We start from the raw sequence: 137894 nt of genomic DNA, 5'->3' as shown, positions 1-137894 counted from the left end.
ATGGAGTGCGCTGCCCGAGTTGGCTGTCGCCCCGAGTCCCGTGTCTGTCGCTTCCTTCCGAGAATCGATACACTCCAGGTGGGGGGGACACTGTAATGCCGAGAGATTTCTGGCATCGCCATATTGGTGGTCCTAGATTACACAAAAGAAGCGTAGTTACAGCAGCAGTAGAGTTATGGTTAGGAGGTATGTAGCATCTTGCACAAGCCAAGCCAGTCAAATTGAGTCCAGCCCAGCCCTCTTAAAAGATTGCTCAAGAGCAACAGACCACAGCTCGATTGACATGATCAGCCAAGCAGGAGGGGAAGAACATGAACGACAAGTAACAGTAATGGATCTACTTTACCCTGATGGCTGAGCTGAGTTGGACGGATGCATGGTGCTTGACCAGAATATATTCAAAGTTGCTTTTCAAGGCAGCAAGTATATCGTAGCCCCCAAACCGCTAGCTCACGTGTACCTACCTGTAGGTAAGACGGCTTTTAGCACTTGACTTGGGGCGGTGCACAGCTATAGAGGAACTGAGCATACTTCAATGCCCAGTGTACGAGCTATAGTACAGCTTATTCGATTCCATGACGTTAGGTACACGATGCAGGAGGAATCTCAACTATGTATTTAGCTATCTTTTGACCTCTACCTACCAGACATCTACTACTAGTAGTATCTGTACAAAAGAAACCTACAGTCAATCCCCATTTGCCATCTACATCGCATTCCGCCTACAATGCGCAATATCTACTAACCATCTGCTGACCTCACATTGCCTATCTCCAGTTCGCTGAAGCTCCAGTGCTCCCCAAACAAGCCCGCCATTACCTCTTCGCTCGGCTCTCGGCCGACATGCCAGCGGTTGCGGCTGAAGGAAAAAAAAAACCCCCCCCAGACAAGATCGACTTTGATCTGTTTCTCAAATGTCGTCTCCTCTCCAACACTTTGCTCCTTCGAGAACAAGCGTCCGTTATAACTTATCCTGTCCTGGTTGACGCCTCCTTCGCCTCTGCTATTCGTCTGCGGCAATTTGTCGTCCCCGGCATCCGCACAATAACAATCGCCGCGGCCTCTGATCCTTCTAGGTGGAACTAAGCAGGGGAACAACTCTGACCAAAAAACCAACCGTCGGCCGACTCTTTGTGTGTGTTTTTTTTGTCTCTCGCTCTGCTTGGCCTTGAAGTGGATTCGCTCACATGCCCGCCCACATTCCATATCCCGTGTCTTGTCGCTCGCCAAACAGTTACTCATTTGTCTTCTGTTGACAACTTTTTTTTCCTTCCCCCTGCTTCCCTTGAACGCCAGACGCCCGCCCCTCCATTACTGCTGTATCTACTTTGCCTGCCCCGCGCTCGGTCGGCCCGCTCTTTGCATTGGGGCTACGGTACCTACCTACCTGAAAAGAGAAAGCCATTGAAGGGGGCAACGAGTACCTGATTGCGCCCGCCCAAGGCCCGTCAGCGGAAGGGAAACAGCAGAGGGAGAAGAAAGTACCACGCGCAATTGCGGGAGCGAGACCCGTAGTCTCTTTTCTCGTTCCCAAGACGAAAGCGAAACGAATTCGCCCGTTGCTTCCTCGTCGGCCATGTCTTCCTCCCAACAACCAGGGCCAGCGGCGGCCGGTCCCAACCAAACAAGCGCTGCCGCCGGTCTGTCGAATGCTACTAGTGAAGATGGTGCCAGGAGCCAGATGTCCCAAGCGGGGCAGCCGTTGGGCATTGATGCTGCTACTACTGGAGGTTTCAGTAGTAGTTCAATCGCTGCTGCTGGTGGTGTCGCCGCCGCTGGTGCTGCCGCCGCACCACTTCCCGGCACTGGACCTTTTCTCCCTACTGCCGCGAGCACCGCTCATTCGCCGGAAGAAGCTCTGCCGCCGCCCGAACTCGTTGCAGCGCAGGACGACACAATCGAAGCTGCCGAGAGCAATGCCGATAGCGACGAATTCACACCCTCGGAGTGGGGTGAAGATGGCGGCGCATCAACTGCCTCAACCTCGATCAACTCCAGCATATACATGCACACTTACGAGAATGGCCGAAGATATCACAGTTATAAAAATGGAAGATATCCTATACCGAATGATGACCAGGAGCAGAACCGTGAAGATATGAAGCATGTAATGATGCTGGAGATGACCGATGGCAAGTTGGTATATGCTCCCATCGGTGATTACCCGCAAAAGATCATCGACATTGGCACAGGAACAGGTGAGTATATTCACAGTCCCTCTAGCTGAGATTTATCATCCAAAGACAATTGCTGATGTTGGCCTGGTTTCCCCCGCTCTGCAGGACAATGGGCTATAGAAGGTTGGTCAGACCCATGCTTGTCCTATAGCTATATAACCTATAGGCATTCGATTTTTTTTCTTTTTTGCTTTCTCGCGTGTGACGAGCGGTTACTGACAGAAAGATGCTACAGCCGGTGACAAATACCCCAGTGCCGAGGTGCTCGGCATTGACCTTTCGCCTATACAGCCTGTTTGGATACCGCCAAACGTCAAGTTTATTATCGATGACTGCGAGGAGGAATGGCTCAATGGCGACAACTTTGATTTGGTGCACATGCGCTTCATGTCTCCGGTTCTCAAAGATGTACAGAAAATGTGCGCGCAATCATATGCTAACCTGAAACCGGGCGGCTGGATAGAGTTTCAAGAATTGCATGCTTGGCCGCAGTGCGACGATGGGACAATGCTCCCCGACGACCATGTCGCTGGTTTTTATAAGCTCGTCGTTGAAGCCTTCGCCAAGCTAGGCTTGAATATACACGCACCATGCAAGCTCGACAAACCTCTAGAGGCCGTCGGATTCACAAATATTCAATGTGTGGTCAAGAAGATCCCGATTGGAACCTGGGCGAGGGACCGGCGATTGCGATTAGTTGGACACTACTTGAAGTTGGTCATTCAGGATTTCCTGCCTGCCCTGGCCAACAAGCCCTTTGCCGTACTCGGTATGAACCAAGTCGAGAGGGAGATGTGGCGCACAGCAACGTTCAAGGCCTTGGATGACATGTCGGCCCATCGATATTGGAATTTCTATTTCTGGTCGGGCCAGAAGCCAGAGTAAAAGCAAAGACAGCAGGACAGGGAGCTCTGTTGCTGTCCGATCTTTTGGGCTATTTTTTTTTTCTTGTGGAAACGGAAATCCAGAACACCCCAGAACGTTTTGGATTTGGATAATTATGCAAATATTGAGCAAGATTTCCTTTGGTGGTTGCCTTTCTTCTCATATTACATCAGCGAAGCGGAAGAACAAGACAAAGTACTTTGATAGCATTTACATGACGGCGTCTAGGCTGGATTATCATGGAGGTCCGTGGGGGGTTGTTTCGATATACGAGGTATAGGACCAGAGTCCATAAATTCATTGAAAACTATTAGGTGATACAGGTCGCGGACACAAGCCACATACCTACCTATACCATTGATTACCACCACCATGATTGAACAAAGTTTCTTGCATTCATCATCCGCTTACGGCTCTGGGTGTTTTGCTTCCCCTGGAGTATCAGCTGGCGCAATCACGCATGCGGAAGGCTAGTGTTTGTTTCTACGTGTATACATTGTCTTATTTCCAGCAGAGAAACATCTTATTCAGTTTGCAACATGCAGGCCGAGAAATGTATGCTTCTGTTGCGAATAATTTTGACTGGCATGGAAAGAGATCGAAGCTAGATGCCTTTGCAGATGGCACAAGCAGACATGTGCCGAAGAGGCCTGCTTTTCCGATGGTTTCCCCCAAGAAATAGAATTCTGGGCAGTAGCGCAAGTCTATCTTGGAGACAATTCAAGGCCAGTTGTAGTTTATTCTCCAATAAATCTGCGAAACAATGCTAGCAATGAAGCATGTTTCTCGCAGAAATTCACGATATACCCCGGTCATTATATCTACAGCATATTTGCTGATTGTTACTATTTTCTGAAACGGCGCAAGTGCCAAACGGACATTAATGCCGACCATCTGATTCTGCATTAGCTGAAGCGTCTGCCAGCCTTGAAATTGTCAAGGGAAGTCAGATTAAATGCAACTCGGCTCGAGTCTATCGGCTTGCCATATCTTTCAACAGCACACATGAACCACATCCCGTTGAAACCCCCGTATTCCCGCGGTTTGTACTTTTATCAGTGTGCTTGAGTTGACGTTGATATTGATCATAAACCGATTGTTCTAGATATGATATGTAGGTCCTCAAGTCGAATATGACAGTCGCATCAGGGGAGAGAGAACAGCCACAGAGTTCACACGAAGGGATACACATGTATATGTTTTGGCATAACTTTGAATCGCATAAAAGCAAGTGTATATACTGGTCATGTTGTAGTACAGTATGCGCGCCCAAACCGGCCTCTCTGGGTTTGTGAAGCAAGTTTCCGTTCATCCAAGTACCTTTCTTTCAGGATGATTGCTATCACCAGTCTAACCGCCTTCTATAACCGCCCTCTTCAAAAGAAGCGCTTAAGCCTTCCACACCCGCTTAACAGCCTCCGTCACACCAACGTCGTTGGTCTCAAACTCGTACAGACCAATGCCGACCAAGACAGTGGCGGCGTTGAGAGCCCACATGGAGAACTTGCGGGCCTTGGGGAAGCGGCCAGTGGGAATATAATCAATAAGAATGTTTTGGAAACCAGTGTGCGAGTGTACGAGGATAGCGCCGCACAGGGTGGCATCAAGCACGGGGTTCAAGGAGCCGGCAGCAAAAGGCGCGAGGGTCAAGGGGACCAGACCGGCGGCGAGCAGACGGTCAAAGGTCCAGTGGTAGGAGCCGTGCGAGGGCGAAGGGGTCGGGACGGGAGCAGGGTCGTTGACTATATTGCCATGTCAGCGGTCTTTCATCTTTACGTCGCTTTGGTTTCTGCCACGATGCGCAAACACGAGGTAGCATTTGGTCGAGGAGAGAGCGTAAACGGGAAATCGTCGGTGGTGATGGGCTTTGTACCTGTTCCCTTGATAACCTCTGGACACGGTTGTTAGCATATACGAGCAAGAAGATATCCATTGATGGGGAGCGCATACGAGGACCTGGAGGAAGCAGGTTCTTCCGGCTGCTGGCGTGGAAGGCAGAGACACGCGCGACATCCTTCAAGACGGCACTTCGCACGGCCGGGGATGCTCGGCGGGTGGCAGCAGCGAGGGCAGTCTGCCTCAGCAGCGTAGGGCGGACGATGGAGGCCATGATGCAAGTGTGTGGTGTGTGAAGTCAATTGCTTCTTCGGCTACGTTGTGCCGTTTGATATCTCCAGTGGAGGATAGTTGGTCGTTGTCGTTGTCGCAATTGACCCAACACGAATCAATGATGTCTCGACTCTTTCGCTCACTACAAGCAAGCAGAATGTCTGGTCTGTCTGCCCAGCAGTGGACTTTCCTTCCTTCATTCGTCACTCTAGCGCCAAATTGGAGCACCCGATTGCCGAGGAAAGGCGGAATTAGGAGCTCTGTGATTGGTCCAAACCTTTTGTCCGTTTTCATGGCCTCTTGATGAAATCGGAACGTGCCATTTGTTCAGACATCTATCCTTAAACATTGCATGTATAACTTCTAGATTTTTCAAGGTGTTTCTACTGTCTTTCACTTTTTCTTTTGCACTTTGAGCTGTTTCATTTCTTGGCAAGACTGGTCGTGGATCAAGAGCAATGGCCTTTTTATTTTCCCCTCGGTTCCCTTTATTCTTCTTATACGGGACGCTCACGGCTTCTTCCGATGCCTCTCCAAAGCGTGGAACCTGGAAACCCTTGACCAATCCCAGTACCGCAACATTAATCCGCCGAATTTAGCTCCGAATTTCCAAAAAAGTTGCTGCTGCTAGTAGCTAACGTAAGTAGCATACATGCAGATTAGGGTTGTCGCAAAGCTCGAGGCCTGTGAAAGAAACAGAGAGGGACGGAGGAAGAGAGCGCGAGAGAGAGAGCACAGCGAGCGCATTGAGATACCCTCCCATTCATTTGATTCTCGCCTACGAAATAGGCACCTGGTGTACTATTATTATCCTCTTCTCTCTTCTGCATGTACTACTAAAGCAAGCCGCCAGTCGCATTGGCGGTTTGCCTTCGCTGCTTCTTCTTCTTCTTTATTTAATTCTCAACCACTGCCGGTTCGATCATACACACAACGTCCATTATGGCCTCAAGAGCCTCGATCGTGGGCGCACGCGCAACCACATGCCGCCATTGTCTGGTTTCACAGACCCGCGTGGCTGCGCTCCAGTCTCAAAAACGATTCATTACCGAAAATGTTACGCGAAGACGGGCACTCCACGAACAGGCATGGCGACGTAAAGCCGCCAAGATCAAAGCGGGCGAAGAATACAATCTATGGGATGTGCTGAAAGAGCGTGGCTACGTCAAGGATACTGCTGGCACTTCGGAACAGATCTGGGAGCTGATGAGGAGGAAACGAATCAGTGCCTATGTCGGAGTCGACCCTACCGCGCCATCTCTGCATGTCGGCCACCTTCTCCCCATGATGGCCTTGTTCTGGATGTACATACACGGTTATGGGGCGGTCACGCTGGTCGGAGGCTCAACCGCCAAGGTGGGCGACCCAACAGACCGCCTAAAGGACCGCGACAAGATGACGGGAAGCGACCTCACCATGAATACCACCAAGATACACTACCAACTCAAGTCACTTTGGCGTAATGTCGACGCCCGAGCGAAACACTACAAGTATGAGAAGGACTCATCGTGGAGTCGTGCCATTATGAACAATAGTATATGGCTGAACAGCACGCCCATTATGGAAATTGTTGGCCGGCTTTTCAAAGGCATGCGCATGGGACCACTCTTGTCTCGCGATACCGTCAAGAGGAGGCTCGAGGGGACTGCTGAAGGCATGCCGCTGGACGAGTTCATTTACCCCCTCTTGCAAGGATGGGACTGGTGGAAACTGGTCGAGCAACAAGACGTGATGATGCAGATTGGTGGATCGGACCAGTACGGCAATATTGTCACAGGTGTCGAGGCGGTCAAGTGCATTCGCGACACAGAGCCCAACCCCGACTTCCGCATGGACGACTCCCTGGAAAACACTCCCGTCGGCTTTACTGTCCCATTGCTGACCGACTCTTCTGGCGCCAAATTCGGCAAGAGCGCAGGGAATGCCGTATGGCTAGACCCCTTCATGACCAGCTCATTTGATCTCTACGGGTACTTTATGCGCCGACCGGACGCCGATGTCGAGAATCTCCTCAAAGTCCTGACTTTTATGCCTCTTGAATCGGTCAAGACAGTCATGGAAGAACATGCCCGGGAGCCCGCTAAACGCGTTGCCCAGCATGCTCTGGCTTTCGAGCTCGTCGCACTGGCTCATAGCGAACAGTTGGCCAAGGATGCTCGAGAGCAGCATCAAGCCATGTACTCCAAGAAAAGTGGTATCTCTACGGCTAATGCACTGCCCACCGCCCAGGAAGAACTAAAACAGTACCCGCAAGATGGTAAGCCGGCTTCTCAGGAGGCGGCCATCAACTTCAAGGCCGATATGGAACTGCCCGAATCACTCATTACTGGCAAGTCCTTGGGCCACGTTCTCTACGCCTCTGGCCTTGCTAGCTCAGTCTCTGATGGTGTGCGCTTGACAAAATTCAACGGCGCCTATGTAGCTGGAGCTCCGGGTCAGAAGTCAGCCACGAACAAGGGCATGACATGGGGAGATTTGACTTTTACTCCTGCAAAGAACTGGTTCCCAAAAGACAATCGCAATTTCCTCATTGATGGCGAACTGCTGATTGTGCGTCGTGGCAAGCACTTCATTCGTATCATCAAGGTAGTGTCGGACGAGCAATGGGAAAAGAGCGGTAAGAAATATCCTGGAGAGCATGGCACCGGCCACACTAGGGAGATAACAGACACAATCAAGTCTCTGCGCGAGACAGGCATGGATCTGTCCAGGAAATCATGGGATCAAATGAGAGAAGAACTCAGACACGACAAGGGAAGAGAAGAGGCTGAACAAAAAGGTCAGCTGTATATTCCCACAGGCACACCACCTGATAAGCCCATGTCAAAGAAAGATACCACGTAACAATCACATGGCATTCTGTAGATTGTAAAACTTGTATAACACAGCACGACTCCGCTGCACACAGTCTTATCCCAGACATTCTCAAAGCTTCCATTAGGCGTCGAGTATGCGTAATTGTGAAAGTAGGCGGGCATTGTCAGAAACAGTGAGTGTTATCATGATCCAAGGTAACGTGCGGTTCTGGGTATCAAGAATGAAAACCATCTGGCTTGCAAACCTGTGAACTCAACCAAGGCCTAGGACTATATCAGCACAAACTGTGCAGTTGCGCTTCTTTCCGTCCCAACTTTCATTATCGAAACCTACCTATAATTATGCGCCTTTCTCCGTCACAGCGTTTATATAAAAGATATAACGTCGAGCCAATGACATTCAAGCTTGACGTGCCAAACTTGGCCTGGGGCGAACGTGTGACGGATATTTCATCAGGCCTAGACCATGCACTCGTGCTTACGAACAAGGGGCGCCCATTCTCATGATTATATGTCTCTAAATCTTGTGATAAATGTCGACAGAGACACCCCATAAACAACAGTATGTGATGTATCTGTCCAGAATTCCACAGGTGCATGTTCTCCTGTCGACATCGGCGTCGTGTTGTTGTATTGTTCTCCCCTCGACTTATGAATCAACATGTATGCTTGCATCGTCGACATGTAGACCCATTCTCTCAACGTTATGCTTGACGATATGCCGACGACTCTGTGCCTTCCCGTGCTGGCTTCATGGGTCTCGTCGCCTCTTGAAAACATCGTGTCTAGACGGCATCTTCACCTGACCCGTCGTCATGGCATATCCAAATCGTCGTCTTCAGTGCACCACGTAAAAGAAACTTCCTATAGGTACCTGCCACTCTTGATAGCGATGTAGTTCAAAATGGGAAACAGCTTGGACAACAAACGGACAGTACCTGTCAGGATTGTTGTTCAATGAAAGCAAGAAAGCTTCCCACTCCCAGCAATACTCACCGTCAATCAGCCCTCCTTCCATTAGCATTTAAGGATAGGATGTGTTCTTAAAACTTCTACAATCTAAATCGACTTCGGACGGAATAACTGGTACAATCAAAGTCAACTTGGGACGAAAACTCGACATATACCTGATTTCTATAGAAGTCATGCCATAGATCTCTTTTGAAGGCCAGCCTCCCCACCCTACTCGAGACAGCAATTTTCAAGCCTCACTTCCCAATTGCAGGGTGCAATCACAGCAGAAGACCATGAACTCTTCAACGTTTGTTCGGCAGTCGCTTGCCCAGCGCGGGCCCCAGCGAACTCGACGCCGCAGCAAGAATCGACTTGAACGTGCCGGCGACCGCATCAGCCGTGTCATTGGCACCTTTACTGACAAGATCATGCCGCAGCGTGAAGAGAGCACACACGATGACGAGGACGACAAGCCCTTTGAGGCCAGAAAGACGTGGAATCGCGTACTCGAGGTCGTGACTGACAAGGTTCGACGTGACAAGCGCCTCGGCGCCCAACTCAAGGAACCTCTGCAAGCGGCCATCAACAAGGGCTGGAACACACGTCACCACAGCTCGTATCTAAAGGTCCACGTCCTTCTAACCTACTGGGCCGATGACGACGATGCAAAGGACGCAGCCAATCAACTAGATTCGCTCTTCAGGGACAAGTATGGCTTCAATGTCTTCATCTTTCCTCTTCGTGTCGACAACCCCGAGCCTGCCAAGAAGCTGGCCGGTCTGCTCAAGAGCTTCATGGAGATCCATGGAAAGAAGGACAATCTGCTAATCTTTTGGTAAGTAAAGCCTCGAGGGGTCAATATACATTATTCTGTCTTGGGAATTGTACTGATACCCGTCACTTTTCAGGTATGGAGGAGCCGCTCACCTATCTGGAGACGGACGCGGCCGTACCATGTGGTTTGGCAGGTTAGTGACTCTCAACTTCAGAATCCTGTCCATGATACTAAGAACTTGACTAGGGGAAACGGCAATATGCTCATCAGCTCGGGACTGGTCACCAAGACATTGGCTGGACTTCTCGAAGCCCCTCCGTGCGACGCAGATATCCTGACATTGTTCGACGCGCAGCACAGCATCAATGATATGGTGTCTAGTGCAGGTTCCGGCATCTTTGAGCATCTGGGAGCTTCTGCCAACGTCGATTTGGCATCCTGGAAGTACAATGGTTGCTTCACCAGATCGCTGATCGACATCCTCGGTCGCCAGGAGGTAATCCGACATGGCATCTCTGTCCCAGATCTCCACAGAGAGCTGATCCAACGCGCTGGAAACATCCGAAGGGATATCTCTGAGCTGCAATCCAGACAGAATCTGAACAGCACTCACAGCCAAAACGTTGTGACTCGATACGGATACATGGCCCGCACTCCTCCTCCTCCCGTCTACTGCCGCCTTTCTCCTCTACTGCCCCGCAGCAAGAACAAGAGCGGCAGTGTCGTTCTGTCTCAGCTTGACCGCCAACTCGAGTACTTCTCGGTCAGTCCGGACAACGAGGATATAGACGTGCAGCTCATCGTCAAGTCCAACAACGATCGACTCGATTTTCCGAGTTGGAGAACCTGGCTCCAGAATGCCCCCCCTCAAGTCGAGAAGATTCGAGTTAGACGAATCGAGGGATCAGAGTAATGGAGTGGCGATATCTACAAGTCCTTCTGCCTCAAAGAAAGGCCTGAGAAGAGGGAACGCAAAAGCCCGAGTGCTCTCACTGCAGTGCCATGGGCGGAGAGTATGGAATGACATGAACACAGCAAATAGGTAGACCAAGATTCGGCAAATCATGGGCCCAGATGCAATTACAGAATGATTTGGACATGAAGGTTGGGAACTTCCCAAATAACGGGTCAAAAGATCTGAGGCAGCAACCCCTGGGAACTCGGAATGGATTGACCTGAGAAATGGGGGGCAAACAAAAAGAGGAATCGCAATAACATGGGCACCGACGGTGAAAGGGCCTAGAAATGGTAATGGCATTCAATAGAGTGAAAGCAGAAAATTACAACTACCTACATGGGAGAAATCGAGTAACCTAGGTACCTATAGAGAGCAAATGGTTTAGAGTATAAAATAAAAAAAATAAAAAAATATTAAAAACAAAAAATGGAATGACATGAGAACAGAAATCGCGTTACAGCTGCACACCAACCATGTCTCGGCACCTCTGTTTATTTTTGTCTACTTTTACTGCATCTATCAAACTACTTCTAACTCAAATTGGCAATGTGACTAAACGACGACAACTGAATCCAAAGACAAACAAGCAAAAAGAGCGAAAAAAGGCAATCCAATGAGGAAATATGAATAATTTAAAAAGGAGCGGACCCCGAGTAGAATACTCTGTATTCTCTCGAGCAGAGACTGTGGTTTCATGTATTCGCAGATAGCTTCTACACAACGGCAGCGCCGGGCTCAAGATGAGGGAAGGTGTAGTCTCCTTTACGAAGAGAGTCTCCTGGTGCATAGTAGCGCACTAACAAAGACATGTAAGCAGGTGAATCGCTTTCCTTGAGGCCTAATAAGGCAAGACTTCACTTACGCAACATGATAAAGTCGCTGCCATTTGGTGGCGATGGAAGCCAGCTGTGTTTGTTCAGTATTAGTCTAGAGCTTCTTTTAGGTCATGTTTTGATACTTGGTACTCACTTGGAAATATATTCGTCAGGTGGAGTAGCGCCCTGAACGAGGACTTCAAAGGTCGAGTTAACGTCGGACCCGTACACCAATGTTCCGTCTGGGTAAGTAAGGTTGCTGCGATCGCCAATAGTGTAACGATCAATCGCGTTCTCAAACAAGTACCCTTCGGCGCTGTACATGGTGACGCTCCAGAAACCAACATCTTCGAGCTGTGGCTTTCCGGAAAATTGCATACGGTACGATTCGTTGGTTCCAAGTGAGAAGATGCTCTCAGTGTAGAATGGATACAAGGCTTCCGTGTTAACCATTGCCAAGTAAGCCTCCTGTGCAAAGTATGCGCGAATTGCATAGTGTGTTCCATAGGTGCCAATGTACTCAGAGTTGTACATCTTCCAGCCATTACCGAGGTCAGTGCTGGTTGCGTTCGATTCACCCGCAGACATCATGGCTCCCTGAGAAGAGGTATATGCTTGTGTAAGGTTGACACATGCTGGTTTTGCGTAGGTGCCGCTCTTTGGATCAACGCCAGCGGCCATCAGGGTTGCAGTGGTTTGGACAGGAACAATCTCACCACCCAGTGTCTTTGGCACCATGTGCGCGAATCGGGCTGTAAGATCCATAATGTATTCAGGCTGCGAGCTCGACGAATTGCTAAACACGTCATCGGTCAGTTGTGGTCCAACGGGCTCGCCGGTACGGTTCACAAGAGCCGCCGAGAATCCATCCTGGATTTCATTGACGACAGCGATGTCTCCCTCTGCATTCTTGAGAAGTATGCGAATCATTGCTGTGCCAAATGTGTTTGGGACATGGATAATTCCCGCGTAGCGCCCTGTGGAATCTGCCTGCACTGTGCCGCTTGTGTTGAAGGATTGAGCGGGAGTCAGGAGATAAGTACCAGCGCTCGCGTCGGTCAGGGCGCCAAAGGTAACATAGTTTTCCCCGTAACTGTACAGCATAATGAGCATTTTCCCGGCGACAGCAACGAGGCGGCAAGGCTATGGCGGCATCTTACGGTGTGTACAAGGCTACACTGTAGTATCTGTCGGCGGGTACATCGCCGACGACCAACTCAAGGTCCTGGTGAGAGATGTCATAGATCACGACCGAGTACAGCGTATCTACATTGGGGGAAATGACGGCCGTATCGTTTGGAGTTGTGAGCTCTGTATTCGCCACGAGCTGATTGACAACAGGAGCGTCCGCACCCTCTTGTTGTGTGCTATAGAGCTGCTGAAACGCCAAGAGAGGTATTCCATACTGCGTGCGTACGAGATTAGCTGCAGGTCTCTAGATGTCGAGCAGGAAATTATCTATACCGTCAAGGAAAAAGAGGTTGCTTCTTGCGCAGTTGGGCATGTTGTCTGTGTGCAATTTGCTGGCAGGCCACTTGCGATGGCCGCAAAAGTGGTGAAAACTGCGGCGGTCTTCATGTTCGTGAATGGATGGGCTCTTGACAGATGCTGTTTGCGTGTGTAATGCTGTTGGGATTAGAGGGGGGGAAATGGTCTTGTCGTTGGCGAAACATTCTGATATTTATCCTTTGAAAGCCGGCCTTTCGAATAACTTTGCCCTCGATGACGATATAACAACAGCTTCATTCGCATCATAATCTTCAGCCATACCTAGTATCATCTTCGTAAACAGAGACTGGCGGTTACGGTCTCGCTATCGTATATTCCCCTGAAGGATTGAACCCTGGGCCCCATGCGGCCCGCTCTTTAGCTGAGTGGGTAGGGCTGACTGTTGATCTCTTAACCCGGTGCCTGCGCCACGACTGGCGAGGTCTTACGGTATGAATGAAAGCTGATGGTAAGTGCAAGCCACTGTTGGACTTCTATCAGTGGACCAGTTTACAAGAAAGCGAACCCGATAAATTCATCAGCGCCAGGGGCGAGTGCAAGCCCCCAATTTCTACTGGGATTACGTGTGTATTAGTATACCAGGTGGAGCCGCCCAAGATCTCAAAAAGTTCCCAAAGATCAATTGGACCAATGGGGAATCATGTTTTGTCTTTTCGATTGGGGGATCTGGATCGCTGAAGACAGCTGCAAAAGTCCGGCTCGTCCATTCCAATGGGTTTAATCATAAATGCAGGGGCTACCAGGGGTCGAAACCAAGTCCTTAACTTCCAAGGTTGTTGTTATTTGGAGATATCCGAAAGCAAGACATTGCATCTGCAGGACTGCCAAAAATAACGAATGGGATCGGCGTTTATTCGTTTGCATCTTTCGGACTGTTCGCTTTATCAATTGGCTGGAGAAATGACAAAAGAGATATTTGTTCTTGAAGTCCCCACGCTCGTTCGATAATTTCTAGGAGGCATGGCGGTGTGTGAAGAGGCATTTCAAGCCAGCTGCCTCAATTGACGATCCATCGGAGCATTTCGAAAGATTTTCGTTTATAGTCCGTGGCCCAATTTAGATTCAACATGTCGAATATCACCACATCATCCTTGGTGCAGTGGTCAACATCGGCAGCGTCGCATATGCCCATGGCGACCAGAACTTTGAGATAGATACAGCCCTCTGAGTGATGGTAACTCCAACCTTGGTGGTAGAGGCCATAGTAAACGGAGAGCTGGTAGCCAATCATGGACATCCAGATCAGGAATGGCCTTGCACTACTCATAGATAGTATTGCTCCCTGGCCATGCTGCTCGTGGAGGAGCATTGGATTGACATATGCAGAGTCATATGTGTCTGGGTATATCCACTCAAGAATAATCCTAAGACGATCAATTAAGCGGTCCAGAAGCATCGAGTAACTCTGCTTGGCCATAGGATGGGTTTGCAGCGTCGCAGCACGGAGACATAGTAGCGTTGCAATTCGGACAGCATCCTCAAAAGCCTCTAGAGGTTCCTGGTGAGTAGAGCTGCCTGTGGATGGTGAGCTGTTCTGAAAGCTCTCGGGGGTCGATGGAGATGTGGCGGTGCGAAGCAGACGGGGCGAGGTGAGCAGGTCGATTTGAAGGCAATCGTAGTCCTCCATGACGTTTTCTGGTTCAAATGTTTCCCCGAAGCCGCGTGTTTTGGCTTCTCCCATGGTCCAAATGAAGATACAGGCCGCGATGATGTTGTCGGTAGGATCGTTGTGAATTTGACATGCTTGCAACCGTGGACGGAGGGTGCCGATTATCAGCCCAATGTTTTCGGGTGCCAAAAGACATGGCAAAAGCTGAAACCTTCGGGGAATGTGCTCTTGGGGTAGTCCGGTGAGAATGATTCTGTCAATAACGCTTCTGGAAGAGAGTACCAGCAGTGAGTATGAATGACCAAGAAAGCAGGATTGAAAAAAAAAAAAAAAAGAAAAGAAAAAAGCAGTAATATAGCGGGGAAATTGTTCTCACGTTCGCGCTTTTGTCAAGTCATGTGGATCTGTTACGACCAGAGCATCTTCTGAATCGATGTACTTCTGAATGCTTTGCGTGTGGGCATTTAATGCGGCTGAATCGCCCAGGCCAATCTATAGACAACAAGGAACAGGTCAATACCAAAGCGCTTCCTGAAAAGTAGGGTGGATGTACCTACATAGAGGGCTGAAAGAGAATGAGAAGCCCTTGTCACATCACGTCAGCTTAACACTCTGCCCGTCAAGAGCTGGAATATTCCATGGGAGTATAAAGGGTGATTCTTGTAGAAGATCACGTGTCGGCGGAGCCAAAAAGAAAAAGAAATGCCATGAACTGGGGCATACGATAAAATCAAAGTGCTGTATGCAAGCAAGGGAGACATCTTGCTGGTTCTCTCTCTGGGGAGTACTCACTGTAGAATCAAATGCTTCATCAAATCAGACTTGAACGTACCCTCGCTAATGCAGTCGGATATCATATGATCGATAAAGGCGGCGTGTGCAGCAGCAAAGGACGCACCGGATCCTTCCGGGTGCATTAATGCTCCAACTGCAAGCACAGACTCGAGGGCAAGTGGTGTGTTGAGGAGGCGTGCACGGTACTTGTTCAGTTTCAGGGGGTTGTGCGACATTATACGATGGCCTTCCAGGGGGTAGAATATACCCGCGGAGTGTTGCATGGCAAGATTCAGATATATTTCGCGCTTGTCACTCTGTGGGATGGGGGGATACAGGCAAGCTTCAGTAGGTACAGGAGTGGTTGGTGATTCCGACTCTCTTGCAGAATGAAGGCGCGCGTTGTCCGAGCAAGCACAGGTGAAGGGATGGCCCGGAGCCTCGATAGCAACACCATCGTCCCGCAGTCTATAGCAGTGGGCAAGAGGATTTAGAGCTGCGGGCCCCTGATGAGTATGGGCACCGGCAGGCAAGCAGAGTGTGTTGCCGTCCCGCTGTGCCGCAAACATGCCTTCTCGGCCCGGGCTGCTTGCCATCGGGACTGGCACGGAAGGGGCGGCAGTGCTGAATATAGATTGGGTCTCAGCATTTCTCGCGTGCAGATAAACTTTGTCTAACCAAGAGATGACCAAGTCCCTGGATCCTTGTGACGGTGATTTATCCTGGTTTTCAGCGCTCGCTTCGTGGTTGTGACCAATCGAAGAGGCCATGTTTGCGGAGTCCTTGCGGGAGAGGAGCAACTGTCTTGGCCGAAACCTGCGCGTATACAATGAGCCCGTGACACACCTCTTTGGGCTAGGTGCTGAGAGTGTCTGAGCACGTATGGGATAAGACTTCTGATATCACTGTTGCTTTCGGGTCGCAGCAGACGTGTCTTGGTTTGTCTAGCAATGAGACTGTAGGTAGATTGAGGCTACCTGCTATCTGACTGTAGTCGGCCATTCTGTTGCCTCGTTCTCTCCGCGCCAACATTGCCGAGGGTTCCACGGGAGGAGGGGATTGGTTGGTTGGTTGGTTGGGAAGCCAACATGCCAACCAACATCCATGTTTTGTCTCCACTCTCGGACCGTTGCGTCGGGCCGGTAGAGAGTGGTCATGTGCGTACTATTTCCGGGTCGCGATTGTGTCGTGAGAGCTCCTGATGTGTAGTATCATCAAGGGCCATCGAAAACGAGAGGGACAGAGACATGGAGAGGATGAGAGCACGAAGCAGTTATTGCTATAGCTAGTGCTATGCCTTGTGCTCCATACCACCAATTTAGCGTTGCAGATAGGGCTGATGTGGCTTCATTAGCCTGGCGGGTAACGCCCTAATTAGGTGGATAGGTTGAGTTGGTTGTTATGGTCAGTCCCGAGGTCCCGTCATCCCTTACGTATTGCACACACCTTCCTAGTAGGTACCAATGTATAAACCACAGCGCACTGCAACAAAGTCACACTGTACGTAATGTACGTACACACGTACAGTTGACTGTTTCTTGTTCTTGTTTCTTTCTAATCATTTACTCCCCGTACCTTTCTAGATGAAATGGGACTCATAAACCCAGTTGTGCCCTGCCTACTTGCACGCATGTAGACGCCTGTTAGCACACCGGAACTCCCCCGACCCTAAGCGGGACCCTAACACTCTAGACACGACATGAACCCCAGGGTACCCAGACTCTGCCGGATCTGGGACACGATTCTCGTCCTCAATCAACCAACAGGATCCCCCAGACTCGAACAGCTCCTGTCCTGGCAGTAACCAATCGTCTTCACCCACCCCATTGTCATCAAACAACTGCAGCATCGTCGCCGCGTGGAACATTTGCATCTGCTTGCCCTTGAAGAAGCTGACCACCTCTCTGGATCTTCGCCTGGTATCGGGATCGCAGGCATGAAACATGGAGCAATGCATCATGGCTCGGATCCCCGTCACTCCCAGAAACAAGTCAGGAACGCGATCAGGACTGCCAAAGTGTCTGATGATTTCTTCCCAGTCTTCCACGGTTTGTCTTTGCAACGCCTCGTAGCCCTCAAAGACCTGTCCTCGTGTGTACCGGAAGGGCATCCACTCCACGGCTGGCAACAACGAACGCCCCTGCGCTCTGTCTATCAAGAGCTACAAGTCAATGCTCAGTCAGTATGGTGGAAGAAGGAGCAAGAAGGGCCAGTCTTTATCGATATCTCACCAACCTTGCAGTACTCAATGGACCCGTCAGACTTGGGTCCTTGTGGGCCACCCATGAACTCTTCTACTCGCTGCTGGAGCTGTCGTCCCCATGACAATACTTTCGTGTACAAATGGCTTTGCCTGGACTGTGACCACCACTCAGCGTTGCCTCTGTACGGCTCTGTTTCATGCAGCAGTGCAAAAACGTTGAAGGTCCAGTTCGTGTAGGCAGCAGAAACATCTTCCTGGCTGCGAAACTCGGGCACCTCGGCTACCAAGAGATCGTCCAGCTCGAGTATCCGCATGCTAATCGAGGGCACACTGTCCTTGTTGTATATGTATGCTCCAAGCTCATACTCACCAAAATATCGCAGAAGCTGATTCCACTCGCCCCTCGACAGACGAGATGGCCGAAAGCCTTGCCGGCGTGCATCCCTTTCTAACCGAGGGACTCTCACATCGCTCTCTTCTATGTTGCAAAAGAGAAAAAAGTCGGTCGAGACGAGGTTTCTGATGATATCCAGTCCTCTGGCCAGGTGAATCTGCATTACCTCGTTGTTGCCTCGAGCCGTCTCTAGACAGACAAAGACGAAGCAGCAGATCAAGATGATCTCTAGGTTTTCAAATGTCACCTTCTCCGTGTGCCGCTTGAGTAACTGTATGGATCTGTTGTATTGCAAGAGGACAAAGTGATCCGATGTCCTTTGCCCCTCGTGTTCTGGACCGTTTTGCGATTTCTCAAAATCCATCAGCCGGAACCCTGCGCTCAAGGCCATTAATGCATGCTTGACAGCCTCATTTGAATGAGCAATCTGGGGTAGGAGGCGTGTCCAGAATGCTGAGCGCTGAGTTCCACTCCCAAGTAGAAGCCCATTGACGCTCACTTCGAATCGATGAAAGAACAGGCGCTCATCATGAGTGCCGTGAACGCCTGCATCCACAGGTCGCAAGAGTCTCAAAGCTGCAGGAGCTACATTTTCGGCATCCCCCCAAAACCTAATATTGGCCTTCTTCTTGAAAACATGCTTCTTTCTCTCTGGAATACTGTACCCCTCACAGATACGGCCGCCCGAGTTGCAGCGAGTGCAGCTCGGCTTTGCCTGCCACAGTTGTTACCAAACGGTTCTGCTGATTCACGACAGCGTAGCTATACAAACCTCGTCGCACTTGATCCTTCGCTTTCTATCATGGCGAGTCATTAGCGATATGCCAACCACACAAGCTTTGAATCAGGCCAGAGGCCGATATCATTGCGACTTACTTGCTATTGTGCGTCCCTCAGTTCTCTTTCTTTCATCCAGGTACGGACTCTAAGCGGACCGAGGACAAGGAAATTGCTTACCACTATCGAAAAGAGGTATCGTCAGAGATGGTTCAAAGCAACGTCATTGTTGAAACATGTGAGCCAGCACTGACTGCACGGGGTTTGCGCATGAAGCTCGCCGTTGGGCTTGGAGGGGCTCGACTTACAGTGACACATCCAGTGCGGACCTTTGGCTTCTTGGCTTGAGCTTGTACTGACTCCATGGCTTTTCAGCAGCAGCATTGCCATGGAAAAGGAATATCTGTTTGGAATGAAGTCTAGATTGGAAAAACCGCTTTCGATGTGGCTTTGCATAAGCGCGTTCGTCCAATGCCCAGAAGGGAAGTCCCAAAAGCGAACATTCATAGCCTATCAGTGCCTGCTTGAGCCACAGCAGTGCATTCAGAGAGGGGCAAACAACCCTGTTCTGTTCACCTACCTGCCATAAGCCGGACATTCTCTATCCCGTCGACGGCATGGATTCGCGATATATTGTACATGCAACTTCGCGCAGCCCATAGCTCACAACAGACGTCGTATGATGGCTATCAAATCCAGACCTGATGGGTTATTGGTAGATGAAACACGACAATGACCCAGATGCGCACTTTGTGCATTTAACATGTCATCTTGTCCAATCTTCAACGATACGTTGCTGGCAGGAACTCGTCCTCTTCTTGCATTCTCGTCAAGATGACCCAAACTACCAAGCATCCTCCTACCCATGTGACAAGCCTACACAAAAGAAATCTGATTCCAATCCCATATTTCCAAGTCTTTGGCTGCTCTACGTTAGGGAGGCCATTGGTTGTTCAGGCCGCTTGCCGCTATCGGTCCCAGTAACCTTGCGGTCGAACATGAACTTTCCAGTGGCATGGCCAGCGATGATGGACATGATAATGTATCCATTGTAGTGCATGACGAGTCTTGTATGAAATCAGCATGACGAATTGAGTGTAGAATCAGTTAAGACATGAATAACACGAGAGAGATTTAAAAAGCAAAGAGGGTGTAATTCTTACAGCATAAGGATATAATGAAGGAACAACAGAAGGGCCGACAGAAGAGACCTAACTAGCCGCTGCGTCATATTAGGTTTCCCAGATCCAAAGCGCTCTCCGGCCAACCGGGTTCTCAAGCGCTGGTTGTACCTTTTGATCAGCGCATCAATGGCCACGGGGACAACCGCAAGACAGAAGACACCTATGCATGTTCCAATGAACATTCCCTCTGTGGTAATGTGCCAGCTCGGGTGAAGGAAGCATGCATCGATGGTATTCCAGTTCCATAGCATCTGCAACAAACAAGGTCTAGCGATTAGCACATCTCACGATCCTTTTTGAGGCAACACAACGAATCGGCCAGTCTCCTCTCAGGTATGACTGTTGACTTGTCAACCCATGGACTTACCTCGGTTTTGCAACTATGATCAGCAGCGTGGCTGTGATTGCCATGATGCGACGTGTGGTCAGTATGGCTCACCAACATTGATTCCATTGTGCTGACTGTCCATGAAAGATTGGTGGTGTAGGACGTATTGTAGAGGTGAAAATGGGAAACTGGAGTGTCAAAAATCCGGTCAAGGAGAGAAGGCAAAGATGATGAGACGCCAGGGTCGACTTTCTTTATACATGCTGCCCAACCCGCCACACGACTTTACTCGAGCAGGACTTACACCATGTCAGGGTTTGCTTGGGACTGTTAACTCTTTTAAGTTTTGGGGTATTCAAACACAACCTTGTGCAATTCTTTAAGCAAAGTAGCCCCGGAAAGCGACCATGAATGTCAACATAAATTAGTGCCAATATAATTTCTGGTGTCCTGCATAAACACCCCTCTGGACAAAAACATTGTCCAAGAACGTGACGCAAGGTCATTTCTCCTATCTGGGTATATAAAGAGCATGCAACCTCTCCGAATGTACCGCCACCATCAAATATGCAGGGGTATTTAAGCCTCTGGCACAGCCTTGACCGCCTCGGGCGCCGTGACTTTGCTGGCTGCTCCGGGCTCTGATGCACCGTGCTCAGCATCACTTCCATCCACTCCAGTAATCGTCGAAAAGGTCTCTCGTCTCTGGGGGCTATTGTGACTAGTAAGTTACTCTGGTGCGGAGAAAAGAAAAAAAATCTCTTTGCAAGGTCAACTTACAGAAGGTGCTTGACATCAATGTACCGAAGCAGGCAGACCATGCCAATAACGAATATCCAGAGGGCAATCGACGTTTGCCATCCGTATTTGTCTATGACGAGTCAGTTTACGAGGAGATTTGGGCCGCATCGTGAGAGGGATCCACGTACAATAGGGCGCCTGAGATGCGGGCCAAACCAGAACCTGAGACCACGCCGATACGCCGTAGTATGCAGCGACCGAGAATCCAACAATGAGCGTACGCGCTTCGGCATCTGATGGGAGACTAAATATTCTCTGTGAGCCACGGGGTCGGGGGGGGGGGGGGGGGGTTTCTCCAGCTGTTGGAAGAGGCAAGCATACATATCTGCCAGCCATGCAAAAAGCAGGGGCGCTGTTCCTAGTGAAAGGTACGAAAGGAAATACCCAGCGTAGGCAGTGGCCAAGGGAGTAGTGGCCGGATGCGTCGTCCAGATGGTCATGGCAATACAAGGCACGAGACCAATGAGAGCTGAGCATCCCGTCAGTAGCGGTCAAGCCGAGAACATGAAGTTTGTCATACCTTGGGTGACGATGAGGGTCCATCGCGTCCTCAAGAGATCAGAAAGTATTGCCCATATCCAGACTGGCCACGGGTCAGTTATCAGAAGCTTGGAGTCGTGGGACATTACTGTCTCTCACCAAAGACAACATTGATCGCACCGCCTGCAATCGGAATCGCATTCACCTCGGACGTCGTCCATCTTGCAGTGCCGTCGGGGTTCTTCAAGCTCTTCAAGAACAAGTTGAAGTACGAGTATCCCCAGGGAGCGAGAACCGTGGCAATGTAGATGGAGGCTACAACATAGACAACCCAGTGGGTAAAGGTGCGCCTGGGATGACATTAGCACATGCAACCTCAGCACGCATAATTATCGCATAAAACCTACTTGGCTCCGGCCCACGTCATCTTCTTGGACGAAGTACGGCCATAGCGGTCGAGACGCTCCAAGGCCAATTTTGCGTGTTCCTTCTTGAACCAGAAGGCTCGCGGGTTGATGTTATGGGGCACGTCGGGTAGGAGGAAGAAACCCAGCAGGCCGACGACGACCGTCATGATGGCGTTGATCACAAAGAGCCAGCGCCAGCCAGCAAGGCCATGAGATCCCTCTAGTGTGTTGATGACAGCCACTTGCAGGGCGCCCGACATCATGGAGCCAAGCGCTTGGCACGAATGATAGAAACCCATTCTCTTGGCCAGTTCGCTAGGCGTATACCAGTACACTTTGGAATCGCCAGTCAGTCATACATTCATCCGGGCCGCCATGTACGCGAATGCGATCGAGCGGCTATGTGGCGAAACTTACTCAGAAGAGTCATCATTCCGGGCCAGGCCGAGCTTTCGCAGAGGCCGAGGAAGACGCGCAGAATATAGACTTGCTTTGCATTATGTGTCATGGCAATCAAACCTGTAATGACGCCCCAGCAAATTTCCAAACCAGGAAGCCAATAACTAGGTCGTACATAGGTGAGGATGATTTGTGAGGGGACCAACATGATACAATAAGCAACATTGAAATATGTTTGGAAACTGGGAACCGGCTTGGTCAGACACTTGATCCGGGCTTGATGAGGCGACTTGCGGTCCAACTCACTAGTTCAGCTCGTTTCCTTCGAGGCCCAAGTCTTCCTTCATGCCAGATACATAGGCATTGCTGATGTTGGACTGGTCGAGATCTTGGAGATAATGAGTAAGCCTGATTGATGGTCGAGATAGTATCGTTACTCACATTTAATGACTTGGGCGCACTTGTTAGCAACCTTGTATCTTATCATTTATTTCATTTCCGCCTTGATCGGCCGAGAAAGAAACTCACCTTGGGAGATGCAGCCAAAGGTCATCAAGAAGATGTCGAGTCTTCTGACCAGAGCTCGTTCGTCCGGCGTGCGCTCATGTCGCTGCGCAAACGCAAGACTTCCGAGCGCCATGACTGGACTAGCACGCGCTGCTCCTTGTCCCTGTTTCTCTCTCTTGTAGGTGGCTCCGTCGTCTTGCTTGGCGCCTGGCTCTGGGCGAGGTGTGGTACGTTGACAAAGTCGCAATAGAAGCAAACCCCTCGTAACACGTTGCCGTCACTTTTCAGAAGAGGGGGTCCCAAGTCACCTGTCTTATAACGGATCACAGGAAAAAAAGAGTTTGGGTGCCAAGACCGATTTTAGTCACGGGGTTTTCCCGCAACGACAGTTTGGAGTTGAACGAGCCTGTACTATATTCATTATCTGGGCAGTATCAGGGCTGGTAAAATGAATGACCGGTTATCTGCCTGCCCACGCTCGGGGGTGGCACGTCGTTACGTATGGGCGACTCAGCACTGCACGATAGGGTAACATTGGATCTGCTACGCCTTTGTCGCCGCTCGTTATCGGTTCAAGAAGCCGCCGACCCCACCAAGGATCGTCCGTCCCCTAGCGAGATTGTATGACCCGGCCGAGTCTCTTACGTACTTATCTTGGATGGCTCAGTGGCCGGCCAGTCACGGAGGCATTTATTAGAAGTATTTTGTTATCAGCGATCCTTAATAACTGTCACAAAATCTCAAAGAGTCTACGATCGGAATGGCTCAAAAGTCGCCGGCGAGAAGTTGCAATTTGTCTGGCAGCAGTACTACATACCTAGGCACCTTGCAAACAGCAGTGTATTTTGGGTTCCCCGTGGGGTCATAGCGATTTGCCAGGTACTCTCCGCTCGCTGTACTGAGGATTCACCCATCGCGACTCTGTCACTGTCAAGACCACAATTGAGACATAATTGCTCGAGTAGAAGTTTTACCTTTTCCATCATATCGCAAGAATTGTATTGAATATGTAGGTAGTCGTGAATAGCTATGTACGTATCTCATCATACGTCTGCGCGCGAGTCGGGGGCTCCCCCCATCCACTATTATGTTATCTCCCTAGCACTCACGGAACAGTACGCCCGCCTCTAAATGGTCGGGTACTAGTACTCACTCATTAGCACTCGGGTCGGGATTCGGGCCTCTCCGACCGACATACTAACAGACAGACAGTCCACTGTCGCCGTGCTTGCTGGGTCCGCCGAACACGCATTCCTTCTTGCCAAGGCCTGCATCGGACAGCCGGGTATAACGACAAAACGCATCATGTTCCAATTCCATCGGTGGTCAAAATATCGCCGAATAACCTAAATAAGTGAAGGGTGTCTTCCTACGTCGATGCCAAGCAAGACCTGCGATAATCGTGAAAATACAGTCTATTAAACACTTGTTAGCTTCACCAGTCATGGGTTCGCTTGCCAATGGAGAAGAGCGGAGCGGGCTCCCGGTGCCCAACCCATGCCTCTCGTTCTGGCAACAGACTACACGATCATTTCCATACTTGAACGTTAATGAGAATGAGCAGGTGCCATCAAGGTCCAAATATGTGATAATTGGCTCGGGAATCTCGGGCGCCCTTACATCGTTTGAGTTGATCAGCGCCGGGGTTTCTGGCGAGGATATCGTCATTCTAGAGGCACGAGAGGCTGCGAGCGGAGCCAGCTCGAGGAACGCTGGACATGTTCGACCAGGTGAGCGAGCACTTTGGATCACCCAAGATGGAAATCCGACGGCCCATACTAAACGCCTTGGCCAGATGCATTCCGCGGATTTCAAGTGTACCAGCGCGTGCACGGAAAAGACCAAGCACTCAAGATCATTGCCAATGAGCGGACCGTGTTCCACAAGGTGGATGAATTTGTCAAGCAGCACGGTGTCGACTGCGACTTCAATCCAACGACGACCTTTGACGTCTGTTTGACTCGGGAGTTTGCAGACTTCAACGCGCAGAGCTTCAAGGAGTTCCAAGAGGCTGGCGGAGACGTGTCGCACGTCAAGTTCTACGAGGGCGACGAGGCAAAACAAAAGACACGCATCGCCCAGGCCGTCACCGCGTATGAATGGCCTGCCGGCTCGAGTCATCCAGCCAAACTGGCTCAGTGGCTTCTCTCCCGCGCAATCGAAAAGGGAGCCAAGCTCTTTACGCACTGCCCAGCGACGTCAATCACGGCGGCGACAGTGGCGGACGGTGGCCCTTCATGGGATATCACAACTGCGCGCGGCGTCGTTCAAGCAGCCAGTGTGATACACTGTACAAATGCCTTTGCGCCGCACCTGCTACCCCAGCTCTCTTCCTTTGTCACCCCAAACAGGGCACAAGCACACGCTTTTGTCCCGCCGCCATCGCTGACGGGATCGAATATTCTGAAAAATACAATGTCCCTCAGGCATTCTTTGAAGCACTTTTATTCCGTGGCTCCTAGGCGTCCGGACGGGATCATTATTCTCGGCGCTTCCCGCGATAACCCCAAGATTAGCAAAGCAGCCCTGGACAGCCGTCTGCTTTCCAGCGACACTGAATTCAACGACGAGGTCCGAGACGACTCGATCGCCCACTGGTCCAAGTGCTTCCCCGAGTGCGATGCGTCAAAGCTCCGGCATGGTGAAGGCCTGATACATACGTGGACGGGCATCATTGGTATGACGCCGGACTCTGTGCCGTTCATCGGCGCGGTACCAGGGTCGCCCGGTCAGTGGGTCTGCGCAGGTTTCAACGGTCACGGTAAGTCAAATTTCGGATTCCTTGATTCAAAATGCCAAGCTGACGTTTTGTTATGTAGGCATGGCCCGTATCTTTACGTGTGCTCCTGGGGTTACTAAGCTGGTGCTCGGAGGATCTTGGACAGATACTGGTCTCCCCGAGTGCTTTGAGCTCACTGAGGAGCGACTCGCCAAGCTGAGCAAGGGCGTCTCGGGGTCGGTGTTTTGACAGAAGGCATTATAGTCGAGCATTCAATGTCTTCCAGAAAATGACACTACATGCATAAGAGAAATGTGTCGGAAATGGACAATGCAAATGCTGTCTTTTCAAGTGATGAAGCACGTAGTCTTTCTTGCGCGACAGCCTGATTGCAAGTACACAGCAGACAGGCGTAACTCCCGTTGTATTGACATTGCCAGCCGCGTTAATTCTGCCTTGCGATAAAATGGAACTGATCTGCTGCTTGTGCAAGGTTGTCATGTACGTTGGTCTTCAGCTTTCAGAACTATGAGTTTCAGGTGCCCCCCGGTCCATGCAGGCTCAGCCATTCTGCGCGGCTATACCAGACTGTCGGGACAGTTTTCTTGACCTCGACAGCAAGAGATGCGAGGCCTCCGCGTTTTCTTGTCCAATATTCAAGACAATTTGAATAAGTCCATTGGCTTTTCTTTATCAAAGCATGAATTTGTCGCCGTAAAGGTGGTGTAGATAGCCCTGGCTTGCATGACTTTTTACAGTCTAGCGAGGCATATTTCTTGGCTGCTCCAATGCTGCCTCTTGTTGTTGTTGTCTCAGGCACCAATGATGGTCGAGCAGTCGGTCGGTCGGGGTCAAGAGCTTCAATAGCGACTCCCAGCACTTTTCATCTACCTACTTATTTATCATGACAAGTCTGTGTGCATCTCGTTATTGCGTAGATACACATATCATCATGACATGAATTCATTCCATAACCAACCCAACTGATTCGACCTCGTTATTCACACAAGTCCCGTTAGCGTATATCATAGCTACCCTTGTATACACGGTCTCTACATCTTAACACCAGGTCACAGGTACACCAGAGGGGTGTCGCTTGGCCAAAATCAGCGGTCGGTTGCAGTACCCAACTTGACTTCCTCTTTTTGCAACATGAGTCCCGAAATCATGGCAGTTTCTTCGGCCAGGTCGAAAGACGTGATTGAACGATGCAACGACTCGTTCCAAGCTCATCTCGAAGCAATAGGCGACATGATTCGGGTAGAGATCCGCGCTCTTGAGAAAGCACGCGATGATACTCTCCGCAGCAAGATGCACGACCAAAAGAACCCAATGGCCTTTGCCTTTGAGATGGACCGCCTCTGCCAGGAGAGCTCCGAGGCACTTCTTCGCCTGCTGAGGCCAGAGCTCCACAAGGCCATCGAGAACCTCATGGATCAGCTAGTTGCCGAGACTCTGATTAGCGAGACTGTTGGTCCAAGACGACTGTTGACTCCGCCGACGCCAACTTCAAGTCGAATGCTACCTGGCCCTCCTGCTTCAGAAAACCCATTGCAGCCAAGAGCACCCGTGGCCAACATGGATAGCGATATCCTCTCACCTCTAAACCGGGCTCGCTCAGTCACGATGCCTGCCTTTGACCATCCTCCTGTGCCAGGCAGTACAATTTCTGTTTCGTCCGTAATCTATCCGAGCCCGACTCAGACGGAGCGTACAGCTGCTCGCAAAACACCTCCAGCGCCGACACCTTCGACACCTACAAATCCGCAATCCAAGCGCGCAGGAGCTGATGCCATTTCAACCACGCCCAGCAAGAGGGCCAAGACTTCTACCACGGAAAAGCCACCACCCAAGGTCACAACTCCATCAAAAAAGACGGCAGCCTCGTCGACAACCCCCCAGACGCCGGCATCCCGCGGCAGAAAGTCAGACGGCGCAAAGAAAGCGTCTCGTGTCGTGAATAACCAAGATGATGATGACGAGTACCAGCAGTCACAGTCTTTATCCGACGCTGAGTTGAATTCAGAGTTTCCACCCATCTCTGAAATCCGCAGCAAAGAATTCGCCCACCGAGCCGCAAAGGGCAAGAAACCGGTGTACTTGGATAAACCTCTCCAGGATGATGAATTTCTCGACATTTGATGCTTCATTGCGTTGAGCTTGTATAGGAAGCCGGCAGTTTCATTTTTGCTTCACTGTTTGTCCGGTAAACATATTTATGCGTGCTTATTTCCGAAGTAAAAATCGGACAATTCAATCTGCTCGGAACTGGTTCCCTGCCTACTAGGTACTTACTCTGGCAAAGTCCTCGAACCATGAGGGTCCTGCAGAGGCAAAAGACCACTTTTGATCGCTGTACTGTGGGTCCGCCGTCAGTTGCCGTCTCCAGCAGCCGAGGCTTCATATGGCATGATCAGTATTATCTGAAGGTTGGAGAAAGGTATTGCTTTTTGTCTTGTGTTCTGACATTTGAGGAGGTGTAGCATGCCGCAAGTTTATTGGGATACGACATGTTTGGATTTGCTAGTTTCCTAAATAGGTGACTTGCATGTCTTACCGGAAGCTAATTTGTAGTTTTGATCTTGTCAAGAAAAGAGATTAATCAGAATGAATTTATTCCGTCCACCGACCGAGAATCTTGACCACCTGAACCAGTTTGATGACCCATTCCTTGCCCAACCTTTGCATGAATTCCAAACGCCTACGTCGCACCAACACATTGTTTGAGATCAATAGCTTCTCCGCATAACCTGATGATAAAACCCTTTGATTCAAAGCGATACGTATTTGCCCCAATATCCTCGACTTAGCGGCTTAGTAATAGTGCTCACACGTAATCGACTATGGAGGAGTGGTGGCCTGGATCCGCATGACTTAGTCCTTATATCGTTTGAAACTAGAGATCTAGGTCTGACAAGCAAATCATCTAATACATAAAATGAGGATAGTGTAGGGGCGGCTTATTGAAATCAGATCCCCGAGCAAAACTAGATTGCTGCGTCATAGATCGAAAGCTTGTTTTCCATGCCACCCACCCTACTCCCACGCTCTGTGTGTTATACCTACCTACCATGGAAGCCCGGCGGACTTGGTAACGGCCGCTAAAACTGGGTCCTGAGGGCTTCGGAGTTCTGGAGGTTGCGTCTCGAATCCCGCCGTCCATGGCCACGGGCAACGGCGGTGGGATTGTAATCTTCTCAATAGTGCTAACGTAAGACAAAACGAGTCGAAACTTTCCAGGCCCGCTTGGACATTAAAAATACCGACCTACTGTATTATGTTTGAGAAGTGCCACCAAGACATCATCGTCCTGTCAGATATCCCAAAGCGTTGCCAACAATGCTTATAGCAAGAAACTGTCATCATTCTCTGCTCCGATGAGGTACTCTATGGTTACGTCAATAAGAAACCACGGCAGATTAGGCTGAGTGAGCCCTATAAAATGAACCCCGAGCTACCAATGTCAAGGTAAGCTTTTTGACTGCCCTCTTAGTGCCCAACCAGCGGCTTTCTTCGTGCTTTCCGGAATGCTTGCCTCCTGAAGCCGGCGGGTTCGGCGGGGGATTATGTGGCAGCTAGAACCAAGTCGTGCAACGTCGTGGAGCACAACGTGGAGCATGATGCATCTGCGGCAGATGGGATGGAGCATTAGAATGGATATCAACCAACCCAGCCGGCGACACCATTGGCCGCTACTATAGTATGGCCCTGTCGTTCCCTTCCTAAGGTAGCAGTCGGTCACCATCAACGGTCAAGGATGCTTCGGATAGCTCAATGGACGGATTGATCAAATTAGCGACAAAGACCGAAAACCGTTATTGCCGTGCTAGGTTGGGAGTTTCTAATAAGAATGGAAGTGATCCAGGGTCTTTACATAGAAATCTTTTGTATACATTATATATATCTCTTCCCGAAGGATTCAATACTGGCGGGTTTCTGTATAGTCCCATTTATTAGCCAGTAATATTCATCGTCATCATTTTGCCAAGCATCCCTATACAATTTATAGCCCAAGCCACCACAGACTATATCCAGTATGTCGAATCTGAGCGAGGCTTACGGTGGGCCTCTGCCCAAAAACTTCCGCACTTTGCGTGAGATGTTTTTGGAATCTGTCAGTCAATATCCTGGCCAGCTGGCCCTCGCAGCCGTCCACCAGCCCGCGGATCTCTACCAGATTGAAAGTATACCACTGGACGATGACGAATATCGTCAGAAACCGTACCTGCGATGGTCGTATATAGCCATGGACACGGCCATACAAAGATGTATGGCAGGTCTACGGGCACACGGTCTCAAGCCAGGCATGCCACTCTTCACATTCAACGCCAATGGTGCTGAGCACCTCATCACACAGTGAGTACCTGGATATGCATTAGTAGTATCAACAAAAGACGAGCTGCTAATGGACACACGCAGCTACGCAGCTTCCGAAATCGGGGCTGTGTTTGTACCCATCAATCCAAGAAATCTGGCAAACAGGGAAGAAGTCCTCCACATGATCAAGACAGCGCGCTCCGTAGTACCTGGCAAAAGATCGGCGGTGGTGACATCAAGTCCCGACCTGATCAAACCGCTCGAGGAGCTTGGAGTGTTCCAGGATAGCCTCAAGATTGTCGTTGCCGCCCCAGAGAACAGTCAAGGATGGACGCCATTCGAGGAGATCATGAAGGCGCCACCGACCAATGGCGCCAAGGCCAATGGCGTAGAGACCAACGGCTTTGTCATGGTCGAAGTAAACGGCGATGCAGACAAGGACAAGCTGCAGGACAGCTATGTAATGTTCACGAGCGGTACCACGTCGATGCCAAAGGGCTGTTTCCGCAAGTGGCCCGAGTCCGTCATGAACATCGAGTCCTGGCGGTCAAGGGCAAAGGACGTCAAGATAGCGCCCGGCGACGGCGTCTGCGGCGTCATGCCCAACAACCACGCCATGGGCCACCTCTGGCCACCTCTGACCTACTTACTCGGCGGCGCCATGATTTACCCGGGCCCGACATTCCAGCCCGATGTGATGTTGAAGACTCTGCACCGGGAAAAGATTGCTCAGACCGTATTGGTTCCCACCATGATGTTTGCTCTCATTGGACTCAAGTCAAACACATCGTACAAGCTCGATCATCTCAAGTCGGTCATGTTTGGCGGGTCTGTGCTGAGCCCCGACATCTTCAAATCATGTATGGAAGAACTCGGCGCCCGTGGAGTCGAGAACGGCTACGGCATGACAGAAGGCGTCATTGTCCGGTCCCTGTCCCAAAGTGACCCAAAGGTCATTATTGACGGAACCGAGGTATCCTGCGGCTGGGTGATTCCCGGCCAGACCATTAGAATCGTGGACCCCGAAACCAACCAGGTACTTCCTCGTAACGTGCTCGGTGAGCTTCATGCTTCGGCGCCCGCGATTCAGCACTATATCAACAACGTCGGCAGTGACAGCTTCTACACCGATGCCGAGGGACGGGAATGGTTCAAGACCGGCGACCAGGCCCGCATGGATGAGAAAGGTCGCACCTTTATCACAGGCCGCTATAAGGACATGTAAGTTCTTCACTGCTAAGTGGGATGCGCTGGTATGATTTAGTTTATCACAGCAGCGACTGACCGAAAGTAGGATCATCCGAGGTGGAGAGAACATGTCGCCTACAGCCATAGAGGCAGCCATTGCAAAGGATCACAATCTTGCCTCCATGCTCCCGCAAATCGTCGGCGCGCCCGACGCCATTGCGGGTGAAGTGCCGATTGCAATCTTGTTGGGCAAGGTCGATGCTGATGTGCGCCAAAGGGTTCAAGACGCCGTCATCCAGAGCATGGGAAACATTTATGTGCCCGAGGACGTCATCTCGGTGCAAGATCTGGGATTGACGGACTATCCCCGCACCATGGCGGGAAAGATTCAGAAGACCAAGTTGTCGGCTTTGGTCAAGAAACATAGGACTGCGCAAGAATCTGGACCGGCAACCATGGACGACTCGCGTCTTGTGGAGGAAGTCAGAGACATCTGGGCCAAGGCTGTTGGCTTGGAGCCCAGCAAGCTGTCGCTAGATGCGCAGATTGGTGAGTTTGCCGACAGCATCACCGTCATGAGAGTCAGAGATACAGTGAAGAGGAGAACCGGAAAGACGCTTTCCCTCATCGAGATGACCAAAGCGGGCACGATATCTGGGCAGATTGAACTTTTAAGACAGCAGCATGATGGGACAGGAAGAAAAGAAAACAAGCGCGTGGTCAGAGTTGGACCGCCCGGTGTTGAGGACATGGCTCATCTCACCGAGGTTCCCGAGTTCTATGAGCCCACAAAGAAACTCATTGTCGACACCATCTCAACGCTCGGGCTTGACTGGGATGATGTCGAGGATGTTGTCCCTGCTTACGATTTTGCCAATGTGATGCTCGAAAGTGGACTATTCCACAGCTGGGCTTTCAAATTTGCAATGATTTCTGCCAAGGCAGACAAAATCGTAAGTTCACTTGTGATTTCTTTTTGTAGTTTGATGGCCCTCGACTGACAAATATCAGCAACTCCGAAAAGCCTTCGAGGCCAGTTTCAAGAACAATAGGGTCGTGGCATCATTTGTGGTGAGCGACAAGGAAGCCTTGGGCTCCACTGATGCCCTCCATGTCCTTATGCGCCAAAACGACAAGTTCTTTGACAAAATCTTCCGAGACTGTGGCAGCGTCAAGTCCTCGGCGGAGTTGCGCGCCAAGTCACTTGATTACCGCGATCAAGTCGCTTACCCAGGTCCTCTTGTCCGTGTAGATCTGTATGATGTGGAAGAAACGGGGACGTGTGGTGTTATCATGAATCTTGACCACGCGGTCATTGATGCATCGAGCGCCCTCATATGGAGAGCAGATTTCGACAAGTCATTCGAAGGCACCCCATCACTGTCGGAACATCTTGATTACAAGCTCTGGGCCGATTCGCACTTCAATCAGCGAACTTCTGCCGAGGCTAGGGCGGCAGTCAAGTGGCACGCCAAGCGACTCAAGGACGTAGGCCAACACAGGAAAGCGCTCTGGCCGCCCTACATCATGCCAAACGACGCACAAGAATACACGGTCAAGAGCTTTGATGAAGATGCGTTGCACTACAGCTTCGAGGCTCCATCAATTCTCGAGTTCCGGCGTCTGCATCCCAAGATCACGGCAACGGTGGTAACCAAGACGGCTTTGACCCTCTTCATTGCCAGCCATACAGGCCACTCCCACGCCTTATTCGCAAACTACGAGGCGGCGCGGACCACGTTCCCATTCCTGCCGAAGATACTCGAAGCCACTGGCCAGTTTGAAGCGACAGATGTTTCGGGACCCACGATGCAAGCCGTCATGAATGTGGTAGAGTACCGACCCGACGAGACAGTACTTCAGTTTCTGGAACGAATGCAAAAGGATCAGCTCGATCTGACGGCGCACGCTCCGGCGCCCCTCCGCCAGATCATGTCCGCCCTCGGTGATGACGGCAACATGCTCCTCGAAATACTCGGCCACTGCAGCTTCAATTGGGTCCCGGGCATGGGCACTTACGGCACGAACCCCAATCAGAACTTTGAGACCATCAGCTCCATCGTGCGAGTCCGACAAGGACTGTCGTCCAACTTTGGCCTAGGAGGGCCCGATGGCACCACCTTCTTTATCGATCTTCGGAGCATACACTTTGATCTGGACGGCCTGCAAGAAGTGGCAGTGGAGTTGGAGGAGATCGTCAAGTGGCTGCTTACCAAGGAGAATTGGTCTGCTGCTGTGAGTGGTTACACGGCAGCACTTGAATGAATTTTCTTTCCATTGGTTCACCGTTTGCTTGTTGAGAGACTGCTCTGTTGCAATATCAATAATTTCGAGTTGAAACGATGAATGTTGACGTAACTCGCGTGTCGTAGCAATATCTCAGATTCACCAACGTGATACTTGCTGGGTTATGCTAGAGATGAGAATATGCATAGATTATATCGTGTTGTATATGACCCTGATTCTAGGCTCCTGGACCGCCCGAACTCTACGTGTTTGCAGATCAATACCCTTTTCCAATACACGTGAAATGCCATGCCGAAATTCATGTGCAGAGAGCATGCTCGTAATTGATGATGGCCATATACCAGCTACTCAGCCATTTGACCCTCTAAGCAACAGAGACAATAACAGTGGCATGGTCAATCGTCTATCTCAAGATGAATCACGCGTCCTCTAAGATGGTAACCTCGACCGAGGCAACCTCACTCAAGACAAGGCGGCAATCACAATCCCACTTTCCGCTGTGCTCGCAGATACGTTGAAGAAGCCACTGGTCTCGCCATGGACCATGTGGTAGGTTGACGTCAAGGAAGTTGCGCCGTTTGTATCTAGGAGCACCGCAGCTTGATATGGAGGGCACTACCCGGGTTCAGGTATTACCAAAGACAGGTGCGATACGAGAGACCAAAGCATAAATACCAGTCTACGTAGCAGGTTTGTTTACATTCGTCGTCCTCTTTGCACACTTCTAATGCTTCCATCGCGCCCTGCTAGACCTTTGTCAATAAGCGAGATTCCGCTATACCAGATTTACGCTCGCTTGACCTATTACTCGCCTACCTCTCAGTGGCCGGCCTCCCAGTTGCTCTACAAGCAAAACCTCTCCTCTTTTTTTTCTTCTTGCAACAAAAGCGTATCAGATCGACCTCCCCCGAGCGCAAAGCGATCAAAAAACAAAGATTTGCGTTTACCGAAGAAGACGAATACTTTCGAAGTAGACTCGAAGCCATACGCCCCCTCGAGAATGGCGGCTCTTCCTTACAGGCCTAGCAATGCTGAGCAGCGAAGATATTATTTCGGACTGGCGCGGACCGCTGGTCTCGGAGATCCAGGGACGTGTGTCTTCGATTTGGATGGTCGTATCATCGGTATGATCACTGGTGGCGCTCGTGTGGGTGCTAAAGACCAGAAAGTCTGGAGAGGACTTTCTCAAGAGGGTAGCAGTTCCAAGGTTGGACCAGAAGCGGAACAGACAGGCGCTGATTCAATGCCTCAATGGGGAAACGGGACAGATGTCACTTTTGTGAGCCCAATCGAGTGAGTGCTAGAAGATATCGAAAGTTTCATAGGTCGGAAGCCAGAGCTTATATTACTTGGTTTCCGACCACAATACATGTACTCTCTGCTACTCCCATAGATACGTACAGATACTCAACCAACTAATCACTCACTTCAATCACCATGACCTCATTCATCTCAACATTGGAAGCCTCGGGTTGATCTATGGAGTGTGAGAAAGATGAGAACGGTTGAGATCGTGCGAGGTTGTGGAGGGTGGGCATATTGCTACCACGTCTAATCTGGATGCGGTGCCGAGTGACGTCAGAATGCCGCACATGAAGCCGCACCTGTACCCAATTATTGATGATATGAAGTGATGTGGAGAAGGGAAAAACCATCAGGAATTGTGAGATAAATTCAAAGCATATAGCTGTCGAAAACCGAAATTGATTCCCCGGTCAATTTTCCATCATTCTTTTTTTCCCCTATACATGTGCCAAGATCACCAAGTGTGGCTAGTTCCCAATCCAGGATTGCTTATAGTTCCAAGTATACAAAATGACTACAGATGCAGCCAAGTCTAGGAGACTCCACTTCATCATTGTAGGTTTCCCCCCGTCCTTGAATTGGCTGGTACACTGCTTTATCACTTGCATATGGCCCTCACAGCGACTGATGGTGATCAGGTTGGTGGTTCTTTGGGTGGGCTGGCCACTGGGTTGGCGCTCAAGGCAATCGGTCATGACACGACTATTCTCGAACGTAACCGCACCCCCGTCTTGGAGCAGCAGGGAGCTGGTATCGTTGCTGGTGGTGACACCCTCGCGTTTTTCAAGCGATATAATCGCTGTGATCGTCCCATTGCCGTGACATCGCACAGGCGGCAATACCTTGACAAGGCCGGCAAGGTCGTTCACAAGGAGGACATGGACCAGAACATGACATCGGTGAGTTGCAGTGACTGGCATCAAACAGAGAAGCCCCGTGCAATAGTTCTTGAAGAGCAAATCGCTGGATAATCAAGCAGCGTGGCTGATGGAACGTGTAGTGGGACTTGGCATATTTCATCATGCGGGCAAACTACGACCAAGTCAAGAGCGAGCATTGCGAACCTCCAGCGCCCGTACCCAGCCACGGCAAGGCGGTTCACTGGCACGACCACAACGTCACCGACATCAAACAAGAGGGTGAAAACGTAAGAGTCTACTACAAAACAGGCACGGGACAAGAAGGCAGTATCACCGGCGACATGGTCATCGGCGCCGACGGCCCAAGCTCAACAGTACGCGCTCTGGTAGAACCAGAGGTCAAGCGAACCTATGCGGGCTATTGTGCTCTGAGGGGAACCATTCCGGAGAATGATGTGAGCCCGGCCACGAGAGAGGCTTTCAGTGAACGTTTCACCTTCTTTCATGGCCCAGGCGTTCAAATTCTAGCGTACTTGATACCAGGCGAAAGCGGCACGGTCGAGCCCGGCAAGCGCCTGATAAACTTTGTATACTATACCAACTTCCCCGAAGGCTCTCCGGAGCTCGAAGAGATAATGACAGACAAGCACGGCAAGCGCCGACCCATCACGATGCCGCCGGGAATGATTGACATGCAGGCGTGGGAGAAGCAGCGACAAATTGCCGCAGAACGGCTACCGCCTCAGTTTGCCGAAATTGTCCGCGGGACCCAGAAGCCATTTGTACAGGCGGTCACGGACGTTATTAGCCCGCGCAACGAGTACATGGACGGAAAACTCGTGCTGATTGGCGATGCGCTGGCTGGATTCCGGCCACATACGGTCGCTTCAACTTCGCAGGCAGCCTTTGACGCCATGGTGTTTGCCGATCATATCGAGGGCAAGGTCTCGAAAGAGCAGTGGAAAAAGGAAACGATGGGCTTTGCCCGCTTCATCCAGAAGAGGGGCGTCGAAATGGGAATTCACTCCCAACACCAGGACCTTCCCGTCGAAGAACACATACAGGATCGCAACATTGCTTCTACGCCGAGGGAACAAGAAGTCTATCCCGAATGGGCCACCGCAATATGAGCATTCTCAAGTAAATAATGGCCGGTCTCCAATGACGACCTGCAGCTCGTCAATGAAATATTTAGCACGCACTTCCTTGTATATCGGAATATGCAGATGTGGAAGCCTACCTATAAGCCGTGAGGATATGGATCGGTCTGAAGCAAACAACCAATGCATGGCGGGTATACTTGGATGTTCATCAAGACGGAAGAGATTTGTACCCTCTCATCAATTGCATTCCCTGGATTTCCTTTGTACTCATTAGCCTGAACGTAATCTGGAGCATTGAGCCGAGTCGTCAAGTATGAATGGGGTCTGATTGATGTGGAGATGTTGCAGGCAGACAGGCCGGTTGTTTGTGGACTTCAGTGCAGCCAACTGCATAATGCACATGCATGCCTACCTAGGTACCTACTTCCAACAGTAATCGTACGGCAACACAAGCGCCTTTACCGGTATACAGACAAGGATTCTCGCGTTGCAACATGCGACAAACACCATTCTTCAGCTTTTAATGTTGAGAAGTTCCAATTTCAATTGAGACCTGCTCACTTCATATACGTTGGCATCATCCATTTGTTGATTTCACGATACAGGGGGTGATGATCATCATGTAAACCTTGAAGCCATCAATTTCATCACATCTAAATTGTTCGACTCATTCGCAATTAGCATCATCTGCTGGAGAACAACAAAATGGCTTTCTTTTACACCATTGCCCTCGGCATCGGCTATATGCTCTGCATCGCGATACCTTATGTGAGTTGCACATAGATAGCGTGCCTGTCCGTTGCTAAGCCTCCGCAATAGTTCATTCTCCGATCAACGTATTATCTCGGCTTGCACCCTCTCAGAGATTACAATGGCCCCTTCCTGGCGAAAATATCCGACTCGTATGCCGGGTCCTTCGTTCTTCGCAGACGTCTTCCTCTAGTCACGCACGACGATCACAAACATTATGGTATGAACCGAGCCAGGGTATCTTCTGATTTTCCAGTTACCTTGCTGTTGCACTCACTGCTAGACTAATTGCTTGCGAGAAAACAGGAAGCGTCATGCGATATGGCCCTAATCGCCTGGTTTTCAACTCTGTGACGGCTATCCGTGGTACGTCTTGTTGTTCATGCTTGAAATAACTTTTGCAGTTTTACTCATCATTGATTTAGATATATATCAGAACCCAAGGACCACCAAATCGCACTTGTATTTATTCTCAACCAACAAGGGCGTGCCCTTTATCTTCAATACTCTGGACCGAAGCGGACATGCCCGCAAGCGCAAGATTATTGGCCCCGCGTTGTCGGAACGATCAATGAGAATGTTCGAGCCTATCATGTCCTCACAGGTTGATGTCTTCTTGAAGTATCTTCTCAAGAGCGGCTCAAACCTTGTTGATGTCTCGGAGCGCTTCAGGCGACTTGCCATGGACATTGTTGTGCATTTGGCCTACGGCTATCCGCTGGACCTGCAACTCCATGATGAGCATTACTTCATTTTGAAGTCCATTTCGCTCGCCAATTGGAAGATCAACTCATTCATGAATTGGCCGCTTCTGTCAAAAATGGGAATCCAATACCTATTGGACAAGAGCCCGGTCCGCAAACAGTGGAAGAATGTGATCGAGAAGATGATCCAGACACGCGTTGAACAGGATTCCCCAGAGCGTCGGGACTTTTATTCCTTTGTTCTGCAAAATCTTGATGCGGAGACTGCGGATTTCCGCCAAAGTGAGCTATTTTCGGAAAGTCTTTTCTTCATATCGGCAGGTATGTACACCATCCGCTCCGGAGGAAAGATCTGTTTGGCTGACATTGTTCCCCTGTAGGTGGTGATACTGTTTCGACGGCCATGGCAGGAACTTTTTTCTACCTGGCACGAAACAAAAGATGCTACGACAAGCTCGCAGAGGAGATTCGCGGCAAATTCAAGACAGGAGGTGACATTCATGGGGGTCAACAGCTTTCAAGCTGTTTGTATTTGCGTGCCTGCATCAATGAGACTCTGCGCATGTCGCCTCCTGTCGGTGGGACACTGTGGCGTGAAGCTGCAGAGGCGACTGAAAAGGAGCCTTTTGTTGTCGATGGCCATATCATCCCACCCGGAACCCACGTTGGAGTCAATACTTACTCGATCCACCACAATGAAGAGTATTTCCCTGACCCATTTACCTTTACCCCAGAGCGCTGGTTGGAGACTGCAGAAAACGACGCTGAATACTCGGCTGGCACGTCGACACAATATAGGGCGTTTGTACCCTTCTCGGTTGGCATGCGATCGTGTGCGGGAAAGCCAATGGCGTATCTTGAGACCAGCCTAATTCTAGCAAAAACACTGTGGTACTTTGATTTTGAGAGGTGCGAGGGAAGCCTCGGTGATGTTGGAGGTGGGAAAAAGGGTGCGCCGGGTGGTAGGGGAAGAGTGGACGAATTCCAACTCTACGACGTTATCACTTCACGTCATGACGGCCCTTGGTTGAAATTCACGCCTCGGGGAAACTATTTTGAGGACCTTTTTTGAGCCAATTGCCATGAGGATCTTGAAGCAAATCTTTGGACACTCCATATGATAATCACTTGACGCTGAATATGGAAATGGAAACACAGGAAGGAATATCTGCCTGTTACAAACATCGTCTAGTTCCAGGGATGCCGTCAGCTCTAAGAAGCACCTAAGGACTTTTAGTGGTTTAGGTTAGCTGTAAGCTTAACAAAAACCCCTGCAGTAGGCCTGGTAGGCAATCTCGGCACCAGTCCCGACGGGCTCTAGGCTGCCCCCTAGGTCATGCTCAAATCATTCGCCATGAGAACATTCAAACGCGAAGAAAAAATTCCAGCCCGAGAGTTCCTGACGTCGTCAACATTCCTCTTCTCCCTCGGTTTTCTTTTCCATTTCTTTTTTGAACTACTCCCCAAGCAAACTTCTCACATCATTCGTTTTCAATATTGACCCAAAGCCATTCGCTACAAACCAGAATACACTCTTTTGCTCGTCCCCACAAATCAACATGGCTACTGCAACACCATCCATCACCAGCGTCCTGCTCTTTAACACGGATGAGCAGACTATTGTAGCCGATGTTCTTGGCGCCGATGCCACTGCAACCACATTCCTTCTCAACTGTCCTCCAGGAACCGACTCGGACGAATGTGGCACCTACAATGAGACCGTGGTGGTTGGACCCTGGGCCAAGCCTACGCCGCCCCCTGATGCGTCCACGGGTGTATATGACTTGGAGGTCAACATGGGCACCGAGTGGTTCTTTCACCTGCACTGCGACATGAGCGAGACTGTCCCCGTCGCCTGCACCACCACCAATCTCGGTGGCAACGACGACGGTACGCCCACGGCCACTGTTACTTTTGCTTCGAGCGACTATAGCGACCTTTCATTTGACTGGACCCCCGTCACCATCACCGCGGGTCTGGAAATGCTGGCCAGCGCCACCGGTACCGGTTCCGCGGCGAGCTCGGTCTCCAGCGCTACCAGCACTGGCGGCTCCGTCGCCGTCACTCAGACTGGTACTGCTGCCACCGCGTCCGCCACCAACGCAGCCATGTTGGGCCGTGGAGAGCCATTTGCAGCCGGAAGTTTGGCCCTGGCTGGACTGGCGCTTGGCTGGCTGCTGCGGTAGACCTCTCATAACAATGTTTGTTTATATACTCGTCACCAAATAACATTTTACAATGCACATGATCATGACAGCATCTCGCTTCATCTTGTATCATCAGCGCAACTGAATTTCTAGTTTGGCGGTATTCTCGAAATTTCATGCCAAAGTGAGTTTTTACAATGGTGACAAGTGAGGGTACAATATCAAATGTATTCTTGGCATGGCGGTGCCGTTGATCCATCTCCAGAATCTGTGTCTTGCTTTCCGATGAATAACTATCTATACGACATAGATGAAGTTCTCATTCTTCAAGTCGGTCACATCATGAAGTCCCTTATCATCCTCGAGTCTCTGCGTCTGGGCGTGATCGTTGTGTTCAACATCGGCCGTCTTGCTGTCCGTCATATCCTTCTTCCTCATCATGGACTCATCGACTATGTGGGCTGACCCACCAAGCTGCTCGCGCGTCTTGGCATGGCGGCGGTTGAGGAACGTCAGATACAATGGAATAAGCCTGCAGGCACAGAATTAGCTAGGAAGTCTTATCAAGAATTAGAGGCGGTGCAACTTACAGTCCCAGGGCGCCCACCAGAGCAAACATTACCAAGTTCGCAATCAGACCGGGACGATATTCTGGCGCATCATTGACATTGTATAGCAGAGGTCCAATGATGTTGCCAGTGCACATGCCCACAAATACCACGGCCGACGTTGTCTTCTTCTTGGTGTCGCCGGCTGTGTTCTGGGCCGACCAGGCGTAAATCATGGGCGTAATAGCTGCAAGACACTGGACTAGGTAGTAGCCAAAAAGCAGCACGCCCTTGTGAGTCCGGGGTACGGTAAGCATGATGATAAGGCCGACTAGGGGAAACATGGCAATGCAGGTAATAGTGAGCCCCTTGCGACCGTAATGGGTGGCGAACCACGCAGAGCCGGTGATGGCAATGATTTGCAGTGCACCGGTTGGCAACTGGAAGAGAATTGCCGTAAAGTTGGCGTAGCCGAAATCCTTGATGATGAGGGCGCCAAATGTACTGAATCCACCGCTGGGAATCCTGGAAACAGCAGTCAGTTGGAAGAGCTCAGGAATTTTTGCACTACTGACATGGATGAGGGCGGAATCCAAGAGACTTACGAGATGGCCACGACCAACACAAACCAGAGCCAGGTCTTGATGTCAACCAATGTCTCCAAAGCGTGATCCCAGCGCCACTTGCGGCTCGCAACACCCATCTGGTTCGCTCGGAGGCGCTCAATGGCAATGATCTTCTCCCTCTCGTTGAGATACTTGGTCTCCATGGGCGAGTCGGGCATCAGGAAGATGAAAACAATGCCAAACAAAACGGTCAAGCAGCCGCAAAAGATGAAAACCGTCTGGTACTTGTAAATATGAGGACTCTCAATGTGTCCAAGACCAAATGTAACAAGGGACCCGACGATAAAGGTGACACCATTCATTGCATTCCAGTACGAGGTACGGAGCGTCTGTTCGGATCTTCTCCACCACATCTGCGTGACAGCGAGCAGTGACGGGGCAATCATGGATTCAAACGTGCCCAAAAGGAAGCGAAGAGCCGCGAGTGACTTGAAGTTTGTGCAAGCAGCAGCGATGGCGGCACAACATCCCCAGCCGATTACGGCAGTACCGATGACCTTTCCATAAGGTAGCTTCACCAGGAGAAGCGCGGCAAGCGGTTGAAAGATGAGCTGAGCGATGTACAGAATAGAGCCTGTGACATTGACTATTGTCAGCAATCCTGTTCTCTTGACGTTTTAGGCCATGCTCAGGATTCAGACATCCGTCATGGCCAGACCGAAAGGATCGTCAACATACCGAGCCAACTATATTCCGTTCCATGAAGATTGGCATCGGTGGTGAGGCCAAAAATGGAGGTGTAAGACAATGCGCTCTTATCCAACTGCTGGAAAAAGTATGCGCCCAGGATCAAAGGCAGGATACGGCGATCGATGCGCTTGAGGACTTGTCTCTCTTCTTCATAATCGAAAGTAACTTCGCCGTGCTCGACCAAAAAGGCGGTGGCCTTGTCACCTCCCTTGCCGACGACAGCCTGGACATCCTTTGCTGGCTCGATTGTATCGGCCGCGCTGGTGACTTGTTCCATTGGTTTGCTGTCTGCCATGGTGTTCACTTTCCTCCGCGATCAAAGTTCCACGATTAATTGAAAGCGTCACTCAAAAGTCTGTGAATACTGACTGGAGAAACTTGAGATTACACTCTGGAGAAGTCTGGGGAAGTGGAGAGTTATCACGATATTTTATATGAGCCTCAGAGTCTTGGTTCCACCGGAGTTGAGGAGAACCCTGTCATGTTCACACCCCGGGCTTGAGCCCAGGTCTGTCAAGACGCCGGCGAGAAGCAAGGTAGGGGCATACGTAAGCGAACCACTGAGCTGACCCATCCAAAAGGCTTCTTCCATAAAACCGAGCGGAATTCCGATCAATTGGCAAATGACTCTCGCTGTAATCTACATGGAATCTGATTCGTAGAAATGTAGTCAAACATTTAAACTCGCTCAAGAAGGCGGGACTTCGAACCGGACAAAGATAAGATTGAAGCTTTCTCTCACGGTTCCAGCCATAAGAGACCAGCACCTGTTGCAGCTGCTTCTCATTCGTGGACATTCTAATGCCGACCACTTTAGAGCTGTGCTTGAATTTTGAACTAGTACGATCAAGAATCAAACGCAGTGAATAGCACGACCGGGGGTTCCATGGCCATCCAAGGCAGTAAAAAGCATCCAGTTTTCCACCGGGGGTTCCATGGCCAGATATTGTGGTCATATGACAGTGGTGCCAGAGGACTTTGATAACGGGATTGGCGTTCGAGCCGGTGGGGGACAGGGATTTCAGCCCGTTGTCATCCCATTAGGCGCCGTCGTCCCCGCATACACCCCAGATTCGGCATTCTTGTATGGGGTGTGTACATGGTGCTAGTGAAGCCTATTCATTGCTAACCTAAGCAAGGAAACAAGCCGTCGAGTCAAAGCATATTCCTGTACACTAGATCCTGACTCGTAAGCTGGTCGTTGTGAGTCCATCTGTGGATCTCAATTTATTTAAAAAGGCAAAGCGGCTTATCAAGAGTCTTCCAATACAGACTGTGTTGTGTTTGTCAAAAAAACTGGTGATGATGGTGTGGTTTGACAACTACGGCAACATGGGGTTGGCAACGACCAGCCCTGTCATGGACTCTGGAGTCTGCGGCGGTGAAAAGACTAGGCTTCCATTTCAATCAAAGATAACGACATCTAAGGACCAACCAGCCAGCCAGTCAGTTCAAGCAATGGGATAATGTATACTTATTTGGCTATACCGGTACTTCTCCACGGTTATTATAGTGGATCTCCATTTCTCTGGACTCTGGAGAAGCGGGGGAATAACTCCACTGATAATCCATACCCCAACTTCATAAACTCCGGGGTCTACTAACCCGATAGCGATGCCGGATGGCGTTTGCGTCTCTATCGTGAGCTCCATAACTGAAATAATTACTGGAATCATGGGAGTTTCTATCATCTGTAGTCACGTAGTTTACAAGTTACAAAATCTAACTCTTAATGGTCATAACAGAAATACCGTTCTGTAATCAATCAGTCCAACCTAGCATTCGATACTAGGACACTCGCTTCAAACCTCAAAGCACAGCACAACGACGAGACTGCCCGAGAGCTATCCCACCGGACTCCTCCATCTACGATTGTAAACATGGCCGGCTCAAAGAAGAGATATGCCCTGATCGGCACAGGTGGACGAGCAATCTTCTTTTACACGGCCATAGCGAGAGATTATAGCAACACTTCCTGTATCGTGGGCATTGCAGACACGAACCAGACACGCATGAATTTTGCCAACGACAAACTCGAGTCTCTTGGTCATCCCAAGGTGCCCACCTACCTGGCATCCTACTTTGACAAGTTCATTACCGAGACGAAGCCCGACGAAGTGATTGTCACAACCATCGACCGGACGCACAACATCTACATTGTACGGGCGCTCGAACTCGGCTGCAATGTCGTGACCGAAAAACCCATGACCATTGATGTACCTCGCTGCCTGCAAATATTCGACGCCGTCGAGAAAACTGGCAACAAGGTGCGCGTAACCTTCAACTACCGCTATGCACCGCACAATACAAAGGTGTTTGAACTGCTGCGGTCGGGAGCCATTGGCACCGTCACGAGCGTCCACTTTGAATGGGCGCTGAACACGTCCCACGGCGCCGACTACTTTCGCCGCTGGCACCGCGACCGGCGCAACAGCGGCGGCCTGCTCGTCCACAAGAGCACCCACCACTTTGACCTGGTCAACTTTTGGCTGCAGACGCGGCCCCAGACCGTCTACGCCCAGGGCGACCTCAAGTTCTACGGCCGCGAGAACGCCGAGGCCCGCGGGGTCCGCGACTTTTACACGCGCGCGCACGGCAGCGACGTGGCCCGCCGGGACCCCTTTGCCCTGCACCTCGAGGACCACGCGCAGCTCAAGGCCATGTACCTCGACGCCGAGCACGAGGACGCCTACTACCGGGACCAGAGCGTCTTTGGCGACGGCATCAGCATCGAAGACACCATGAACCTGCTGGTGCGGTACAAGAACGGCGCCGTCATGACGTACTCGCTCACGGCCTACGCGCCCTGGGAGGGCTTCCGCGTCAATTTCAACGGCACCGGCGGCCGGCTCGAGCTCGAGGTGGTCGAGAACAGCTACGTCAACTCGGGTGGCGACCAGGCTGCCGAGGGTTCCATCGAAAAGACGACGCTGCTGCTACGTCCGCTCCTGGAGAAGCCCCAAGAGATTGAGATCCCGCAGGGCACTGGCGCCCATGGTGGAGGTGACACTGTACTGCTGAACGATCTCTTTGGCGAGCCTGTCTCTGATGAGTATATGCGTGCCGCGAGCCACGTGGACGGCGCCTTGTCTATCTTGACGGGCATAGCTGCCAATAAGTCGATAGCTACTGGACAAGTGGTCAACGTTGATGATGTGCTCAAGATACCTCGGACATAGAATATCCAACTTGGCGAGATATATCATATCCAAATAGGATCACCCATGAGAGAATGGATTTGATTCTATACTACCGTCGCTTCGGCCAAGAAAATAATGTTCCCGATGCACATCCATTTGTGACAATGCCATGGGCCGAGGTATCGTTGTAGCTCAAGTGTTGGTCATGGTTTGGAGGAATTCCACCTTGATGTCATCGTATCCCCGAACCCGGGGCACCAGGTGTCACTCTCTGGATTTCTTGCTTAGTGACATATTTTTTTCTGGGCCGGCAAAGATGGAATCCAGAAAATGGCATCGTCAAAAATATTTTTTAGCTAGTCAAGGACGACCACGTCCTCTGTTTACAGGTCAGACGATGGTCGAGGATAAAGTCAAACAGCAAAAAGTTTTTGTTATTACGCGAACCCTATGATGTATGAACCTGAACTCCAATCCGATGCACCGACCATCTAATGCCCTCAACAAAGTTCAGGGTATCAAAATATACACGCAAAGAACGCCAGGCTGCCGTATTGTAAATGTTGCTTTCCTTATTAAATGCCAGCAAAGGTTGTGCCCACGTAATCTGATCCGCAGACAGCACTCCTCTCTTCATCACTCAAGCCTGCACTCCAAATCTTCAGTTCGTCCAGGGTGGCATTTGCAATGGCACCGTGCAGCCTGGTCCGTAGTACCTCTGCATCGTGAGAGCTGCCTTCATTCCTGCCCTTCTCCTTGGACAGGATTCCAAATCGAAGCGCAACCTCAGTAACAGTTACAAGAATACTGACGATGATAAGAATGATGATGATCCACGTGATTGCGCTCATCTTAGAGTCGGCCACCGAGTCTGACAAGATTTCGGCCAAGTCCAGAAATACCCGGCACCGTTCATTGAGGACCTTTGTGCGCAGATCGATTTCCAGGTACTCGCGAATCGCGCCATACAGCGGATGCAAGGTCGGCTCAGAATCCCAAAAGAAATTGGGAACGTCCAGAATATTGGAAGCTAGATTATTCTCTCGTCAGCAAATATTCCTGTATTGATGCAACAACTGCCGCTCACAGAGATTAATGTCCACGCGGCTCTTGAATAAGCGGCCAAGGATTTTGACGATTTCCGTCCTGGTCATGTTCAACTCTCCGGTTAAAGCCAGCCGCTTCGGTACGTGCTGCGCGTCCAGCATGGTCTCGGACATGCGTTCCTCAAAAAAGCAGAGTTTGGTACTTTGCGCAATCGCATGGCTAATGGTGAGCTTGACCATGTGATCGGATTTCGGCAACAGAGTAATCATGTCGTTGAAAATGCGAGGGCGCTTGATGTCGCTACGATATTCGAAATGGAACTCTTCCGTCTCAAAGTCACTCTGATCGAGGGGGCGTGTGACCAGTGACACCCCTGACTCGTTCTCGGCAAATGCGAGATCAGCCAAAATGTTCTTTTCCTGCGTCTCGGTAAAATTCCAAAATACCACGACGCCGTAAGAAAAGACAAACATCTCGGCAAAATGCTTTGCATCGGGCGCAAGCCTGTTCACGGGACTGATGGAATCATCATCTTGGTGGCGCTGCGGCTGCGGCCTGCTCATGTCGCGGCCGCGCTCTTCAGAGCCACGGTGCCCCCCATTCTCATCGTTGTGCATATCGTAGTGGTATTCCTCATAACCCATGTGCTCATCTCGGAGTTCGCTTCTTTCAATCTCAATGTCAAGTAACGTTTTGCCGGTACCTGGCGACTTGAGGATCGGCCGACTTCTGACCCGGTAGCCGTCCACACCTGGCAATATCGGGATGTGGTAGACACTATACAGGCAATCGTCGTACAGCTTGGTCTTCGCGTCGTGCTTCTTGCGCAGGAACTCGGATGTAGACTTCATCTTGTACGATTGTGCAGTGCAGTAGGCCGTCAGCCGGGACACCTTGTCTGTCCTCTGACCTTTGGGTAGACGTTCGGCATAGCTCTTTCCGCGCACGCCAGCTCGCTTCTTCAGAATGTCCAGCTCTTCATCGTTTGGTGGCCCTTCGTCATCGTCATCTTTGAAGACCCCCTCGCCTTCTTCATCAAAGCCATCGGCCTTCTCTTCAGTTTCTGGCAGGAGCACCAACTTTTCGCTGATTTTGGTTGTTCGCGATGGCATGTTTGCCTGCCCGTGTCTCGATGGAAGGTTTGCTAGGCCCCGTGCACTCATTCTTCGCATTGCTGGACTTTGTCCGGGCGGCAGACGGGGTTGTCCCGAGGGTATCTCTGAGTTATATTGGAGTACATTGTCGACGGATATGAAGCGCATCGACGGCATGCGCGAGGGTCCTCCACCGGCACCAGTGCCTGGTCGTTGAGGCGTCCCTCGAGATGGAGGTCGCTGTCTCGAGTCGGTGACCTATTGATGTGGTAATCATGTTAGAACCGTCCATGGTGTATATGATATCATGATATGTCCCAAAGGCCTCTGATGAAAGAGAGAGAATGTGTGGCCTTACCAGGACCGAGGGCCCGCGTTTTGACGAAGCCATGGGGTACAAATGAGTCGCGGGAATGTCCCAGCTTCAAGTACTAGAAATGCGCGCAACTTTAGAGATAAGAATTTTGTTTTACCCTCATGGTGACCTGTAACGTTGCAGCTGATATTGGACGCGATATGTCTCGTGGGGGATCACATCAATGTTGCTTTGGTTGGTTTCCTCAGAGGCTTCCACGGCTAAATGCAGGCGCCACAAATGACCTCACTAAGGTGGAAAGAGCTGGGACTGCTGGAGATGAGGCCCCACATGTGAATGAGGCTGACGTCCAGATATAAGCCACAGCAGTTAGTTGGCAGCTCAACTAAAATATCATTAAACAAACAAGACAAAAAGGTTCAAGATGGGTATTTCTTGCACGTCATGTATTGAATATATACCTATTGTATGACATTGCTGAACATGAGCTTTGGAAGCATTAGAGGTCAATTGCCATGGCAAACGGGATGAAACCTAATTATAGTACTGACTTGTTATCATAGCATGGCCATTGTGGGACTTTGCATGATGAGAAGCGAGACTTGGCAGTAATGACATTTAGATTGATCGCAAAAAAGCAATGTCATCGTCTTGCAGCTACGGGGGGGAAAAAAAGCTGGGCAAAATTAAGGTGTGTATAGATGTCCGTTGGCATGCCCACTGTCACATGCGCATTGAAAAGTCTAAATCAGGTAGTTAAATGATAGGTAGCGGCTGAAGAAGTCCCATCCTTAAATCATCATCTATCTTCTAAACCCAGGTCCCTATTAGTCTGTTGCAGACTAGGTGACCATTCTAAGCTCTCGTGTATGGTCTAATCTACGCTTCTTTGTATCTATTGTCGTAAACCCTCATTATGCTCCGTATACATCTTCTGCTCTCTATAGTGTGTATCCATCCATCTCTTCGAAACATGCGCTCATGAACATCGTCCGATATCGTACTGCTCCAACATCATACCCAGTGCTTCCCTCTATTGCGCCGACCAACCAATCTTGAATAGGTTGTAGTGACTCTCATCTCCACGACCGATGCCACGACGCTTTTCGACCCGCTCCTCCGACAGTATGCTGAGAGCACGTCCAGCCTTATCTCTTGGCAGATCAGCCGGATTGGCGAACGCGGATGCGACAGTATCGCTTATGCCTTCGAATTTGCCGTCCCGCCGGTGTGCCACCATGAGCCAGAAAATAGCACCGGGAGCGAGATAAGCAGCGACACAGTCACGCAGCCAGATTGCATGTTCTGGAGCATAGATAACATCTGTAGCGACAATGAGGTCCGCGGGCTCGTCGAGCGGTGCATCAAAGGTGGGTGTTGCCCAATCAAGAAGACATGCCTCCAAAGAGGGCGATGCCGAATCCGGAAAATTGGCGGTAACGTTGTCTTTCAGGTTGGCGAGCACCGCGGCGTGGTAATCGGTTGCAACAACTTTGGCGTCGGTCGTTCCAATCAGAGGAAACAGTTTCGCCAGGGTCAAGGCGACCAGTCCCGTGCCGGCGCCCAACTCAAGGACACGAGGTGCGCGGCAGAGGTTTGTCAAGCCGAAGCGCTCAGGGGAAGCGCATAAGAGATCCGAGAAAACGATTGATGCGCCCCAGCTTTGCAATCCAACGTCGGTATGATCAGATCTCGCGCCGATGGCCTTGTCTAAAAGCTGGATCTGAATCTTTGTGGGCTCTTCCCCATCTGCAGCAGCGGTTCCCAAGTCAAACGAGAAATCGCGGAAAATATCGATATCCTCATCGTCCTGATTCTCCTCCGCGGTGCTGCTGAAGGATGCAAGTACGTACGACGCCTGGTCGATGGCGTTTTCGCACGCTTCCTCCGACTTCCAGATCGATAAGCCCTCAGCACGAGCGATGAAGCCAGTCAGCCACGACGTGGCATGGTTGCGCTCAAAGGCATCGGCGCGCAAAGTCTCGAGAATGTCTGCATCATCGTACTCGTCTCCATCCTCGTCGCCAGAGACGTAACCGGAATCAACCAGCGGTGTGGGGACCTCGCTGACCGGCGCGGCGGGTTTTGTCTTTGGATGCTGAAAGATCAGCGCCGAGGACAACGGGCAGTAGAGCGCATAGAGGTTGCGCAACGCCGAGAAGATGCATTCTTCCGAGGACTCATCAAGCGAGCGCAGCGACGGCAAGCTGCTCGTCGGAGCCTGAAGTTGACCGCTGATGAGACTCATGGCTGAAAAGAGCGCACTGTTGCCCAAACCCGTTTCCCAAAGACCGCACTGCCACCGCCAACAAGGTCGAAATTGATCGTTTATGAACAGAAAGAAATGAAATGGGAGATGAAGACTGCAAGGGGCAAATCTAATCTATTTTTCTTTGTCTAAGACCCCAAAAGTGGGTCCCAACGGCCTCGGCGAGCCTAGAAGGACGGAAAAAAAAAAAAGTGAGTGAAGCTATCGTCAAAATCCGTTTACGGAAGGAGCCGAGTCAGGGGTCCTCTGCTCCCCACGTGGGTCTGATCTCAGGCTGGGGGACAGTGTAGATTTCACTAGCGAGATTCAACCCCAGAATCTGTCGGCGCGGCGACCCTCGCATAAGTCTTCATCTTTTTCAATGCCATCTTGTTTGCTACGTAAAATACCATACCTAGAATGCAAATGAGAATCATCAAGTAATCGACGGTGAAAGAGTCAGCGGCAATCATTAGGGCGCTGACCGCCCCTTCAAGAATTTTAGGCGCTTATGCTGACTCGATGGGGGCCAATTTTGACCAGGAGTCGGGGCAGCCTCCGCCTATGCAGCACAGGCATACAACACCTCTAGTAGGCTATTTGCCTATACATAGTACCTGTTGATTTTGTGTCCAACACGGGACAGGAAAACAAGATAATCCATCACTGCCAAACTGCCTTATTCTTTTCAACGAAATCTTCAAATGTCCTGGGCTCTTCTCCCGTCACTGACAAAACGACATCATTCAACCGATCTTCACCTCCGTTCTTAATATTTGTGTCAAGAGATGCCAACACATCAGCATACTTTTCTGGCACGCTAAATGAGTAGTGGCGCGCCGCAAGCTCTTTCTCCGTGAGCTCTTGGTACACAATCTCTCGACCCAGCACTTTGCTGAAGATACCAGCCAGCTGTTGATTAGAGTGCGCATTAGAATTCTATTCTATACATGGCGGTTTGTAGACTGATGATAGGAAGAAGAAGAAATGGCACTGATACTTACGTCTGAATAAGTATATAGTTGTCCGCCCAATACTAGCGAGTCACTATTGGGTGCTTGAGGATCTGTAAGTGCATGATGCGCAACCGCTGCAATGTCGCGCGTAGAGACCCAGGGGATTTTTCCTGATCCTGTTGCAGAATAGATTTTATTCTCATCCTTGATGGACTTGATGTGGTGATCCTGGGTAGAAAAATTCTCTAAAGATAGTTGTCAGCCTATTATTGGCAAATTATCGGATGTTTCTTGACATGCCCTGGAACCAGCTGGGTCTGAGAACAGCCCACTCTACATCTCCATTCTCACCAAGCTCTCGGAGGTATTGATGAACTTGGCCCCATGCTGCGACGCCTTCATCTAGCTGGCTCGAACTGAGAAGCACGAATCTTAGGGTTCCCTTCTCGCGGGCCAGGTTGATAAACTCTCGCACCAAGGGAGCAGGATCCAGTGCGGTCGGAAGAACGATCCACACCGAAGTGACCGGAGTCGGTCCTGCTGAGAGTGTCGACTCCCACGTCTGTTTGTCGTCCCAGTCAAACTTGACGCCAGCGTATTTGGCCGGGTCGGGACTCGTGCCAGAGCGCGATGCGAGTAGGACGGGATACGTGGGATGTAGCAGGGGCGCAATCTCTGAGGCAACCTTGCCTGTCCCGCCGAGTAGAAGAATCGTGCCAGTGAACATCGTGAGATGCAAGCTCACGAGAGTGATGTGCTGAGTTCGTTTGTTCGAGGTAAGTACTAAGGCTAGCGATCGTCTAGTAATCCGTTACAGTATCTAAACAGCCAAGGCTCCCAGGTATGCCGCACTTGACTGCCTTTTCAACTGGGAGGCTTGAATTGTTCGAAAGTAGATGGAAGCCAATACATTATACGGGTAAAGTCATTTTTATGCGTTTCTTATATGATTGGGGAAGTCTATGATTACTAAAGTACCGGGGCCCAAGACCTTCCCCCGCGCTTCTTGTTTGCTCGTATGCACCGTGAGGATCCCCGCGATATAAGCGTGGCCGGACTTTATAGTCGGATTTAGGCGGATCACAGCTTTGGGTCATCAAACATGGGCGCTTCTACTTGGCAGCCTCCTGGTACCAGTGGATCGTCGTGACCCTCCCTCAGCAGAGGAATTAACGGCGTCTAGGACGGACGGTCAATTGCGCGATGAGAGAGTTACCAATGCACCTTGCGCTGGTGCTTACATTGTCGAGAGCTAATCAAGTAGCTCTTTGTGGCAGACTTTGAGATTTGGGGTAAGGTAGTATATTAATGGCAGCAGGACCATTGCTTTTTTCCCCTATAAAATTCACCTTGATCATCACAAGCGGAGCACTATAGCAAGCAGTTAAAATGGCATCCTCTTACGATATCCAAACTTATTTACTCGACAAGTCCAACATTGAGGACACAATTCACAAGCAGGTACGACAGGGAAAGACTCTAATCGCGGCCGGCCCAAATTCAGCAGTTCTCTCTGATAAGAAAAAACTAGGTACTCTACTACGACTTACAATATGCCGAAGGCCTCGAGGAGGAAGTCTACACGTCCGAATGCGTTATTGACTACACGGCCATGTTTGGCGGCGAGCCCATAACTTTCAAGAGCAGGGAATGGGCGGAAGACGTCACCAATCTGATCAAAAAGTTTGATCATGCTCAACACTATGCAAGGTTAGTAATCAATCAAAGTATATCAGTGCGTATGTTGAATTTTGAAGGCCTTGACAGACTAACCATCACTTTAATTCTTGCAGTGGCGTAGTGGTTCGACTGCCGCAGCCGGGGCCAAAGGCAGTCCGGCCCAGCACGGTTACAGCAATTGGAAATGGAGGCGCTCACATGGTCCGTCAGGCAGCCGAAGGTGGACCAATCACGCACAATGGCGTATGTAATTTCCTACCCACTCAGAAATGAAATTAATGACTGACATGCAACGTAACAGGGACGAGCCGAGTATGAAGTAGTACGAGTGCCTGAGCTGGAAGAAAAAGGAGAGAATCCGTGGAGGATACGAGTGCAAAAAATCATTCCAATTTGGGCGGACGGCAACCTGCGAGTGATGGAAGTCATGAGTGAAAGCAAAATTATGCCGAAATGAGGGACGCGAAGTCCTCTAAAGGTTTAATATTGGCGCCCTAGTAGTAAAATGAGGCTCCAGGAATTACCGCTGATGAACCAAGTGCCACAGCAAGGGTATTGGCCTATGAAAACATAATTGCACGTACAAACACGTGGAGGGCGAAGCTTTTTTGTCAAGTGTCAAAAATAACTATGGCCAGATTCTAAGTCATCTCCAAGGGCTAGGAACAATCCAATGAAAAGGTTGTTGCCAAGCAGCAATCACAAGGACTTAACGCAGGTCCCAACCAAACAGACGGCGCCGGAGTTGATTGAGAATGGTCGTGTGACAAGACACCCACAATCGATTGAATCGCAAGAGAAGAAGAAGAAAGTACTGTGTTGGGAATTTTCGATGCCAGAACCCTGCGAGAAAGTATTAACCACGATCCTCTTCCTTCTCTATTCGGCCTCGGTGAAGGAATTGGAAGCGGGTTCCTTGTGTCGGGAGGTTCTGGCGCCGATTCGAGAAGGACGGGCCTTATTCTAGTCAGATCCATATGACGTCAGGTTGGTCTTAGATCTGCGGCTCGCACGCGACCCGAAGACAACACCAACAAATATTCCGTCCTTTTTCTCACAAAAATTCAAATGAGGAATTTTCTTTCGCACTGACGAATAATTCCACAAATGCAAAGGATAATTTGCCCCGGTCAGTCAGCAAGCTGACGAACATTCTTGCAAAAATCTACCACATGGATAGCACACTCATTAAACATCACTTAATCGCAAGCAGACAGGGTCGATCATATTATCGTCGTCCATAACAAACATGGAAACGGAAGAGCAAAAGCGCGCCGAGGGACGGCAGCCAAAACCTGCTCAGGCGCCCCCGAGAACTTTCCGAGAGAGAGTCTTTCACGCCCTGCCATCGTACTCGGGGCCGTACAGCGTAGGCACTATGGAGATCGAACTGCCAGTCAGGGAACCACGGACTTTTTCACAGATTGAAAGGGATAACGTGTATGCTCTGGGAATGGATACGGTTTTATTTGCACTCTACTATCCCTGCGATACCAGCTCTTTCGCCAAGGCTGGGAACCAACCCTCCAGAGCAACGTGGCTCCCAAGACCACGAGTTCCAACGTGTCGAGGATACGCCAAGTTTCTAAACATACCCCACATGCCCGTTACAGCTTATATTGCAGCTACGACCATGTTCACCAAGATACCAGCATTCCGCAACGCCAAGCTGGCGGGCTGCCGGCCTGGAGAGCAGTGTTGTCCCAAAAATTGCCATGACCAGCAGACATCGGGTGCAGACGTGTGCGATAAACCTCAATTCCCCGTCATCATATTCAGTCACGGCCTGGGTGGTTCTCGGACGTGTTACAGCTCTGTGTGCGGAGAACTTGCCAGCAACGGATTCATTGTAGTAGCCGTGGAACATCGTGATGGTAGTGGTGCGAGGTCGTATGTCAACATCCCGCCGAGCGGTAACCTGGCCGATGGCAGAATTCTTGACAATACCAAGTCAAAAAGGTCATATGTCGTCGACTATATTTGGCCAAAAGATAATGCCCAGGACACCTCGCCACACAACCAGCGAGGCGTGGATCATCACCTCCGTGATGCTCAAATCGAGATGAGGATGGCTGAGATGGCCGAGGCTCATTACGCTCTTGAGCTCATCAACAATGGTCAGGGCGAGCTGATTCTGAAGAATAATTTGCGCAAAAAAGGAAATGTCGGATCAAGCTCAAAGGGCTTGGAGAATATCAACTGGTCGGACTGGGTCGGACGACTACACTTGAACAATGTTACTGTAATGGGACATTCTTTTGGAGGTGCCACCTCAGTGCAAATCGCCCGGGAAGAACAAAGATTCCCTTGGGTTGGCCAGTCCATCATCCTCGATGCTTGGGGTCCCGCGATTCCAAAGGTTGAAGGTGATCAAAGTCACGTTCGCAAGCCACTTCTTGCCATTGGTTCTGAAGCATTCATGCACTGGCCAGAAAACTTTGATGCAGTACTCAATATTTGCAAAGATACACAGGAAAGTGGTTCACCGTGTTGGATGGCAACCGTCAAGGGATCAACCCATTTATCGCAGACGGACTTTGCGGTCCTGTATCCCAGATGGATGTCGTGGTTCGCAAAGAACGTCATCAACCCTAGGCGGGCAATCTTGCTAAGTGTCAACTCCTCGTTGGAATTCCTTCGGCACGTCTTGCCAGAGGAGCACAAATTTGGCAATTCTTGGGCAGACGAGGGCATACTCGAGACCAAGTCGCTATCCCCGACCGACTCATTGCCGAGCACCCACAAGCCCAACGAAAAGTGGATAGCGGCTCGCCTTCGGATACCGAATGAATTTCGGCTCCGACTGATGAGCTGGTTCCGAAGAACACCAAAGGATAAAGTGCCAAAAGACGCTTCAGGCAAGCCACTCGCCGGCATAATCACACGTTGTCTAGGGGACGAGGTCTGGGTTCATGTGAGCCCAGAAGAGGGAGAAAGAGGTCGTCCCGATATGCCAACCGCATGGCATCTTCGAAATAGTCGAAGAAATAGTACATACTCATCGCAGTGCATTGTCGCTTGACGAATGCTACCCTGGCGTGCATTCCTCTTGCACAACATGGCAATAGTGTTGTTTTCTCTTTTGGAGGGTTTATAGTGCTGGCGAAAAGAAACAGAAGCATGGCGTTTTATTCCCGGTGGCATTAGGTACATCTCTTTAATTAGACGAGAATGAAACCCTTCCGTCGAGCAAGTTCTTATTCTAGCGAAATGAATATTGGCAGCACCAAATAATATCCCGAAAAGTACCGTGTCTGTACATCCTGTTTTCTAGAAATAGACCATTGATGGCGCAATTCACGTATCGCATCTCGGTTGGCTTCAACTAGGATACATGTCGAGGCTGTAACAGCACAAGAACAGTGCCATCTCTGGGCGGTTATTTCGGAAAGAGATTCCTGTTCAGCTTTTGACGTTATTTTCCGTCATTCTTTGCGACTTGGGCAAAGCCAATCAACTCATGCCAATGAAGAATTGCCGAGATCAACCAACGCCACAGACATCGTTTGACTTGCCATCATCCCACCCCCTTGATGTTGACCCCAACTGTGAGGATGAGCAGGTCCAAAGCAGCAGCTGCGCCACTGGCATGAGATGCGCTGTTGGGTTCTTTTGACTCCCCGAGGTTTTGCGTAACGCGACCGACGACCAGTTATTCCCGCGAGGTCTGGCACGTTTTCGTCGATACATTACGAATAGATTGCGGCGTCGACCGGATGACTATGGAGTATGTGGCTTTCGAGGTACTACTTTCTTGGATGTACATTGAGACTCGTTACGTCCCTTGGATTTTTTTTTTTTTTTGTTTTGGCTGCGCCAGACCCTGTACAGCTTGTCGGGGGTGGTATTTGCTATTGGGCAGCCTGGATTACAGACTCGCGATGCTGGCTCTTTTGGATTGTCGCTACCTGGATATCCGATCATGTACATGCAGACAACAGAGTAGACGCGCGATATGTAATAACAATAATAACAATATCCCTCCTGTGCAGGAGGCGGCTAAATTGGATAAAGTTAGGGAGGATGATATTCTCCGAGGTTTACATAACGCTTGAGGTTGTGTTTCCAAGTTCCCAGCTGCTAGGTACATTAATGTATGCATCAGCAAGCATCGCGGGCCGGCTCCATTATTTTGTTAGTGCAGAAGAAGCGACGATCCTCCAGTGCAACCCCCCTGGTAAGGCGACATCAGGGTCCGGAAAGCTGGGGAATCCTGGTTGCCTACTATGTAGGGAGTAGTATACATGTAGTCAGCCAAAGAATCCTGAAATCTGGAACGTCTTGCTGCAAAATTCAAAAGACATGATGGTAGACCGTTCAGGTTGTTCAGTGCGCCGCTGCGATGCGACGAGATGCTGAGCTGTACTGCAAAGTCAACAGGTGGCTAGCCATTTGTCTTCTGCCAATGGCCAAGATGCCTCATGGAGGAGGAGATCAGGCCACTGTCGCTGTAAATTTTCGTTTTCCTTTACCTAGGTCGTCATCGTACCGGAATACGAACATGGTTGCATTGTAGCGGCAGCGAACCCTAAGCGACCGACAGGGCATTTTCCTCCCTCTCCTTACATATTGTACTCTTGTCAGTATGTAACGGGATCAACCTTTCTTTTGAGCAACGACGCAGAAGGACACTTTGAAAAAAGCTTGCAGTTTCAGGTAAGCCGACTCCACAGCGGTCGTGGGAGAAGCAATGCCCATACATTAGATCTGTTCCATGAATTGATTGCTCCCGAGGTCGTTGCATTTACCTAGCTAATGCCTGGAGCCAAGGGGGCCAAGGGAGGAGCCAAGGGAGCCGCAAAGACATTCCGTGCTCTCACCTGCGCTACTGAGTTGATGGGTGTTTCCAGTTGCGTTGCACTGACGACGAGGTGTTGATAGAACGAAATGGACTTGCCAAAAGGTGCAGCAGTCTCAATTTGAGTGCTCCAATATTCAATTGCAACAGTATTGGTCTTCATTTCAAGATACTGAGAATTCAATAGGCGGTTGAAGAATGTGGCCATCACGATCTGTCAATGTAATTGTAACTCTGGAGTGGCCGGCTGATCTTTATTCTACTACAGCGTAGGTAGTAGGTACTGAGGGGGCGGGACCCGTTGTTGCAGTTGGCGGGAAATCAGGAAACAAGCCAAGGGATGGGGCACTCAGGTACCGTAGCGACACTAGATCAACTAGAGAACAGAGCTAGGCCTGGAACAGAAGCGTGGCGTAGCAGTTCCGGGTCCGTTGCCGCCGTTTTGGACCCGCCATCCAGGGTCTGCAAGGCCCAACCTAACCTTGAGCCTATATACCTTTAGTAAAAGCCAATGCCAACTCAAAGTCCAGGCTCGTGGCTTCAAAGGTTATTCAACTTACCATGCCACCTTGTCATGTATGGATATCATGGATGATATGATGTGTGTGTCTGTGTTTGTGAAGCGATGTTGTATGTAATTGGCTATTTGCGTTTCCATGTACCATGGTGTGGCAGGCATATGATCTCGCAGCCTGCCAACCCTCGATGGGCTCAACCTCCTCGATAGTTCCATTCTGAATGCGCATGCAGGAAGTAAGTTGCCTGCGTCTGTAGAAGCGACATTGGCATGCGCAGCAAATGAGCTTCTGCCGCTTGTGTGTTTGTTACCTTTATGGTTGATGTATGTGTACCTTTGGATAGGTACGCGAGACGCACGTTGCCGTTTGCCGTAATCCAGCCCTTTCCATTCATTCTAAAAATTACTGACAGGCAAACCTCAGCTGCTCAATGCTGCTGCAGACTGCCCATGTCAAAAACTGCCCGGGATCTTCTAGTCGGAGATCTCGTTCGGAGATCGTGGTCGAATCGTTCTCATCAGCCGTCCAAAGCGTCGCCTGAGCGAGCCACATACATGCTATGGTCTACTTGTCTACCTTGATACCACACCTGTGCGCCACCCAGGCAATGCCACGGCCACCCACAACGTGTCTGGGTCTACAGCCAAGAGTGATCAGCGCCGCCTGTTTCGCCCTTCCCTTGAGACTGACTTGGAGGTATTACTCCACGTTCCGTGCAATCGATTGTTTCTCGTTTTGGCAATTACCTACCCTGTCTACTACCTTGTGCGTACTACTTCCATGTGTCCCAGCTACATACTAGTTAGCGCAGGGTATTTCTGGTGTCTAGTCTCTCCGCCTGGTTTGGCCTAGTGGCACCTTTTTCGGCTGGACATCTCGTGTTGAAGTCATCGTGTATGTAAGGTAGGTAGGTCTGGTCGGCGAGTATTGGTATATCGCTCCTCTCACCCAGGTACACATTATAGATGTAAGCTGAAGCGAGGGTTCATGCCTTTTTTTGCTCGCTTCCTGCCGCCGCTTCAGAAGTACATCAGAGGCGAAAAAAAAAAACATGCGAGTGTGCGCACTGCCAATTCTCACAAGCCAAACACTGGCCTTTTTCTGTTCTCTTTTCTTTCTTTAATCACTTGAACTCTATCCCAGCTCTTTACTTTCTTCTCTTTCCATACTAAATCTTTCATCTGGCTGGCGGCGTGGCATCAACAAACAATTCTGGCACTAGTTGGCCGCTGACTCTTTTCCGTGCCAACTGTCACGCCTACCAATGTACAAGGAAATCTGAGTCTTCTTGGATATCTACCTACCTAGGTGACCCTACAGGAAGCACTTTTCAACATCAACTGCCAGCTACCTAGGTACCTTTCAAGTTTTGCCCAGCACCTTGGAAGCGCACATTGCAACTTGCTAGCATCGTGATTCCGACTTCACAATCGAGCGACTCGCTTGTCGTTCTAGAAGACGCAACGGAATACAGAAGGTTGCTGGCTCCCCGGCCCAGCTCTCGGCAAAAATCAACACATCTAATCAAAGAAAATATCAGCCGGCCGTACGGAAAGTACATAGTGCAATTTGCTGCCATTCAAGGCAGCTTTGCATTCCATTCTACATTCACCCCCCGCGGCCACTGAGGTGTCACTGTCACCGCCTCTATCCCGGCTCCGAGACTTTTCCAGATCATCTCCTCAATACATTCCTGCATGCGACAGGAGCGCATCAACGAAGCGCCAGTGTCTGTCTACTGTCACATTTTGTGGACGCGGCTTTCACCGGCAACGCCGCACCCCTGGAAATCCCATCCGTATTCAGAATACGCAGATATACTCCCTAACCAAGGGTCTCTTTTTTTGTCCCCTTCTCCAGATTGAAACACATTACCGGATCGCCCTTCTTTTAGTTGGCCGCGTCACCGGCAATATGACGACACTACAGAATGCAAAACCCGAATTACCGATGAGGGCGGAAAGTCTCACCCGGATGCTCGCGCTGGAAAAAAAATACAAGGTGTGTATTTCCCGGCTGCGACTCTGCCATGGAGCCTCGCTTCGTGTTGGCATTGGCTGCGTTCCCCAACTCCGCCCACCACTCATAGCTGATTCTGCGCTCTATAGATTCAGCGACTACAAGACATTGGTTCAACACCGCCGCTCACACCACTAGGAGCCCCCATTACAAGATCAGCTTCTTCCGCACAGCCTAATCCGGTACTGAAAGCTCGGCATGCCAGCGCTCTTCCGCCTGCCCCTCGCCAGCGCCCGCATATGATGATGAAAGCCTCCCGCAGGGCCTCTGCTCTGCCTTCGCTTTCCATTTCCGTCCCGCACTCTGTTTCCTCGGCTGTTGCTGTAAGGACAGATGACGAGAAGGATGCGCAATCGCCCATTGAGCCAGGCCCCCAGAAGGAACCTCCTAAGGACACTGTCGAACGGACAAAGACTGTGACTTTTTCGGAGCCAGAAGGAGACGAAGAAGAAGCCCAATTTTCTGATCAATCATCCATCTGCCAATCGCCCAGCTGGGCTGTTTATGGTCAGAGCAAGAAGAAGGACAAGAAGCGCGAAGCCGCCGAGAAAAAGAAGGAGGAGAATCGCCAAGAGAAGGCCGGCAGAAAATCTTTTACCAGGAGGCTTAGCAAGGCACCCCCGCAAAGTACTGCCCAGGGCCGACCTTCAATATCGACTGAACGGTCCCTGTCCGCTCCTGAGTTGGATCAACATCAGAAGCTCAGCGACAGGAATTTAAGCCGTACCACCAGTCACTATCCTCCCGACTCCATGACAAATCACCATAACCTCTTGAAGCACCCGGCGGCAGAGGAGAACAGCAAGCCCAAGAGCAAAGGTTTCTTTTCCGGCTTCAGACTGCCCGGAAATAGCTCAAACACCAGCCAGAAGACAGATTCCAGTGCCAGGGCCAGCATGGAAGACGTAAGCTCACTTCGGGCGGGTACAGCATACGCCCTGCACAAGTCCGGACAAAGAGGTGACATGGATTTTCTAAATCCGCGCAAGCCGCCTTCCATCTTGTCAAACTCTTCCTCGTCGCAATCGCAGTCATCGCAAGAGTTGAAGCAGACAAAGGAACGCAGATCATCCAACCATGGTCGCAGCAACTCTCTACTGGCTAGGCTGAAAGGACCCTCATACTTGTACGCCAAACACTCGGATTCGAGCGAAGAGGCGACGCAGAAGCGCCCCGAATCCGCTGGAAAGACCGAGTCTCTGGCAGATACGCATACAGTGAGCCAGAGCGCGACCCATGCAGTGCCTGCGGCTGCGCCTAATGTCCCTCAAAGTAATGATCAACGTGAAGGAGGACAAACAATTCGAGGAAGACAGCTTCAGGTTCAAGCAAACATTCTCCAGTCGCGAGACTCTAGCAGCGACTCCGGGAGGGGAGATTTTGTGAATACTCGCCATTTGTACACCAGGCATCAAGTTCCAGAGGCGCCCATTGCAAATGAGAGTCGACGACGACCGCCGAACAAGAAAATGCAGGCCGGAGGTCAGCAGCCCGAGTCCTCTGCGCTGCCGATACCGTCACCGAGACAAGCTCTTTTTGATAATTCCAACGATCATCATGCCAAAGAAACGCGGCGCAACTTTGTTCATGTAGGCCAGCCACAAAGTCCTGTCCAGCCTCAAGTCCGGATGGCTGAAGTACCTTCCCCGGCCATGAGCCCCCGGAGCAATAGAAGTTATGCTAGCGTGTATACGGATGCAGTTGATCAGCTCTCAGAGTCTCATAGTTTCCATACGGAAAGCGAGAAATTTTCTGATCATGCCCATGCAACCATAATTCGACCTGACTCACGGAGGGGAGACAGGAATGGGCTTGGGCCCAACAGGATCGGTCTGAAGCCTATTGCACCACCTGCGTCAACTCATGACCATGGTGAGCTGAGGCGGTCCCCGCGCGTCACAGAGATGAGAGGGCCACGCGTAACATCAAGGAGAGATGGCCGTCTCAGCGAGACCGATGAGACCTCTACCGCAGCGGCGCAATATGATGACCAAACGCACAGAGCTCCGAAGCCATCTGACTATTTCACCTTCGTATCGGAATCCTATGCGCCACCATCTTTGGAACTGCGCTCGCCCGTACAAGACGAGTGCCAGGAAAATGAGCCAGTCGAGGACATGTATGAAGATGAGGATCTTGTATGGGTCACGGATGCTGACGCCACTCGAGAAGGCGAGAGGATTGACGAAGCTCGTGACAAGGAACAGCAAAAAGCTATTGATGGTACAGAGTCTGAAGAAATATGCGATTCGCCCACCCTTTCTGCACATGACAGAGAGAGTTTTGTACCGCCGCTTGATGGATTGGGCACTTATTCAGCAGCACCAACGTCTCTGGAAAAGAACAACCTGGTCAGAGTGACTCTTGAGGACGGACCTAGTCAGACTGTCTCCGAGAGGTCTTCCTCATCCACTCATAATGATCCACCCCACTCGCCATCACCCGCAACCACTCCAGATATCTCTAGACCACAATCTCAGAGAGGTTCTTCTCTGGATATTGCCAGAGGTAGAACAAATGAGGGAAAACTTGGAGATGAGCGACCCTCTAAAAGGACATATCGCTCAAAAATGACAGACTTGTCGCTCTCAGAAACAAGAGGATTGGAGACACATGTACAGGACAAGTCTGGCGATAGACACACAATTTCCCTGGATGCCGAACACTCTGACGGTACAACGCGAGGAGGAACCCCTGAGCATGTTCTGTCGAGGTCTTCATCCATACGATCGCCAAGCCTGAGGGCTTTTGCAGAACCGCTATTGGAGGAAGAAGCAGAGAATGACGAAGGGCCATTGAAGCGACAGCCCTTGGCGCCAAAGGCGCTGTCCTCCATTGACCTCAGCACGAATAGTTCCCTTCTCCATGACCGACTTCCATCTTCGACATTGAAGAGGAACAAAGCTGCAGCATCATCTGTGAGCCTTCCCAATTCTCCACCAACTGAGATGGAGATTGAGACGCCCCACCCTCTTCGTTCCGCCATGAAGCCGCCTCGTTATGATAGCTCAAGCAGCCAGGAGGCATCGGGCATTATTTCCGCTGGCGCAGCCTACTTGAAAGAAGCACGCAAAGCTGCGCCGACGCCTGGAGGTCCTTCGAATCGCACCGTCCGTCCAATGTACACACCGAGGGTTTCGCTTTCTCATCAAAAAGCTGGAATGTCGGAGAAGAAGGGCGACCCAATGGCCAAGGTGCTCGTACAATGCTGCAATTGCCACTTTTTCCACGATATGCCGTCTAGAGTCTACGAATGCATGGCTAAGCCTGACTCTGTAATCGAAGACAAGCTCCTTGGTGTTTCGGCAGCTATCACCACCACGGTCAGATGCCCTTGGTGTGCTCATGGTATGACGACTTCGTGCTGCTCCGGATATGCTGCCCTGGTATACTTGAAAGAGAAGCTACATGGACAGTAGCATTGTATGAAATCTCTCTTCATGAGGAATGTGAGGGGCAATGCTTTGGATCTTGCCAGGTTGCCGGGCAGCCATGGCTGGGTATGTGAGAGATATGGTTCCAATAACGACATTCGTTGATGAACGGCATGTAACTGGTTTTCATTTGTCCATCCATACATACAACAGACAGCATTTGCATGCAACCAAAACTTTTTTTGTCTATAGCATCAGTCATCATGATCATCTATTACAAACACAAGATGAGGAAATCAAGCGCATACCTTGAAACAAGTCAGACAATTTTACCACTATTTGAATTTCGCGGTTTCGAGTCAAGTTTAATTTGAATGTGTGATAGTTGCACTATCTCTATTGCAGGCATATCTTTTTGGCCTTTTTCGTCAAGCACTTACCCGGGTTGTCAGGTAGTAACTGGCGGTCCCCTGTGTAAGCAATTGGCAAGATAGTCTAGAGCCACCGTAATTTGCTGTTTCAATACTGGAACATTACTGATATATGCCTGACCAAAAAAAAAAATTGGCAGCAATGCTCATTCATATCTTTTCCCAACCTCGTGGGGGAAAATAATTTCTCTTGACATGCACAATTTAGTGCCATTGGATGGTGAGAGGGCATCAGCACATTCAGAGAAATCGCCATCACGTGATTGTTTGTCTACGTCATGAATCCAACGCTTAGTTCGGCCTACTGGTTGCCGATCCCACCATTGATCGGCAGACTGACGACAGAGCCTTTGGGGAGCCTCTTCTCGCGCGCCTCGACTTTTTCTACCCATTCCACCACTCAATTGAGTTTAGAAGTCAGCCTTTGGAATTGCTGATAGACTTTTCCTTTTTCTTTTTTTCCCGCACATCCCACCGCCCACCATGTTTTCGAGAGCAGCATTCAGAGCGGCGCAACCGCTGAAGCGCGTAAGTTGAATCCGACAGGCCAGAGCTTCTGCAAAGCTTCAAAGCTTCAAAGCTCCAACCACCCAAGCTCCTCTGAGCTTTCGCGTCTCGTAGCTCTTGTTAGGGTGGGGGAAATGTTATACTCACGGCTAACATGATGTCTTCAAGGCGGCCATTTCTTCGCGATCCTACGCAACCGAGCCCGCAAAGAAGGGCACCAACCCATTGGTCTTCGGTGCGGGTGCCGCCGCTGTCGGTGGTGCCGGATACTACTTCTTCGCTACGCCGCAGGGCAAGAGCGTCGCCCAGCAGGCCGAGAAGAAGATTGCGAGCGGTCCGGCCAAGGAGGCGTTCACCGGCGGCGACCAAGGTTTCATTTCGTTGCTCTTGGAAGACGTTGAGATCATCAACCACAACACAAAGAAATTCCGCTTCAAGCTCCCCGAGGATGACATGGTCTCGGGTCTCAAGGTGGCCAGCGCCCTCTTGACCAAGTTCAAGGATGCTGGCGCCGAGAAGCCTGTTCTCCGACCCTACACTCCCACCAGTGACGAGGGTAAGTTTTGGGTGGTTTATTTTTGGTTTAAATCCGCTGCCGCCAAATGCGCCATGCTGACAAACACAACAGACACCAGAGGTTACCTCGAGTTGATCGTCAAGAAGTACCCCAACGGCCCCATGTCGACACACATGCATGACATGGTTCCCGGTCAACGACTGGACTTCAAGGGCCCGTTGCCCAAGTACGCCTGGGAGACCAACAAGCACCAGCACATTGCCCTGATTGCCGGAGGCACCGGCATCACCCCCATGTACCAGCTGGCCCGCGGCATCTTCAACAACCCCGAGGACAAGACCAAGGTGACCCTGGTCTTTGGCAACATTTCCGAGGAGGACATTCTGCTCAAGCGCGAGTTTGAGGACCTCGAAAACACCTACCCCCAGCGCTTCCGCGCCTTTTACGTCCTTGACAACCCACCCAAGGAGTGGGCCGGCGGCAAGGGCTTCATCACCAAGGACCTCCTCAAGACGGTCCTTCCCGAGCCCAAGAGCGACAACATCAAGGTCTTTGTGTGCGGTCCTCCCGGCCTGTACAAGGCTGTCTCTGGCGCCAAGGTCAGCCCCAAGGACCAGGGCGAGCTGACTGGTATCCTCCAGGAGCTCGGTTACTCCAAGGACCAAGTGTACAAGTTCTAGAGTGTTTTGCAACACTAGATTTACTACTAGACAACGTGTATTCTACTACCCTTTTCCCGCTTATTTGTTAGAGCTAGATTAGCGACCTAGACGGCGACACGGGAAGTCACAATAATGAACTGCTTTTGATCCAAGGTGCCCATTTTCTATTGCTTGTGCACTGAATAGATGCTCATGACAGATTTCAGTCATGCGTAATCGGATTACTTATACAATTTATTTACAGCCATAGATGACATATCCAAATATCTAGCCATGCCCAGGGAAAATGATAATGCTAATAATCTGGCCTGGGGGAATAATAGTAATCACAATGCAATACAGACGCCAAGCAATGCTATTTCGTTCATCCATAAAACAGACTTGCCAGTCTTCGAGTTCTCGTTTCCTCCGCGCTTTTCTCTCCCTCCCCTTTTTCGTATCGCAAATCCGGCCCAACACAACCATGCTTGGGTTTTGTATCAGTCCCTACGACATGACTGGGTACACCAATGGGATACCACCCAGTTTATCGTCATGGAAATTGGCGCCGACAATATAATTCATTTCATGGGTCTCGAGCATGTCCAGCAACTCCTTGCCAAGGCGCCATCGACCACTGAGGCGAACGAGGCACTTTCGGGTGGTCTCGAGGCTACTCTCAGCGACTGGGTCGCCCGTTTCTTTCCATGCATCGTGGTGGGCTTTGGACGCCAGGTAAAAGGCGTCTAGCACAATGGGCGGCGTTTTAACCACGTCCTCATCGAGCGAGATAAAGGCAAATAAATCGGCGGCAAAGTCGCGCACTAGAGCTGCTGTCTTCTTGACGCCGTCCATGGCCGTCATCTGAAGCGCCATCTCCTCTTCGTTCCACTCGGACCCAACGCCGCGCAGCGACTCACCCGTTGCATACATGCCCAGCATCCGCAGTACGGCATTGAAGTTGAGGCATCGGGCTGCCACCAGATGAAAATATGATGCTGGGTCGGATGTGAAGTCATGACCCATTGCTTTACATAGCACGTGCGCATCCTCAAGGAGCCGCCCAACGTCGGTAAAATCGTATCGCGCCCCACTGATTTTGCGTCGCTCTAGATCAGCGTGGTGTTGAAGCGCTCGTCCCGCCAGGAGTGCTGACTGGCAGAGCCGGGCAAATGGCGACTGTGCTTCCGACAAGGGTGAAGACACTGGTCGCTGGTATGCCCTTGAGCTATCATCCATATCCCACGCCTTATCGTCGGTCGGAAGGTGCTCGTCCATTGTCGGCTCAGTACACATTGGCCGCCTGTATGATCCCAGGGCTACGAGCTTGTCCATAATATATACACCCCACCATACCCTTCGGCGTTCTTCGGCATCAGCCCATGTTATCTGCATATGCGTAATGGTCAGCAATCTTTCTACCTCTTTCTAATTCATGTCTCGTTCTTTTATTCGAAGAGAGAATGGCAGAAAGAACTGACAGGATGACCCAGGACAGCACTAGTGTTCCTGTAAGAAGGCAACCCCAGCAACTCGGCGTATCTAATGCATTGGCCGACTGTCATGTACGCAGCTGGATATACCCCCTGGCCGTATTCGTAAAGAGAGATTAGGAGTATAGCCTGCAAGTACACTATCGAAGTAGTTCCTACGTTTTCGAGCAGAGCCGCGTATCGTTTCGACGCTGTATAGAGGTAGTTTTCTGACGCTGCGAAACCGCGCTGCGGCTGTGAGGTAATGAGCTTCATTGCCAGTAGCAGCAAGGCGATATCACTGCCCGCCTCCCATATCTGGTAGCTCAATGTCATCCGTTTTCTTGGCACAATGGGAAACCAGGGATGTATGTCGCCAAAATAGTCGGATAGTATTTGCCCCAAGTCATCTGCACTGCCAATGCATTGCAATACATCCTGCAGATGAGGGTTCTTAAGTCAGCCTCAGTCTTTCAAGATCAAACGACTATCGTAGGAATCAACCTCGTGTTTCAGTAGCACAACAGACATGGCGATAGATAAGAACATGAGTCTCTCCTACAGAGCAGTTGATTGCCACGGTGGATTCATAGATGGTGCATACCCAGCGTACACAGGTGTCGCAGCACTTACAGGTGGTATGTCACCGGATGGTTTGGGTATTTGCAACCCACTCCATTGGAACATCCGTGAATCGAGAAAGGCTGCAGCTGGAAAACTGCCCAGACCGTGCTGCCATAACGGTTCTCTGCCTAAGAGTTGAGGCGTATGGCCAGCATGTGATATTGGAGCGCTTGGCGGACTAAGGTGACCGACGCTGACATCCGAGGAGGTCCCTGTATAAGATAATCGATCTTCCAGCTGACGCAACTTCTCTTGCAGCAAAGCGAAATCCTCGGCAGTCGGAGCGGGCTGCACTTCGGAGTCTGACGTTGGGACGTAATTTGGTCAGCCAACGATTCGTGTTTCTGGGTTCCTCATGGTACCAAATAAGATGGGACAGAGGCATGAAAATGAAGCGACAACGTGATGATCCCGAGAAAGATGTTCGCCACGAAGGATGATTTGATTACTCACAATCACAATGCCGTGCCATTCTAGAGCATAAGGAGCACGCGGGCAAGGCCTTGTCACATCTGCGCTTCTGCGGCGAGTGTCAGCATTCGTCGTCTGTACCACATGAGGGGTTCCACACAACACCGCCATGTGTGTATAGTGACTGACCTGCTTACGGCATGAATAACACGCTTGGTTGGCCTTTCTCGGGTTTGCGGCCGCTGCACCACCGCCAACACCAGCATCGTGGGGAAAGAGGGCCATGACGGCGGGCATCACAACCGGTTATTATTCAACAAGCAAAGAAAAGCAAATAAGAAGTATAAACACTGTTGTCTTTGGGTAGTCTTTGCGTGAAGGACGAGTGACCCAAGCGAGTGTCCCATCCGGGGGCCGAATCGTGTTTATACCGAGAGGCTTATTGTAGCAAACTCGCCGGATGTTATAGATATAAGTACGTGAGAGAGTCCTGGCGCAGGCTTGGTTCTTTTTTCTTTTGGGCAACGGGCAGTGCACTGAGTAAAATTGCTTGAGCACCAAACAGCCGACGAGACTGATCCAGGTCAAAGATGGGAATGGTTGCCAGTAGTAGTAAATTCGCCGGATCCGGTTTGCAGTGAAATAAGAAGAAAAAGGGGGCCCGCAGTCAGACGGAAAGAGGAGCGCGATGAGAGACGGCGTGAGGTCGCGTAGGTAGGTTGCAGGTCAATATTTCTCAGCCCTGTGAGGATGTAAAGTTTCAGGGATATTTTTGAAGACCGGATCGAGGAAACGGTCTTTGCTGGGTCCTTGTTAACGAAATACTATTGTCTCTGCGCACCCGGTCTAGTCCTACTCACTTTATTCTAGACTACTACAGTCTACTACGGTACTCCTCTCTTCTTTCAGGCCAAGGGTCCAGTGGCAGTCAGCAGCAGCGGGGCCTGATTTTTCCCCAGCAAGCACGATCAACATATAGAGTTAGGGTACGAAACGTCGCCGTTGGGTTAAGGGCAGTGGATTCGCATGACAGAATGCTAATGGTTAGCGACGATCGCCGGACGGTCGGACTAATAATCAGTCTGGTGGTTCATATGCCTGCCCATTGATCGTCAGCCACGCGAGCACGAGCACAGGCACCAGATTGAGAAGCAGCCGCGGCGGCAGCCATTTGAAGCCGGCCGAGTTACCTGGGGACAAGTCATTTTTGTCCCCCCTCCCAGAATGATACGCATGTATGTACTGTACTTACATACTATCGCATCCAAGCCCACACTTGGCCCCTGTTCGAAGAGGCTCCTGGCCCCCCCTGGTGGTGGTAGTCGCGAACCTAGTAGTTGTAGAGTCCTAGTCCTAGGGCTGGGACAGGATAGGATCCACAGGGCAGAAGTTACCTACGCATAGGAAACAGCCTGACGGGATTTGCTGATCGATGATGGGCAGCGAGAGGTCGATGATTGGGAGGGTTTACGAGTCGAATTGAGCAATGAGAAGGGGAAGTCCAACGGCCATGCCCTATTCTCCCCCTTGCTCTATGGTGGTGGTTGTCTCTCTGGCAGGATCTCGTCCCTGGTATAATTTATTCATGTGTTATTTTATGGAAATTTTTCTCGCTTGTTTTTTCCTCTTGTTGAATAAACCATGATCAGATAAGCCACGGTACCTTCCGCAAAGTGACCCGACCTTTTTTGAATGTCTCGGCTGGGCTCCTTCTGTTCCACTGTCTTTTTTTGGTTGCTTTGCTTGTGCTCTTGCCATAGTGTAAACTTATTGCTGCGAACAAGGTACGTAGTAGCTTGCTTTTGCTTATGTCACCATTCACGGAGTTTGCGGCCGCATTTTAGTTGCCGGCTCCACCCGGCTCGCAATGTGGACTCTGAAATCTGGAGTCATGCGAGACCTTGACAGCTTGGAACCACTCGAGCCACTGGGACCTTGCGCTTGGTTGCGAGCCGCACACACACACACACACAACACACACCACCTATTAACCTATTAAGGAGTCTTGCTCTATTTGGTAATTAGCTAACAAGCAAGGGTTCACCCAGCCCAGTTTTCAATGATTATTTTGGACATTCTTTAATAACCCACGGTCCTGGGTTCATGGTTCTTTTGGACATCTCCAATTTTCCGAGTTTGGGTAGACTGAATGAAAGGTCCTGATTGAGCTCGGATGAATATTCCGTACATACAACACAACACACAGCACGTCTGGCCATGCTTTAACAAGTTGTTACCATTGGCTCGCTCGGTCAGTCGGTTGCAGGTCGACCTGCTTTGGGGTGGGGGTTGTTGGTCTTCGCTGCTCAAGTCGCAACTGGAACGGTTCGTCGTCATTGGCTCAAAGTGCATGATGCGATATTGGGACTTCTCCGACCTACTTGGGCCGGTTCGTCTACTATCCAGTCATTTTCTTTTCACATCGCGGCAACGAGTTGAAGAAAGCAAACCGTTCGCTTCTTCTTCTTCTTCGGATGGCAGTATGCGTACGGCTACGAAAAGCATCTGTCCATGCGGGCCTGATAACTCCCGCAGGAGCGGTCTGGCTAACAATTCTACCACCCCATTCCATTCCCATCTAACCTGGGTTGATTACCTACTGTCTGACCTTTTCATTTTAGCAGTATACGCAGTCCAACTATGGTTCTACTAGAAGCACTAGAAGGAGTCAAAAAAAGAACAAAAGGGCGTGGCTATGATTGCACTAGCTAGTGCTAGAGTCCTAGGTCCTAGGGCAGTCTGATTGCCGGGCCACCAAAATCTGCCACTATTCATCATGTGCTCAACCCACCCGGAGCCTTTCCGGAGGGTTTCTTTTGCCTGCATACCATCGGCAGTCACGACGTCACCAAGAACATGACCGTTATTACCTACTACAACAAACCACCGGCACAACACTCTAGGTGCTACTGTGTCTCTCTACCTAGGTAGCCTTTCGCCGGCGTACCACAGTAGCAAGCCAACTTGGTCCAGACTCCTAGGCGCCTCGGAAGTTGGCGCAGGAATTACATGGTAATGTCCATCTTTCATGACTAATTCAGCGCCCCCAGACAAGTTGTGCCGTCGGGTATCCCTTTTGGGTATCGTGAATTCCAAGAATAACTTCCAAGTACGGTAGTGGTTACCTGATGAGGTTATCATCTCCCGCTATAGAACGCTACAAGTCACTAACCTAGCAATAAAGAAACAAACCCCCCCTGTCGCATCCGCCCACCGCAAGCGTTCCAATGTCAGACAGATGCAATAGCGTCATCTTCTAAACCCCGTAATTATGCGGAACGTGGCTACATGGATTGGAAAGAGGTGCGAGTAATCAAACAAACCACAAGAAAACATCTCCATACTCGTCGGCGCATCAACTTTTGTCGAGTCAACCAACAATCCAGCGACAGGTCCAGCAGGTCCAACGTGCAAAACAATGCATGAATTTTACCTGGGTACTCTATTGCCAATCCCTGTCCATAACATGAAACTAGGTAGGTCTGGTAATATCCTGGCTTGGACAGTGCTCAAGTGAGGCGGGCTACTGCTTGAGCAAAATGCCTTTGTTGATGAGGGGCAGCGAATTGGTTTTGGGCTTTGGAGACGGAAGAAAAAAAAAAGTTGGAGACCGCACCCAAGGTTTCAATCCAGATGACAGAGAATGCTCAACTTGTCGCAAAACCTCTTGATCTTTGCACACACTCGCTTGAAACGACTATATGCGCATGACGCCCCAGGAAAGCACAGCCAGACCTGCGCTCCTTCCAAACTAGCCGACCCCGGTTCTCCAGGATCTTTTTGTCATCACCATCATCAATTCCGGTCCGCAACGCTCCACTCGGAGGTTCCAGTCAATCTTACACCGGAAGCCACTGTGAATCCATCGCCACAATGTCGGACGCCGCGTCCACGCGTCTGACGGCTGGTGATGCCAGAAGTCTCCGGAACCGCTGGCAGGGGCCGTCACGCAACGCGTCCACCAGGTCGTCGGCTGTATACAACGATGACTATACACCAGCCCAGTCACAAGCCTACGGATTTGGCCAGGGGTCCTTGGGACTACGCTCCACTGCCTCTCGTTATTCCTTGAACGAGCAATTTGCAGCCACCCGCAAAGAGTTTGAATTTGGTTTCGACGACGGGGCTTCCACATTTGATCGGTCAACGATTGCATCTGAGGCGTTTGAGGAGTATCTTCGCGACGACAGACAAGATGGCCGCGATATCTATCCCGGACAAATAGTAGACTACTATGACTCCTCGGCCCTGTGGCTACGAGACGGCGTCATTGACCCATATGACCTCCTTGTGCTGCCCAGGAACCCTTCTGCTCAACAGATCCGTCGTGCATATTTCAGACTCCTTGTCTTGATTTATCCAGATAGCCATCCTCCAAAGCTCCGCAAAGCCGCTAGTGTCTACCTGACTCTGGTTCAGGATGCATTTGAGCAACTCATTGGTCCTGACAGGCGACTGTTGCAACATGTGGACGAGACCAATACCGCTGATCTCGTGCTAGATGAGCCCGGTCGATATCAAATCTACCAGCTCTGGCGATTGCCGCTTGCCTCTTGTAGCCAGCACCTACTGGACAATGATAATCCCGGTCAGCAGGACGCAACCTACCATCAACCGGTGCAGAGAGAACATGTCAGCAAGTATCTCGATAAGATTGGTCTCGAACCTGTCAAGATATGCCGTTGGATTGGCAAGATGGATGGTATCCTCGGTCTTGGTGTGAAGTTCGACATGGGGTCACCCAACCTATTCGAATCCGGAGCACGTGGTTTCGCCCGTTTTTCTATTCTCAACCGACAGTTTTTGAGTTTGATTCCTATTTGCGTAGCCCCACGACTCGAGTACAGCTCCAGCCTACCTGGTTGCCTTCAGATTCCTGAGTTCCAAGGATCTTGGGCTCTGTCAACCGCGGCAGAGACGCGGGGAGTTGGTGCCTCTGTCAAGTACATGATTGATGTGGACGAGTCAACGTGGTCTTTAGCACGGATGAAAAGCCCCGGTCGTGAGCCGACGCAACTTGCGCACATTGCACCACCCAGCCGGCCCATTCGTGTTGAGGCCGAAATCTCGTCGGGTTGGATTTGGTCCAGGTTCCTGGCATTGCGGTGCTTGAGGCGAGTCGGGCGCTTTTCAAGGCTTGGATTTGAATTTGGCCTGGGCGCCTACCACTTGCATCTATCCCTCTACTGGTCGCGGCTCGGCCAGAGAATTCGACTGCCTCTGTGGACGAGCTTTCACTCAACGTCCAGCCCGCGACTGCTGTTTTGGACTGTAGTGATACCCTTTATGAGCTTTGCAGCATGGGATCTTGTCTCGCGCTGGCGACGGCATCAAGCAGCAAGTTTTCAGGCGCGCAATCAGTTGGCTGATATGGTTCAGGATCGACGCGCTGAAGCCGACGATATAACCATTCTCCTATCAGCCAACGTGGAGGCTAGGCAGGCCATGGAGCGTGCCAAGCACGGTCTGGTTATATTGAGTGCCAAGTATGGTGTCAAGAAGGACGACTCCTGGGGTCTCGAGGAGGTGGCTGATGTCACCACAGCATTGGCGGCTCTCGTCGACGATAGCCATGTCCAGATTCCCAGCACTGTGGATAAGAACAACATCCTGGGCTTCTGGGACCCAGTGCCGGGGTTGGTAAAGACACTGCATGTGCGTTATTCCTTCCAGGGAAAGGAGGCAATCATGGAAGTACCAGAAGGGGCAGGGCTCATTCTGCCCCCAAGCTAGAGCTCCCTTTCCTTTTTCCTTTTTAAAGGCTATACAGCACAAAAGAATGGGCCCAGCCCCCTTCTGGTAAAACTAGTACGTACGTGGTAATTCCGCAGCGCCGCACAGCACAGCCACAGCCCTACAGCCCTACGATCGAGCAGTCGGAAAAGTTCACGATTGTATATGTGAGGAACTCAACGCCTGCAAAGCTGACAAACCCGCACAATTGGGAACCTTGTTTCTTCGGGCTTAGTTTTGATACTGCGGATTTCATATCCGTATAAATTCCAAACTTTTGTCACAATGACCTCGTCACGAGAGACACCACCACCATGTGCTGATTCTGCAGAGGACAAGAGAAGGGGTGAGGAGGGGTGGATGGTGATGCAGCTCGGTCGTTCTCATATCTCATAGATGCGCACAAAGGCCAATCCATGTGGTTCTGTCATCACCGCCTCGTCCGTCTGCGTAGGCATGCCGCCGAGCCAAAGTCGACCGCGCAATCATATGCTTTGTGTGTACTCGGCAAGAGCCTCGACGAGCAGCTTTTGAGTGCTTATGGTGCAGTTCTATAGCTGTTATGCTTCCGGTCCTCCGGCTGACCGTTGAAACGGGATCCCTTGCTGCAGTTTGCAGCTTTGCCACATGCAAGTAATGCCGATACCACTCTTGGTCATGAGTCGAGTCTGCGATAGTCGACTCCCTATGAAGAGAGTTTCCGTTTCTCGCACCAGTCGACTCATGCACTGTACCTTTAGCATACTCGGCAGGTTCAGGGGACTAAACGCAATTTCAATGGCAGCCATCCACGGTGGATGGAGGTTCTAGTTGGTGTGGTATCATGTCACCCGCACTTTGCCGCAAGGCGGTGGAGAAACAAGCAATGTATAATGCGATTATATCAGGTTCGATTCTAAGAGGCACATGAGGGGGGAAAGGACTAGTGAGAATAAGAGTCAATCTACCGTGTAGTCTCTCCTCTTGTTGTAAACATTGAGTATAGCGGCTGATGGACCGCCGGGAGTGTACGGAACCACGAGGCCGTATATGGGCCAATGCCAGATTTTCAAGAACGACGAGGACCTGGCCGTTGAACCAGTCTTTGCGGAAAAGCGCCGTTTGCAGCCGCGCCGATGCGCCCGAACAAATTTGACCGTTGATCGGGACGCTGCCCGTCCCTCCATCTCAAGAGGTAATTAAGGTTTGCTCGGTTGTGCTTGGCCGACTTGATCGTCTGACAAGTGCAAGGAGGCCGGCGCCCTTCGATAGCGTCGGAAACATGTCGCCATTGCTTCGTCCACTTTCCCGATGATGCATACATAGGCGTTTAGCTAGGCGTTAATGACTATACGTCTGACTAAATCTGACTAATATACTTGATCGTTTCGGAGATTCGGTTCTCTGCTTCGAGTATAGCCGATCATCCTGTCCAATCTTTCAATTCATGGCTTCCTTTGCAAATCTGCTACGGGTGAATCATTGACCACGGTACACTGCCTATCAAACTTTGCTGCCCACATCGTACGCTATGCTACTACATTTCAGTGCCTGAATGTAATTCTCGGTAGTTTTTCTACTCCCTTGCATGTAATACATGTAGTTGACTAGGTGACTAGACAGGCTCAAGTACTATACTTTGACCATCATCACCATGTCTTAATCATGCACTTACAAACTTACATGCTTGGACTGCAGAATTCCATGAAATTTCGTCTAGAGATCACCGCGGTCAAAGTCATGGCCGGAGGAGCCAAGCACCATTTGCCTTGTCTGTCTTTCTTTCCGTTCAACACATTATTCATCAGCAGGCCTTGGAAAACCAAAAATATGACTTACCCTCCTGGCAATAGGGCTCTGCAAAGGAACCTTTGAGCCAGTGTGGGTCATTCATCGTCCACCCAGTTCTAGTCTTGGTCCTTTTTGTCCCAATCAACCTAAACATCTATATATACACTACGCACGGGCGACTAGATGATAATAGTCTGCCCTAATTTGACATTTAGAGCGCTTGCAATCGCCAAGTTTCAAGTGTATGTAGTGATCCTCAGTACCACACAGTTAGAGGTGTGTAATTTGTAGATCGGGGGCTGGGTCAAATTCCTTCTATACTATATAGTATTTTGGATGCACTATTGGCAAAAGTCTAACCTTGGTAATAAACAAGTATTGCCGCCGGCAGTACGCCAACGGCGGCAGTACCCAAAGGGTTATCCGTAGGGGACTTTCACAAGCTCTCGTCTTCCGATTCTCATGACTGTGAACTACCACTGGTTACTTCAAAGACGCAAATGGTAGTAGCAAAATTCTCTCCGATTTTCTCGATTTTCATCCAACAATTCCAATGTCCAACAATCTCTCCCAGATTTGGTGAAAAAATAGTTCAATAGTCTAAGAGAACCAGGGTGGCAGTACCATGATCAATGCGCTTGTGGGGTTTTGGGGGGGAGAACTCAGCCCCAAAGAAAATAGCAGTAATGTATCGCCACGATTGGTGGACCATGAAATCAAACATGGGGCTCTTTTTCTTTTTCGTCAGCAGTAACCACTCTCGCGGACACAGGCAAGAGGCTTAGTTCCCTCGGATCAGTTTCATTCATATAATGTCTCGCGTGAATAGTATGATCCTTCCCCAGATATGCCACCTGTTGACTCCACTCTTGTAGACGATATTCATTTTCCTCTGCGAGCGGCTGTTCAAACGCCATGACAGAATTAGAAACATGTCTTGAAAGTTCCCGGCTCTGCCTCGACATCATATCCTCGCTAGGTGTAGAGGAGTAGATTGAAATGATGCGTGACCCTGTTCTTTGCCAAGCGAGGACACAAAGCCGCCCGTGTCGGCCCACGTTCCGATGATACCGACGACGGATGTTGATCTGCGGCGCATAGTGCCTCGAAGCTGGTTTGGTACAGTACAGTGTATTGTAGTCGCTTGCCTCCTGATGCAAGATACTACCCTTGGGGAAAGTGGAAATGATCTCTAGCTTCTTCCCACCATCATCGCTTGGTTCGCCTCTCGATTGTCGAATAGTACTCTCGACTCATTGCCCCTTGGTTGTGCAGAATGCATGCAAGCCATGATTTTATAGTTGTCAGTATTTCGCTGGATCCGGAGAAGTGTTTCACCGGATTCGAGTCATGGTCTTTCAACAAGATGAACACGCGCGTGCTATTGGGGAGACAGCCTATCTGTATTGTTGGATTACGTCGGCGGGACGAGACAGAATCCTTGTGGAAAAGTACAGTCCTCTGGCTTCTCGAATGCTTCTTGTCTTGCACATTGCGATAAATCAAATGTTAGAAGAGTCCAGCTTGGTCAACTTTGTCTGGCTGTTTACCTATGGAGATTATGACAAAGCATACCTCGTAGTCAAACACGATCAACACGCGAACCTTTTCTTCCATCTGCGTCCTGCAATTATCACCATTTTTTTGTAGTTTGGATGAAGATATGGGACAAGCTACACCTAAAGGATGTAGCAGATCTCTGACAAGGCACCTCCCATTTGATAGTCTAGATAGACAGATTGATACCCATGACTGCCCCTGATGACTCGCTGACTCTTTCTGACTCATTCACAACGGCTATCGATTTCCGGTCATTAAGCAAGTACATGTACTTGAACTTTTTTCCCTTTCCCATTATATTTGTGAACCAATACAGGGAGTAATAAAGGTAGGCATTTTCGAATGTTTCCGCCCTGGGAACTATTTGTTATGATCAAGAATCCGAAGATAGCGTTGTTGGTCGTATGGTCTTGTTATAATACCCCTGCAGAAATCAATCCAACTTGATCACGAAAGTTGTTTGCGTCCCATCATATCAGCGAGTGATGGAAGAAGTTCTCTCATTATTCGGACAAGACAACTGTTATTCCCAATCTCGGGGCAATCAGCTTGAACATTGCTGCTAATAATTGATATCTATGTGACATTGGTGCAACTAGGTGAGGAAGAAAAGATGCCAAAATCATGAATGCGAGTTGAATAACCATGTTCGAGTAACTGTAAAGCCTTTTTCCAAAACTGCCACTACCGTGAATTAAATAAACAACAACTATTCGATCACCACCTTACCTATCAAATTCCGTGACGTGGCAGCCACCCATGGCAGATGCATTTTGATAGCTGCAATCACGGCCAACTGGTCGAGTTGCGCTACAATCCGTGGCAACGCACTGTTGTAATACCACCACAGAACCCAGAAGAACGCGGATCCATACATGATGGAGGAAGTCAGGCTCCTCGTCCGCCGCAGCCCAAGACCAACCAGGGAAGCAATCACGGCCGTTGTCGTCGTGTTCGGAACCCCGTTTGCGAGCGGTCGGGACAAGTCATTGGCCAGTCGAACCAAGTAGGGCAGCCGCAAGTACACGCTGAGAGGCACCAGCAGCCCCAGACCCAGCGCAAGCAGGACTCTGGCCGAGCTCGACATGATGTCACGGAACCTCCGCGCGCTCGTCAGCACAGTGACGAGCGCGTAGGCAATGGGCAGCGCCAGCACGAATCTGACAATGTCGACCCAGCGCTCGGCCACCCAGTCGCGGCGAGCGTACGCGGCGACCAGCAGGGCCACGCCGAGCAGTCTGGCGGCAAAGTACAGCCTGCTGACGTGCCGCCACCGCGCCGTGGTCTGCGCGGGCCTCTCCATGGCCAGATACGTGAGCAGGGAGCGGCCGTCCTCCTCAAAGACCATGCCGGGCTGGTCGTTGCGCGGGTATATGATGCCTTGGTAGTAAACGACGACGCACTTGCCAATTTCGACGATGCGCTGGCCCTCGCCCGACTCGATCTGGTCCACGGTCGGTGCCACCCAGTCCTTGCCGCGAAGGTGGTACGGTACCTTGCCACGGATGATTGGTCTGCCGACGTTTTCGGGCCGGTACCGTGTAATCATGGGCCACACGGCAAACTTGACCTTGGCGCCGCGGAGCCAGTGGTGCGACGACAGCCTCTTTTCGCGTTCGAGGTCCTCGATCTCTTGTGCGGTAGCCGAACCCTTGGCCTTGGCGGCCGCGATCTCGGCCTTGTCCTGTTCGGAACGCACGATTTCCACCACGTCGGCCTCGTCCTTGGAGAGCTTGTACAAGTCATAGTTGGCCTGGGCTTCAATGGGGTAGTCCATGCGTGCTGCCGGTGTCGCCGACAGGAAGTGAAAGACCGAGGCAGAGCGGCGCATGCACACGGCAAAGTACGCGGCGTGCGAGATTATGTAGTGAAGTTCAGTGTACATGTAGGCAATGTTAGATTCCCGCGCCACCTCGAATTTGTCTCTGGTGCCGGCGACCGCGCGACGCTGACAGTATCCGTCATCGAGCAAGTTTGTAATTGTAAAAATGTCCTGGAATATCTTGGCCGTGTACGAAGTTAACTCGTCCACCTTTTTGTAAAAGTCTTGCGGCACCACTCTGCGTGACAGCATGAGGTTGATCAAGTGCGAACGTGCTGCGGCTCGGCGGTAACCTGTTTGACTGTTACGTGTCTGTTATACATGATCTGCCTCGAGGAAAACTTACCGTCGTGATCAAGGTTCTCACTGTCTTGTTCATCTAACTTCTTTCGCTCGGCAGGCGTAGCACCGAAGAGAAGCTCGACGAAAATCTTCTTTTCGATAATCTGTGCCAGTATCGACATGATGAGCCATTTCCTATTGCTTCTATCCCTCAACATGTATTCCCATCCATCGTGTCGATAGCCGTCATGGGGGCCAAAGAAGGGGTCCTCATGTGCCACGATATTTGCATAGTTTATGAACTGCTCATTGAGCCCGCATAGCCATGTCTTGCCGTCGTACCTCACGGGGAATTCGTTCTTGGCAAAGTACTTTTCTGACCAGGCCGAGGCCATGTTGTAGAGCCTCTTGTTGTTCTCGGCATACCAAAAGTCATCGTAGCCCTGAGGCGGCGGGATCTCGCGACCAAACTCGACACGCCGGATTTTGAAATCTTGATTGTATGAGGCGACTGGTCGCTTTGGTTTCTTTGGCTGTATGAGGCCGGGGACGGGGCCATAAGCCGAAGAATACGTTCCACTTGCATTGCTGTCTTTTCCCTGGCCGCCTTCCTCACTGTCCTCATCTTCATCTTCCTCCTCCTCCTCGGTGTCTTCTGTATCGTCCTTTTCATTACCCTTCTTCTTTTTCTTCTCCTCCCTCTTTTTCTTCTCCTCCCTCTTTTTCTTCTTTTCTTCCTCTTCATCAGCCTTCTTGGCCAGCTTGGGCGCAACCCCATCGTACAGCATCATATCGTCATCATTGTCGTCTTTTATAACATGGGCAGGAGTATACAAGTCCTCGAGATCAAACTGGGGGATACCGAGACGTCTTTCGCGCCGCAGGTATTTTTCAAAGCCGCCATAAAGCTCGGGCGGATCCCAATAATTGTCGACAAACTTGTACCACAGGTTGCGCACGAGGCCATAGTTGGGCTCAAAGGTGTACGTCGAGGGCTTGCCGCACTCGAGGCAGATGGACGTGGAGCACTGTCCGCACCGGAACGTGTCCTTGTCCCCGCCCTTGAGCTGCTGCGCGTGCTTCTTTTCGAGTCGCCGCTCCGTCTGGTCCGACTCGCAGACCCAGCAGCTAAAGGACGACGTGTTTGCCAGCTTCTCCGTTGGCGGCACCCCGACCACCCTCTCGCAGCAATCGCAGTGTCGCTCGATCCAGCTCCGTCCGCAATTGATGCAAATATCGTGACCACAGCTTCCGCAGTGGAAGAGAGCCTCGTCCCGGGATCTTTCACGAGCCAGTCTCTTCTCGCTCAGATTGGTGCCGCAGACGCCACACTGAGGAGGGACCCTGTCCTTGAGGGACGACCCAGACGTGGGCATGGGGCGCTGGCAGTGTAACGCGCCACAAAAACTGGCATTGTTGTCGTCGGGATATTTCTTGGTGTTGCGCTCCTTTGGGTCCTCCCAGGGCACCCTCTTGCCGTCGACGGCCGGAATGCCGACGGGACTATAGTAACGAGCGTACTTTTGCGCCAAAAAGGCCACCTCGAGCGCTTGACGTTCCGCATTCAGGCCCTCCTCGGCAACTCGCCTGCGGAGTCGGCGCCAGTCATCTCGGGCGTCGGTCCGTCTGTTCTGTAGCCAGTTGATCAAGTCTTGATCGACAAAAGGGGTGGCATTGTCTGCCCAGTACGCCTTGAACTCCCGCTGGAGCTCGGCTCGTTGGTTGCTCATATTCGTAGCTTCACCTCTTTCTCACTACCGTCCGTGTACGAAGAGTTGGACTTTGCATGAATAGTAGAGTAGAGGAAAAGGAACGAAGAAGGCCAAACGTCCTAAATGATGATGGATTGTGCTCATGATTCTGTTTGCTTCTGCGGAAGTAGGATAATATCATCATATATGAAGTCGACAAAGAGAACATGGTCGGCATCAAAGATTTCTTTGAGGATCATGCTTAATCATTGGCCGTTTTCGTGCCGGTACAACGGTTTCGGTGAGACAAGTAAGACAATAGCCATTAAGGACCGTGCAACACAACATTCCTCAGTCGCGCTCAGATGTCTAGTCAGCCCATGTCTGAGACCTTGAAAGAATAGGATAAAATGGAAATTCTGTAGATTTCATTTGCCAAGGCAGAAATAATGTGCTCAATAAGAGCCATCAGAGATTTCTTCTGGAATTGGTCACGATGCTTGATATTCTTTACTTGTCTTCATCTGAAAAGCCAACTAGGAAACTAATTGTAGCCTTAACTAATCTGCATTATCAGGCGCTCCTGAGAACTCAGCATTTGGATCTATGTCGCTCTCATGAAGACTTGAGATCAGTACGGGGATTTCCAAGATGCCAAAATCTCACACGACATTCAATCCCACATAGTATCAATGAATCCTCACATATGAACAAGAATTTCTGGAAAAAAGTAAATCAATTAATGCAGGATTGTGAAGATCCTTGCAGGGAATCTCATACACGCGTAACACTTGGCTTTGAAGGCCAAGCACAAGAGAGAATATACCGCCCAACTGCATATTAACCAGCACCAGAGTGACATGGGACACCAGATGCACATTCACAAAACTCATTTTCAATAAAGATCGTCTCTATAGATTTTCATGAACCATGAGGTTCATGTATACACGGCAATGATGTGACACATAATCCATGGTCGGAGTCGTATGACTGAATCGTTTAATCTCCTTAGTGATGGGTCTGCGCCTCATAGGGTCCCGGATTTGGGTGCTGCGCAGGTGCTTCGTAAGGAGGACCAGAGTTCTGCGGAGAATACTGGCTAAAGTGCTGCGCCGAAGCACCCGTGGGCTGCTGCGTTAGGGGACTAGGGATCTGCTGCTGCTGCTGCGGCTGGTGATACTGCTGAGGAGGCGAGCTATAGGCAGCGGCGGGCGGAGTGGGAGAGGGGACATAGGTGGCCTGGGGCTGCTGTGCGTAGCCCGGAGCAGGCTGAGCCTGTTGGTATGGCAGGCTGTGCGTCTGAGGAGCGGGCTTCTCGGCATTGTTGGAGGTTGCGCCAAGGGGGATGGCAGCCTGAGTCTCGTGGTGGGCAGACGACGAGTGGACCGGGTTGCAGTGTAGGCCTGCCTTTCTGTGTCTGTGGATCATGACGCTGTGGATGACGAGGGAAACGATGAAAAGCGCACTGAGACATGGCATGTTAGGCTCGATAGTTACGACGACTACTATAGTCTCTCGACGATGGGTTGGAAAAAAAAACTAAAAAAACTTACAACTCTACGCCACCGACTCCAGCCGCAGCAGCAACACAAGCTTGATAGACATCCGAGACTGTGCAAATATCGTAGCCGCCATTGCAGTAAAAGGTATACGTGCTTAGGAATGAGATCTCAGTCGCCAGCAAGGCAAACGAGATGAGCCAGAATATAAGCAAGAATATGTCCAAGGCTAGGACTGCCCAATAGTTGTACGACGCCGGCGAGCCAAACTGGGCGACAATCAGGTAAATAGTAGTGATGAGGGTAGCGATAGCCTATATAACATGTCAGTAATCTTATATCTTTTTGGGAGTCCGAGCTGTCCTACCACAAAGAGAATGAGATGAAGTCCATCGATTGATATGAGAGCGACGGAAAAGCCAGCAAGACCCAGGACGCAGACGGCGAGGACTAGTTGAACAATACGAAGAGCGATGAACCCCTTGGGATAGAGCGGCCAGTGCTCACGCCCGGGCTTGCGTTGATTCGAATACTGTCTGCCAGACATGTCGACCACAGCTCTGTATCGTCTATTATAGTTACAAGCTCTTTGGTGTTTTCGAACGTGTCAAATACTGGGCTGCAGATGGAGGAGAAAAGACGGCAGAAAAAAAGCAGGCAGAGATGGGATAGAGAAATACTTGGAGCTCCTCATCCTGATGAATAAGAAAATAAGGACCTGTTATCATATACGGGCCAGCTCGCGTCTCCAATATCAGCTACCTACCAATAAAGTTTCCCCATTCAATCTAAGACCCAGCTGTCATGCCGGCCAAGTTGGACACTCAGCCACGGCAGACTTCAGCAGGGTCCAGATGCCGCCATCCCTGCATATTGAAAGTGTTCGGGTGGAATTTGAAGTCTGCCTTGCCTTGCCTTGCGCATCTTAGTGTAATGCTTCAGGGTTCAGTGGGCGAAAAGATCCAGGGACCAACTCATGACCCGTCGTTTGAGAGGCTGAGATAATATCCCCGGGCAGCATTGGGAAGTGTTCATCTCTAACTCAAATCGCTCGAGCTGTGACACGACCCGTGACACAACAAACATGGAAATAAGTCTTCTTTCTTTCTCTGGGAGCATCGTGAATGACCTACGTTTCTTCTCTCCCCCATGGTTAGCTATCTCATCCCCATGACCAGGACCGCTTTGGTCGCCATGTCTCTCTACCATGTTAGTGTAGGCGACAACCGGAGGGGCCCCGCTGAACAACGTTTAGGTATAGGTTGACCACTCAGCGGCCCGTATCATAAAAGCGGCAAAGCAAATATTGGAGCGGTCGACCCGCCTATATGCAAATCTTGGCGCCTACCTTAGCTATGCTTGGGCACTTTTCCCCATGTGTGATGACGCCCTTGGCTTGGACTAGGAGGAGCTTTGAGTAGACATCTGTGGAGGTCCCATGGGCATACATAATAACATGGATTGGATTTTGGATGCGGCTGAACTATGCGGAAGGTTTGGACCCCTGTCAGCTGAAATAAGGTCGCAAACAGACTATTAGACGGAATAGAGCCGCACTCTTTTATGTTTTCAAGTTCTGCTTGCTGTGAACAACAGATGTGTGTTTTTAAAAGTCTCGTGTGATTTGTTCGGAATATATGCAAGTAGATATTGTCTGGGTTCATAAATCGAGTCAAGAAGAGGCAAGTTGATACCCAACAGTACATAGACTTCTATCTTGTGATGTGGGCAATTTCCAAATGGCACTCTTTGCTCCCTCGGTTACACGGAAGGCAGGAAAAAGAAGAAGAGTCGTTTCCCCTACAGACACATCACATAATGCCAAAGCAACTCCGCCTCCTCTCGCCTGCAGCTCCATGCCCCAAGACGGAGTTGTGCTGCTGTCAGTCAATCTTGGCTACCCAATGGCACTATTCCCATTCCGGCGGAAATAGGCGAGTTCAGGGGGTTGCGAAACGGCGAAAGCTTAGCTCTTGTGTGGGGATTTTGACTGCTTTCGGCCCAAGATCGACGTTGAACTATAATAATTCATCATGCTTGGTTCTAGGATAGGGTAGAGGACATAGCAAGCATCCGAGCAAACCCCAGGTGCGTTGTTGCTATTCTACTTTTGTTCACCCTGCTTCTGCAAGCAAGCTGCAGCTGCATCTCGTATGGTTGTTTTCTTTTTCGTGATTGGTAGGTCGCGCACATTGATTGCGCTGAGACATGATGGCGCGCCAGCCTGACTTGCCTAATGATTACGGCAGGCACTTTTGGGCAGGGCTGAAAGCTTGTTCTCGTCCTAGAGATGGAGCTGACCCATTGAATCTTGTTCATTTATGCACTCGGCCACTTTTGGAGGGCCATTATGAACAACAATATTTCGTTTCTTCTCCACTCAGAGCTCTTACTTTCCGCTTCAGCTGTGACAGTACTTCTCTCTCTTTCAACTGGATTCAAGAGCTTGAAAGTCTTGGACAGGATGGATCCGTGGTCGATCGGTACATAGCCAGGCGTGTATGGACCCGACCAAGATGGGAAGTCTATATACTCCTTTTGTCCCGCATGACTGTCAATCAGCTCTTCGAATAATACCAAAGCTTGCCGCTGGGTGCGCTGGCATTTGTTCACCCCCACAACATTCCGATCAAGAGGTTACGGCAAGCGAGGCGTTTTCAGCCACGCCCCCGTAACCTAGGCTACCTACCATTCAGACAAATAAAACTTTGGCAAACAACCTAAAAGACCACGGCTCTCCTCTTGTTCCTACCATTACGATACCCTTCAGCAGGCCGATGCTGATTTACTTTTCTTGTTCGGGAACTGCACAGGCCTATAACTACCTGGCCTATGGAATGAGAACGACACTGACAGACGACGCAATGCCGGACATTGGGAGCGGCAGGATAGATGAACAACAAGAAAGGAGGGGAGAAATTTCTCAACTTCACAATCAGTAAGTAGACCTCTCTTAGGCTGTATATGTTGGCTGTAGAAGCCTGGGCAGCATTTGCAATTCTTCAGACTGCCGGACCATGCTTCTTTCCCTCCTCTTTTCAATGTTGTGCAGTTCAGACTCCCGCTTCTTCCAGAGATATCAATCAATGGCATGGCGTATCTTCGCCCGGAATAGCCTCTGCCGTCTCCAAACTTAGACAGCTCATAGTTTGTACATCTAGAATTGTCAAACTTGAGCGAACATGGAAAAGTGCTCAAGGCGAATGAAGGCTCATTGATGAAGACAGCGTCTCCAGTTTGACAATACACTCATTGTCCATGTACAGTAATTCAAAGCAAATGCGAGGGCCACGAGCTGAACAAGGTGACACTGGGGAGACTATCGGCCTCATCGTATTGATCGTCATTCCCTTCATCTCTAGACACGCCATTGGTAAGCATCATCAGGCTCGATATGGTATATACACGTACAATTTGATTGCGGCAAATAATTCCAATCCAGAACGTTCCGTATTTCATCAAAAGAGCAAATCGCTAAGTAGTACGACGACAGGATCAAGGGTGAATGATTTCAATTCTTCTCATTATGCGGCGTCCAGATTCGTTCTGATTCGTCAACGTCGATTTGCTGTCACATTGATTTTCCAGCACAAGCTACACTTGTCGAAATCCATTACGCTATGCTCTTTGTTGTAATCAAAATCATTGCCTTTACAACGGCTCCCCCCGGTTGGTATCTTGAATTGAATTCCTGTAACTTTGGTTTTTGACATTCCCTCAGGGGCTTTCTGCAGTCGCTCGCGGCTAAGGGTTTGCCAAAGCCTGTCTCGACTCTGATCTTGGCCTCGGAGAAACCAATATGTATCATTGCAGAGCGAGAGAGAGAGGTCGATTTATTAACTGTGGTCTGCATCAGTGCGTTGTCCCGCACTTGCAGAACGCAGACTGGTAGAATACCAGCGATTAGCTGGCTTGGCTCGTGAGAAGAGCCACCAGCAGAGAGGCGCCATTTGCTCTTTGAGGAATGACGCATTATCAGCTTTCCGTCTTGGTTGTAGGCTCGTTGTCATCTTCTTCTTCCGAATCCGACTCCTCCACTGGGGAGGTCAGCTTCTTGTCTGACAACAGATCTAGACCTTGCATCTTTCCGGAAATTGAATCGCTTCGTCGTGAGATATCCTGGCTTTCTTTGCTGCCTCGACGACCCAGTCCGGAGTCAAAGGATGACTGTACGGTTGGCGTGTTTGCTTGACTTCCTCCTCGTTGACCGTGGTAGTGCACCACTTGAGGAGGGGCCTGTCCGGGCTGGGAACCAAGCAGATGCTGGGGATATGGGTTAAGATCTGCGCTCGAGGTGGAGAAGGTTGATACAACTGGCTGGTGGTACCCATTGGCACTCCCGGTACTAGCTGTGGGAGTATGTCCATACGAGGTGTTGGTGTGTTCAGCCTGCGTAGGCGTGCCCGAATCATTTGGAGAACCTGGGCCTTCGAGCTGTCCCGTCAGGCTATTCATGCCGCCCTCAATATCGCGTAGCAGGCGCACATATTCCTCGGGCACAAGGCCACTCTCCTGCGTCTTTGGGTCTTCTGCAACAAGCCAACCCTGGCCATGTCTGTACGAAACCCAGATGATCTGGCCCTCTACTAGTGGCAGCTCGTTTTCATTCTCTCGGGCAAAGTCGAAAAGCGCAACGGCCTTTCCGTGCATTTCCTCATCGGGGGAGGTAATTGTAAACTGGTAGTCTCTGGAATACCGCGATTCGTCGTAGGCATTGAATCCTGGGGATGAAGCAGTACTTGAGTGATCATCCGACTCGGAGCGGTAGCCGGCATCGTGCTCCGCATATTGTCGCGGTCTCTGGTCTTCCTGGAAGGAGCCGTGGGTAGAGTGCCGCGCCTGGTTAGGTGGGTATGTGACATATTCCCCACCAGGACCGTTTGCCTCACCATCTTGATTAACATAGTACCGTTCACTTCCATCGCCGCTTGTTCCTGCGTAATAGCCCCGCTCGCTGTCGAAATTATCGGCATTGAGAACGGACGAGCCGCCAGGCTCATGCGATGCGCGCTCTCTGCGGTGGGGCAAGGCTGCGGATGATGACTTGTGCTTCTTGTGGCGCGAACTGACAACCGGGCTCTGCAAATCTTCGTCCTCGCTCCACGGAGGTCCATCGCCGAGATGGATAGCCGCAAGCTCTCCTCCCCTGCCCAGACCACCGTCCGAGGTCCACTCCCAGCCCAGCTTGCTCTCCCACGAAGCGGGCGGATCCGACAAGCGACGCGACTCGCTCATGGGTGTCGTCATGCCCGAGGGCGGTCTCGAACCTTCGGGAGGTGGTCCATAGTGCATAGGATGAACGGGCGGATAGGCGAAATCTCGGACGACGGTATACGTAAGGCTGGAGTGGAAGATGGGGAAGAGATACGACGGCGGCCGGGAGCGCGAAGGGACCGAGCCCGTCGAGTATTGCGACAGGCGATTCTTAGAGGCGTGCGACATGGGGCGCGGGAGGTTCGTGCGACGGCCGGGCGGCGATGTAATCAACGGAGGTAGAGCGGGGTGATTAGGGTTCGAGGACGGCGATGAGACTGCTGGTGGGGACGTCGCAGGTGATGAGCTCGGGGACATGATTGCAGTCATCTTTGGTAACGTCGGCCTACCCAGTAGAGGAAAAAAATATGTACGTTATATACGTAAGAGGAAGCAGAAATGGCTTATGCCACTGGACGATGAGACTGCCAAAGTCAAAGTCGCATGCGCCTTGTGTAAAGCAACAACTTGACCAGCAAGCCGTTTCCGAATTCAAGCCAGCCAGACGGACAGACAGACAGACCGGAGAGGTTCGCGGGCGGGATTGGGAGTCGAGGGTGGCGGCAGAGGTTGGGTTTGGATGCGACCAAGGGTTGTGCCTACGGTTGTAGTAGCGGGGGAGGTTGTTTGTCGGTATTATCGAGGACTGTTGCGGCTCAAAGTGGGTGGTTGTGCACTCGTCGTTGTCAGGTGAGCGTGCAGACGAAGAACGGGCGGCGGGCGTCAGTCAGCTTTGAGCCTGACGCTGCTAAGTTTAGACGCTTGGTTTGGCTGAACGGTCCGTAGCGTAGATGCGCCCGTCTGGGTCGGAGGGGGGAGAAGAAATGAGGAGAAGGAGGGTGGTCGCAGTTTGGGCGGCGCAAACCGCAAAAGGGATGCAGTCTTGGTCGGCAGCAACAGCAAAGAAAGGTAACAGGAAGAAAGAAAAGAAGAAGTGAAGTAGAGCGCAGTTGCAAAAAGGGCCGCGAGGGCGGATGTCAAAATTGGCGACGTTGAGATGAAGAAGTGGGGAGGGTTCCTAGGTACTAGGTTAGGTAGGTACGATATTGGGGTGGTTTCTTAGGCGCAGCAGCTACCTACTACTGTTTATTTTACTACTACCTGTTTGGCAGTGGGTGAAAAAAAGACCTTTGAGCGCCAACTGGCCAGCCAGAGCCAGCACCAGATATTACCTACGAGCCTCGAGGTAAATAAGGTAAGGATACCTGGATGTGGCTAGCCTAGATGGGTGGGTTTGTCTAGGGAACCGTGAAGGGCGGCAACGGTTGGCTCGCTCGCTCGTTGGGTGCGTTCACGGCCCTCTCACTGGTCTGTCTGGCTTCTGCGCCCTCTAGTCCTGAAGGAGGGGGCCCGGGGTTGGTAAGTTGAGTGAGAGCGAGTGCGTGTGTGTGCCTGGCGCTCGAATGCAATCCCGGCCTTTGGGTCTAAGACCCAGCATCGGTCCTTGAGACTCGACTCGGCTTGGGCCTTGGCTACCTAGGAAAGGTACTCGACCTGGACCCGGCAACAACAAGGTAAGGTAGGATTAGGAGCCCGAGCTCAAGGGATGTTTGATGTTTCTCAATCCGCGCGGTGTCCGAGGTGGCCCGGGGCGTGAACCACATGGTCCGGGTTTCTTTGGATACTAATACTGATGACCTCAACTTTACTGTTATGGCCGACTGGATCCTGTTTCCATTCCTAAATTTTAGATACTTGGCTTGAACTGCTGGCGTAATGCAGCGAAGGTATGTGACAACGGGGTCGTTCTAGCGCCGCTTGTCAGATCAGGCCCAGACCCTCTGTCTCGCCGGTGCGCGTTGGGTGGGTGGAGGGGTGGCTTTTGTCGCACTGGTCTACGCCTAGAGTGCTAAATAAGCGCGGAGGAAGCAGCAGATGCGCCCCAACGGCTTTCTTCTTGGTTGGTGATCCATAGGTAGGTACATACCTAGAAGCAGCTCGATAAGAGACTAAACAGACGAGTCAGTTCAGATCCCTATCTGTCCATCTTTGACTGAGAGTAAATCATCTATTGTTTCTGTTGTCCAGTTTGGATTGATCCCGGGGAAGAAAACAAAACCAGCAGTTGTTTCCTATAAACTGTAAAAAGTAAGCAGTTCGTTGCCTTGACAGAGAAAGCGTGGAGACACATTTACCTACATGAATGTCGTGCAGACAACAACGGGCCATTCCGGGGCCCTGATGAGCAATCCAATCCTTTCTTTGTCCGACAACCTACATTAGGATGTAGGTAAGTACCTACTATCTATCGCCTACTGCACTTGCTTCCTGCTGGAACCGAGTGGACAGTCTAAATTTAGGCCCCATAACGTGTCTCGTTTCCAAGCATAGAAGGGAGAAGGTTGAGGCACTTTGCGACGATCGATCGTCCAGGGCAGTCTCTCTGTGACCTTATTACTGGCCGTACTTACTTTACTCACATGTACTGTGTGGGTTGTAAAATAAAAGGTGCCTTTTGTATAATCTGCAATGCTCTCTCTCTGTCTTGCCCCCCAAAACCTCTTGGGGCGGAACATGGCCATGCCAAAGTCCAATCCTTTGCCCGCTTCGGTCCAAACATGCTACATGTTCGTATAAAATAGATACAAATCTACTATCCGACCATTCCTCCACCTAATTCGGCCGAGACCCATGACAGCCCTACAAATAGTAAAGATGGGATGAATTCAGGATTTGCACAAGGTCCGGATGTTCATGGCTGGCAAATGTTGCGCGCAGAAACCGGAAACCCTCCATAATGGTTACTAAGATTTTGGAGACCATTAACATGATACCAGCTACACAGTCTCGCAACTCGACACACGCCAACGCATTTTCAGGCGAGGTGTTCGACCCAAACCTTGCTGCAGCGTATATAAAGGGAATGCCATCCAAATTTTAGGTTGACTACATCTATAGACAGAGCACTGGTCCCAACATGTTGTTCGAGCTGCCTATCTGTATCTTATTATTTGTAGTCTTGTGCTTGCTGCTAAATTTCACAACTACCTACCTAAGTACTACTTGGATATAAACTGTTTTCTGGCTAATGAACATACCATATATGTCACTACCAGAGTAACCTATTAGATACACGTAAGCAGTAGCAGACAAAGGACAAGCATGACATTCGTGTATACTATACAGAAAGTCACTGCTCGGCTTGCGGGGTTCTATATGACAAACATCCATGATGCCATGTTGTGTACCGTGGACGAAACAAGGGTCTGACGTGAGTAATATATCCATTTCCGTGTACTCTGTAATAAAGACAGCACTCTAGATAGTAAATCTGGTTGCAATGTCCTGGCATCTCTGACATATCACGATTTGGGGCATAGTCACATATTCTCCAAGATAACAAGTCAGTGCTCACAGCTCTGTGCCCTGGAAAGCTGTTATTTCCGGCCACATATCGCAAGCATCGTGCCGACTTATGCTTGACGGGTTCAGCGTCTCGGACTTGTGTCCGGTGATTTGCTACTTGCCTAATGTACAGACGTAGGACTGTCACGTGTGGCTCTGTTTCACGATATGCACGGAGATGTGTCCAAGGCAATCTAGCCGCAGAAATGGAGCATCTCTAGCTGCAAAGACGTGTGAGACGCAGCGCCGCTAAGAAGCCGCCGGCATGCGTGTGTCTGTGCATGCGGTAAACAACAGAGACAGCCTGACAGATCGTAGGAGAACTCACATTACTCGATCCGATACCAGAAATGGAGAATCACTCAGCCAGAGCAACTCAGCCAGAGGGCAACGAGTATTGTTTCAATGGGAGTTCAAGCAAAGCTACCACGATGAAAAGGCAGGGACGGATATCTGCAATGACTGTTTGCGGTAGTATGTAGCCTATTCTGAGTCAGACATCGTGTAAGGATGGAAACGTAGGAAACAAATCGAATCTCATATCCGCTCCGTAAAACTGAGCAGATCTGAAACAATGTCTACCTATGTGACTCCTTACCCTAGTCCGCATGCATTCATCCATACATACATACTGCTACATATCCACCCAGACGATTGGCACTCCAGCTCTGCTAGCGGAAAACCCTCGTGCTGTCAAGTAGCACGGCAACATGCTGCGGGTCAATCAATGCAGGCAAAGGTAGACTGCGCTCAGCGGGGTCAAGAAACATGTTCGCTGTGTGGGAATGGCGGTCAAGATGAATCGAGGAGTCTATATGGTTTGTTTGATGCTGCAAGTAAGCAAATCTGCAAACAAGGAATAGACCGAGTCATCAGAGTTGATGAGGCTTGCAGAGGCGGAAGGCTGTACAACATAATTTACATATATGCCTAGCTACTATTAATAGGCATGACTGCCAAGTTGTATACTGGCTTCGGAGTATGTATGGCTTACAGGAGGAAACCATGATATGTAGCACCGCGTGATGATGTGTTCATGTCTATTCGTGCTTTATTTACAAGTTACCTTGGCACATGGTTGCCCCCATTCTCTGGTCAAAAGGGTCCTCAATTATACTCAAAATCAATACTCTGGACAGAAAATCAAAAGATGAAAAGTTCGTACCAGATTCATTTCTACCGTGGCTGCTATATCGAGGCAAGTAGCAATTACGGTAGTGCCAGAGAGGCGGTTTGTGGACGATCATACATTGAATTAGACAGGCGTTTCAAGTTCATCAAAGAGACTCACCCTTATCGCTATCGTCAGTGACCGTGGTCCCACAGCTACGGTAAAGCCCCAGTGGGTTTGCTTAGCTAGCTCAAGCTTTGGCTCACAGCACAGCTTCCAGCTTTCTACCCAAAAATCTTTCCCTCCTGTCTCTTTTTCTCTCTTGAGCGTCATTCTCATCGGCGAAGAAGGAAGCCTAGCTACCACAAAGTAGCTGACCTCCACGCCAGATTCCCATTTTGCCATGGGCTCCCGCAATATGCCAGGAGTATGATGAGTCCTGCAGCAGACTCAATCACTCAAACAACAACTCCATTCATTGGCATCGCCTGTTGATGGCATGCTCTCTTTTCGCGCCGTGTCAAATCTGCCTTGAGTCGCGCCTGGTAAGTCAATTTTGGTGCTACCTATTTTTTTCCCCCCCTCGTCTCCGCCAATCCCCTGGTTGGCAAATGCCCCAAGCGGCTTTTCACCCGCGCTGCCATCATCTTCCCACTTTGCCATTCTCTACCTACCTGATGATAACTTATTGGAGCTGTCTGAACCTCTATGGTGACAACTAAAATATTACCTTACGCAACAATATCTGAATTTTGTAGAGCAATATCTCATAATTTCAATTGCGCCCCACTCTGTGTGTTTACATCCAGCTGACATTCCCACGTTGAGGTCTTTCCCCACGCCTGTTTGACCAACATCCGAAACCGCGTCGGCTTGAGCATGCGCTCTACTCTAGCACCAACCACTTGAAGTCGATTACAGCAGCTTGATCGCCTGTAATCTCAGCTCAAAAGATGGAGGTAGCAAACGGAAATGCCACAGCTGCGGCGCCGGCAGTGCTGGCTCCTACCCCAGCTCCTGCACAGAATGGCGAGCGTTCGGACCCAGGCGGCTACAAGCTCAAGTTCTGCACCGTCTGCGCCAGTAATCAGAACAGGTATGCCAATTCCTCACATACCCTTTTTGTAGATATTTGACTAATTGCTCACTAGGTCGATGGAAGCTCACCTGCAACTATCCAGAGCGCACTATCCCGTCATCTCCTTTGGCACCGGTTCGCTGGTCCGACTGCCTGGCCCAACCATTACCCAGCCCAATGTCTACCAGTTCAACAAGACTTCCTATGACAGCATGTTCAAGGAGCTGCAACAAAAGGACGAGGATCTCTATACCCGCAACGGTCTTCTCAACATGCTAAACAGGAACCGCGGCGTCAAGTGGGGGCCCGAACGTTGGCAGGACTGGCAAGTGGGCATCCCGCGCCTCAATCACGCCACGGACCGGGGCAGCGACGGTACCGAAGGGGGCGTCGCTGACATTGTCTTCACTTGCGAGGAGCGCTGCTGGGATGCCGTCATCGACGACCTGCACAACCGCGGGGCCCCGCTGAACCGCCCCGTCCATGTCATCAACATTGACATCAAGGACAACCACGAGGAAGCCTCTATTGGAGGACGTGGTATCCTGGATTTGGCAGATTCCTTGAACAACTGTGCCAAGGAGGAGCGCGAGGCGGTCGGCTCGGCCGTCTTCGACATGGCCACTGCCGCAAGCCGAGCCTCTTTTGACGAGCGGGTGCCCGAAGTCATTGGTGACTGGCAGGAGAGGTGGCCCAACCTCCCGGCCACCTGGACGCTCGCCTGGTTTTGAAATATACACTTGATGGCTTGGTGACGGGTCTCCACGATTAGAGCGAGACTCACAAAATCCCCTTACTGCTTCACGCTGGGCCTATCATTACAATTCGCAAATTTGATCAATAGATAGCGTCGCTGAGCGGAAGGCGAATGATACTTTCAATCAGAATCACAGATCATAGCACTTTGGTGTCGCATGGTGATCTGAAGAGTTCATCTGTCTGTGGTCCATTGCATATGCTGGATACCACCCACTGCTGTAGTACGACCACATAGTTCGTGACAATAAAGTCCAGGACGAAAATGAATAAATTCAATAACCATGCATACAAACCAGTTATTTATTTGATCAAGACCAGCACAAATCATGTTCCCATCCAATATGGAGAGTAGGCTTTGGATTGTTGGTATGAATTTATTTTCCATTATCCCGACAATTTTATGCCAGGTAAGTAAGTGCCTATGTCTAGGTCATTTTCTATAATACAAATGCTTATACTCGTGACGCCAAATACGCATGGCCACTAGAGCCGATCCCACCAATCTATAAGCCGTGCATAATGGGCAGTGTCTTCTTGTATCACTGCCAGAACCGGACTAATGGTAAAAAAAAAAGTGTATAGCATTCCTATTGACCAGGACATGCAAAGAACCGACATCTCGTAATCGCACAGTCGTAGTAGGGTTTTCAGCAATGTGAAGAATTGCTTGAGAAGAGAGAAGAAAGAAGGCTATGCCAAGCTACTCTGGCTGCTTCTTTTGGTTGAAAAGGTAAAGATAATATGTATGATTCAATCGCCTGGTGTGGGTCTCTGAATTGCCAAAGGGCACCTCTAGGAAGCACTCTAGACTGTAGAGGGGTATCAAGTGCGTCGCAAGCGACTTGCAGGACCTAATTTACTCGAAAGGGCATAGACGTCGTAAAAGGGTGGTGAATAAGAATATGTTCTCAGAAGTCCAAGATGATTTATGAATAATCATCACCGTCGGCCATGACCAAGCGACCAATGCTCTCCACTAGCTCTTTCGTCTCGCGAGCAATCTCAAAGGCAATGGGTGGTAGAGTTTGCGTCCACATGCGCCATTCCCTGTCGCTGGGGCCGAGACCCTTTGAGACAAGATCTGAGCCAAGGTCGCCGGCCTCGAGCAGTCGTTGGCGGCAGGATGTTAAGCTGTCGATAAGGATCGAATCCGTGTTGGTGCCTTCGGTTTCAGAAACAATCTTGCCCACAATTTCGGCAATCTGCCCAATCTCTTCCTTGATCTGCGTAATGGGAGCATCACCGCGGATCGAGGCTACGAGACCTTGAATCGTCTCGACCAACTGATCGGACTGGTTATCCATGTAGATCTTGAGGTCTTCCATGGTTATATCAAGACGCTGTGCCCCATAACCGCCGGCGGCGGGCGGCGGGTTCTTGTCTACGTAAATGCCATTGGCAGGCATATTCCGCGGCATCGATCTTCTACTATTAAACTGGTCGGCAGATTCGCGAGGAGAACTGATGGGGCTGTAGGCAGAAGACTGGGCACTTTCACGGGGTCCCAATCCCATGAAACGCGGCGGGGGGTCAAGCGGTGACTGATTGCCCCGAGTTGGTGGTTTGGGGAACGAGTTCTCGTCCTGTGTTGTACGCCTTGAAGAGAAGAAACCCGTGGAATCAACGGGTGTCATGGTGCCGTCGTCGTCGTCTTCGAGTTCTCCAACCGGCGTGGCCCGGATCTTGACGGTCCTCAGAAGCTCAACAAGCGCGGCAACGAGATGCGAAGCCGCCGCATCCAACAATGACACAGGCGAGATACCGGCTGCAGTAGCAAAGTTTCTCGAGGCAGTGATGAGGTTGTTCGCAGTGGCAGAAACGCGACTCTTGAGCTTTTGTTGCTGCGCCATGACATCTTCGTCCCGAGGTGCCGATGCGTCAATATCCTTAGTAATGCGACGAACAGCAACGACAACCGCCTTCATAGAGTCGATCGCCCTGTCGGGGGTGTCGGTTCGCGCCCGCTTGAGGAGCTCGTCAATAGCGATCTGGAACTTGGTAACATGGACATCCTTGACAAGACCGTTCTCCTCGGTGAACCCCTTCTCACGCACATATTTCGCTGCATCCTGATCAATGGTCAAGCCAAGAGACGAAGCTCTGAGACTGCGCAGTTGCGTCTTGGTGCGCGCGTAGCGGTTGCGCCAGTCTTTGACCTCCTGCTCCAATTGCTCAATTGACTTGTGCAGTTCAGCCTGTTTCTCCCAAGAAGGGGTATGCTGCTCAGAAAGGACCTTCATTTCCTGAAGGAATTGTTGAGCTTCCTTGCGAACATCTTCTGTGACTTGCTGCTGCTCCTCAAGGGCCATTCGTAGTTCCTGGTTCTCTTGCTGCAATTCTGCATCCGCATTGCCCCTGTTGCCCATGCTGCTTGCATTCCTGGCGGCTGCCTCGGCTTCCTCTAGCTGTTCGCGTAGTTGTCTCTCCTCAACATCGTGGTCTTCACGCATACGATCGAGGTCATCTCGTAGAGTGTTGCTGAGACTCTTGGCTTGTGCCAGCTGGTTCTCGAGATCTGCTTTAAGATCATCCCATTGTGCCTTTTCTGCATTCTCATTCGAAGCCCGGGAACGTTCTTCGTTGAGCATTTTGTTCAGCTCATCGTCCTTTTTCTTGTATCGATCTTCAAGTTCGTCCAATTTTGCTTGCAAGTCGAGGACTTGCGCTTGAGATTCCTCCAATAGTCTCTTATCGGTCTATAAGCAGCGTTAATCTCTATTTCTCTTTTTCTTTTTCTTTTTTTTTTGAATGTCATTATCAGTGTAGCTTACCTCGGAAATGCCAGTATCCGAGCTTCTCTTTCTTTGCCTCGCGCCATCGAGTCCAAAGGAGTCCTTTCCATCATCATTGCCATCGTCATCCTCCTCCAGCATGGTGCTCTTGTTGGGCACAATGGTATTGCTTTGAAATTGCTTCTGTTGAGGAGCGAAGCCGTTCGGCGGCATGCCAGGAGAAGGAGGGATAGGGTAGTCGTTGAATCGAGGTGCATCCGATCGGATAGAACTTGCGTTTGAAGGCCTTCTCATTCCTCTGGGGGGAAGACCGTTCACGGGAGTGCCAGCCCTACTCGCACCCCTTACCGAAACAGGACTTCCAACGCGGGGAATATCGCCCCGGGCAAAGCCCTCAAACCGCCGCTCGAGTTCGCAGAAGACATCTGTAGCCAGATCTCTGAACCTGGGCGGCCCCAAGGTTGAAAGCTTCTGTCGTGCCTGGTTCCGCTTTGGGTGAAAGTTGTCTTCGGGTTGCAGGAACGGCGGCGGCTTTGGACCGCCAGGACCGGACCGACCGAGCCTCTCGCGCCTCAATAATTCGTCATATACATCGGTAGAAAGCTCGAGGAATTGGACAGCGGATAGACGCAATAGCTTATCGCGTGCTCGGTTGGGGGGAGGATTGGCTCTTCCATCTTTGGAAGTAGATTGCAAAAATTTCTTCAGGGCAACATAATGTACTCCAAGTATAACCTCATTGTTTTCATCTCGCATGCTCTTGCCGCTCTCGCTCGCGGCGTACAGCCCCGAGGCGGTGCTAGAACGGGCGACCGAGGGTGGAGGAGAAGGCCCACCGACACTCCTAGGGCCGGGGAAGCCATTCATCATGGGATTCGCACCACCAGAGTCGGGAGGTGATATGGGAGCGCGGTTGTTGTAGGGATCGCCGTTATCGAGGCTTTGATATTTGCCAACGGAATATTCGCTACCGCCTACTGAGACCGGAGACAGCGGCGCATTTCGACTATTCATGGTAGGTAAAAATTCAAGTGCCGCCGGTGGTGTTGTCGCTTAGCGGAGCTGGGGCACTTGTCGAACAAAGAACGCGACAAGTGACGCCAGGTGGATGAATAGGCTGCTGCAAGGTACCGACTCGTAGTCCGTCACGTCCTCTCCAGGCGCGTGTGATGTCCTGTGACACAACAACTGGCAACTCCTTCAAGGGTGCAGTCAACTTGTGCAGCGCCAAGCAACTCGGGAGTCCTCCCCTCGACCAAGCCGGTCAGAAGAGAAGAAATCAAAAGCGTCGGCGTCGGGATCGACGGAAACAAGAGCATTCAATTGCGCGAAGAAATAAATGTCGAGATCCCCGTTGTCGAATTTAGGATTAAGTTGGCGCTTGCGCAGGTGCCGGTGTAATGGGATAGCAAGCCGTCGTAAGGTGGGTTGGTTTGCAGGGAGCCGCAAAGGGGTCTCAGCCAAACCAAAAAAAGAAAGAAGAAAGGGAAAAAAGAGTCCCGATTGGAATTAAGTTGATGTCGTGTATCAAATGTCGTGTCAGGCGGCAACGAGTCGCTGGTGTCTCGGCGCACACAAGAACAGACAGCGGGAATAGAAAGATGAGCGACAGAGTGACTGGCTGATAATTAAAGGGCGATCCAGGCTCTCTTTTCAAATGTCTCTGGGCTTGTTCCGCACGGTCATTTGTCGAAGTTCCAGAAGAGTCAATGCCTCTAAATGTAGTCCTCTCGAATAGGTGCAATGCGCCGTGCAGTACAATACAGCAGTATGTAGGTACGTACAATGCAGCCAGGAGGAATGGAAACTGGAGCTGGCAAGTAAAAGGCAGGACGCAGCACACAGGTGTTTTGGGAATGGGATAAAACACTGCGGTAAGAGGATGAGCGTGGGGTGGGAGGGAAGACGGGGGGTGGGAGGGTGATTAAGTTGAGTCAGCGGCTACTTTGCTGGACCTGAGAGATGAAGTAAAAAAAGAGGTATCAGAGAGGAGAGAAAGAGAAGGATGTGATGAAAAAAGAAATCACTGCCAGATTGGAAAGTGCTTCGTGAGATTGACAGAACCCATCCAAAAAAAAGTGCCCCAGATCTGCCTCTCTATTTTTTTTCTTTCTCTTTCCTCCCTCTTTCCTTCAGGAGTGAGTGTACCTAGCTAGACCCATGAAACTCCATTCTCAGCGAAAGAAAGGAACATGGAGAATGGAAGCAGGGCCTGGGAGCTGGCAGCGGCAGGGGGTAGGGGGGATTTGGTCCTCTTGGGGCCGCCCGCCGCCTGTCCAATCGGGAAAGGGGGCGGGACCCTGGTGAGGATTCCGCCTGGGTATTCGCTAATCCAGAAGGGCCACGGAAATTGTCTAGAAGCCCATTGCCCATCCCATCTGCACAAGCACAGGCAATTGAACAATTCAAGCCCAGTCGGCCGTTGGAAAAGTCTGTGGCCCTGTCATCGCTTGTGCCATGCACAGGCTTGAGCTTTACTCTTTAGGCTTGGCTCATTGGGTACACTATGCTGGTGCATACAGAACCAATTTACCAGGTACTCTACTGTGGTTGCAGGCAAAAGTTTTCGCTCCCTGTCAAGTATCTGGCAGGGCTCACTTCAACGTGGGGCAAGTCACTTTTCCAGCCATAAATTGCACAACTTACACAAGCACAAACCACCTCCCCATGTCCATTAGTGGAGATATACCTCATGTACGGCTAAAACTTACCCATACTACCATAGTAATACAGTTGGTAGTCTACATGATCAATTTGCTGGAGGCTTGCCTTTTAGCAATGACCGTGGCGGCGGTGGAATTCGTTACGCCAGGTCAAGCCTACTGGCACGAGAGTAGGTACACATATCCAAAGAGGGCGATGAGATGCTGTCCGCCATCAGATAAGCAGCGAGCGTGAACAGATCTTTGGCATCAACAAAAGTCGTTTCCTTAGCGAAAATCATGGCTGTGCATTATATATTGTGTAGCAAGTTAGTGTAGGAAGAAGGTAGGCAGTAGATCAATTTCCAGAGCGGCACCATGACTATACACAAACTTATACTGCCAATGACTCGAGCAGAATTACATACACCCGACTTACTTGCCCAGCAAGGACATGTCCATGATACAATTCCCGAACATGATTTCGCCATAGAACCTTAAGAATTCTCTTTTTCAATAATCGTTGAACAACAACATCGAAGCCAGCCTTATCGTCGGGTGCACTTTTAATACATACCCAGGTAAGTAATCAGGTGAGTCTATCAATGTAATATGTATGGGAAATGCGTCGTCGGCGTCGTCGGCGCCTAGTGGCCTACCGAGTGATTTCGCAATCCACAGTTCCCGGCACTACTTCCAGCAATCCCGCCCGACGACACAACGCTTGCCTCGACTGAACTAGACGGAAAGCCACGGTGTTGGTGCTATCCAGTAGTACTATCTTGATGTACTGCTGCCGCTGGGCTGGCCCTTGGCGCCGTGCCTGGCATGAACCACTTGCTTTGTAGCCGGCGCAAGCTTTAGTAGTAGTAGGTAGCAGTAGTAGTACTGTGTAATAAATTATAAGACTCTGTCCCCTTGGCTTGTAGTCGTTGGCCCTGCCTACTGTGTATTGGAAATTCAACCATGTCCCACTTAATTACCCATTTGCGGAAATGGCGGACATTAGATGTGGTGGCAGTGCGATTCATACATGGAGATTGGGAGCTCAAGTGTGGAGGGACAGCACGCCTCTACCGTGCTGCCATCGTGGGGTAATAAGGCAACAAAAAGAAGGAGGAGGAGGGGAGGGTGATTTGTAGGTATGTACTCTGATCAGGTGGTCGCGTGCGTATGTATTTTTCTCAAGTTTTGAGAGTGAGGCCTTGCTAGGCTCTCAGCATTAAAGACTAGTAGGCGCTGTGAGCCTCATTGCAGCGTGGCTCAAAGAAGCAAATAAAAAGGAGCCTCCTGCACTGCTGCATACTATGTAGTACATGGTATTCAATGTTCCGACGACTCTCGACCACTCTCAGCATGGGGTCGAGACCCCACTCGAGTTCAATAGCCGGCTGGCCATTGGCCTTGGGCTCATCTTTGTCGCGCGCGCTACCTCGAGGTTTCCTTCAAGAAGACTCCAATGACGACTCAAGGGGTAGAGTATCCGTCTGTGGAATCCATACCATCACACCGACAATCCTCCTTGTCAATGGTTAATAAGTACGTATTCGTACGCACAGTAGGTTGGTTCATTCCTACATGAGCTACCTACTTGATAAACTACTTGAAGAGCTAGCAAGGAACCTCGAGCGACCGAAATCGACATGCGCACCCAATCTTTGGCCGCGGTTTGCTACACATACTTCTTCAACGAATAGACGAGTGACCGCATGCGGTACGCACTCGCGATGCCAACCCCAGCGGCCCTGCATTATTACTGGACAGTCAGGTTCTCAGCGCTGGTGGCGACGCACATAAGCGATCGATCAGCTGGTTGATCTTGGATTGGTGCCATGGCCGGGAACAGCAAACCCCCCTGAAGAGCATCACAAGCTTCAATATTCCCCCTTCCAATCCTTTCCACTCCCCCTTCCCGTCCGTCTCTTTTTTAGTCCCTGTGCCTTGCATCTATCTCACAAGCCCCCCCGGGACGCGCAGGCTGGTCCCTCTCTCCTCTAGGCGCCTGGCCAATTGGGAGGTTGTGAGCCGATTGATTCTTCCCCTGTACGCTAATTCCAACGACGCACCGCGGAATGCTAAATGTTGTCAAAGTCCATGTCAGCAATTCGGTCCAACCATTGCAGAATACCTTGCATACTGTGCAAAGGCAATACAGTAATTCAAAGGAATTCACACCATGATTGACCGACCAATGTTACTACTGCCAATATCAGGCGCCGCTCCGAGCAACTCTGCAGTAGCAGCGTTTTACATCCGCATGCGGCCGACCATTGCAATTAGCAAGGACTATGCATTCCTTATTTCATATATCTAACTGGTTTCCATTGCAATCCGCATATGGCTGGTTCAATGAATGGGCTGGCATTTTCCTTTGACAAACTTTTGTTTGACCAAAACTGTGAGCAACAAATTTACCATAACCTGGGCATGTGGGTAGACAAGACGGTCTAGCCTTCGGGATCGGCACGCTCGCGATCCACTGAAGGGCGGCGGCTTCTTGTAGGCTTTGAATTCATCTTGCAAATGTCCGAATTGAGGACGCCTAAAAGTTTGAGAGAGAAAAATTTAAAGGGCAATAATAAGATTGATGCCAATGTTTTGGTCACGGCTGACATCATCGACTTGTCCATCCTTCTTCGACAAATGTACGCATTCGGTCAATGATTTGGGTTGCCGTGCCCACGGTCCGGTCCAAACTGACAGGCATGAAATGGATCAATCAGTGGGAGGAGTCGTCGTCCCATCTCCCTGCATATATGTCGGGCTTTCTGCACATCAAACAGTTTGAGCCTCACGGAATCGGCAACACCTCGTTCAGTCGTGGGCTGGACAGTGCGCCCCTTCACAGGCATTGCACGTGCCTCCAAATGCCAACGCATATGAGGTGGATTTGTTCCTGCTGAAGCCATCTCCGTACCTAAACTATCTTGTCTATGTACGTACGTACGTACTTTGCATCGACGTGATCAACTTTTCGTCTCTAGCCTTTTAGCTTCAACAGCGGAAATTTTGCAGATACATGGATGATCGAATTGTGTAGCCGGACAATCCGAGGGAATTCATCCCCGTTTCTCTCGTCTGGCTTGAAGACTATGCCAGAAGCCAGCTGCGCAGAGGAGAGAGCCAACAATACTCCGTAATAAGCCGTGTACAGATTGATTGGTTACCTCCGCTTCTCATCGATCGTGAAAGCAAGAATCAAATGTGACAGCCTTTCTTCTACGAGCTAAGCAGTCACCGCCATAATTATTGTGGCTCCCAGCCATAGCATGGTCGGTTGTCATCAATGAGCACAGACGGGATCAACATCAAAGCCACAAGTGCACGATCGTACGTGGTATCGAGCGTGCAGCTTCGAAACTTGACAGCTTGACAAATCTTCTGGATAGACAGGAAAGCATTTGCGTTCCTTCGGATCTTATTGTCGTTTTCCATTTTCAAGGCGCATATCGCTCTTCAAGAGTGGCAGAAATGTAATGGAGAAGCAACCTGGCCTCAAAAGGCCCTCACGGTTCAAAGACAGACTATCACGTCGACCTGCCAGACACGCAGAATATGCACCTTTGTATAATGCTGTCTATTCGCAACCAGGCTGATGTGACATCATCAGGGTATCAAAATAAAATCAGACAAACCACGCCCTGAGCTATCTTCTATAGGCAAAAGGCCCTTTCTAAATAATCATCTGCTGAAAGAGGTCGAACAGGAAGACCGAGCAGAGATTATTTACCCCATCTGGAGGTCTCATCGCCACCTTCCCAAGACTTCTCTTGATAACCAAGGGTCTTCTTTACTTCGGCCACCTTGGCAGAGTCACCAGTATTCTTTCCAATGTTGTCGCTAATCTTGACAGCCGGATTACCCGCAGCCGAGCTCAGCTTGATGACAATATTTAAAGGAGTCGACTTCTTGCCAGTACTCAGTGAGATAAAGTCATTGGTGAGGAATGTACCGACACCAAACGTGGGCTGGAGACCAGCATCGTCGGATATCTTCTTGTACTCGATGCACTTTTCAATATCCAATGAGTCAGAGAAAACAACGGTCTTCTTGTCCTTGATGCCCTGCTCGTCGTAGAATTCGCGCATCATTCTGACAAAATCAGCAGGGTCGCCCGAATCTTGACGTACACCAGCAAACACCTCAGCATACGTCTTGGACGAGACAGTGTCCTCGCGGTCCAGGGGGATATTTGGTGTTCCAGGTAGGTATCTGACAGGCTTTTTGAAGGCCTCCAAAAAAGCCCTGGTGCCGAAGGTGTCGGTGAGTGCTATACCCAAAGTGCCTTCACCAAAGCAGCCAATCCATCTTTGCAGGGCAGCCTCGGTAGCGTTGGGGTAGTCGTCTACTATGGCAGCAATTCCCATGAACCACTCGTGAGCAACAGTTCCAACAGGCGGAAGGTTGAAGCGCATGGCCAAGTGGACATTGCTGGTGCCAGAAATCTTGCCAGGCAAGCCTCGCTCCTGTCCTACTTTGCTTGCTCTGACGAATCCTCGGAAGACCAAGGCCTGTGTGTGGTAGTCTCTTCGGCGGCGCGTGCCGAACTCCGAGGTGATACAGCCGGCTTCCAGCAACTTTATTCCTTTCTGGAACGCCTTTTCCTCCTGACCATCGTAGTTCCAGTCCTTGTCCATGAACTTGAAGTAGGCCTCGGAAGTGAGTGCCAACAGAGGGATCTCGTAGAGAATGGTGTCGACCCAGTTGCCACGAATATCGAGGTGAACATCGCCGACGTCGTCGTCGCTTCCAGTATCGTCGCCAACAACTGTAAAGGTGGCCGAAACTTGTTCACGGGGCGACAGTCGGAATTCTTTCAAGAAGTCAAGATAGTCGGAGCTGAGGTAGGAGCAATGCTTCCGCAGATATCGCAACTCTTCATCGGACAAAGAGATATTTCCCAATTTACTGATTTGCAAGTCAAGCCACTTGAACGCCTTTCTCGAAAGCTTCTTCTCTGGTGTGCGATTCGTAAAGGCATATGTGACCGGGACATCGCGATAGTATTTGAAGACGGCGCATTGCATGGTCAGCTTGTACAAGTCTGTATCCAGGAAGGATATGACACCCTCCGGAAAGGGCGTCGACCAGTCGAATTCCATGATCGCTAGGCTTTGTTTGTTGATCGACTATGGTGAGAGTATGCCGTGAAGTTTAACCCAGGTGAAAAGTAGAGGGCGAAGAAAGGAATCGGAGGACGCAGTGACAAGTTGCCGGTTTTATCCCAGAAATGTACAGATCTGTTCGTCGACACCTTGCGGAGCAAAGTTTTAAGATGAGGCCTGAGAAAATGAGAACCTTGGAGACTTCAAAGCAGCTCTAAAATGTGTAAAAGAACGCAACCTGAGCTACGTGAATCACGGCGAGGCCGGAGCAACCAGTTGCGTATGAGATGGAGGAAAAACTGGAGCAGCACCGAGCGCAGTGGGACAGACTGAAACAAGATGGTGAGGCTGGACTGGATCTTGACGATTAAACTTGTAGATGTAGGAGCCTAATCACAAGACGAGATTCCGGCTACAATGGTCAGAGGGAAGAACGATGTGCCTCGCGTCGTCTACCGTCGGCGATACCTACTCTCTTTCTCTCTTCTTTGTTCAGCTTGCGCGTCTCATGAATAAGCGGCATTGCGCGGAATGGCGGGGTAAGAGGTCGCAAAAGCCATTGTATGGATACATTTGAAGCTGCCCCTCCTTCCAATTCGTGACTACTTGACTGACTGATTGGCTGACTAAACGTCACCAGGGCAAGTACAGAGTACCTTCCTACAGCACAAGTCAACGGTGCGTTGCGGAATCGTAAGGTTTTGTGACCAACTAGGGGTCCCTTTCAGGTGAGGTTTGGGTTTGGGGGCTTCTGCAATTGCTGTGTAGGCTCCTGTTAATGCCTGTTTAGTGACGAGTCACAATGCTGGATGGTGACGGCGTGGGGGCTATTGACGCTGAAGGCAAGCACTGACCATACCTTAATATCTTTTTGGCGGAAAGCTCCCAGGTCTTTTTCGGCCAGGGCGCCGCAGAAAAATATTGTTATCGATAAGCTTGACCAGCAGGAAAAAAGTTCAATTGTCTGCGACTCTCAACCCAGTCGAGGCAGGCTCAGCTTCGCTCGCTTGTGTTTGCTTCGGTCTACCGTGTGCGCATTATCCTCCTTTTTTTTCTTCCTCGCCGGGTCGGAAATCAAGGTCGCAGCCATGGATATTCACCGTTGCCGCTTTGTGCCTTACCCTCCCTCGGCCATCAATGCCGTCGCCTTCTCGCACTCCTACGTTCCCGGCAAGAAGTCTTCGGCGCCAATCCGTTTGGCGATCGGTCGAGCCAATGGCGATATTGAAATTTGGAACCCCCTCAACGGTCAATGGCACCAGGAGGCTATACTCCACGGCGGCAAGGACAGAAGTATAGACGGCCTGGTCTGGGTCAACGAGCCTGACCAAGTCCTGCAAGATGGCAACACTCTCGTCGGCCGCTCGAGGCTATTCAGCATTGGATACACCAGCACCGTGACCGAGTGGGATCTCGAGAAGAGGCGACCCAAGAAGCAGGCCAGCGGTATGCATGGAGACATATGGTGTCTGGGCGTGCAGCCGTTCGAAAACCCCAGCAAGAAGGGCCAGCCGACCAAGATTGCCCAGACGGGAAAGAGGCTCGTGGCCGGCACAATAGACGGCAGTCTCGCCCTCTACTCCATCGACGACGGCGAACTACGCTTCGACCGCATCCTCGTACGGTCTCCTTCCAAAAAGACGAAAATGGTCAGCATCGCATTCCAGAACCGCAACATTGCCGTGGTCGGATGCTCCAACAGCGCGGTCCAGATCTACGACATGCGAAATGGCAATTTGTTGCGCAAAATGACCCTCGGATCAGACCTTTCCGGAGGAAATAAGGAGATTATAGTCTGGTCCGTAAAGTGCTTGAGCGATGGCGACATTGTCTCGGGCGACTCTACCGGGCACGTCTGCATTTGGGATGGAAAAACCTACTCTCAGGCACAGCGACTTCAGGGCCATAAGCAGGACGTTCTGTCTCTCGCTGTCAGCGCGGATGGGTCTACCATCATCAGCGGAGGAATGGACAAGAGAACAATTCTCTACAGAAAGACTACTGGTTCTATTTCAAGGTGGGGCAAGGTTTGGCACAGAAGATACCACAGTCATGATGTCAAGACCATGGCTTCACACGAAGGCCCTGGAATCAGCGTCATTGTGACCGGAGGTAGGTTTCAACTACAAGACTTTTCAACTTGTCTGAGACTATGCTAATGTTTTTCCCGCCATAGGACCTGATGCGCAGCCAATCGTGCTTCCCCTGCGAGAAGCCGGAATGGAGAACCACAGGAGTTTGTCCAACCTTCCCCAGAACGTCCCTCTTGCCAGTGCTTCGCGTGCCCGCCTCATAGTCGGCTGGTGGGAGCGTGAGGTGCACATTTGGCGCCTGCAAAAACCACTGAAGGAGATAGTGGATCTCGCTGAAGTTGATACCGCGGTTACCAAGAACCGCAAGCTTCTCGCCAGAATCCTTATCAAAGGCGAGGCAAATATCACATCCGCCACAATCAGCAACGATGGTTCACTTCTCCTTGTCTCGACGGCATCAGACATCAAGGCCTTCCACCTCAAGCCTCGAAGCGAGTCTCGTAGCGATGAGCTCAAAATCTCCAAGGTCGATATTCCGGCAGCAGTTGCTCAGCATGGAGCCACCAATCTCAAAATATCCCCCAATGGAAAATGGGTTTGCCTAGTGCAAGAGGGAAGTAAGACTTTACTCCTTCAGCTGGCTAAGGACCCGGAAGACGAATACAGACCTCTGGTACAATCTAAGCCAGTCAGATTAAATCGACTGAAGCGCGACATTCCAAAGCACATCGCCCTCGGAGGCCTGGGTCCCTACGATAGGAGCATCTCGCAAATTGCCTTCTCTCCTGACACCAAAATGGTCGCCGTCGCCGACATGGCTGGCTACATTGATACTTGGCTGCTGCAGGACCCGACACAAATCGCCGACAAACAGAACGACTCCGACAATGACAGCTCCGACAGCGAGGATGATGGCGAGACAGATCCCACCAGTGCCCGCTGGGTTCGCAACCCTAACAGCGCACTCGTGCCGAAACTGAGATGTGCACCCACTGTGCTTTCCTTTTCGGAGCATATACCGACTGACCGTACCGTCTCGGTCAATGGAGACGCTGATGCCATTGACGACTATGTGCTCCTTACTATCAACGCGAGGTCCGATGTATTAACTCTACACCCCCGGATTGGATGCATCACACCTTGGTCCAAGCGAAACCCTGTGGCGCGATTCCCTGTCGAGTTCCGCAACATTCGCGATCTGGTCAAGGGCGTTCTTTGGGCTGGAGATCGTGCATGGCTTTATGGCAACAGCTTTCTTGCCATGATCGACATGACCAAGGACATTGCCGAGGAGATTACGAATCCATCTTCAGCACTGGTACCTTTGGAAGGAACCCCGTCGAGGCCAAAGAAGCGCAAGCGAGGAGCCGATACCGGTGCCGGAAACAAGATGGCGAAGGGCGCTATTGGTCCCACCAAGATTGAGAGACATTTGGAAGGCGAGGTGGAAGAGCTCGATCTGGATGGACCCGATGCCATGGACACGGATGCCACCAGCGCGCCGGATGATGACAGCGACAGCGACGACTCGGAAGAAGAGCTCCAGGGTGAGCTTGTTTCCAGACGTAGGGCAGAAGGCAAGAAAGGTCCGGACGCGCTGCCAAGTCAGGGAACTGGTTTCTGGCATACCCTCAAGTACCGACCCATTTTCGGCATTGTGCCTCTAGAGTCCGCGGAGGAGGGATCGTCGACAGACGACGTTGTGAAACCGTATGCAAATGGTCAAGTGCGCAAGACCCTCGAGGTTGCACTGGTAGAAAGGCCGTTGTTTGAGACGGACATGCCAGACAGGTACTTTGCTGATGGCGAGCATGAGAGGTAGTCCAAGTACTGTTGATTATAGGAGCAGGCGCTTAGTAGAGGGACGCAAAATCTATGTAATTTTGAATCTGTGAGGATATAGACTTACATCTACGGAAGCTTGCTTTTGACACTGTGTGTTTGCTTTTCACTGGAGCTACCGTATCTAGGCTTTTAGTACTACAGCCAAGGTGGCACAACAGGGAGGGAACTTCCGTCCTCTTCGAATCAAGACTGGATTTTGAGGGCTTGCCTGCCTTGTTGACGGGGAGGCTCGTCATCGAGGTCCCTCTCCCTTGCGTGGCGTGGCTGCAGGGCGGCTATTGAGCTGAAGTAAAAGCAATATGCCATCGAGTAAAGCCACGATGTCGACATGGCAAGTATACCACAACCTCAACCTTTACTTGGGCACGAGCCTTTTGGATTTGCCTCGCATAAGTATTGATCAAAAAGTTTGAAGAAATCACTACAATGGATCCCCTGACTGTTATCACGACCGCAGCCTCGGTTGTAGGGACCGCGATCAAAATCTCCAAAACTCGTACGTGGGCCTGGTATGACCTATTCTCTCGCAGTCTCTTGGAATGGCACTCGGTGCAATAGACTGTTCGTGTACCAGAGATTGACAGCCATGAAGGGAAGCGGGGAACAGGGGCATATTAATCCTGTATCATACACTTCTTTGGGTCAGCATGAGCGACTAACAGTTAAGAAACCTTGCAGTATACGACACGGTCGAAGCGCTCAAGGACGCGCCCTCGGATGTACGAGCTCTCTACGCCACCGTCGAAAGCGTCAAGAGCGCCGTATCCCGCCTCGTGGCTCTCATGAATGATGGTGACAAGTGCGTGTGGCCGGACAGCTGGCTTGACGACGTCAGTGCCGATATCGAGACCATTGGTGCCGAGCTGGGCGAAGTGCAAAAGCTTGTCGAGGACTGGGAGGCTGATAGAGGTGGGCGGAGAAAAGATACTGGCACCGGCAGCAATGCGATGAGGGACGCGTGGAGGAACTGGAAGTGGCATTTCAATGCCGAGGAGATACAGAGGTGTACAAAGAGACTCCGTGATGCGAGGGACGATCTTGGGCTACAGCTCAGTACCATACAAGTGTCAGTCTCACTCTTACATTCCCGGCTGATTAAATACCGACCTAAAGGACTCCGTTGTTGACTGAGATTGTAGATCTACCACAACTCAGACAAGTCAGAATGTCATCGAGGTGAAAGACATGTTGGGTTCTATTGAGGCAAAGCTAGGCAGGAATGTAGCAGCGTTCGACGGGCAGGCTATCAACACAGGGCTCAACGCTTTTGCAGAGCAAATCGAAAATCTGCGCCAAGCTGTTCTCCGGCTAGATGACAACCACGAACCGCTGTTGAGAAACGGGAAGGAAATCCAGGCGTCGCAGAGTTTGGCCGACTCCGACGCCTGCAAAATCTCGAATAGACGCGAGAGCCTCGACTCTGCACACTCCGGTTCCTCGTCGCCGATATTGTCACCCCTGGCCGCACTGAATAACCACGCGTTTTCGCAAAATCAAAGCATAACAGCTGTATACTCGGCCTCGAAAGAGAGCCCAATAAGCATTGCTGCCCTCGGCTTGAAACTGAGCGCTATGCAGCAAAAGCATGACGAGTTGCTGATACACTGGGACAATGCTCTTGACCATATCGCACACTTGAAGAACGAAATAGATCGTCTTACGAGAGGGTCTATGCCTAATCCAGGCACGGGTTATTTTTCCACAGACATGACCGAAAATGATTTCGAGTCGGCCAATCACAACGAGATAAACTCACGCGAAGCTGTGATTGAAGTGCTCAAGGCACAAAACGAGACGCTGCAGGAGATGATTAGCGAGCGCGTGATTATGTCAGGCTACCGGGACGACCAGATTGATGCGAGAAAGCTAGGGAAGCAGTTGCTCAAGAAGAGCGAGAGGGTCCATCGACAGCAGGAAGAGATTGACTTACTGACGTGGCGACTCCAGGGCGAGCAGAGCGCCCTTCGGGAGCAGTTGCAGGTCAACAAGATCCTGGAAAACGAGGTCAAGCGGATAAAGCACCAGGCGGATAGCTTGATCGGCAAGAGGGTCAGGCGTACTGGTCTACTCACGCCGAGTCCTCAGCGCAATGATAGGACCAGTGTCGATGGCTCAGCTGAACGTGATGGCTCTCGGCCATGGACTCCAGCTTCTGATATACTTCGACCCTATTCTCCATCCTCGGGCTGCTCAGAAACGTCGTTGCCACAAAAGACGCCGTCGGTTCGTGGATTTAGTTTTCTGGGTGTCAGAAATAGATCGACTCAAATTTCGAGGTAGGATTGCATTTGAGTAACACACCGATCATGCCAAGGATCGAGAGGGGAGGGGAACGGTGAAGGGTAAGGGCGGGAAGGGTGGCGACCGGGGTAGGAATAATCATTTCAGTCAGCCAACTATAAACCTGAAAGCAATCTCAAAATTCAAATGTGCAATCATTATATGAGAGACAACGGGATTGAGCTGAATTGAGGCATATTCTAAATATGGTAACATGCTGGCAAATGATGGAAACTTTGGAGCACATGCTGCCACTCAGGACGTCAAGCCATGATACTCTCTTCGTGTTGGTTATAGGACAACATCATTATCCAACACATTGGATTGAAGATGAAATTCAAGGCGAGCGAGCGAAACATGGTGGTCATACGCGCTTCCATGTGCGAAATGTATCGGGTTCCATGGTGTTGAGGCACCCCAAGTTGTGCATCGCACCACCCCATCTGTTGGCTTCATACAAGGGCAACTGCGATGCTGTATCGCAGAACCAATAAGCTCCTGCTTTGCTTGTGTCACGGCCCATCCGAACTCCTTCTGTATTTCACGGTCAGATGGACAAAAGCCTCGCTCTGAAGTACAGATTCATGTTTATCACGTCCTCCATTCATCTTTGCATTCATTCTCGATAGCGCTATATTGCTGGCTTTGTTGCTTGCGTAGAGAAAACCCTTGGTCACAGACTACATTTGTGGAAAATATATTATATCTGCCTTAGGTACAGCAACCGAGACACCAAAATTATGCCCAAACACTCCCACCCGCACCTCGAGAGACACAAGTACGACACACCCTCGGGTCCCTACAACGACAACTACATCAACCCTCCAGCATAAGGCACGACCGGTGCGAGACCGGACGAGACATGACCTCGCGTACCTCACCACTCGACCAAGAAAACATATTTGCGCAGAGGTTCCATAGCGACTTCATCACACGAAGAACAATGGGGTCGGTGCTGGACGAAAGACTTGAAGAAACCATCTTGAAGCCCTATACCCTGTACCTCGTCGCCTGGTACGATGGTCTGGCGCAGTGGCCATTCGTGAGTTGAAACCTCTGGAACGACCGATCCCTCTCCTGGCAGCTAATATCAACAGCATTGGGGTCTCGTCGTGATCATGGGCGATGATTCGGAGAATCCAGAAGTTACCCTTAGTCACTCAGTACCTAAAGGAACCGACAGTGGGCCACAAGCTTGGAAATTTGAGCAGAAACCCTACAGGCTACCAGAAAGCGCAACTATAGTCCAGCTATTTGAGATCAGCGCTTGGCAGAAGCTGTCTGCGCCTTACTTCATGTCAGCGATTGTCACACATGGCATGGACGTTGTTGAGGCTCATATTGACAACAAGGGCTACGACTGTACTACGTGGACAAGGGACATGCTCATCCGGCTGGCCGACGACAAGCACATAGACCTTCCTGGAGATCTGGGTATGTATAGGTTCTTTCGTATCCAACTATGCTCCAACGTTAGATCTAATAATATCTTAGACGACTTCTTTCAGGTATTCATTGCTAAGGCCATCGAATTGCAGAAGCTGAGAGAGGACCTTGCAAAGCAACAGAAAGAATACAGGCCCAAGGTGCTAAAATACAACAAAGCTGGTAATTGAACACATCCCATATCTGGAAAAGGGTAGTTAAGCCTCGGAAAAGAATAGGCGGTTTGCATATATTGGCTTCTATTTGGAATACGTGGGCTGATGGGTTTTGACTGTTTCTTGAGTCATCTCACCACATGGGCGCAGCAATTGCAGCGAAGAGAATGCTTACCAGATAGTTGTTTTATTCAGCGTTCTCTTCAGCACACTTTCACCCCAGCAAAAAGTTTTGTGCGCCTTTCTATGAGATTGTTGTGAATAAAGGGATAGATCCTGCCTTCCATACTAAATACCCCCTTGAATGGTTTACATCCTAAGCATCCTCGATGCCTTGCGGAACAGCCCGGGCCTTTCTCAACTCATCCTCGGCAGCTATATCTTGAAACACGGTCTCGCCCCTCTTTGCCGCCTCAACCTTCTGGCGCTTCAATCGTCTAGTCTCAACCTCAATGTCGCGAGTAACCCACCAGGTCACCAATGTCGTAAAGGCGCAACACCCAACAAGAGCCATTGCAACACCAAAGGACAGCTGGTAACGAGGAGCATACGCGCTCCTGAAGAGCTGTGGACCAATGGCACCTCCGATCTGCCCATATGAGTTGACAAAGCCTATAGAGAAAGCAGAACCGGTTGCACGGCTTGTCGTCTGCACCCTCCATGGCCACATGGTAGGGAACCCTACGATATATATCAGCAATAGAGACTTGGAGATGGACGAATTCATTCAAGACTTACAAGCAGCTGTAACAGCATTTCCTATCATGGTCGCAGCGTATACGCCTCCATTGTTTGGATATGCCACCATGACGGAATAACAGGCCAGAATGATGACCAGGAAAGTCAGTGGATAGAGAGGTCGAGGAAAGCGACCATTATCAGCAAACACGCCCGTCACTCCAATGACGATGAGCCCCAGTACTGTGATGGGTAGATTCAGCAATTGAGCGGCGGCAATGCTCCTGAAAGTGATGTCAGCTAACTCGTTCTCTTTTCCTCGTTTTTTTTTACGAGGGGTTAAAAAAAAACAAAAGAGTGCCCAGAAAGACTTACGTAAATCCCAAATCAGCAATGACGGTGGACTGATAGAACCTAACTCCCGAGGTGCCTACAGTAAATGTCGCCCAAATCAAGGTAAATAGCCAAAGGCGAGTGTCTTTGAGGGACTCGACAATTTCCCTCCACTTGAAGTGCTGTTCCTTGGCTCGTGGAGCGTTGGGAGGTAAGCGAGCCTGGATGAAGGCCTTTTCCTTTTCGGACAACCAAGATGCAGTCTCGGGGACTGTCTCCATGTGAGCTCTGGTGGTCTTGAACAGTATAGGATGTATCTGGACTTACAATCCGGCAGCAGAAACCAAATGGCCGAGCCGAGGATTATAGTCGCGATTGCCTCGACGAGCATGAGCCATTGCCAGCCAGAGAGACCACCTCTTCCGGACGCAAGGTCAAAAGCATATGCGAGGATTCCACTGAATATCCCAGATAGATTGCCACAAATGTCTTTCTCTGTCAGTAATTTCCGATTGGTGTCATCCTAGGCAGGCTTACAGAAATAAAGAAGTCGAAGAGACATTTCATCTGGTCGATACCAGTAGCACATTTGCAAGATAACACCAGGAAATTGACCAGCCTCGGCCTGACGGTCATTAGTAATCTGGACCCATCTCGTTGCGGTTGGATATAGAGTCTCACCAAACCTAGAAAGAATCGAGCAGCATATAGACCACTCTTGTTGGTGACAGCACAGTGGCATGCCAAAACAATGCCCCATGTGATCATGATTCGAGATTGCCACTTGGAGGGCGAGAATCGTTTGAGAAGCAGGTTCGATGGTGCCTCGCCAATGATATAGGGGATCTGAGATTTGTGTTAGCCACAATCTTGGTTACTCGTAAAGATGAACCCTACATAGTACATGACTGTTACCAAGTTGTAGTCATCTGCCGTCATGGCCAACTGGGTCATGATATTTTGACTTGTGCCGCGATTCATAATACGCGCGTTTGAGACCTAAAGTTACAGTTAACATGGTTGTCATGGATGTGTTCTCTTTGTCATAACTTGCATTGTCAACATCGAGATTCTTGAACATGAAAATCAGAGAGCAGAGTGGCATCAAGTGCCAGTCGATACGCCGCAAGAGACTCTTTTCCTCCTCGGGAGTCAAGGCCGCGAGAGCTCGTCTTCGGGCCTCTTCGGCATCTTCGACGTCGGTATTGTTCCCGCTGGAGGCAGTCGCTAGGATGTCCTGCGCCTTGTCGCTGCCGTCGCTCATGTCGGCTGGTTGGCTGGACGTTGCGGCTGGTTCCTTGATCGACGACATTGGTGGTGGTGGTAATACAAACCGATCAACAATAGCTACCCGTACGCCCCAAAATGAGGTGTCGATGACAAGCACTATCAAAAACTTTTAAGCATCTTGAATAGAATAGGAGCGTCCCAGCGGAGCCTCTGAATCTAACCTGGCTCAGTTATCGGGCCAGAGCCCGAATATAGCATCATCCCCCACCATTATCACGAACAATGCAAACTCGGCCGTGCAAGCAAGCAGCTCTTCCCAGGCCCGCGTCACGGTGGCCAGGGTATGCGATAAACTCGCTGCTGCAGAAATAGTATAGCCCAGAAACCACGATATCGTCGTCCCTGGTATCGGAAGCGTCTTTTTGGTTGTATTATATGGGGGTCCCACCGCCCACGGCCAACCAGAGGCTGCATGGTGCTGAGCTCGTCATCGCCCCTAACAATCACGACACCTGACGGTCCCTATATTGGGTGCAAATTACTGCTTACCCAGCTCCAAGTTTAATTCGGAGACTTGAAATTTCCCACGCCAAGCCCTATGGAGATTATTTCCATGGTTTACGGTATTATTCCCAGAACCTCGGAGCCAATGACGTGCAAGTTGGAGTGCGGAGTATCAACTCGCTACCACCTCTTTTTTAATCCCACATGAGATGGGCTTTGACGTCGTTGGTATCTTTATTGCATCGTCATCTTGTTCGGTTTCACAGTGAGAAGAATATTTGACTAGATTCTAAAATCAAAGTACAAGCAAAAATGGCAGCTGCCGTCGCGTCTCAGCCTGCATCATCCATCCCAACCTACCACCAAATACCAGAAACCCAGTATGAACGTACGTAGAAGCCAAACAGCTTGAACTTGTACATGAAGAATTTATCGCTCATAACAAATATCTAGTTGACTGGGCACAACTTGCCACGCTTGATCTCTCTCAGTTTGACCAACCTGGTGGCAAGGAGAAATTAGCCAAGCAGCTGTCCGAGGCCATCGAGAAAATCGGTATGATTTGAGATATGAAACGGGAATGAATGGCTACAGAAACTAATGGTTACGACTGTTACAAGGATTCTTCTACATTACTGATTTTGGACTCACTCAAGAGCAAGTGGATCGTCAATTTGCGATAGGAAAGGAAGTCTTTCAGCTCTCGACGGAAGAAAAGCTCAAGTATAGGGCAGACCTTGAAAATGGAGGCTACAATGGATACAAGCCTCTTGGTCTTCGGGTGAGTCATGGCACTTCGGGATATGCACAACCCGAGAAATATAATACTGAAAACGTCGTCCTAGGAAGTGAGACCTGGTGTGCACGACAATACCGAGATTTACAACATTCCCAAGTTCATACCAGAGCTGGAACGGCCGCACCCAGATGTCATCAACACCAACCGGGCCGAGATTGAGCACTTTGCGCGGCACATCAACGACCACGTCGTGGGACGGCTGCTCGTGCTCTTTGCCATTATTCTCGAGCTGCCCGAGGACTACTTTCTGCAGCGGCACCGCTACAACCAGCGCAGCGACTGCCACCTGCGCTACATGAAGTATCACCACCGTACCGCCGAGCAGAACAAGATTCTAGAAAACGTCTGGGTCAAGGGCCACACTGATTTCGGGAGTCTGACCCTCTTGTTCCGCCAGCCCGTCGCGGCGCTCCAGGTCCGCACCCCCGAGGGCAGTTGGAAGTGGGTCAAGCCGTACCCGGGCAGCATCACGGTCAACGTGGCCGACTCGCTCGAGTTCCTGACCAATGGCTTCCTCAAGAGCAGCATCCACCGCGTCGTCGCCCCGCCGCCCGACCAGGCCGACGTCGACCGCCTCGGCGTCCTCTACTTTGTCCGCCCCGAGGACACGCTCGAGCTCCGCCCCGTCGTCAGCGACGTGCTGCAGCGTCGCGGCTACGACAAGTCCACCGACGGTGCCGCCGTCGGCATCACGGCCGGAGAATGGGTCAAGGCCAGGGTGGCCAAGGGCGTGGCCAAGGAAAAGCCCAGAAGTGAAGTTGCCGAGCAGAACATCATTGGCGGAAAGTCGGCAAAGTATTATGATTGAGAGTGTATACATGTATATAAAATTCCTTGCCATGGGTCATGTGAGTATCGACTTTATATTTCTGCATCCCTGCTGTAGTCTGTTTGCTTGATACACGCCTCGCACATTTTATGCGTCGTCTTGCATATACTGCTCGTACACTTGCCCGTAAAACTTTCTCCCATTTTCCATGTGACTGCGAATCTTGGTCCTCAGCTGCGACTCTCCCCAAGTTTCATACCTGCCCCGTAGAAAGGCCGAGTCAACCGAACGGCCCTCGATGGATTCTGTCCCGGCGTTGAATGAGGCAAAGTGAGGCCGGAGGACTTGGGCCTCGTATTTTGTGAGACTCCGCCGCACGCCCTGGAAAAAGGGCACAGAGTAGCGCTCCTGAGGACCAGAGAGGACCCGGTGTGTCGTGGCTTTGCAGATGCCGTCCGTGACAACCTCGAATGCCTGGCCAATGTTCACCACCAGTGTCCCAGGTTTGGCCGGTACATCAATCCACTGCCCGACCTTATTCAATGCCTGTAGTCCTGGGACCTCTGGAGGAGACGCTTGGAGGAGAAATGTCCACCAACCCGAGGAGTCTTTGCTTTACGAGAGGAAGAATTAGTATTTGACTCTGGTGCGTCTGAATTAATATATAACCGGCCAAATCTCTTGGTGAAGTTGAGACCACAAACCAAGCAGATGACACGATGGGATACAAGTAGACGTACTGTGGTCCTACTCCTTGATCAGATACTGAAGCACTACCAAAAGGCAATGATGGGTAGTGGACGAGTTTCAAACGATGCTGATCAGACAGAAACGGTAGGAATACATCCGAGGGCAATGCAAGAGCCCGAGCGACCAGCATCAAGAAGCGCTCACTGAGCGTCGTCAGCGACTGGATATACTCTGTGACAATCTGACGCAGCTCTGGTAAGCCCGGCGGCCACTATATTTGGGGAACAAAACGAAAGTTAGCATGTGGCAATGAAAAAGAACAGAATAGGGACTGCCGAGATGAAGCACTCACCTGATTTGGGCCACGCAAGCGGTCATATAGAGGATCACCATCTCGCCAGTCATCAGGCAGCTCAGTCGCGAATTCGACCTGCTCCCGAAAATCAGGCCTGCCAGCAGTGCTCTCCCGGCCGGCAGCACTATAGCCAAGAAAATGCGGCGAGTTTTCGAGGGCAACAGCAGCCTTGGCCTCTGGGGGCAGCGCAAACAGCGTTGGCAGTGCCTGCACCAGCCGCTCCGTGATGGCCTCGGGCACGCCGTGATGGGCGACGTATAGGAATCCAACCTCGATCAAGGCGTAGCGCAGGTCGTATCTGACAAATAGGTGGGGATGACTGCTATTTTGGGTAAAAATCGACTCCGAAGACACTGTTTTACACAATTTTCATGCTGTTCTACGCAGGTTTTGTGGTGTTTTACGAGTTATTTGCCCTTAATACAATATATGCGATTTATATATACATATTTAAAAAGCATACCGTTAAAAATAATAGGTATTTAAAATAATATCCTTATATATATATTATATTATTAATAAATATAGCTAATAAATAGCGTAATATGCCTAAATATATAAATAATAGCTAATAATAATAAATTAATATATATTTAAGCATTTAATTAACTTTTTATATTAAAAGGTTTAAGCGTCATTTTTTTTATAACCGTTTATAAATACTTAATTTGCATTTAATTATAAGCTATATTAATAAATTATTAAATAATTACGATTGCAAATCTTATTATTCGATATCCGCCTATATAAAACCTTTTAATTTTATTTATATTAATTTCTTTAAAATAAAATCTAACGATCGCACGCTATAACTATCGAGCGTTAGCTTTATATTAAAGTATTGCTTTTATAGCCCGGTAATTCGGCGTATTTTATTTAGCCTATTTTTATCGCTACGGTCCTTATAACGATAAACGATATAATTTTATAAAGCGATAATATTTAAAAATCTAATAATTCGGGTAAAAAAGCATAAATTATATACTAAACCCGGCTTATAACCTAATTTTTTTCGCACGACCGGAACGCGATTATATATTCGTATATTAATCGCTTATTTTACGCCGATAAAACGCATAAAAAGCTCGTATTCTAAAAAGGCAAATAAATACCGCCGTAGCCGCTAAGGCTATAATAAACTTTTAAAGCCTCGGAACGCCCGGTATAATTATATTTAAATTAGGCATTTTTCGTATATCGTTAATATTATATATTATATTAAATAAAAAGGATTATATTTATCGCAAACGGCCGGGATAAGGTAATTATAAACCCGTAAAAATCGCGCGCGGTTAAAATATTCGGCTTACGATTTATTAACGGCGACCGGCTTATAAACGATATAAAAGGGTAAAATATAAAATCGGTTATAGCAAAAATAAAAGCTATTTATATATTAAAACGGGCCGTATTTTAAAAAATTATCGAGCTTTACGCCGTTACGCGGCTATTATTTATATTACGCGGTTATTTTTATAGCCGCGGTCGTATAATTTAAATATTTAAATATTTAATAAAAATAAATAATATTATATACGGGCGTAAAAATATAAAATTAATTAATTTAATAAAAATTAATTTTTATTATAAATATTATTAGTTTAAATTTATTTAACGGAATAAAAAAAAGGTATTTCCCGGGATAAAAAATAAAATTATAAAATTAAAAATTAAAAATATACGGTTTAATTTATTAGGATATTGCTTTAATTAAAATATATCGCAATTTTATTAGCTTTTAAGCTTATTTAATTTATTAAATAAATAAAGCATATACCGCAATTACCGACGGAAAATAAAAAACTTTATAAGGCTATTAAAATACGGATTTATAATTCGAAATAGCGTTTTTTAGCGTCCGAAAGCTATTTTATCGCTTTTTATTAACGAGCCGATTTTAATAACTTAATTTTATAGCTAAATATCGGTTTTTTAAAGCGTTTGCGTTTAAATTAATATTATTTCGCTTTAAGATTTTTTAAATTTTTATTTAATAATAAGCTTAAAAAACGGAATATTAAAAAAAAAATTAGGCTAAAAACGCGCAATATTTAAAATTATCGTATGCTAAACCGGCGAATAAAATAAGCGTTATATTTAAAATTATAATATTAATAATAATAGCTAATAATAAGGCGACTTTAGGAAAAATTATAATATTTAGGCTTATTTATAATAGCACCGGAGCTATATTTTTAAATAATAAAGCGGTACTTAGGATATTAGCGCTTTATTGCCGATTTTTACCTTAATTATACTATTAAACGCGGTATTTTTTAAAATTCTATTTTTTATTAAAAATAGCGCCGTATATAATCCCGTTAAAATAACGCTAATTATAGCGGTACTTTTATAGCATTATATTTATTTTATACCGATTAATAAATTAATGCTTAAAAAAGTTCTTAGCGCTTTAAAAATCTTATTTTAAAATAAAAGGATATAATAGCTAAATATTATTTTAAAAAATAATATTATTTTATAAATAACTAATATATAAAATAAACTTTCCCGTAATATATATAAAAATATATTTAATATTATAAATTAATTATAAAGCGCTTAAAACCTTTATTTTAATATTTTGCACCCTATTTTAAAATCTTTAATAAAACTATAAAATAATATAAAATTTACCGTTTCAATTTAATTACATTTATAATTAATATATTAAAAAGAACGATTAGCATTAATAATAATTGCTATTATAATAAATATAAAAATATATTTAATACTATAAATTAATACCATAAAGCCCCTAAAACCTCCATTTTAATATTCTGCACCTTATCTTAAAATCTTTAATAAAACTATAAAGCAATATAAAATTTACCGTTTTAATTTAACTATATTTATAATTAATATATTAAAAGGCACGATTAGCTTTAATAATAATTACTATTATAATAGGCTAAAACCTAAAAAAAATCTAGTAAAACTAAATAAAATATAAAAGCCGATCGATCTTATATAAAAGCGCCGGGGTTATTGCGGCTTAGAGATAAAAGGCGGTAAAAAGAGACGAAAGCCACTAATTATTATAATATATAAAACGACGATATAAATGCAAATAACGAAATCCTAGCGCCATTATATCTATTATTTATTATAATAATTATAATATAAGCGATATAGTAATCGCTAACCCTTTATTCGAAGCGATAATAATAAATACCTTATATTAATTTATATATTTATAAAAATATTAATAAACGCGATTATAATTAAATTTTAATAAATATTAAAACCGTATATAGCAGTATTTATATTTATAAATATTTTTAAAAATCCTAGTATTTATAAAAGGAGCTAAAAGTTAAATAAATAAATATACTCTATATTAAAACGAAGCTTTTAATATTATATAATGATTAAAGGCAATATAAATAAAATAAAATAAATATACGAATTAAAGGTTTTTATCCCGCGATAGCATAAAAAAAGGAATAAAGCGATATTATAATACTTTTTAATACGTTTACTACCTTAAAGCTCGTTATCGATATTTTAATCGGTATTTTAGTCGGTATCCTAACTAATCTCTTTATTATCCTCCTTTTTTTTAATATCCTTTTTAATTTCCTTTTTATTTTTACCCTTTTTTTTGCCTTTAAAAACGCGCTCGTACTAATAATAACCAATTACGTAGTAAATATATTCGATAGCTTTAAAAAAATATAAATTACTAACCCGCGTAATTTTAATTTTACCGATTTATTAAAAGCTAAAATCGGTTAAACCACTAGCAACGCGAACGGCAGCATTACCGTTTTTTTTGCTATCGGTTAAATATCCGGTATTAACGCCGGAGCCGGGGCGTTAAATAAATAAGCCGTTTAATAATTTAACGATATTATAAATTATATTTATTTTAAAAATATTAGGATAAATTTAAAAAAAAATATATATTTTATAATTAATATTTATAATATATAAAAAGCTAAGCTTATTTACGTTTAATATTAACGGCTTTTCCGTCCTAAGCGCCGTTAGCTAAAGCCTTAGCGGAAATAAAATTATTAGTTATATTATTTAAATCGCGTATTTATTTATAAAAACTAAAAAATAATAAAAAAAAGCCCTTTAATTATATATAAAGCAGATATTTAGCCCGAAGCAAAAAGCAAAAAAAAAAAGGAAAAGCATAAAAAATATATTTAACGATAAAAAGTCCTTTTTAACCGTTTAATAATTTATTATAATTACGTCGGTATAAGCAATAAAAAAAGCTAATATTTCTATTAGCGTTTAACGCTTTATAGCCTTCCGATTAATAGTATATTATTTAGCGTAGCGGCCCGGTAACTAATTTATTAGGTATTTAAAAATATTTAAATAAATAAACCGCGGTATACCTAAAATTCGCATAAAAATGCAAATAATAAAAAAAAATATCCAAATTTTTAGCAAAAAACAGCACCGTAATATTTACGATTAATTATTAGCATTTATAAATAAAACAAAAAATTATTTATAATATAAGTATTAAAAAATTATATTAATAATTATATTTTTAATAATATTTTTTAACCGTAAAGGATAAACGGTTAAAGCGGTAAAATATATTATTTGCGAAGCTTTTTTTGCGTTGCCTAAAAATATAATACGTAATAATTAGCGGTTTATATAAGCGATTTGCTGCGCGTTGCTTATACTTTTTATTTTTGCGTTTTCTGCTTTTTATCCTTTTATTATTCTTTTTTCCGCCTTTTTGCTTTTTTTTTTATTATTAATTTGCTTCGATTTTACCGTTACGGATTATTTCGTTAATCGTTAATTATTTATTTATAACCGTAATATTATGCATTTTTATATTTTTAACCTTTTAGTAATACTAATTTTTTTAGATTTTTCGGATAAAAGCTTTTAATATTAAATTATAGCTAAGCTTATAAAAAGCTATAAAAATATCGGTTAAGGCTAGCCGTATTAATTTTTTGCGCTTTATTTATAGCTTTAAGGTAATTATTATTTATAAAATATTGCGGAAAGCGGCGCGTTTAGCGTATAAAGTTTTTATAAAGAATTTAAAAAATCGGGTTATATTGCAAAAATTAATAAATCTAGGAAAAAATTAAAAAAATAAAATTTTTAAATATAATATAGGTTTTTATATAAAAGCGCGTATATCGAATAATAGCATAAATAGCAAAATTAATCGAGCGGTTTTGCTTTTTTTATAATTAAAGTATAGCGTTAATTTTTGCAGCTTTTTTTTTTATATATCCTAAATAAAAAGCAAAAGTAGTAATAAATAAAACTAAATAAAAAATTTAAAAAGTTTATAAAAATATATATCGATTATAATATTTAAAGCAATTATAAAAATAATAATTATTATTAATTTATTATATTTAACCTTTATAAATAACGGGCTAGGCCGGGCGATAATTTTATATAGCTAAACCTAAATTACGCTTTATTATTGTTTTAAATTTAAATTTTATAATACGTATAATATATATTAAAAATACCTAAATATAAAAATGGTTTATGCCTTTAATTACCGTATAGCTAGGGTTAATTAATTTTAAATTTTTTGCTAATTAAAGGTTATATAGGAAAATTATTTTAAACCGGCCTTTTATAAATATATTATTTTTATAATTATATAATTAAATATATATTAATTATTTAATTTTTATTAATCGCTATAAGCCTTATAATAATAAACGATACTTTTTAAAATTTTTATAAAATAAGCGATATATAATAGCCGCCGCTAGCCTTTTATTTTAATTTAATTTATAATATTATATATTGTTGCACGGATGTTAATACAGCATCGTATAGTGCATAAAATTAGCTTTATAACGCATATTATATCGTTATAATAGCTATAAAACCCATCGAGATATCGTTAAATAACGATATATGGGAAATCAGTGGAACTTACCCTGTACTGACCTATAGTCAGTACAGCACCACTTATAGCCATTGTTCATAGTGCTATATAGTTAACAAGTCATTATAGTTGACTGTTGTGGCCATTATGGCCATTGGAACCCATTGGAATCCAGTGGAACGTTTTATTGGATTAAGCCCTATTAAGTGTGGCTAGTGCACCTGGCCACAGTGGTCCTAAGGTTATAGGGTAACCTATATTATAGAAATCCATAAATTTCGATGGTTTTTTCGATTATAAATTAACTTTATTACTAATTAATTTAATTATAAATCCAGTTTATTAGTAATATATTTTAGAATGTTTTTATTGGTTGATTTTATGGGTATAAAAGGTAGTTATTCCTCCGTAGTTAGTTATTTTTTCCTTAAGCTTTAATAAATTAGTTATATAGCCTTATAACTATTTTTTACGGCTTAATTTTACGAATTATATAAATGCTTCTTTATGCCTAAGTTTATAATTTACTAATTATATTTTAGAATAGGTTATAAGCCCGGTTCGGTATAATATCGATTATATTAGGAACCGGACTTTATATCGAAAATTATAGCCGCTTTTTTAAACGAGTTGATTTAACGTAGATTTTGGAATTCCGTTATAATAGCCGATTTTTTATAGGCCTATATATAAGCCTATATAAGCCGTAATTATATCGAAAACTATAGTTAAATGGCTAATTATAGTGATTTTACCCGTTATAGCTATATAACGGCTATAAAGTTATTTATAATTAGTCCCTATTATAATAGCCGATTTATTATAGCACCTTATAGCATTTGTTATATTATATTATAGCACCTGGATCCTTTTATATATTTTATCGATAAAATAAAAGAATTAATTTTTTTTATTTTTATTTTTTAACGATTCTTTTACTATTTTTAACGATAATTATACCGTTGTAACGGCAAAAATTCGGCAAAATAGATAATTTTATCCGTATTATTGCCGGATGCTAGATGCCGGAGAAACAGAAATTTTCCGGATCCGGAAACTGGAATACGTGGAAATCTACGTTATAGTTATATTTTAAATTGCTAGGAATCGATCGGTTTTTTAAAACTACCGATATATATAACGGTATAACCGATATTTAGAAAGCCTAGGCATTGCTTTTGATTCGTTAGAATTTAATAATAAAATTGTTAAATCTAATATTTAATAAAATAGATCTATATAAGGCCTTATCTACCTTATAATCAGCTTATTAAGGCACCGGTCCCGTATTACGTTAGTAATTATATTTTGAATTTTATACGATTAAATTCGAGAATTATAACTCGTTAAACGAGTTTATATTTATTTTTAAAAAATATATTTTAAAGCTTTTAAGCGTTAGGGTAAAAATCGATAATATCGATTAAAAGACGATTTTTATTGCAGCCTTTTAGTTAGCTTACTTTATATGGGCTGACCGTTAACGTAGTGTTTTACGGTTTTTAAATCCACTTATTTTCGAAGGGTTAATTACGGATATATTGGATGAGAACCGACGGGACCCTGATACGGCTATGGGAAATTTTTATTATACGGATAATAAGAAATCCCGGTTTCCCCGATTTAATTAGAATTAACGGGGAACCTAAAGCGGAAATAAAAAGAATTCGAATAAATCGAATAAATCGAAGAAATCGAATAATTCGAATAATTCGAATAAGTCGAATAACTTAAATTCGACCATATTTACTACGAACCAGAAATCTAAGAAACGGGGAAACTTACCCCGTAACGAAGATTTAGACGAAGACGAATCGTTTTATGCTTTTTCGAATATTTCGAATAATTTGAAAAAGAAGAAATTAACTACCCTCCCTAGGGATTAGTGGTTATACGATACGGGTTTTTTAAAGCATATATCGAATAATAAGAATTTATTCGATAATTTTATTATAAAATCGGATTTTTTACCGATTATTATAAGTGGTAGAAAAGTATTTTTAAAAAGAATTGGAAATATTACGCTTTCCTTCGAAATTAACCGGGAAATATGTAAAATAACGTTATTAAACGTATTTTACGTACCGGAATTTCCGCTAAATATTATATCCGGCTAATTATATTACTAAAAAGGCGGTATTATAAGCGGGAATAAATTATACGATTTTAAAAATAGGCCTTTTGCTACGTTAAATTAAGAAAAACGTGGATTTTTTTTGCACTTAGCTAATAAATTAAAGCCTAATATGGTATATTTAGCTATAAATCTACTAAAAGTAGTGGAAAAAGCCCGTATAATCGGTTTAAGTTACCCGGAACCGAATTCGGATACGAAATTTAACGAAATTACGGATTTCGAGGAAATCGAATTAATTTTTAATTATTCGAATTTCTTTATAGCTACGGAAAAATAGCATAAACGATTTAGCTATTTTAGCTACGATATTTTAGCTAAAATAGCTAAAATAATTACGGGGATTCCTAAAAAGGAATTAAAAAAAAAAGGATTTAAATTGCGAATTTTATATTTCGGGAAAATTTACCCGAAACCAGCCCCGTACGAATCCGAATAAAGCTAATAAACCGTTATATCGTATTTATATTAATACGGTTTATATTACCTTTTTTAGCTATTCCGGTTATAAATATATAATTAGTTTTACGGATAATAAAACCGGATTTCGGGAAATTAAGTTTTCTAAAAAAAAATCCGATATATTCGATATTATAACGAATAAAATCGAATATTATAAAACCTAATTCGGAAAATATCCGAATATTATTCGTATAGATAACGGTAAAGAATTTTCCTTAGTTAAATTAGAAAATTATTTAACCGAAAAAGGGATTATTTTCGAACCTATAACTTTTTATATACTAAAATAAAACGGTATAGCCGAACGTATAAACCGGATTATTATCGAAAAAACTAGGACGGTTTTTATCGATTTATAATTCCCGAAAAACCTTTAGGAATTCGTTATAAAAATAGTAGTTTATTTAATAAATTTTATTGCTACGGCATCCGGTTTATTTATCTTTTATTAGGAATTTTACGATTATTTCTGGCTAAAAAGGGATAATACGCCTAATTTATCCTAAATCTATATATTAGGAATACCGGTTTTAATTTATAAACCGAAAAAAATCCGTAAAAACTCCGATAAATTCGGAGTTACCACCGAAAACGGGAAAATAATTAAATATAACGGTAATAAAATCTATTATATATATCTTCCCGATTAACCGTATAAATTATAGATTATACGGACCTCTTATATTCGATTATTACCTGAAAATCGAAAAAAAAGGGAGAAATTACCGGATTCGGAATTACCGGATCAGGAAATAACACCGGATAAAAATTCCACTAACGGTGAATTTATCCAATTAATAATCCCGAAAACGGTAGATCCAACGAATCTACCTCCCGGAAACGATCGAATTTTTCGATTTATTACGAATAAGTTTATAATTAACGATCGACCGGATTTACCCGGGAACGAATTTAATATAAATAATAAATTTAGTATAGATTCCGAATCTATAGATATTAATAATACCTTTTCGATTATTCCGAATAAGTCGAATATTAAGGTAATTTTTCCGAAATTTACGGATTCTAAACGAGATAAATTCGTTAAATATAACGAATTATTCGCCGATATCTCGTATTATTTAATTATTAAAAATTTAGGCTATACGGAACCGAAAACCATAAAATAAGCGCTAAAAAGCCTTAAAAAGGAAGAATAGAACCAGGCTATATACGCTAAATTACGGTAATTAATTTAAAAAAAGACTTTTTAAGCTATCGATCGAAATAAAGTTTAAAAAGCCGGTAAAATCCTATTATCCGTAAAATAGGTATTTAAAAAAAACCGATAAAAACGGTAATATCGATAAATATAAAGCTAGATTAATTATACGTAAATTTAAATAACGATATAGAATCGATTATTTCGAAACGTTTGCTACGGGAATAAAATCCATTATTTGGAGGCTTTTATTAGCCTTAGCAGCCTATTACGATTAGGAAATCGAATAAATCGATATAATCGGTGCCTTCCTAAACGGGGAATTATACGAAGAAGTATATATTACCCTTATAAACGGATTATCCGAATTTTTATCCGAAAACCCGGATTTAAATAATTTCGGATAGAAAATCAACAAAAAAGACTCCTAGGTAATCCAGCTTAAAAAGGCCTTATACGGTTTTAAATAAAATTTACGCCAATGGTAAATTACACTGAAAAATAGTTTGAAAAAGCTTGGATTTAATCTATTTATTTTAGACGAATTAGCGTATTTTAATAAAGATTCTAATATTTTTATTATTACGTATATAGACGATTTCCTGATTTTTGGTCCTGATTTACGTAAAATCAACTAATTAAAATAGGATATTTCGAAAGAATTCGAAATAAAAGATTTGGGACTAGTTTCTTATTTTTTCGGTATATAAATTGAAAGAAATCGAGAAAATAAAATAATTCGTATAAATTAGGCAATTTACTTTAAGAAGTTACTGGAAATTAACGGATTTTCCGATATAAAACCGGCTAATATACCATTTAGCCCTGGATTCCTAAAATCGTTATATACGGCTAAAAATAACGAAAAACCGGCTTTAAAGGAATTTATCCATTTATATTAGCATTTATTAGGTGGATTAATGTATGCTATGGTCCAAACTAGGCCCGACCTAGCTTACTTTGTAGCATATTTAGCCAGATATATGCAGAACCTATCGAAAACCACGATGAAAGGGGTAAAAGGGGTATTTAATTATTTAAAATCCTATTACCACCTTGGAATTACCTTTAACGGGAAAATAAAACCCGGATTAATAGGTTATTCCGATGCCGATTTTGCTGGTAATTACGAAACCCGTAAATTAACGTCCGGTTATTTATTTATTTTAAATAACGGACCGATAAATTGGAAATCGAAACGGCAATCTACGATTTCTTTATTAACTACCGAAGCCGAATTTAACGGGCTGGAGCAGGCTACCCGTAAAGCAATATAGTTAAAAAATCTCCTTACGGAAATCGGAATTAATATAAATACCGTATTAATTAAAGGAAATAATACGGGGGCTATAAATTTGGCATATAATCCGGAATATCACTAACGTACTAAATATACGGCTATACGGTATTTTTACGTACGGCAAAAGGTTAAAAATAAGAATATTCGAATCGAATATATTTTAACTAACGATATACCAGCAGACGGCCTTACAAAGCCACTTCCCAAAGATAAATTTCAGAAATTTATCAAATTGTTAAACTTAACCGATACTATTTAATAAGGGGAGTATTGCACGGATGTTAATATAGCATCGTATAATGCATAAAATTAGCTTTATAACGCATATTATATCGTTATAACAGCTATAAAACCCATCGAAATATCGTTAAATAACGATATATGGGAAATCAGTAGAACTTACCTTATACTGACCTATAGTTAGTATAGCACCACTTATAGCCACTATTTACAGTGCTATATAGTCAATAAGTCATTACAATTGACTATTATGGCCACTATGGCTACTGGAACCCACTGGAATCCAGTGGAACGTTCCACTGGATCAAGCCCCACTAAGTGTGGCCAGTGCACCTGGCCACAGTGGTCCCAGGGTTACAGGGTAACCTACACCATAGAAATCCATAGATTTCGATGGTTTCTTCGATTATAAATCAACCTTATTACTAATTAACTTAATTATAAATCCAGTTTATTAGTAATATATTCCAGAATGTTTTTATTAGTTGATTTTATGGGTATAAAAGGTAGTTATTCCTCCGTAGTTAGTTATTCTTTCCTTAAGCTTTAATAAATTAGTTATACAGCCCTATAACTACCCTCCACGGCCTGATTCTACGAATTATATAAACGCTTCCCTGTGCCTAAGTTTATAATCCACTAATTATACCTTAGAATATATATTAAAATAGCTATATTATTACGAAGCAATATTATTAAAAACTATATATTAATTTATATATTATTATTTTAATAAAGTATTATTTATATTTATTATAAATAATTATATTTATTATAAATAATTATATTTATTATATTATAATTATATAAAGATTACCTAAAAAATTCTACTTAGGTAAACGGTAATATAAAATATTCGCAGCCTTTTTTAAGCTACGCTTATTCGCTTAAAATATATAAATAGCCGTAAACGAATATATATAACGCTATTTTTAATTTGCGGATTAAAAGCGAAAATTTACGGTAGCCGCTTAAACGAAAATAAAGCATATATTACGCTATAATCGTAATTTTAGGATTATAACCGATAAAATAATTATTTATCCGAAAGCGTAGCTATTATCTAAGCTTTAACGAAAAAATGCGTTATTTTTAAGCTTAAAATTTTTTTTTAATTATTTTATAAAAACAATTTATTAGAAAAAAAAATAGAGCTTTATTAAATTCGTTTATTTAGCTAAAGGCTATATAAATATCCGGAATTAAAAAATAAAAAATAGCTCGAAGGCCGCTATTAATAAAGCAAATTAAATATAAATAATTTTATTTTTTATATAATTAAAAAATAATAATAATAAAAAACGGATATATATTTTAGCGTATTTTAAAGGCTAAACGATTTTTTCGGATTTATAATTTTTTATCCGTTAATCGATTAAATAATAATCCTTTATTTATACCTTTTTCGTTATTATACTTAGCCTTTTAATTATTAATAAATTTAATTTTAGCCGTAATAATAGCCGCGCTATAAAATAAGGAATTCCCGGTTTACGCTTATAATGCCACTTAAGCTTATAATTTATAATTTAATCCGCCGACGCCGCCTAATTTTTTAATAAATAATAATTCGCTATAAAATACGTCCCCGAATAATAGCGGATATTTCCGTTTATCGTATATATCTTTAATTAAAGCTTATTAATTATATATTTAATAAAAGCTAACTATAAAAAAATTTATATTAGCGACCTTATTATAATTTATACGGAGCTTTATATTAAGCTTTAAGCCGCCGAAGCCCGGCTTTTAAAATCTATAATTTTAATAATTTAGGTTAAACTAAATATTATTTAAAAAAGCGGCGAATGCTCGGCAAATTAGGATTTTAATAGCGAAAGCGCCGAAAATATAAAAAAAAAGCTTAAAATCGTCCGGGCGATATTCGCGGAAAAAAATAGCCGTAAATAATAATAAAAAAATATAAAAGCAGCTTTTTTTAAAAATATAATAATATAAAATATTAATTAATATATTTAATTCGTATATAATAAATAATTTAAATTAATTTAGAAAAATGCTATTTTTAATAGCGCAGCGCGCTAAACCGTGCTTTTCGTAATCCGGGAAACGCTTATTAATATATATTGCATTTTTTAAAATAAACCGTATTTCGAATAAAAAAGGCTATTCGCAGCGGCAAGCTCGAAATATATTAAGCCTAAACGGTTATTTTTTATTTTATTAAATTATTTAACGCTAGCAAGCCGTGCTATTCTAGCGCCTACTAATAATACGGTATCTTTTAATTTGCCTTAACGCTAATACGAATTATTAATAGCTAACGTATTCCTATTAAATTATTTTATTTTAATTATATTATAGCATTTTCCGCTATATTTTAAAAATAGCAAAATAAAGCTAACAAAAATTACCGCTTTAATAGCTATATTATTATAAAATATAAAAAACCCGGTTTTACGCTAAAATCCCAGATTAACCAATAGCAATTAATTTTTGTTGCACGGATGTTAATACAGCATCGTATAGTGTATAAAATTAGCTTTATAACGTATATTATATTGTTATAATAGCTATAAAACCCATCGAGATATCGTTAAATAACGATATATGGGAAATCAGTGGAATTTACCCTGTATTAACCTATAATCAGTATAGCACCATTTATAGCCACTATTTATATTAAATAAATTATTATAGTTGATTGTTATGGCCACTATGGCCACTGGAACCTACTGGAATTTAGTGGAACGTTTTATTAAATTAAGCCCTATTAAATGTGGCCAGTGCACCTGGCTATAATAGTCCTAAGGTTATAGGGTAACCTATACTATAAAAATCCATAGATTTCGATGGTTTTTTCGATTATAAATTAATTTTATTATTAATTAATTTAATTATAAATCTAGTTTATTAGTAATATATTTTAGAATATTCTTATTAGTTAATTTTATAGGTATAAAAGGTAGTTATTCCTTTATAATTAGTTATTTTTTCCTTAAGCTTTAATAAATTAGTTATATAGCCTTATAATTATTTTTTACGGCCTAATTTTATAAATTATATAAACGCTTCCCTATACCTAAATTTATAATTTACTAATTATATTTTAAAATAAGTTATAAGCCCGGTCCGGTATAATATCGATTATATTAAAAACCGGATTTTATATCGAAAATTATAGCCGCTCTCCTAAACGAGTTAATTTAATATAAATTTTGGAATTCCGTTATAATAGCCGATTTCTTATAGGCCTTTATATAAGCCTATATAAGCCGTAATTATATCGAAAATTATAATTAAATGGCTAATTATAGTAATTTTACCCGTTATAGCTATATAACGGCTATAAAGTCACTTATAACTAATCCTTATTATAATAGCCGATTTGCTATAGCACCCTATAGCATTTATTATATTATATTATAGCACTTAAATCTTTTTATATATTTTATTAATAAAATAAAAAATTAATTTTTTTTATTTTTATTTTTTTTAACGATTCCTTTACCGTTTTTAACGATAATTATACCGTTATAACGGCAAAAATTCGGCAAAATAGATAATTTTATCCGTACTATTGCCGGATGCTAAATGCCGGAGAAACAGAAATTCTCCGGATCCGGAAACTGGAATACGTGGAAATTTACGTTATAATTATATTTTAAATTGCTAAGAATTAATCGGTTTTTTAAAATTACCGATATATATAACGGTATAACCGATATTTAGAAAGCCTAGGTATTGCTTTTAATTCGTTAGAATTTAATAATAAAACCGTTAAATCTAATATTTAATAAAATAAATTTATATAAAGCCTTATCGATTTTATAATTAGCCTATTAAGGCACCGGACCCGTATTACGTTAATAATTATATTTCGAATTTTATATTATAAAATTCGAGAATTATAACTCGTTAAACGAGTTTATATTTATTTTTAAAAGATATATTTTAAAGCTTTTAAGCGTTAGGGCTAAAATCGATAATATCGATTAAAAAACGATTTTTATTACAGCCCTTTAGTTAGCTTACCTTATATAGGCTAACCGTTAATATAGTGTTTTACGGTTTATAAATCTATTTACCTTCGAAAGGTTAATTACGGATATTTTGGATAAAAACCGACGGGATCCGGATACAGCTATAAGAAATTTTTATTATATGGATAATAAGAAATCTTGGTTCCTCCGATCTAATTAAAATTAACAAAAAACCTAAAACGGAAATAGGAAAAATTCGAATAAATCGAATAAATAGAAAAAATCGAATAATTCGAATAATTTTAATAATTCGAATAATTCGAATAAGTCGAATAATTTAAATTCGACTATATTTACTATAAATTAGAAATTTAAGAAACGGGGAAATTTACCCCGTAACGAAAATTCGGACGAAAACGAATCGTTTTATGCTTTTTCGAATATTTCGAATAAATCGAAAAAGAAATTAACCTCCGTTCCTAAGGATTAATAGTTATACGATACTAGTTTTTTAAAGCATATATCGAATAATAAGCATTTATTCGATAATTTTATTATAAAATCGGATTTTTTACCGATTATTATAAGTGGTGGAAAAATATTTTTAAAAAGAATTAGAAATATTACGCTTTTTTTCGAAACTAACCGGAAAATACGTAAAATAACGTTATTAAACGTACTTTATATACCGGAATTTCCGCTAAATATTATATCCGGCTAATTATATTATTAAAAAGGCGGTATTATAAGCGGGAATAAGCTATACGATTCTAAAAATAGGCCTTTTGTTACGTTAAATTAAGAAAAACATAGATTTTTTTTATACCTAGCTAATAAATTAAAGCCTAATATAATATATTTAGCTATAAATCTACTAAAAATAATAAAAAAAGCCCGTATAATCGGTTTAAATTACCCGGAACCGAATTCGGATACGAAATCTAACGAAACTACGGATTTCAAAAAAATCGAATTAATTTCTAATTATTCGAATTTCCTTATAGCTACGGAAAAATAGCATAAACGATTTAGCTATTTTAGCTACGATATTTTAGCTAAAATAGCTAAAATAACTACGGGGATTCCTAAAAAAAAATTAAAAAAAAAGGATTTAAATTGCGAATTTTATATTTTAGGTAAATTTACCCAAAATTAGCCCCGTACGAATCCGAATAAGGCTAATAAACCGTTATATCGTATTTATATTAATACGGTTTATATTACCCCTTTTAGCTATTTTAGTTATAAATATATAATTGGTTTTACGGATAATAAAACCGGATTTCGGAAAATTAAATTTTTTAAAAAAAAATCCGATATATTCGATATTATAATAAATAAAATCGAATATTATAAAACCTAATTCGGAAAATATCCGAATATTATTCGTATAAATAACGGCAGGGAGTTTTCCCCGGTTAAATTAAAAAATTATTTAACCGAAAAAAGGATTATTTTCGAACCTATAACTTTTTATATATTAGAATAAAACGGTATAGCCGAACGTACGAACCGGATTATTATCGAAAAAACCAAAACGGTTTTTATCGATTTATAACTCCCGAAAAACCTTTAGGAATTCGTTATAAAAATAATAGTTTATTTAATAAATTTTATTGCTACGGCATCCGGTCTATTTACCCTTTACCAGGAATTTTACGATTATTTTTGGCTAAAACGGAATAATAAGCCTAATTTATCCTAAATCTATATATTAGGAATACCGGTTTTAGTTTATAAACCGAAAAAAATCCGTAAAAACTCCGATAAATTCGGAGTTATTACCGAAAACGGGAAAATAATTAGATATAACGGTAATAAAATTTATTACGTATATTTTTCCGATCGACCGTATAAATTATAAATTATACGGACCTTTTATATTCGATTATTACCTAAAAATCGAAAAAAAGGAGAAATTACCGGATTCGGAATTACCGGATCAGGAAATAACACCGGATAAAAGTTCCACCGACGGTAAATTTATCCAATTATAAATTCCGGAAACGGTAAATCTATAAAATCTACTAAATTTAATTCCCGGAAACGATCGAATTTTTCGATTTATTACGAATAAATTTATAATTAACGATCGACCGAATTTACCCGGGAACGAATTTAATATAGATAATAAATTTAGTATAAATTCCGAATTTATAAATATTAATAATACCTTTTCGATTATTTTAAATAAATCGAATATTAAAGTAATTTTTCTAAAACTTACGGATTCCGAACGAAATAAATTCGTTAAATACGACGAATTATTCGCCGATATCTCGTATTATTTAATTATTAAAAATTCAGGCTATACGGAACCGAAAACCATAAAACAGGCGCTAAAAAGCCCTAAAAAAAAATAAAACCAGGCTATATACGCTAAATTACGGCAATTAATTTAAAAAAAGACTTTTTAAGCTATCGATCGAAATAAAATCTAAAAAGCCGGTAAAATCCTATTATCCGTAAAATAGGTATTTAAAAAAAAACCGATAAAAATAGAAATATCGATAAATATAAGGCTAAATTAGTTTTACGTAAATTCGAATAACGATATAAAATCGATTATTTCGAAACGTTCGCTACAAAAATAAAATCCACTATTTAAAGGCTTTTATTAGCCTTAGCAGCCTATTACGATTAGGAAATCGAATAAATTAATATAATCGGTGCCTTTTTAAACGGGGAATTATACAAAAATATATATATTACCTTTATAAACGGATTATCCGAATTTTTTTCCGAAAACCCGGAATTAAATAATTTCGATTAAAAAAACGACGACTCCTAGGTAATTTAGCTTAAAAAGGCCTTATACGGTTTTAAATAAAATCTACGCTAATAGCAAATTACGCTAAAAAATAGCCTAAAAAAGCTTAGATTTAATCCATTTATTTTAAACGAATTAGCTTATTATAATAAAAAATTTAATATTTTTATTATAACTTATATAAATAATTTCCTAATTTTTAGCCCTAATTTACGTAAAATTAACTAATTAAAATAGGATATTTCGAAAAAATTCGAAATAAAGGATTTAAAACCAATCTCTTATTTTCTCGGTATATAAATTAAAAAAAATCGAAAAAATAAAACAATTCGTATAAACCAGGCAATTTACCTTAAAAAGTTACTAGAAATCAACGGATTTTCCGATATAAAACCGGCTAATATACCATTTAGCCCTAGATTCCCAAAATCGTTGCATACGGCAAAAGAAAGCAACGAAAAACCGGCTTTAAAGGAATTTATCCACTTATATCAGCATTTATTAAGTGGATTAATATATGCTATAATCCAAACCAGGCCCGACCTAGCTTACCCTATAGCATATTTAGCCAAATATATGCAAAACCCATCGAAAACCACGATAAAAGGGGTAAAAGGGGTATTTAATTATTTAAAATCCCATTATTATTTTAGAATTACCTTTAACGGGAAAATAAAACCCGGATTAATAAGTTATTCCGATACCGATTTTGCTAATAATTACGAAACCCGTAAATCAATATCCGGTTATTTATTTACTTTAAATAACGGGCCGATAAATTAAAAATCGAAACGGCAATTTACGATTTCTTTATTAACCACCGAAGCTAAATTTAACGGGCTAAAACAGGCTACCCGTAAAGCAATATAGTTAAAAAATCTTTTTACGGAAATCGGAATTAATATAAACACCGTATTAATTAAAAAAAATAATACGGGGGCTATAAATTTAGTATATAATCCGGAATATTACTAACGTATTAAATATACGGTTATACGGTATTTTTACGTATAGCAAAAAGTTAAAAATAAAAATATTTAAATCGAATATATTTTAACTAACGATATACCAGCAAACGGCCTTATAAAGCCATTTCCTAAAGATAAATTTTAGAAATTTATCAAATTATTAAATTTAACCGATACTATTTAATAAGGGGAGTGTTATACGGATATTAATATAATATCGTATAATGCATAAAATTAGCTTTATAATATATATTATATCGTTATAACAGCTATAAAACCTATTAAAATATCGTTAAATAACGATATATAGGAAATCAGTAAAACTTACCTTATACTAACCTATAATTAATATAGCACTATTTATAGCTATTATTTATAGTGCTATATAATTAATAAATTATTATAATTAATTATTATAGCCATTATGGCTACTAGAACCCACTAGAATCTAATGGAATATTCCACTAGATCCAGCCCCACTAAATATAGCCAGTGCACCTGGCTATAATGGCCTTAGGTTATAGGGTAACCTATATTATAAAAATCTATAGATTTCGATAGTTTCTTCGATTATAAATCAACTTTATTACTAATTAACTTAATTATAAATCTAATTTATTAGTAATATATTTTAAAATATTTTTATTAGTTGATTTTATAAGTATAAAAGGTAGTTATTCCTCCGTAGTTAGTTATTTTTTCCTTAAGCTTCAATAAATCAGTTATATAGCCTTATAACTACTCTCTACGGCCTGATTCTACGAATCATATAAACGCTTCCCTGTGCCTAAGTTTATGATCCACCAATTATACCTTAGAACAGTTATTAATAAAGACGTTTTTTTTAAATTAATAGATCTAATTAGGATTTTTATTTTAGAAATATTAGTATAAATTTTAATATTGGCTTCGTTTTAATATTCGGAAGCGTTTATAAATTAATTTTTTTAAAATTTTTATTTATTATTTTTAGAGATTTTATATTTTTTATTATATTTTAGTAAGCTTTTTTTGTCCTATTTTATCCGTTCGAGTGCATTTTACGGTAAAAATTTTAAAGCTTATTTTTTATGCTTATTAATAAAATATTTTTATAATTTTAGTTAGCTAATCCGGTTATAATTTAAGGTTTAAGCGTTATTTTTAAAAATAATAATCCTATATGCATTCCTAGCTTAAAAGCTTTAGCAGCTTTTAAAAAAATATTTAGGTAAATATTCGATTTTTGATTATTAAAATAACCAATTTTTTCGTTATTTTCGAGCTATTTAACGATTTATATTAAGCTATTAAAAACCGTATTTTTAGCTTTTTTACCCTTTAAATCGTATAAAATTTATTAATTATTATATATATTTTATAAATTTAATTTAGCGAATAAATCGTTTTTAATATAGCTCGGCTCGCTAATTTTAATTTTTTAAATAATATTATCGCGCTTATATTATTAAATAATAAGCTTTTTTTTCCGGATGCTTTTTTTATAAAACCGTATTTTATTAAATTTAATATTATATATTATAATTATATTTTTTATACTTAAAACTTAAACTCGAAAAAATTTATTTATATAATAGCCTATTAAATAGCCTAGGTAAGCTTTATATTCGGTTTTTTATCGGGTAAATTTTAGGTTTTATTTCCGATTTTTAATTAAAAAATAATACGCGTACCTATATATATATATTAAGCTTTAATTAAGCCGTAAATTA

At 47.0% G+C, this 137894-nt stretch overlaps 40 protein-coding genes across 40 annotated transcripts; 21 read left to right on the top strand and 19 right to left on the bottom strand.

The window, feature by feature from the left end:
* Positions 1-1576: 1576 nt before the first annotated feature.
* PFICI_13718 (uncharacterized protein) lies at positions 1577-3062 on the top strand (the record flags this gene model as incomplete). Its single annotated transcript, XM_007842299.1, has 2 exons — positions 1577-2198; positions 2413-3062. 2 exons carry the CDS (start codon positions 1577-1579, stop codon positions 3060-3062), a joined length of 1272 nt encoding a protein of 423 aa, XP_007840490.1.
* Positions 3063-4451: 1389 nt separating this feature from the next.
* On the bottom strand, positions 4452-5172 carry PFICI_13717 (uncharacterized protein; the record flags this gene model as incomplete). Its single annotated transcript, XM_007842298.1, has 3 exons — positions 4452-4804; positions 4870-4953; positions 5013-5172. 3 exons carry the CDS (start codon positions 5170-5172, stop codon positions 4452-4454), a joined length of 597 nt encoding a protein of 198 aa, XP_007840489.1.
* A 941-nt stretch (positions 5173-6113) lies between these two features.
* PFICI_13716 (uncharacterized protein) lies at positions 6114-8015 on the top strand (the record flags this gene model as incomplete). Its single annotated transcript, XM_007842297.1, has 1 exon — positions 6114-8015. One exon carries the CDS (start codon positions 6114-6116, stop codon positions 8013-8015), a length of 1902 nt encoding a protein of 633 aa, XP_007840488.1.
* A 1219-nt stretch (positions 8016-9234) lies between these two features.
* Positions 9235-10629, top strand: PFICI_13715 (uncharacterized protein; the record flags this gene model as incomplete). Its single annotated transcript, XM_007842296.1, has 3 exons — positions 9235-9776; positions 9850-9909; positions 9963-10629. The coding sequence occupies 3 exons, from the start codon at positions 9235-9237 to the stop codon at positions 10627-10629; spliced, it is 1269 nt and encodes a 422-aa protein (XP_007840487.1).
* Positions 10630-11387: 758 nt separating this feature from the next.
* On the bottom strand, positions 11388-13067 carry PFICI_13714 (uncharacterized protein; the record flags this gene model as incomplete). The annotated part of the gene is made up of 5 exons (XM_007842295.1): positions 11388-11470; positions 11537-11580; positions 11644-12582; positions 12650-12894; positions 12954-13067. 5 exons carry the CDS (start codon positions 13065-13067, stop codon positions 11388-11390), a joined length of 1425 nt encoding a protein of 474 aa, XP_007840486.1.
* Positions 13068-13995: 928 nt separating this feature from the next.
* Positions 13996-14679, bottom strand: PFICI_13713 (uncharacterized protein; the record flags this gene model as incomplete). The annotated part of the gene is made up of 1 exon (XM_007842294.1): positions 13996-14679. One exon carries the CDS (start codon positions 14677-14679, stop codon positions 13996-13998), a length of 684 nt encoding a protein of 227 aa, XP_007840485.1.
* A 716-nt stretch (positions 14680-15395) lies between these two features.
* Positions 15396-16151, bottom strand: PFICI_13712 (uncharacterized protein; the record flags this gene model as incomplete). The annotated part of the gene is made up of 1 exon (XM_007842293.1): positions 15396-16151. The coding sequence occupies one exon, from the start codon at positions 16149-16151 to the stop codon at positions 15396-15398; it is 756 nt and encodes a 251-aa protein (XP_007840484.1).
* An 809-nt stretch (positions 16152-16960) lies between these two features.
* PFICI_13711 (uncharacterized protein) lies at positions 16961-19120 on the bottom strand (the record flags this gene model as incomplete). Its single annotated transcript, XM_007842292.1, has 4 exons — positions 16961-16999; positions 17087-17542; positions 17617-18693; positions 19064-19120. The coding sequence occupies 4 exons, from the start codon at positions 19118-19120 to the stop codon at positions 16961-16963; spliced, it is 1629 nt and encodes a 542-aa protein (XP_007840483.1).
* Positions 19121-20846: 1726 nt separating this feature from the next.
* On the bottom strand, positions 20847-22994 carry PFICI_13710 (uncharacterized protein; the record flags this gene model as incomplete). The annotated part of the gene is made up of 10 exons (XM_007842291.1): positions 20847-20979; positions 21048-21138; positions 21197-21312; positions 21390-21537; positions 21589-21651; positions 21708-21898; positions 21956-22289; positions 22373-22596; positions 22661-22742; positions 22883-22994. 10 exons carry the CDS (start codon positions 22992-22994, stop codon positions 20847-20849), a joined length of 1494 nt encoding a protein of 497 aa, XP_007840482.1.
* Positions 22995-24305: 1311 nt separating this feature from the next.
* On the top strand, positions 24306-25829 carry PFICI_13709 (uncharacterized protein; the record flags this gene model as incomplete). The annotated part of the gene is made up of 3 exons (XM_007842290.1): positions 24306-24591; positions 24657-25622; positions 25681-25829. 3 exons carry the CDS (start codon positions 24306-24308, stop codon positions 25827-25829), a joined length of 1401 nt encoding a protein of 466 aa, XP_007840481.1.
* A 903-nt stretch (positions 25830-26732) lies between these two features.
* Positions 26733-27722, top strand: PFICI_13708 (uncharacterized protein; the record flags this gene model as incomplete). Its single annotated transcript, XM_007842289.1, has 1 exon — positions 26733-27722. The coding sequence occupies one exon, from the start codon at positions 26733-26735 to the stop codon at positions 27720-27722; it is 990 nt and encodes a 329-aa protein (XP_007840480.1).
* A 1894-nt stretch (positions 27723-29616) lies between these two features.
* PFICI_13707 (uncharacterized protein) lies at positions 29617-33350 on the top strand (the record flags this gene model as incomplete). The annotated part of the gene is made up of 4 exons (XM_007842288.1): positions 29617-29936; positions 30000-31118; positions 31192-32038; positions 32097-33350. 4 exons carry the CDS (start codon positions 29617-29619, stop codon positions 33348-33350), a joined length of 3540 nt encoding a protein of 1179 aa, XP_007840479.1.
* A 982-nt stretch (positions 33351-34332) lies between these two features.
* Positions 34333-34629, top strand: PFICI_13706 (uncharacterized protein; the record flags this gene model as incomplete). Its single annotated transcript, XM_007842287.1, has 1 exon — positions 34333-34629. One exon carries the CDS (start codon positions 34333-34335, stop codon positions 34627-34629), a length of 297 nt encoding a protein of 98 aa, XP_007840478.1.
* Positions 34630-35147: 518 nt separating this feature from the next.
* On the top strand, positions 35148-36627 carry PFICI_13705 (uncharacterized protein; the record flags this gene model as incomplete). Its single annotated transcript, XM_007842286.1, has 3 exons — positions 35148-35192; positions 35276-35536; positions 35638-36627. 3 exons carry the CDS (start codon positions 35148-35150, stop codon positions 36625-36627), a joined length of 1296 nt encoding a protein of 431 aa, XP_007840477.1.
* A 678-nt stretch (positions 36628-37305) lies between these two features.
* On the top strand, positions 37306-39126 carry PFICI_13704 (uncharacterized protein; the record flags this gene model as incomplete). Its single annotated transcript, XM_007842285.1, has 5 exons — positions 37306-37368; positions 37420-37570; positions 37657-37716; positions 37776-38375; positions 38435-39126. The coding sequence occupies 5 exons, from the start codon at positions 37306-37308 to the stop codon at positions 39124-39126; spliced, it is 1566 nt and encodes a 521-aa protein (XP_007840476.1).
* A 487-nt stretch (positions 39127-39613) lies between these two features.
* PFICI_13703 (uncharacterized protein) lies at positions 39614-40240 on the top strand (the record flags this gene model as incomplete). Its single annotated transcript, XM_007842284.1, has 1 exon — positions 39614-40240. One exon carries the CDS (start codon positions 39614-39616, stop codon positions 40238-40240), a length of 627 nt encoding a protein of 208 aa, XP_007840475.1.
* Positions 40241-40498: 258 nt separating this feature from the next.
* PFICI_13702 (uncharacterized protein) lies at positions 40499-42360 on the bottom strand (the record flags this gene model as incomplete). Its single annotated transcript, XM_007842283.1, has 4 exons — positions 40499-40733; positions 40792-41274; positions 41355-41949; positions 42054-42360. The coding sequence occupies 4 exons, from the start codon at positions 42358-42360 to the stop codon at positions 40499-40501; spliced, it is 1620 nt and encodes a 539-aa protein (XP_007840474.1).
* Positions 42361-43945: 1585 nt separating this feature from the next.
* Positions 43946-45244, top strand: PFICI_13701 (uncharacterized protein; the record flags this gene model as incomplete). Its single annotated transcript, XM_007842282.1, has 1 exon — positions 43946-45244. One exon carries the CDS (start codon positions 43946-43948, stop codon positions 45242-45244), a length of 1299 nt encoding a protein of 432 aa, XP_007840473.1.
* Positions 45245-45780: 536 nt separating this feature from the next.
* Positions 45781-47737, bottom strand: PFICI_13700 (uncharacterized protein; the record flags this gene model as incomplete). The annotated part of the gene is made up of 3 exons (XM_007842281.1): positions 45781-46235; positions 46293-47604; positions 47705-47737. The coding sequence occupies 3 exons, from the start codon at positions 47735-47737 to the stop codon at positions 45781-45783; spliced, it is 1800 nt and encodes a 599-aa protein (XP_007840472.1).
* A 958-nt stretch (positions 47738-48695) lies between these two features.
* On the bottom strand, positions 48696-49910 carry PFICI_13699 (uncharacterized protein; the record flags this gene model as incomplete). The annotated part of the gene is made up of 1 exon (XM_007842280.1): positions 48696-49910. One exon carries the CDS (start codon positions 49908-49910, stop codon positions 48696-48698), a length of 1215 nt encoding a protein of 404 aa, XP_007840471.1.
* A 663-nt stretch (positions 49911-50573) lies between these two features.
* On the bottom strand, positions 50574-51593 carry PFICI_13698 (uncharacterized protein; the record flags this gene model as incomplete). The annotated part of the gene is made up of 3 exons (XM_007842279.1): positions 50574-50822; positions 50915-51111; positions 51218-51593. The coding sequence occupies 3 exons, from the start codon at positions 51591-51593 to the stop codon at positions 50574-50576; spliced, it is 822 nt and encodes a 273-aa protein (XP_007840470.1).
* Positions 51594-52255: 662 nt separating this feature from the next.
* Positions 52256-53003, top strand: PFICI_13697 (uncharacterized protein; the record flags this gene model as incomplete). The annotated part of the gene is made up of 4 exons (XM_007842278.1): positions 52256-52327; positions 52398-52576; positions 52660-52789; positions 52848-53003. The coding sequence occupies 4 exons, from the start codon at positions 52256-52258 to the stop codon at positions 53001-53003; spliced, it is 537 nt and encodes a 178-aa protein (XP_007840469.1).
* A 792-nt stretch (positions 53004-53795) lies between these two features.
* PFICI_13696 (uncharacterized protein) lies at positions 53796-55568 on the top strand (the record flags this gene model as incomplete). Its single annotated transcript, XM_007842277.1, has 1 exon — positions 53796-55568. One exon carries the CDS (start codon positions 53796-53798, stop codon positions 55566-55568), a length of 1773 nt encoding a protein of 590 aa, XP_007840468.1.
* Positions 55569-59776: 4208 nt separating this feature from the next.
* On the top strand, positions 59777-63300 carry PFICI_13695 (uncharacterized protein; the record flags this gene model as incomplete). Its single annotated transcript, XM_007842276.1, has 2 exons — positions 59777-59863; positions 59971-63300. The coding sequence occupies 2 exons, from the start codon at positions 59777-59779 to the stop codon at positions 63298-63300; spliced, it is 3417 nt and encodes a 1138-aa protein (XP_007840467.1).
* Positions 63301-64169: 869 nt separating this feature from the next.
* On the top strand, positions 64170-65390 carry PFICI_13694 (NADH-cytochrome b5 reductase 2; the record flags this gene model as incomplete). Its single annotated transcript, XM_007842275.1, has 3 exons — positions 64170-64214; positions 64362-64749; positions 64822-65390. 3 exons carry the CDS (start codon positions 64170-64172, stop codon positions 65388-65390), a joined length of 1002 nt encoding a protein of 333 aa, XP_007840466.1.
* Positions 65391-65858: 468 nt separating this feature from the next.
* PFICI_13693 (uncharacterized protein) lies at positions 65859-66629 on the bottom strand (the record flags this gene model as incomplete). Its single annotated transcript, XM_007842274.1, has 1 exon — positions 65859-66629. One exon carries the CDS (start codon positions 66627-66629, stop codon positions 65859-65861), a length of 771 nt encoding a protein of 256 aa, XP_007840465.1.
* A 170-nt stretch (positions 66630-66799) lies between these two features.
* On the bottom strand, positions 66800-67159 carry PFICI_13692 (uncharacterized protein; the record flags this gene model as incomplete). The annotated part of the gene is made up of 1 exon (XM_007842273.1): positions 66800-67159. One exon carries the CDS (start codon positions 67157-67159, stop codon positions 66800-66802), a length of 360 nt encoding a protein of 119 aa, XP_007840464.1.
* A 4572-nt stretch (positions 67160-71731) lies between these two features.
* Positions 71732-73591, top strand: PFICI_13691 (uncharacterized protein; the record flags this gene model as incomplete). The annotated part of the gene is made up of 1 exon (XM_007842272.1): positions 71732-73591. One exon carries the CDS (start codon positions 71732-71734, stop codon positions 73589-73591), a length of 1860 nt encoding a protein of 619 aa, XP_007840463.1.
* Positions 73592-77630: 4039 nt separating this feature from the next.
* On the bottom strand, positions 77631-80755 carry PFICI_13690 (uncharacterized protein; the record flags this gene model as incomplete). The annotated part of the gene is made up of 2 exons (XM_007842271.1): positions 77631-79036; positions 79090-80755. The coding sequence occupies 2 exons, from the start codon at positions 80753-80755 to the stop codon at positions 77631-77633; spliced, it is 3072 nt and encodes a 1023-aa protein (XP_007840462.1).
* Positions 80756-81724: 969 nt separating this feature from the next.
* PFICI_13689 (uncharacterized protein) lies at positions 81725-82762 on the bottom strand (the record flags this gene model as incomplete). Its single annotated transcript, XM_007842270.1, has 3 exons — positions 81725-82181; positions 82270-82529; positions 82583-82762. 3 exons carry the CDS (start codon positions 82760-82762, stop codon positions 81725-81727), a joined length of 897 nt encoding a protein of 298 aa, XP_007840461.1.
* A 3428-nt stretch (positions 82763-86190) lies between these two features.
* On the bottom strand, positions 86191-87786 carry PFICI_13688 (uncharacterized protein; the record flags this gene model as incomplete). Its single annotated transcript, XM_007842269.1, has 1 exon — positions 86191-87786. The coding sequence occupies one exon, from the start codon at positions 87784-87786 to the stop codon at positions 86191-86193; it is 1596 nt and encodes a 531-aa protein (XP_007840460.1).
* Positions 87787-92877: 5091 nt separating this feature from the next.
* On the top strand, positions 92878-93733 carry PFICI_13687 (RNA polymerase II subunit A C-terminal domain phosphatase SSU72; the record flags this gene model as incomplete). The annotated part of the gene is made up of 2 exons (XM_007842268.1): positions 92878-93020; positions 93076-93733. 2 exons carry the CDS (start codon positions 92878-92880, stop codon positions 93731-93733), a joined length of 801 nt encoding a protein of 266 aa, XP_007840459.1.
* A 954-nt stretch (positions 93734-94687) lies between these two features.
* Positions 94688-97507, bottom strand: PFICI_13686 (uncharacterized protein; the record flags this gene model as incomplete). The annotated part of the gene is made up of 2 exons (XM_007842267.1): positions 94688-96457; positions 96533-97507. The coding sequence occupies 2 exons, from the start codon at positions 97505-97507 to the stop codon at positions 94688-94690; spliced, it is 2745 nt and encodes a 914-aa protein (XP_007840458.1).
* A 5350-nt stretch (positions 97508-102857) lies between these two features.
* Positions 102858-104237, bottom strand: PFICI_13685 (uncharacterized protein; the record flags this gene model as incomplete). The annotated part of the gene is made up of 1 exon (XM_007842266.1): positions 102858-104237. One exon carries the CDS (start codon positions 104235-104237, stop codon positions 102858-102860), a length of 1380 nt encoding a protein of 459 aa, XP_007840457.1.
* Positions 104238-105328: 1091 nt separating this feature from the next.
* On the top strand, positions 105329-108095 carry PFICI_13684 (uncharacterized protein; the record flags this gene model as incomplete). The annotated part of the gene is made up of 2 exons (XM_007842265.1): positions 105329-106352; positions 106417-108095. 2 exons carry the CDS (start codon positions 105329-105331, stop codon positions 108093-108095), a joined length of 2703 nt encoding a protein of 900 aa, XP_007840456.1.
* A 449-nt stretch (positions 108096-108544) lies between these two features.
* Positions 108545-110398, top strand: PFICI_13683 (uncharacterized protein; the record flags this gene model as incomplete). Its single annotated transcript, XM_007842264.1, has 3 exons — positions 108545-108614; positions 108797-109184; positions 109258-110398. 3 exons carry the CDS (start codon positions 108545-108547, stop codon positions 110396-110398), a joined length of 1599 nt encoding a protein of 532 aa, XP_007840455.1.
* A 943-nt stretch (positions 110399-111341) lies between these two features.
* PFICI_13682 (uncharacterized protein) lies at positions 111342-112014 on the top strand (the record flags this gene model as incomplete). Its single annotated transcript, XM_007842263.1, has 3 exons — positions 111342-111440; positions 111496-111832; positions 111893-112014. The coding sequence occupies 3 exons, from the start codon at positions 111342-111344 to the stop codon at positions 112012-112014; spliced, it is 558 nt and encodes a 185-aa protein (XP_007840454.1).
* A 301-nt stretch (positions 112015-112315) lies between these two features.
* PFICI_13681 (uncharacterized protein) lies at positions 112316-114322 on the bottom strand (the record flags this gene model as incomplete). The annotated part of the gene is made up of 8 exons (XM_007842262.1): positions 112316-112680; positions 112738-112961; positions 113053-113281; positions 113338-113499; positions 113548-113635; positions 113692-113856; positions 113908-114009; positions 114074-114322. 8 exons carry the CDS (start codon positions 114320-114322, stop codon positions 112316-112318), a joined length of 1584 nt encoding a protein of 527 aa, XP_007840453.1.
* Positions 114323-115056: 734 nt separating this feature from the next.
* Positions 115057-116351, top strand: PFICI_13680 (uncharacterized protein; the record flags this gene model as incomplete). The annotated part of the gene is made up of 4 exons (XM_007842261.1): positions 115057-115132; positions 115198-115299; positions 115365-115525; positions 115590-116351. The coding sequence occupies 4 exons, from the start codon at positions 115057-115059 to the stop codon at positions 116349-116351; spliced, it is 1101 nt and encodes a 366-aa protein (XP_007840452.1).
* A 108-nt stretch (positions 116352-116459) lies between these two features.
* PFICI_13679 (uncharacterized protein) lies at positions 116460-117730 on the bottom strand (the record flags this gene model as incomplete). The annotated part of the gene is made up of 4 exons (XM_007842260.1): positions 116460-116925; positions 117053-117273; positions 117355-117676; positions 117720-117730. 4 exons carry the CDS (start codon positions 117728-117730, stop codon positions 116460-116462), a joined length of 1020 nt encoding a protein of 339 aa, XP_007840451.1.
* Between the last annotated feature and the right edge of the window lie 20164 nt (positions 117731-137894).

The sequence above is a fragment of the Pestalotiopsis fici genome (genome assembly GCF_000516985.1).
Source record: "Pestalotiopsis fici W106-1 unplaced genomic scaffold PFICI_Scf_11, whole genome shotgun sequence".
In the NCBI taxonomy this organism is placed as follows: domain Eukaryota; kingdom Fungi; phylum Ascomycota; class Sordariomycetes; order Amphisphaeriales; family Sporocadaceae; genus Pestalotiopsis; species Pestalotiopsis fici.
This window is presented reverse-complemented; position numbering and strand designations above follow the sequence as displayed.